Source organism: Microcaecilia unicolor, chromosome 14, assembly GCF_901765095.1.
Source record: "Microcaecilia unicolor chromosome 14, aMicUni1.1, whole genome shotgun sequence".
In the NCBI taxonomy this organism is placed as follows: domain Eukaryota; kingdom Metazoa; phylum Chordata; class Amphibia; order Gymnophiona; family Siphonopidae; genus Microcaecilia; species Microcaecilia unicolor.
This window is the reverse complement of record NC_044044.1, coordinates 16267321-16410922: the sequence shown is the minus strand read 5'-3', so window position 1 is coordinate 16410922 and position 143602 is coordinate 16267321. Positions and strand designations below refer to the sequence as shown.

Here is a 143602-nt window from a genome sequence, read left to right as displayed (position 1 = left end):
TCCCTCCTCCTCCTGGAACCCAGTGGCTAATGCCCCTCCCTCCCCTCAAATCTCTCCATCACTACACCACTGATACAGAGGCGTTATTATATTCACCGTTTTATTCTGTGGGGCATCATCAGTACCGAGATATTTGGAGCAGATATGTTTCTTTGTGTGTATCAGAGACTGCTGTGGGAGACCTACTTCTTTGAGTGTTCCTGTGGTAAGAGGGGGAGGGATGGAGGGGGAGGGGAGGGAATCAAACATATAAACGGCGAGTGACCGTACTCACTCGCAAATGCGCGGTAGAGACTTCCCTCTCTGTCCCGCCCCCCTGCGTCAATACATGATGACGTGGGGCGGGACAGAGAGGGAAACTGCGCAAAGGGGAGGGAACCGCCGAGGTCACCACCACTCCCCCTCCCCCCGGAGGTCGCCGCCACTGGTACCACCCCCCGGGAGTCGCCGCTACCGCCACCCCTCCACCCGGCCCGTCTCTTCGCTATTCAACTTACATCTCTGCAGCAGGCAGATCAGCTGAGCTGCCATTGGCCTTCCTTCCCTGCCTGTGTCCCGCCCTCGCCGACGTTACATCACACAAGGGCTGGACACAGGCAGAGAAGGAAGGCCGACAGGAGCTCAGCTGATCTGCCTGCTGCGGAGATGTTAGTTGAATAGTGAAGAGACGGGCCGGGTGGAGGGGTGGCGGCGACGACTCGGAGGGGGGAGGGGCCAGCGGTGACCTAGGGGGGAGGGGGCAGCGGCGACCCACTAGCCCGTTTTAATGGGCTCAACGGCTAGTAAAATTAAGAAACTATGAATCAGAGGGGGAGAGTTGATGTCTGTTTTTGGCACCTAGAAAGATGGGGACCAGTTTGTTAAGTTTGAATTTGCCTTTGTGCATTCTGTTCTGATCTGTAATGCGCTTTGTTGTATGTGTTTTTATGATTCTCTGATTCAATAAAGATATTTAAAAAAAAAAAAAAAAGAACTGCTTAAGGCCACGGGACGGTCCCAAAGCTGGAAGGAGCTGGGAAAGAAAGCTGGCAGGCAGCAGGGTGAACCGAGGCACTCACCGGTGCTGCGGGGAAAGCAGGAGGCAAGCTGGTAGGGACAGCCGTGGCACTTCTGGTGGTGTGGGTGAGCCAAAATATAGAACAGGAAAAGTTCTCTACGATGACGAATCACATAGTTTGTATCCAGCATATTCTGTTTGGTGCTACGTGATCAGTGAGCTGACAACACATATACAAGTAGGATTCTTCGTTTTGCATTCATTACTTGGTGTATTTATTGACCCCTGATGCAGACGCTTTTTAGCGTCGAAACACGGCCTGTGTCGGGTCGTTATCTCTGATATAATAAAGACTGTTGGACTCACGTCTCCAGTGGTGAATCGTCTATTAGTCTCTACTTTTGCCTTCAGTGTGGGTGAGCCAGCAGCCTTGCAGGTGTGAATAGCATGCTTGCACGGGAGATATTAACGTGAGTAACATAGTAGATGACGGCAGATAAAGACCTGTACGGTCCATCCAGTCTGCCCAACAAGATAAAGTCATTACATAAGGTATGATGTAATACATCATATGTATACCTGATCTTGATTTGTCCTTGCCACTTTTAGGGCATAGACCATAGAAGTCTGTTCGCCACTGGCCTTGTTCTAAAGTTTCTGAAGTTGTTGTCAAAGCCCCTGAAAAACTCCACTCCAACCCAGCCAGATCTATTCAGCCTCAATCAGGGCACAGACTGTAGAAGTCTGCCCAGCGCTGGCTTTCCTACCCAATCTCCGCTAAGCTCCTTTGGATCCATTCCTTCTAAAACAGGATTCCTTCGTGTTTGTCCTATGTATTTTACAATTCCGTTACCGTTTTCATCTCCACCACCTCCCGCAGGAGGGCATTCCACGTATCCACCACCCTCTCTGTGAAAAAATACTTCTTGACATTACTCCTGAGTCTGCCCCCCCTTCAACCTCAATTCATGTCCTCTAGTTCTACCGCCTTCCCGTCTCCGGAAAAGGTTCGTTTGCGGATTAATACCTTTCAAATATTTGAACGTCTGTATCATATCACCCCTGTTTCTCCTTTCCTCCAAGGCATACTTGTTCAGGTCGGCAAGTCTCCTCGTACGGTTTGCAACGCAAATCCCATACCATTTTCGTAGCTTTTCTTTGCACCTCTTCCAGTCTTTTTACATCTTTAGCAACTGGCCCTGAAATGTGTTTTTGTCACCATCTAGTGGTCAGATACACTATTTTATTTATTTATTAATACCAACATTTATATCCTGCTGTACCATTTTTTTTTATTTTTGTTACATTTGTACCCTGCGCTTTCCCACTCATGGCAGGCTCAATGCAGCTTACATGGGGCAATGGAGGGTTAAGTGACTTGCCCAGAGTCACAAGGAGCTGCCTGTGCCTGAAGTGGGAATCAAACTTACTTCCTCAGTTCCCCAGGACCAAAGTCCACCACCCTAACCACTAGGCCACTCCTCCACTGTTGCTACTATTTGAGATTCTACATGGAATGTTGCTATTCCACTAGAAGTCGGCCCTTGCAGATCACCAATGTGGCCGCGCAGGCTTCTGCTTCTGTGAGTCTGACGTCCTGCACGTACGTGCAGGACGTCAGACTCACAGAAACAGAAGCCTGCGCAGCTAATGGAATAGCAACATTTCATGTAGAATCTCCAATAGTATCTATTTTATTTTTGTTACATTTGTACCCCACGCTTTCCCACTCATGGCAGGCTCTGTGCGGCAGGCAATGGAGGGTTAAGTGACTTGCCCAGAGTCACAAGGAGCTGCCTATGCCGGGAATCAAACTCAGTTCCTCAGTTCCCCAGGACCAAAGTCCACCACCCTAACCACTAGGCCACTCCTCCACTCATCAATTTCAAAGCGGGTTACAACAAATGCACAGGTCCTCAATCAATAAAACAGTAAACTTACAAATATTTCTGAAACAGCCAGTTTTTATAGCTTTCCTAAAATACATATAGGATTTATTTACCACCTTTTGGAACAAATTCACCCAAGTTGCATATAGGCAATAGATACAGCAGTAAACATATTCAAATAACAATACTTAAATTGCCAACACGATAAGCCAAGGGTGCCCAAACCTGGCCTTAACGCACCCAAGCCAGTCAGGTTTTCAGGATATCCACAATGAATAGTCATGAGATATTTGCACGCAATGCCTCCACTGCATGCAAATCTCTCTCATGAATATTCATTGTGGATATCCTGAAAACCTGACTGGCTGGGGTACATCCAGAATCAGGTTTGGGAACCAGTGCAATATGCAATAAAACATCTTAATAGACATCATGGAGTTGCAATATATAGATCATAGTAACATAGTAAATGACGGCAGATAAAGACCTTGTGGTCCATCCAGTCTGCTCAACAAGATAAACTCATTTTACATGGTATGTGATACTTTATACCCGAGTTTGATTTGTCTTTGCCTTTCTCAGGGCACAGACCGTAGAAGTCTACCCAGCACTGTTCTTGTACTAAGTTCTGAAGATTCTGGAATCCTAAAGAATTACAAGATTCTGGAATCCCAATTAGTAGCAACATTCCATGTAGAACCCCAAAGAGTAACATAGTAAATGACGGCAGATAGACACCTGTATGGTCCATCCAGTCTGCCCAACAAGATAAACTCATTTTACATGCTATGTGATACTTTATACCCGAGTTTGATTTGTCCTTGTCATTCTCAGGGCACAGACCGTAGAAGTCTGCCCAGCACTCTTCTTGTACTAAAAGTTCTGAAGCTAACGTCGAAGCCCCTTAAAATTTACACTCCAGCCCATCCCTATCTATTCAGTCACGATCAGGGCGTAGATCGTAGAAGGCTGCCCAGCTCCCGTTTTGTTTCCAGTTACTGGCGTTGCCACCCAATCTCCGCTAAGGTTCAGCGGAACTATTCCTTCTAAACAGGATTCCTTTGTGTTTATCCCACGCATGTTTGAATTCCGTTATTGTTTTCATCTCCACCACCTCCCGCGGGAGGGCATTCCACATATCTACCACCCTTTCCATGAAAAAAAAAATACTTCCTGACATTACTCCCGAGTCTGCCTCCCTTCAACCTCAATCCATGTCTTCTAGTTCTACCACCTTCCCGTCTCTGGAAAAGGTTTGTTTGCGGATTAATACTTTTCAAATATTTGAACGTCTGCATCATGTCACCCCTGTTTCTCCTTTCCTCCAAGGTATACATGTTCAGGTCAGCAAGTCTCTCCTTGTACGGTTTGCAACGCAAATCCCATACCATTTTCGTAGCTTTTCTTTGCACCGCTTCCAGTCTCTTTACATCTTTAGCAAGGTACAGCCTCCAAAATTGAACACAATACTCCAAGTGGGGCCTCACCAACGACTTGTAGAGGGGCACCAACGCCTCCTTTCTTCTGCTGGTTATGCCCCTCTCTACGCAGCCTAGCATCCTTCTGGAAACAGGAAATACATCATTGCAAGAAGGCGGGACACTGAGTGAGGGAAGGGAAAGGCTGGAGGCGAGCCCGCTGTGTTGTGTGCTTCACTGCCATCGCTGCGAGGAAAATAAAAGGTTTAAAACGCATGCGAGGGGGGGGCAGGAAGGAACGAAGAGGAAGCCTGTCAGGGATCTGAGGGCGGGAAGAGCTGCCTGCAGCGTTGCGCTAGCCCTGCGTTTGGTGGGGGGAGCAATGCCCCCTCGCCCCCCCAAACTATGGGTAGGCGTCTGTTGTACTGTGGGGCAGGGAAATAACCTCTTTTTCCACCCACGGTAAAACTTTGAAAATTTTCCCCATTCCTGCAGTTTTACTGGGGATTACTGCAGCTTACCACGGTTACCCGCGCCCGTGTCATTCTCTACTGCTGCACCAGTTTCAGCCCAGTTTCTAAAGTGACAACCTGCGTTTCAAAGCATTCAAACAGCTTAAACTGGCAATAACAGAGGCATATGGATCAGTGGTGAAGCCAAGGGTGGGCCAGGCCCACCCACTTTGGGCTCAGGCCCACCCAGTAGTAGCACACCTATGCTGATTCCCTAGCCCCACCAGCTGAAAACTCCCAACAACTGTACCTCCTGCATACCTTGCAGATGGCATTCAGGTGAGACAAGGAGAGACCAAATCACCTGTGGATCAGGGAGGGGATCTTCTGCCCACCCATCTTGAGTCCAGGCCCTCCCAAAGTTGGGTGTCTGGCTACGCCCCTGAATGGGTTTCCTGACCTGGAAAGGGTGAGGCAGGGCACTGTCCAAGGGGCTGCAGCACGAGGTATTCTGTACTGTAGTGGAGTCAAATTCCAGAGGCTAATGTTAGAGCAGAGTAACAGAATATTCCAGAGGAATTTAAAAAACTTGGCTCTTTCCTAAATAAATTGTGGATTGGATGGGGTGGTGGGGGGGGGGGGGGGGGGGGGGGGGGGGGGGGGAGGAAGCTAGCTTTTGCTGTTATTCTGTTTTGGTTTTCAGGGCTGGAGAAGGAGGGTATGAGTATCAGGTATTTTGGGGTTTCAGTTTTTAAATATATTATGGTTTTTATTTATTTATAGCATTTATATCCCACATTTTCCCACCCACGGGCAGGCTCAACGTGGCTTACATTAGTCTGCAAAAACATACATCAATTCAGCAAATAAGAAAATACATTGAATTTAAAGAGATAGCACTGTATACCACTTTGAACATTTTTTCGAAAATGGGAAAGCAGGATCTAAGTGTTTTAAACAAAAGCTCCCGGGTTGCTTTCTGCATTGGTCCCTTAAGTGCCTAAGTGCAACCATGTTGATGTTATTCCTGCCGAGACCTGGCTGAAAGGCGGTGCTTGTCTTGTGCGTCAATGCAAGTGACTGCCTTGTCTCTGTTTCTAATTGTAAAAGGTGCAGGGATTTTGTTTGGGCTGAGAGGAAGTGTGTGAATGCAGATTCAGATAACTTTACTGATACAACAGGTTTACATGTGATGCCAAAGGAGATAAGCAGAAACGAAAGAGAGAAGGAGAATTTACAAGGCAATAGAAACAACAGTAAAAATAAAGTAATGTATAGAGAGGTTTGTACATAATGCCTGAGCTGTTTTGTTTTTTTTTACAGGTTCTTAGCACTTTGCCTGATACTAACACTCGATTGAGTGGATGTGGCTTCCTAGCTGTTGTAAATAATTGTCACAAATTGAATGCAGTGAAAAAACAGGTTCAGGCTTTGTAAAGTAAACTAGGCCTCTAAAATCATAGCATCTCTCAGTCCTGATACTTCAGTAAAGCAATGTGACAGCAGTGGCTTAGCAGGGGGGGCTGCCACCTGGGGTGGGGCGGTTCGCCATTGCAACCCCCCCTCGGGTGCAGCACGATGACATCCCCCCCCCCCTCGGCGTATCGACACCCCCCCGACCAGCTCCCGCACCCTACCTTTAAAAAGAATATCGGAATCCGAGGCGAGGCGCAGCACCTTGCGCCTGCCCTGCACGTAAAAGAAATGTGGACCGTCGGGCCTTCCCTCGCTCTATCTGTCCCGCCCTTGCGGAAATAGGAAGTTGTGTCAGCGGAGGGCGGGACAGATAGAGGGAAGGCCCGACGGTCCACATTTCTTTTACGTGCAGGGCAGGCGCGAGGCGCTGCGCCTCGCCTCGGATTCCGGTATTCTTTTTAAAGGTAGGGTGCGGGAGCTGGAGCTGGTCGGGGGGGGTGTCGATGCGCCGACGGGGGGGGGGGGGGAGCTGGCAGGGAGCACCCCCCCTGAGCTGACACCCGGGGCGGACTGCCTCTCCCGCCCCCCCCTTGCTACGCCACTGTGTGACAGCCTGCTTAACCTTGGCAGAGTTACAAGGTTGGCAAGGGTTGTGTACAGCTGGACATAGGCATGCTGAGAAACTATGAAAAATAATTGGGCCAGGTGCAGAACAGTTAAATTTAAGGATGAGCGAAGTTTGAAGATAGGAGAGTTGAAACTTGGTCTTAATTGGATAAGAGATAAGCAAACTTGCAAAGGTTGAAACTCGATCCTAATTGGATGAAAGATAAGAAAAGTTGGAACTTGGGCATAATTGGATATATGTGTCAATTATGACAAAAGTGCAGGTGAGAAAGTGAAATGCTCATAGGGATCTATGGGATCAAAAATGTATAAAAGGTCTGCTACCTAAGCGGTGCCTCAGAGGAGTGAAGCTAGCAACCTTTGAAGGCACCATCATCAGTCATGAAGTGCTGTACTACCATGTGAATGCCTGGACTGCTTGTACTGTCTTTGGGTAAGATCTCAATGCTAATAAACTATATTTCTTTATCTACTAAATACTGGGTTCCTTTCTAATTACATAGGCTTATACTGCCTTGACTGTGTAACCCTGTCATGAGCAGATACCAGGTTAGAGTGATTAAGTATCTAGAGGGGATATGCAGTTCTTTCCAGGATAGTACAGAGAGCCCATGGCTTCCGCTGCCCGAACAGAGGTGACAGACCTAATAAATTAAACACTGCATTGTGTGGCTTTAGTCTGTGGTCCCTGCCTCAGGTACCTGCTGCTTTTAGTCTTTCTCTCTCTCTCTTTTTGCTCTTTGTCTCACTTTTATCACATATAGAAACATAGAATGAAATGAAAATTAATAAATTAATCACAGCCTCAAAATTATGAACTCATGGGCGGACGCATTTCAATTAAAACTTAACGCAGAGAAAACACAATGCCTCATCCTCTCATCACAACACAACACGAGCAAACCCACCACTATAAACACCCCAAAACATACCCTTCCTGTTTCGGATAGCCTGAAAATACTCGGAGTTACAACTGACCGAAATCTCACACTAGAGAGACATGCGAAAAATACAACAAAGAAAATGATCCATTCAATGTGGAAAATCAAAAGAGTAAAACCTTTCTTCCCAAGGGAAATATTCCGTAGCCTGGTAAAATCAATGGTGCTAAGCCACCTAGATTACTGTAATGCCATCTATGCCGGATGCAAAGAACAAATCATTAAGAAACTCCAACCAGCCCAAAACACAGCAGCCAGTCTCATATTTGGAAATACGAAAGTACCAAACCCATAAGAGAAAAACTACACTGGCTCCCACTTAAAGAACGTATTACGTTCAAAATCTGCACTCTGGTTCATAAAATCATTTATGGAGAGGCCCCAGTCTACACATCAGACCTCATAGACTTACCACCCAGGAACAGTAAAAGATCAGCACGCACATTCCTGAAACTCCACTACCCCAGCTGCAAAGGACTAAAATATAAACTAACATATGCATCCAGCTTCCCCTACATAAGCACGCAGCTATGGAATGCATTACCACTTGCCGTGAGAAAAATCCACGACCTTACTAACTTTCGGAGATCACTGAAGACCAGCCTGTTCAAAAAGGCATACCACAACGATACAGCCTAACTACCAGACACTCAACGAAACTCAAGCCTGAACTAGAAAAATCCCAACTCTATACTTGACTACCACGAATGAACTTTAACGCAATACCACTCTATCTCTAACTCCGAATATGAACTCTTTATACTTGACTGTTTAATCTACTCTACCACGAATGAACTTTAACGCAATATCACTCTATCTCTAACTCCGAATATGAACTCTTTATACTTGACTGTTTAATCTACTCTACCACGAATGAACTTTAACGCAATACCACTCTATCTCTAACTCCGAATATGAACTCTTTATACTTGACTGTGTAATCTACTATGCCAATCATGATCTCTAATGTAATACCACTTGTATCTCTCACTCCGGAAATGGCCACATTGAGCCTGCAAATAGGTGGGAAAATGTGGGATACAAAAGCAAGAACTAAATAAATAAAATACAAATATGAAAGCAGATAAGGGCCAAATGGCCTATCCAGTCTGCCCATACTCAGTAACCACTAACTCCTCCTTTCCCTAAGAGATCCCACGTGTCTGCCCCACGCTTTCTTAAATTCTGACACAGTCCTCGTCTCTACCACCTCAACCAGGAAGCGATTCCATCTGTCCACCTCCCTTTCCATGGAAAAGTATTTCCTTAGATTACTCCTGAGCCTATAACCTCTTAACTTCATCCCATGCCCTCTCATTCCAGAGTTTTCCTTCATTTGAAAGAGGATCACCTCCTGTACATTAATGCCACAGAGGTATTTAAATGTCTCCATCATATCCCCTCTCTCCCACCTCTCTTCCAGTGGATACATGTTGAGGTTCATTTGTACAAAAGTCAGTAAAGGCTAAATTCAAAAGCGCAATATTACAAACTTTATTCAATTATATGATTTCCCCGGACATGTCCTCTTTTTGAGGGCATGTCCGGGGCATCCGGCAGGTTTAGCCCCGCCCGCCTGTTTGTCCGGATTTCTGGACAAACGGGCGGGCGAGCGGCGCCGTGGGTCTCCCCTCCCCTTCCCTTACTTACTATCCCGCCCTGGTGGTCTAGTGACCTCTTTGGGGCAGGAAAGAGCCCCCTCTTTCCTGACCGGAGTGCTGCCTTGCCCTTCATCCTTCTTGGTCTCGGCTGGGGATTCAAAATGGCCGCCGAGAGTTGAAGTCTCGCGAGGCCGCTTCAACTCTCGGCGGCCATTGTGAATCCCCAGCCGAGACCGAGAAGGATGCAGGGCAAGGGCAGGCAGTGCTCGGGGCAGGAAAGACGGGGCTCTTTCCTGCCCCGAAGAGGTCACTAGACCACCAGGGCAGTAGATAGTAAGTAAGGGGAGGGGAGGGGAATATGTGACAAGCAGGCACCCCCCTGCGGTGCTTACCCCACTTACTGGGTTGGCACGGCCCTGGTGACAAGGGGGAGGGGAGGTGACGGGGGGGCAGGGGAGGGGAATATGTGACGGGGGCGGGATGAGGATCCGAAAAGGACGTGGTGTGGGTGGGACAGGGGTGTGTAGTGTGGGCGGGGCAGGGGCATGGTGTGGGTGGGCATGGGCGGGGCAGGGGCGTGAGATGTGTCCTCTTTTTCAGAGGACAAAATATGGTAACCCTAACTAGGCCACTTAAGACAGGGGCCTCGGGCGGCACTCTTCAGAGAGATGAATCTCCTCCTTCTTTCCTCCACGCCGTTCACAGCGTTTACCTGTTTTGTCACGTTCCAAACCTGGCAGTGGCAGCGATTCCCATATGCTGCCCTTCTGCCGGCACCCTGCCTCTTCCCTTTACTGCGGCTGCCTCTCTGATGTAACTTCCTGTTTCATCAGAGGCTCAGGCAGCTGCAGTAAAGGGAAGAGGCATGCAAATCTTAACTGAAGCCAATTAACTGCCATAATTGCTTGTTAGCACCCAATTATTGCTAGTCGATGGCTCATTACTCAATTAAGTTGTGCATGTAAATTGGGCACGCAATTTTGGGTGCTTATATAGAATCCAGGAACTGTGTTTTTTTACTTTATTGTCCCATTCACCTGGAATAGTTTGCCATTGACTATTTGACTGACTTAGCCTTTAAGAAATTGAAGGTTGTTGTTAAAACCTGGTTGTTTGGGCAGGGCTTACGGAGCCTCTAATGGCCGATGCGTTTGCAGAACAGAGAAAATCCACCTAGGTGGAGGAACATTGAGATCCCACGGGGAGCACAAAGCGACAACAGCGGGAAGAGCGACGAAAATGATAAACTGGATGGGACGACTTCCCTATGAGGAAAGGCTGAAGCATCTAGAGCTCTTCAGCTTGGAGAAGAGATGGCTGAGGGGAGATATGATAGAGGTCTATAAAATAATGAGTGGAGAGGAACGGGTAGACGTGAATCATTTGTTCATGCTTTCCAAGAATACTAGGACTAAGGGGCATGCGATGAAGCTACAAAGTAGTAAATTTAAAACGAATAAGAGAAAATATTTCTTCACTCGACGTGTAATTAAACTCTGGATCGTTGTCAGAAAATGTGGTAAAGGCAATTAGCTTAGCGGGGTTTAAAAAGGGTTTTAAAAAGGTCTGGGCAACTTCCTAAAGGAAAAGTCCATAGACCATTATTAAATGAACGGGGAAAATCCACTGCTTATTTCTGGGATAAGCAGCATAAAATGTATTGAGCTTTTGTGACCTGGATTGGCCACTGTTGGAAACAGGATGCTGGGCTTGATGGACCTTTGGTCTGTCCCAGTGTGGCAATGCTTATGTACTTATAAAACCAGGTGCTCTGGGGACAAATCAAACAGACTTCAATTTCTCGATGAAGTAAAGCTGATTGGTAGGAGACTCGACACAGGACTGTGTTTCAGCCACCTTGCAAACTTCTTTGGAAGTACGATCATGCTCAGTTGTGGTTTTCCTCGACAAGAAGAAGCAGAAACACAGGAGCTGAGCTTACAACCGAACTCTTCTTCGCACACGCCAAGCACAATCCTCTCGCCGAGTTCCCTAATGCTCAACGCTATGAGCGTGCCAATATTTGCATCTCATTAGCTTTGAGTATTAGGGCATTGTTCTTCTGCGCTGTTCCAGTGGTATTTTTATGGCACTATTCAGCAGTAGCGTAGACACAGGTGGGCCTAGGTGGACAGGGGACCACCCACTTAGGGCTCAGACCCATCCACCAGTAGCACACGTTTAGCGGTAGCTGATGGGGCTCCCAAGCTCCACCTGCTGAAAACTTCCCCTTGATGGTAACAAAAACGCTACTCCCCACGATACTGGCACCTGTGCACGCTCAGTTTTCAGGGCATGCCTGCTACAGACTGCCAAGGTGGAAAGAAGCGTTTTCTCACCAGCTGAGCTATTTTTTTTTGGTGGGAGAAGAACACTTGGTGCCCACCCACTTCTTGCCCTGGCCCACCCACAATCTGTTGTCAGGCTACGCCCCTGCTATTCAGAATGGGGGCCACAGTTTTGATCATCGGCCCCTTAGTCTGTACACTGCTTTGACCTGCCAGTCAGTAAAGGCGGTATAGAAAGTGCGAATAAACCATAAACTATAAACTTTCCTTTGTTCCGCAACTCACCCTGACATGTCCAGCATCTACTCTGGACTACCCTGTTTCCCCGAAAGTAAGACATCTCCCGAAAATAAGACCTAGTAGAGGTTTTCCTGAATTGGTAGATATAAGGCCTCCCCCGAAAGTAAGACCTAGCAAATTTTTGTTTGAAAGCAGGGCCGCCGAGAGCCGGACAAGGCCGCCCCCCCACCCGAGGTTGCCGGGCCCCCCCTCCACCCGCTCCGTCGCTCCCAGAACTAACCTTAAACGCCTCCTTTCACCTTCGCAGCAAGCAGCAGCAGGGCAGACCTCTCCTTCCTTCCGTGCCCCGCCCTCGCGGACGTTACGTCAGGCGAGGGCGGGACACGGAAGGAAGGAGTGGCCTGCCCTGCTGCTGCTTGTTGCGAAGGTGAAAGGAGGCGTTTAAGTTCCGGGAGCGACGGAGGGCGGGCGGGCCAACCCCGATGTTTCCCCAAAAAATAAGACAGCCCCTGAAAATAAGACCTAGCGCATTTTGGGGGGGGCAAAAATTAATATAAGACAGTGTCTTATTTTCGGGGAAACACGGTATGGCTTCCTGCATTGCTCATCCACCCAAAATGGACAACCCTCAACTGTGCAGGCAGAGAGGCCATTTTGTCCTTTATCTGCTATCATTTACTAATATGAAACAAAAGGGGCCGTGGAAGGGGTAGAGAGGGAGGTAAGAAGATGGTGAAAAGGGGTAATGGGGGTAGGGGGTGGAGGCATGGGAAGTAAAGAGACTGAAGAAAAGAAATTAGTACTGGGGAGGGGGGAAGCACAGAGGCTGGGAATAGGGAGCGGGTGTAAAATGGGGGGGCATAGGGGGCCAGGGAAGAGGAGATAGGTAGAGGGGGAATGAGAGGGCTGGGGAAGGGGTGAGAGAGGAGATGGAAACAGGGGCGTAGCCAGACACCCAATTTTGGGTGGGCCTTGGCCCAAGGTGGGTGGGCAGAAGAACCTCGCTCCGTCCCACAGGTGATTTGGTCTCTCCTCTCGCCTGCATGCCATATGGTTTCTCAAACATCCCCCCTCCCTGCATACCTTTTAAATAGCAGATTTTCACCAGCAGCGAGCAGCAACTAATACGCACTGCTCATGTTGGCCCCACACCCTTCCCTCTGATGCAGCTTCCTGTTTCCGCCTAGGCAGAAATACATCAGAGGGAAGGCTGTGGGGGCCGGTGCGAGCAGTATGTATGTCACTGCTCACTGCAGGCGAAGATCTGCTACTTACAAGGTATGCAGGAGGGACACTTGTTGGGAGTTTTCGGCTGGTTGGGCTTGGGGATCCCTGCCAGCCACATCATAGGTATGCTGCTAATGGGTGGGCCTGAGCCCAAAGTGGGTGGGCCTGGGCCCACCCAAGCCCACCCTTGGCTACGCCACTGGATGGAAAGCTGCAAGGTATGTAGCTGAAAAATGAAGAGAGATGGGGGTGGGGTGGGGAAATAGAGGTGAAATCTAGCTGTAAGCGAATAGAGAGGTAGAAAAGAAAATTTGGCTATACTTAAAATATTGAAGGGATAAACTGACTCTTGTGTTTGCTACAGCAGGAAACATGAAGTGGTTTCATTCTGAGCATGTGATTCGTTTAGTGAAAGGGGGTCCAGGAAGCAGCAAGAGCTGAGGTGGCAGCCACAGCGAAGGTGTCTTACATGCCCAACAAGAGTGTGAAGCAGAGGTCAGAGGGAGAGGCTCAGGAAATGAGAGAACAGCTGCCTCTGAAGTAGAAAGTATGAATACTGAGAGTGAGGCTGCTTTCCCCACACCAAACTTTGAGGCTGTGGCTGCTAATACTAGTGCTGTGCATAGAAAAAAAAAATTACAGTTTTTTTGTTGTATCTGTATCACACCATTTTTGCAAAAACGTCATTAGCTACCAGTACAATAAAGGGCGAAATTTAAAACTCTATGTCTGATCTTCAAGGCCCTGAAAGGAAATGGCCCTGAGTATCTGAAGAATAGGATGATCCTCCGCACACCGCCAAGGACACTAAGGTCCTCCCCAAGGACTTTCACTAACTACACCCTCTCCAAAAGACATTACATGATGAGATACCAGCAAGGGAGCCTTCGCCGGAGTAACCCCCACACTCTGGAATGCATTGCCTGAAAGGCTCCACTTAACACAAGACTATCTGTACTTCAGGAAGGAGGTGAAAGCTTGGCTCTTCAACCAAGCTTTTAATGGAAGAAGTGTCTAACTTGTTAGTCTCACTCACACACACAAGGAGTGACACGGGTTGCACATACAGGACATGTTTATCTACTCCTACCCTAGCTGAGAAGATTTAACCATCTCTCCATCCTCATGTGCAACTTTTTTAAAAATCAGTCACCTTACTTTCTAACTCTTCCTACTGCCTTATCTATCTATATGATACATCTAGCTGAAAATGGTGTTGGAGGTACTGTCTTGGATTGGTTTAGGGAATTTCTGTCTTGCCAATCCTATCGGGTCAAAGTCCAGTCCTCTATTTCGCCATCTTGGAGATCTCGCTGTGGGGTTCCTCAAGGCTCGCCTACCCTATTCAACATCATGATGTCTCTTCTAGCAACGGCCCTTCACAACCATGGCCTGAGTGGCTGAATCCCTACATCTATGCTGACGATGTGACCATCTACATCCCCTTTCGTTCTTCCTTGGCCGAAATCTCAGCAGAAATTCAGAACAGTCTCGCCATCATGGTCAATTGGGCTAACACATTTAAGTTTAAGCTCAATCAGGAAAAAACGCAGTGCCTCATCCCCTCCTCCCAGTTCAAGAAGGCTATACCGGGCACGGTTACTTCACAGAACTTCACCATTCCTGTCGCAGGAAGTTTGAAACTCCGTGGGGTCATTCTGGATCCCCATTTGACTCTTGAGCTTCTTGTACTGTCTGTTACGAAGCAAATGTTCCTTTCCATGAGGTCCCTTAAGCGTATCAAGCAGTTCCTACCATTCGACCTATTCAGGACACTAATCCATTCCCTCGTCTTGAGCCACTTCGACTACTGCAATGGAATTTACACCAGCTGCAAAGAACACGCCCTTAAGAAACTCCAGACAGCGCTGAACAAGGCGGCGAGGCTGCTATTTGGCAAATTGTGGTTTGAGGCAGCAAAGCCCCTTCGTGAGAAGCTCCACTGGCTCCCGATCAAAGAATGCATTGAATTCAAGGTCTGTGCTCTTACCCACAAGATTGTCTACGGGGACGCTCCAGCCTAAATGTTCAGCCTCATCGACCTCCCACCCAGGAATTCCGAGAAGTCGTCCCGCACCTATCTCAATCTCCACTTTCCTAACTGCAGGAACTTAAGATACAAGCTACTTTTTGCTTCACGTGTCCCCATTACTGGAACGCTCTGCCACCAACGTTAAAAGAGACAACCGATCACAGACTGTTCAAGAAATCCCTAAAGACCTACTTGTGTGATCGGTCTTACTCCTCTGCTGCTTGATCTTCTGCATCCCCGCATTCCTTTCCCCTGCTGTTTCCCTCTCTTCCCCTCATCTACTTTATACTCTGATTTGCACTAGAATTATTATGTTGTACTTTTCCCCTGACGTTGTAAGCCACATAGGGATATAAATGTTCACAATAAATAAATAAATAAATAAAATCTTTGCTTTACCCTTCACTATCAATCATAATGCTCTATTATTTACGTATTGTGTTGAGTCAGGGGCGTAGCCAGACCTCAGTGGGAGGGGGGCCAAAGCCCGAGGTGGGGGGGGGCACTGTTTAGCCACCTGCCTCCGCTGCCGCCCCCCGCCCTGTCGCCGCATCAGGTACCTTGTTTGCTGTAGGGGTCCCCAAACCCCGCCAGCTGAAGAATCTTCTTCAGCGCCGGTCGACTCCAGCGCCTTCGTTGTGTGATCTTCTGTTTCTGACGCCTTACGTCCTGAACAGGGCTACATGTACAGTGCAGGACGTAAGGAAGGGGGCGGGCAGCGGCGGGGTCAAATGTACAGGGGGCCACAGCGTAATCTGTGGGGGCCCATGCCCCTGTGGCCCCACGTAGCTACGCCCCTGGTGTTGGCATTGTAAGTAGTATACTATATCACACTTTGTATTGTTATTTGCATATTTTTACTGCTCTAATTGCCTGTTGCTCATGTTTGACCTATTCTTACTGTACACCGCCTTGAGTGAATTCCTTCAAAAAGGCGGTAAATAAATCCTAATAAATAAATAATAATAGATTCTTTTTTTTTATTTTATTTGTTTATTTATTCAATTATTCAAATTATTACAAGAAACATCTTGTTTAGGAAGTGTCATACATATACATAAATCTTTCTCAGGAAAAACTTAATCACAAAAAGTAAAATAATTCACTCTTCATAAGAAATTGACACTCAAGTCCATAAATGAGGGATCCAAGATATAGGAAAAATACTGGAAACTAACAACAGAAAAAGAAATTCTAAATGGATATCGCACTACATTAAGAGGTGATGCCTGAATTATTTTATCGTTTATCCAATTTTGCTGAGGCTGTAAGTGCAGAAACATGAGCTGGTTCCATAAATACATATTTTTTGCCCCCAAGCCTTATTATGCACTTTCAAGGGTATCTTAAAAAAAAGGTGCCCCCCAAGTGCAACACTTCAGGCTTTAGGAGCAAGAATTGTTTCCTCCGCCGTCTAGTCTCCTTAGAGACATCTGGAAACAAAAGGATTTTAAACCCTAAAAAAGGCTTTTCTTTATTACGGAAAAACATGCGGAATATCCAATTCTTATCTGGCAATAATGCCACAGTCGCCACCAAAGTGGCGGCTGAAGCAAGTTCAGAGTCAGTAGTTTCAAGCAAAAGAGAAATGTCTATTGGTTTATCAGGTATCTGATTCGGGTCTTTCCCGGGAATATAATAAACCAAGGTAAAGGGTGGAAGATTCTGTTCAGGAATATCCAAAATCTCACGCATATAGCGTTTTAACATTTCTTGAGGAGTTACATTTTGTACTCTGGGAAAGTTGACAAATCTTAAATTATGACTTTTAGTATAATTATCAAATACTTCAGTCTTCATCCTCAGACTGGTCAAATCTTTTATCATCGTAGATTGAATTACTTCAAAATTCGAAATTTTTTTATCAACTTTCTCCTCTAATTTCCCAAATTTGTCCTTCAGATCTTTAAACTCCTCTTCTTTTTTCATAAGATCAGTCTCCAAAGATTTTAGTCTTGGTAACGTCTCATTATTTTGCTTAAGAAAAATTTGACCCAGGTTAGACACCAAATCCCATAGGGTATCTAATGTGACATCTTTTGGTTTTTCTACTAACTCTTTGGGAATTTCAAACCTTTTGGAAGTCAGCTCCGGAATCCGACTCTGTTCCTCAGCTCCTCTCCCCTCACTCCGCGGCGTTTCATTAGGCAAAATGCCCTCCGTTCTCTTCTCCGTTGTTAACTGTGCTTCCAATCGACGCTCTACAGGGCCCTCTGTACCTTCCGGAGTAGACCCTGTCGATTCAAGGAGAAAAGAGCTCGCGCCAATCGGCTGGGGAGGTGGTGAACGCATAGCGGGGCTTAGCGTGACATCCGGGCCAAAGGAAGCCGAAGTCTCCAGTTCAACGGCATTTCCAGCTGGCAACATCCCGCTTGAAGAGGCAAGACCCGGCGGTCTAAAGAATTGATCGATGGTACCAGGCAATGAAGGGGGGGTAGCGGGGAAGCTCTAGCCGCTACTCTCCCTCGACGTTTAGGCATTGTTTCAGAGGTAAGATCCCGACCTGCAGCGTCTTAATGAAGTGCGGCCATCTTGGATCTCTCTTATCAAATAATAATAGATTCTTGATATACCACCTTTCTGCGGTATAACCAAAGCAGTTTACATATCACATACGGGTACTTTCTCTGTTCCTAGTGGCCTCACAGTCTTTTCTGTACTAGGGCAATGCACTAGATTCTACATTTCACACCTAAAAAATACGCCTAGGCATATTCTATAAAGTACGCCTAAATTTAGGCGCACTTTGTAGAATAAATCTAAATTTCCATGCAGTTTATAGAACACACCGAGCGCCCGTCCGCGTGACTAAATTTAGTCCCGGGCAGCTATGCCAAGTAAGACTTGGAAAGGCCTCGTGCATAGATTTTAGAAACGCTCACGACCCGTCCACTCCACACCCTGAGCCACGCCCCCTTTTCAACTATGCGACTTAGAATTTACGAACTGACCAAAAAGTGGGAGAAGGAAGCAGACTAGACAAACCAAGTGAAAAAAACATAAGTACATAAGTAATGCCATACTGGGAAAAGACCAAGGGTCCATCGAGCCCAGCATCCTGTCCACGACAGCGGCCAATCCAGGCCAAGGGCACCTGGCAAGCTTCCCAAACGTACAAACATTCTATACATGTTATTCCTGGAATTTTGGATTTTTCCAAGTCCGTTTAGTAGCGGTTTATGGACTTGTCCTTTAGGAATCCGTCCAACCCCTTTTTAAACTCTGCTAAGCTAACCGCCTTCACCACTTTCTCCGGCAACGAATTCCAGAGTTTAATTACACGTTGGGTGAAGAAAAATTTTCTCCGATTTGTTTTAAATTTACTACACTGTAGTTTCATCGCATGCCCCCTAGTCCTAGTATTTTTGCAAAGCGTGAACAGACGCTTCACATCCACCTGTTCCACTCCAGGGAAAAAAACAAATTGATTGATTTTATTGCTGCAGTGCAAGAGGCTCGACACGGCACCGTGTTTCGGCACAGACGTGCCTGCCTCAGGAGTCTACAACGAAAAGAATGAAAATTAAAAAATAAAATAAAATGGATAACACTGTAACATATAAATAAAAGATTGCAAATTATTGCATACATTAAAAAGTAACATACATTCTTTTTGTAATATGGTTTTTTTTTTTAGCATATCCATTGGTCATTTTTGCATGTTTTATTGGTTTTGTATATGTTTTTTTTAACTTTTTAATGCATGCACCCGCTTTTTGGTCAGTTGCTATTTTCTTGTGGGTTTTCTCTGTTCAGTTACCTCTGTGTTCCTGTACTTAGAATTTATGCACACACCCACAATCATAGTCTCTTTTGTTTTTGAGCAAGATATGAACTAAAGTGACACAACAGAGAAGGAAAGTTTTTTCTGTCTATGAGAAAGAAAACATTAGAATTAGGTGACTCTTCTTTGCTAGCCTATCCCTGTAAATGTATAAATACGGTTGGCCCAGACTAAATATGTTTTTTATATACCGGAGCAGCTGAAGTCTTTTCCAGATTCAAAATAATCAAAAGTAGAATGAATATTGGGAAGTAAGACACCTTGATATTGTTTGCTAAATACCTTCTCTAATTCCTAGGCCCCCCCCCCCCTGTTAATTTTTGTGGTCTAAGAAAGCCGTATAGATATTGGTTAGAGAGATGGTATTTCTTGTTTTTTTTGGCTGTATTTCACTTGATAGGTGTATACTGTTTAAGTATTAAAAATGTAATAAAAAAACAGAATTTATGCACATCATGTTATAAGAACACGCTTAGACAGTTCTGCGTGAAAATTCTATTTAATGGCAATTAGTGTCAGTAATTGATTATCAAGCCATTTTTTCTAGTTACCTCCCGGTTTTGCCGGTCGGCTTACTTTGCAGACCACTAAAAAAAATTGCGATTGTTCCTTTACTTGGACATTGAGTTTTAATTCTGTACAGCACATGGTCGCTCAACAACCGGTTCTACTTCCTGTACGCTGAATTGGATCGATAGTAGCAAACTTCAAGACTCCTGAGGTAGGCGCCTCTGTGCCGAAACATGGCTGCCCTGTCGAGTCATATTGGTGTATTCTTTAATAAATTTCACCTATAGGATTTTGGCGTCTCCCTCATGTTTCTGGATGAGCCTACCTATCCTACTCTGTGTGTTGCCTGTACATCATTCGTAGGGATTGAGGGTTCGTCCACGTCACGTAGTTGACCTATCTTGTTTGAAGACTGATGCTCCATAATCTGGAGCTTCTTATCCGTAGAGGCAAACTTTACATCCACATCCTAAAGTTTTTGAGCAGTCTCCTGAGTGATGGTGCACAGCTTCATTAAGGAATCAGTTCCAGTAACCACGTCCCAGTCTCCGCAACCAACGGAAATTTGAGGCGGTAAAGAGGCACCAGGCCAGCATTTTCCAAACCGTGCGCCGCGGCACCCCAGTGAACCGTGGCGAACTCACAGGGGTGCCGTGGGACATTTGGGAGTTCACACGCCGAGCAGTGGCGTAACTAGGTGGGGCGTCAGGGGAGCGGCTGCTCCACCAAACGGAGTTCTTCCGGCGCCTATTTGTTTTGGTCCTGTCGCAGTGAAAATGTGCGCCGGCAGAAGAGCGCTCTCACTCCCCCCGCGCCGTCAACTTGCCTCATCCTGGCTCCGCTTCTGACGCCGAGTGCCTCTCTCCACCGCCCACCTGCTCTCTCGCTGCAGGCTGCCGGCAGTGATGTAAGAGAAGCCTTTGGCCTGCCCCTGAAGCCTTCTTAGTACACCATCCTGCCTACGCGGGAACAGGAAGTGACTGTACAAAGAAGGCTTTCGGGGCAGAAATTTGGAGGCCTGCTCCCACCCCGGGACCCTGGCTGCTCACTACTCAGCTGTCAGGGAGGGAGGACGGGGCTGCGGGACATCATGTTGCCTCCCTCCTGTGCTCAGGCCCGGGCTTTTCTTCATCCTCCTCTCCCAGGAACGAGGTAAAAAATGGATTATAATGGATTACAAGGGGGTATGGGTTGGGGGGGGGTACATGGGGGAGAAAGGGAGAAATATCGGTCATGATGTGGGTCGGAGGGGTGGAGTGCTGTGTGGTCGGGTGGGGGTGGGGTGCCACGAACAATTGCTCAGACACTAAGGGTGCCGTGAGCCCAAAACGTTTGGGAACCACTGCACTAGGCATAGGGGAAGGTGTTCTCTCAGGAAAGCTGATGGAAGCTCCTTGGGGGGAGGAGGTCAAGGGGGTGCGACTCTGTAGTATCGGTGTTGTCTGCACTGTTCCTTGCAGTCCCATCCTGTATAGTGTGACGTAAAGGGAAGTGAAAGGGGCATTGAGAAACCCTTGTGCTGTACCGGCAAGAGCAGGTGACATTAGAAGAACAGAAACTTATGTCTCTGCTGGGATCTCAGGGCAGACAATAAGTTTCTATTCTCCAGAATGAGCAAAATTTCCACCAGCGAAACCCAAACTAGAAGAAACGCCCCCTGCCTACCAACCCCATCCTCTCTTTCTCCAGCTTCCTAAACCACTTCCTGTTTCCTCTCTAATGGTATAATTTGCCCCTGTGCTGCCAAAGTAAAATATAAAAGAAAATTCTAGAGTACAGAAGATAAATATCAAAGCCAATCACGAAGTTCTGGTGCTGGTTACGATTCTCTGGTCACATTGTGTTTCTGGCCTGGACACATGTTTTTCTGCGATTGTTCCCCCAGTATTAGACTGGGCTTTTCTTTGTATATATATATATATATATATATATGTTGTTTTTTTTTGGGGGGGGGAGAGGAATCTGATTTTCTCTCCCTCTTTGGCAGTGCATTTTTTCTAGCAAAAAAGGTGCCGGTACTCAAATGCCAGGCCACCCTTCAGGAGTGGGGTGATCACTAAGGGACCCACCCCACAATAGCCAGGCCCCCTGCAACCAGTCACAGAACCTATGACAGGGGAAAGGGAAATGGGACTTATATACCGCCTTTCTGTGGTTTTTCCAACTACATTCAAAGCGGTTTACAGGTACTTATTTGTACCAGGGGCAATGGAGGGTTAAGTGACTTGCCCAGAGTCACAGGGAGCTGCAGTGGGAATCGAACCCAGTTCCCCAGGCTCAGAGTCCACTGCACTAACCACTAGGCTACTCCTCCACTCCACAAGGCAGAACTGGTGTGTAGAGCCTGAGCTCTTTCATTAAAACTTGGGGCCCATGGGTCAATTTTAGCAGACCGTGGAAAAGGTGCCGGTCAAGTACCCCCTCAAAAAAAGCCCTGCTCTTCGGGAAATGTGCTTCTCCTCTGTTTTTGGATTTTGTCAAGTTCTCTTTCTCTGGTGTTGCACTGTATGTAAACTGTACCCTTCTTGGGGTCTCCAGTTTGGTTGTTGTCTGTGCATTTCTACTACTACTACTACTTAACATTTCTAGAGCGCTACTAGGGTTACGCAGCGCTAATTTGTATACTTTGGTTCCATTGTATGTATTTAGGACACGTTTAGTTCAGCATCCAGCCTGTGACTGAGGGGAGCAGTTCTGCCAGCGTGTACGTTCTGTGTAAGAACATAAGAGTAGCCATACTGGGTCAGACCAATGGTCCATCTAGCCCAGTATCCTGTTTTCCCAAACAGTGGCCAAGCCAGGAAACAAGTCCCTGGCAGAAACCCAAATTGTAGCAACATTCCATATTACAAATCCCAGGGCAAGCAGTTGCTTCCCATGTCTGTCTCAATAGCTGGCTATGGACTTTTCCTCCAGGAATTTGTCCAAACCTTTTTTAAACCCAGATACACTAACCGCTGTTATCACCTCCTCCGGCAAACAGTTCCACTCAACCATTCGTTGAGTGAAAAAATATTTCCTCCTATTTGTTTTAAAAGTATTTCCATGTAACTTCCTCGAGCATCCCCTAGTCTTTGTACTTTTGGAACGAGTAAAATGTTGATTTACTTCTTCTCGTTCTACACCACTCAGGAGTTTGTAGACCTCAGTCATATCTCCCCCCATCCGTCTTTTTTCCAAGCTGAAGAGCCCTAACCTCTTTAGCCTTTCTTCATATGAGGGTCTCCAGCTTGCTCCCTGTACTTGAATGTAACTTGCCTTGAGCTACAACTGAAAAAGATGTAACCTAAGTCCCAAATCTCATGCCTTTGCCTTCCCTAGAGCTGGAATTTGCTTCTTGTCAACAAACAGTCCACCAGCCCTCCACTCAGCGCCATTGTTCTGTGGGTTTCTGGCTGGGGGGCTCTTATCTAGGGGGTTTGCATTGCATAATGGTTTATTTATTAGGATTCATCTACCATCTTTTTTAAAGAGCTTCACCCAGGGGTGGTGTACAACAAAAACAACCCAGACATAGGCAATTCAGCCAATAACAAAGGAGGCAATCCAGTGGCGTTCCTAGGGGGCGGACACCCGGGGCAGCGCCCCGCCCCCCGGGTGCAGCACCCCCCCCCCCCATGATGCAGCGCGGACCCCCCCCCCGGGTGCACGCCACCGGGGGGGGGGGGGTGCCGCAGCGTGCGCCTGCTCAGAGTTCCCTGACTTCGCGCGTTTGCTGCAGCTCCCTCTGACCCGGAACAGGAAGTAACCTGTTCCAGGGCAGAGCAGAGGGAGCTGCAGCGAACGCGCGAAGTCAGCAAACTCAGAGCAGGCGCGCGCCACGGCACCCCCCAGCAGCGGGCACCCGGGGCGGACCGCCCCCACTTTGGTACGCCACTGGGGCAATCTTCCCGGATATTCAAATCTGGGACCTGCGCAGGCTTTGAATATCTGTTTATTTTTAAGCCAGGTAACACATAGCCAATTACATTGGCTCCCCATAAAAGCTAGGATCATTTTCAAGCTTTTATATTTCAAATATTACATAGCACAGTCTCAGACTACATGCAACCCCGTATTAATCTCCTCATACGCGAAGATACTCAAGAATCCAGAGAGATAATCTGGAGTTCCCGAGCCAGCGGAGCTTTTCTCTAACAATCGGCAACATTAGTAAATGTATGTCCTGGCCGTGGCTGTGCCCTTACATCCCGACTTACCTTTTTTTCTGGTGGTCAGGCTCCATGGCTTTTCCCTGGCACTATGTTCCTCCTGCTCTGATGCCTCTGCTACCTGTTTCCCTGTTTTTTCAAGCCTCATTCCAGCGTCTATCCAAGCCTCTCTCTGAGGTCCCAGTATTCTAGCCTCTCTCTGGTGCCCTTGCTGTGGTCTTCAGTGTGTTCCAAGCCTCATTCCAGGGTGCCAGAGGTTGTGACATCATTAGTGAGGGCCTTTATAAGGAACCATGGGGCCTCTCAGGCATTGCCTTCGCAACAAGGTTTCCTGCCTAGTTGTGTGTGTCTGGTATTGTGTATCTCCTGTTTGGATTTGATCTGCTTTTCAGCTTCAGTTCCAGCCCTGTTTGTCCCCAGCTCCAGCTTTGTCTGTCTCCAGCTCCAGCCCTGTCTTGCCTGGTTTCTGAATTAGTGCTTTGTCCTGCCTGGGTGGATCGCCTGCTGCTAGCTGATATCCGGTGGTGGCCCAAGGGCTCACCTTCCCTGAGATTGTGTCAATGTATGGCTTACTCAGCCCTTTGACAGAGTCCCTACTGTCTCAGGGAAGCACATACTACGGGGACACTCAGTCCTTCAACAAAGTCCCTACTGTCTTGCAGCAGGGTACATTACAGGGGTAGTCAACCCTTCAACATTGTCCCTGTTGCCTCATGGCAGGGACAATTGAACCTTCTCTGCAGTTCTCTGCAGTTTACATAGTTCCTGCTGTTGTCAGAGCTGCCAAGGGGGTCAGCCTTCTGAGTGGAAGATTTAGGGCCCGCCCATAGCTTCACCCCAACCCACCCATAGCTCTGCCCAGCGCACACATAGCCCCACCCAACCTGCCCATAGCTCCGCCCAGAACCGCCCACAGTTCTGCCCCGGCATAGCCTCCCTTTCCAGCGTTAGCAGGAGACACCTTGTGAAACATCATTTCCTGCTGCTGTGAGACCAGTGGCAGCGGGAGATGACGTTTAATGAAGGCATTTCCTGCTGTCCCTGGAAACGGAGCTGTTCAGCTGGAGATTACGGCACTCATGCGGGAGATGACTCGCAAAAGCGGGAGACTTGGCAGGTCTGTGTTGTATGGCAGATTTGCAACAGTCCCTGAACTTCTGAATGGACTAAGGGGGTTGATGCAGTAACCTTGTGTTAAAGCCATAGCTGCCGAGAGGGGTGGGGCAGGGGGGGACAAAATTCCCTGGGCCCGGCACCACAGTCCCACCTGCCCTCCGTCGTCGACCGTCTGCCCCCTGCATTGAAATCGCAGTCTCACCTCCGTGAAAGCAGCGCTGCAGGCAGCAGAACGCCTCCCTTCGGCCCTCCTTCCCTCCCTGTGTCCCGCCCTCGTCTGACGTAACTTCCACGAGGGCGGGACACAAGGAGGGCCGAAGGGAGGCGTTCTGCTGCCTGCAGCGCTGCTTTCACGGAGGTGAGACTGCGATTTCAATGCAGGGGGTCCGGCCCGGTGGCGGACGGAGGGGGGGAGCGGTGGCGGCGGTGACCTCGGGGGGGGGGGTGGAGGGGGGAGTGGCGGTGACCTCGGGGGGGAGTGGAGGGGGAGTGGCAGCGGCGACCTCGGGGGGGGGCGGCGAGGGCAGAAGGGGCAGAGCCCCGGGGGCAGCCTGGCCCCGGGCCCAGCCCAGTCTCTCGGCGGCCCTGGTAAAGCTGTGTGCTAATGCTTTAGTGCACAGCTTCCTAACACAAGCCTAACACAAAAATTGAGCTCCTCAATGGAATAACCAAGCAGTATGCAAACTGACCCTGTGCAAAAACTGTGCATTAACAGGCCAGGGTGCACTGGATGCATGTGAACATGGGTGTGCATGCACTAGCGTCAACAAGAAGTCTTGCACAAGACCTCCAGTTGACAGATCTTGCAATAGTGGGAAGTCACAAGCACGTTGCACCGCTGAGGTCACCAATTTTATTGAAAAATCATTATTTGAAAAAAATACATACTGATGAGGGATTTGAATATCAGTATTTGTGCACTAACAAGATTGCTTACATACATTACGTGGCGGGAGTGAAAGGACTATACTCAATCAAAGACCAACTGGTAAAAGGCAGAATCAACACTTAGTACAAAAGCGCTCCAAAAACAGCCACCCTATCATGCTGCCAACTTGGATCTAGCGCCTCCTGTGCTGCATTTTTATACTAGCATTGAGCTGGCATAAAAATTCAAAATGAATTAAAAAACTGTGCTAGATTTAAGTGCCGTTTCTACGTTGGGAGAATTTAATATACATCATTTTGCATGTGTTTTGCAAGCTCATAACAGTTGCATGACGATTTTCCCACACTAATCTCTCTTTCTGCCTCAGGAGTTAAAATTAGTGCAGGAAAATCAAGTGTAAACAGCTGTGCTAATGGGTAGCGGAGGTTACTTCATTGGGCCCCTAAGTGTTCCGGTTAGCACAGGTCAGGTCCAGGACAGAGTGTTTCTATTATTGAGGCAAGAAGGATCCTGTTGAATACAAAGCTGCTAGGGTGGGGAAGGACAGCGGCCGTCGGCCCAGCACCACTACATGTAAACCTGACTCATGAGTGGGACAGTGGTCGTCTGAGATGTGACCACGGCGAAGTTCTTCTTTCTCTTGATCTCTCTCGCCATCTGGCACCAGGAGCAGGTATAACAGAAGCACAAGGCACAGCAGTCTGCACATATGGAGCCCTGAGGAGTCAAGGAAAGGTTGTTAATAAGTGTCTGAACTAGTGTGGGACAGTGAGAAAGCCCTCCTTCCTAACCAGGACCAGAGCTGCCAAAGGGACACACCCCAGCCCCGCCCTGGTCCGTCTCCTGGCTCCACTCTCTATTTTGGTTTTCTTCCACTCCCTGGCTCACCAAACGTTGCCCACTGCTGCTCCAGCAAGTCACTTCCCCTTCCGGCAGCAGGAGATGCCTTAATTAATTCATTCATTCATTTGTGACATTTATATCCCACATTATCCCAAACAAGTTTGAGTTCAACGTTGCTTACAATAAACAGTATAGGGCCAAGGCCTGTCACTTCTTCCTCTATAACATTAGCAAAATCCGCCCTTTCTTCTCTGAGCACACCACCCGTACTCTCATCCACTCTCTTGTTACCTCTCGCCTTGACTACTGCAACCTACTCCTCACTGGTCTCCCACTTAGCCCCCTATCCCCCCTTCAATCCGTTCAGAACTCTGCTGCACGTCTTATCTTCCGCCTGAACCGATACACTCATGTCACCCCTCTCCTCAGGTCGCTTCATTGGCTTCCGATCAGGTACCGCATTCAATTCAAGCTTCTGCTACTCACCTACAAATGTACTCGATCTGCAGCCCCTCCTTACCTCTCAACCCTCATCTCCCCTTACGTTCCTACCCGTAACCTCCGCTCTCAAGACAAATCCCTCCTTTCAGTACCCTTCTCCACCACCGCCAACTCCAGGCTCTGCCCTTTCTGCCTCGCCTCACCCCAAGCGTGGAACAAACTCCCCGTGCACATACGGCAAGCCCCCTCCCTGCCCATCTTCAAATCTCTGCTTAAAGCCCACCTCTTCAATGTCGCCTTCGGCACCTAACCACTACACCTCTACCCAGGAAAGCTAGACTGCCCCAACTTGACATTTCGTTCTTTAGATTGTAAGCTTCTTTGAGCAGGGACCGTCCTTCTTCGTTATTATGTACAGTGCTGCGTAACCCTAGTAGCGCTCTATAAATGTCAAGTAGTAGTAGTAGGTACATAACAAAGAATAATGCTTAAGAGAGTAATTTGTTGTAAGAATCCAATTTTACAATACAATATCAAACATACCGGGATAGCTATGGATGTTTAACATTTAGAAAATCTATTATGAATGAGAAATTGTACATGAGGCAAAGAGAAAGGTAATGGTAAATAGAGTAATAACCAATTCAGGTAATAATTAGTTGTTTGAGATATGGTTGTACTTTGTGAGGGTTTGTTTGAATAGCAACGATTTGAGGATTTTGCGGAATCTAGTACAGTAATACCTCGGTTTTCATTGACTTCGGTTATCGTCTGTTTCGGTTTTCGTCGATTTTTTCCTCAAACAAATTTGTCTCGGATTTCATCGGTTGCCTCAGATTTCGTTGCCGTGCCCACGTGACCTCGCTGCTAATTTTGCGAAAAGAAAGGGTGACCCACGCGTTCTCCTGCTCACTGATTTATGTGGAAATAATTGCCTCGGTTTTCGTCGGTTTCGGATTTCGCCGATTCTTTTCGGACGGCTTATCGACAAAAACCGAGGTATCGCTGTATGTTCCTGTGTATTTCTTATTTTGGGTGGTCAGGCGTTCCACCATTTGGTTCCTAGGTAAGTGAGGTCTGCAGAGTGGACAGTTTTGTAGAGCACTTTTTGGCAATTTGAGTCAGTGGCGTAGCCACAGGTGGGCCGAGGCCCTCCCACTTAGGGCTCAGGCCCATCCAATAGTAGCACATGGTAATGAAAATGCTACTCTCGACAATACTGGCACCTTCGCATGCTCAGTTTTCAGCGCATGCCTACTGCAGACTACCAAGGTGGAGACTGGGGAGAAGCATTTTCCCACCAGCTGAGATATTTTTTTGGTGTGGGGGAGAGAACATTTGGTGCCCACTCACTTCTTGCCTAGGCCCACCCAAAATCTGCTGTCTGGCTACGCCCCTGATTTGAGTTAGCGTTTGTTTAAGGTAAGTTGATTAATGGTACCATCTAGTCTGGAGCTGTGCCATTCAGTATTCGAAAGATGAAGTTACATAATTTGAAGGTGACTGTCACTTTGATGGGAAGCCAGTGTAACGATTAATAAAGGGAAGGCACTTTCAAAGCGAGAGATTTTGTATATGAACCTGCCTGTAGTGTACTGTGTATTGCTGCCTCCTGTACCTGCGCAGATTCAAAATGGCTGCCGAGAGGGACCTTGCAAGGCTTCTGCAGAAGCATCACGAGGCCGCCGCTTGAACTCTCGGTGGCCATTTTGAATCGGTGCAGGCAGGGGAGGCAGCAATAGACAGTCTGCAGCCACTGCGGGCAGGAAAGAGGGGGCTCTTTCCTGCCCTGAAGAGGTCACTAGACCACCAGGGCAGTACAGTAAGGTAAGGGGAGGAGAGGATAGGACACCCCTAGGCCCGCCCTCCCACCTGCTTGTCCACAAATCCAGACAAACGGGAAGGCTGGCAAACCCGCCCTGTTGCCCGGCCTTGTCCTCAAAAGGAGGACATGTCCGGGTAAAACCGGATGTATGGTAACCCTAAGAGAGGGCCTCCTTTCAGTGTTAGACAGAAGGGGAAGCCTGGGGGATGAGAGGAAAAGAGCAGGCCCCTCTTTCAATACAGCACAGAAGGGGGACTCCAGCAGGTGGAAGAGAAGGAGAGCAGCCTTCTCCAATGTAGATTGTAGTCTGGGTTTACTATAAGGTCAAGCTTTTTGTACTCACTGAAATTCTGTATCTCTCCCGGACAGCAGTCCGCATGGCCAGAGAGGTCAATCCCACTCCTACACAGTTCTCCAGGAGGGGCAGGCACATACACTCTCCAAACTCATGTACAGTACTGCACATTAAGCAGGGCAAGCACCAGAACGCACAGCAACCTGAAAAGACAAACAGAGCCAGCCCTCCATTTAGTGTATTTAGGGCGTCCTGTGGACCCCCCCACCCAGAGTCATCCCCCGCACCCCAGTACTGAATACTCACAAATGCCACAGTCATCACAGCAATCCAGGAGGCCACTGCTCCAGCCGGACCCATAACTCAAAGTCACCGTCTGGGTCGTCACGGCCTGTGGCTGCACCATCACGGTTGCCATGGCCACCTGCAAAGTAGGAAGTGAGGTCAATGTAGAAAGCGCGGGTGCCGCCTCCATTATGTTATAATTCAGAGGTATGCTGTGCGGTACAGAGACACGCGGAGAGCAATTACCTAGGCAGGGATTTGGGGCTTATTTCATAAAGGCCGGTGCTGTTATTTATTTATTTCATTCATTTAACTGGATTTAATTCACATCTTTTTCAGATGTAGCTCAAGGTGAATTACAAAATATTTCCCTGACCCCGGAGGGCTTAACCATCTAAGGCGGTAACTCTAGAATTCGGTACCTCATTTTATGTGTCACAAATGGAGCTCATAGCGCCAGTTCTCTCATGGCCTAAGGGTTTGCCTGGGCCACAATAGCTGGGGCCACTTTGGATTCTTATGAACTGAAGAAGAGCTGTCAAATTTCATTCCATGTGGGGGTCACTATATACAGGGCCGCCGGAGCCAGGCCCGGGACAAGGCTGCCCCCGGGCCCCCCCACCCGAGGTCGCCGTCCACCCGAGATCGCCGGGCCCCCGCCGCCCGCCCACCTGAGATTGCCGGGCCCCCCCGCCGCCCACCCACCCGAGGTCGCCGGGCCCCCCTCCACCCGCTACCGGGCCGGGCCCTAGGAACTAACCTTAAGCCTCCTTTCACTTCGCAGCAAGCAGCGGCAGGGCAGACCTCTCCTCCTTCCTTCCGTGCCCCGCCCTCGTAGACGTTATGTCATTACCTCTCCACCCTCATCTCCCCTTACGTTCCCGCCCGAAACCTCCACTCACAGGACAAATCCCTCCTCTCAGTACTCCTCTCCACCACCGCCAACTCCAGGCTCCGCCCATTCTGCCTCGCCTCACCCTATGCGTGGAATCAACTTCCTGAGGCCCTACGCCAAGCCCCCTCCCTACCCATCTTCAAATCCTTGCTCAAAGCTCACCTCTTCAATGTTGCCTTCGGCACCTAACCTGATACCTCTCAAGGAACCTAGACTGCCCCAATTTGACTGCCACTACTTGATTGTACATTTGTCCATTAGATTGTAAGCTCTCAGAGCAGGGACTGTCCTTCTATGTTATATTGAGGCATATTTTCAAAGCACTTTGGGAGGCTAAGTTCCATAGGTTTCTATGGAACTTTGGGAGGCTAAGTGCTTTGAAAATGAGCCTCATTGTACAGTGCTGCGTAACCCTAGTCGCGCCTTAGAAATGTCAAATAGTAGTAGTAGTAGTAGTACATATTACAAGCAATAGTTCTTCAAGTTCATTTTTCAATTCTGTCAGTACTCTGGGATGAATACCATCCGGTGCAGGCAATTTGCTACTCTTCAATTTATCAAATTGCCCCATTACATCTTCCAGGTTTACAGAGATTTGTTTGTTTCTCTGACTCATCAGTTTTGAATACCATTTCTGGCACTGATATCTCTCCCAAATCTTTCTTGGTGAAGACTGAAGCAAAGAATTAATTTAATCTCTTCGCTATGGCCTTGTCTTCCCTGAGTGCCCCTTTTACTCCTCGGTCATCTAGCAGTCTAACCTTCAAGAGCTGCTTCTACTATTTGTGACAGCTACGCTGTCTCTCTCCTTATATTGAGAAGGTAAATCTTATCCCAGTTGTGCACGTCATGGTAACATCAAGACTGGATTACTGCAATGCACTATACAATGGTCTGACTACAAAGGGCCTGCACCAGCTCCAGTTGATTCAGAATGCAGCAGCAAGACTCATAGAAGGTTGCAAGCGACGTGACCACATCACATCACTTTTGCAAAAATTTCATTGGCTACCAGTACAATACAGGGCGAAATTTAAAACTCTATGTCTGATCTTCAAGGCTCTAAAAGGAAATGGCCCTGAGTATCTGAAGAATAGGATGATCCTCCACACACCGCCAAGGACACTAAGGTCCTCCCAAGGACTTTCACTAACTACACCCTCTCCAAAACAAATTACACGATGTGATACCCGCAAGCGAACCTTCTCCGGAGTAGCCCCCACACTCTGGCATGCATTGCCTGAAAGGCTCTGCTTAACACAAGACTACCTCTACTTCAGGAAGCAGGTGAAAGCTTGGCTCTTCAACCAAGCCTTTAAAGGAAGAAGTAACTAACTTGTTAGTCTCACTCACACATACAAGGATTGATTCGGGCTGCACATACTGCAGCGGGACATGTTTATCCACTCCTACCCTGAGATAATATTTAACCATCTCTCTGACCTCTTGTGCAACTTTCTTCAAATCAATCACCTTACTTTCAAATTCTTCTTACTTTCTTACTCATCTATATGTTACAACTTTGCCTTATCCCTCACTACCAATTATAATTTTCTAATACATATTGTATTGTCATTGCAAGTAGTATACCATGCCATACTTTGTATTGTTGTTCGAATATTTTTACTGCTCTAATTGCCTGTTGCTCATGCTTGATCTATTCTTACTGTACACCGCCTTGAGTGAATTCCTTCAAAAAGGCGATAAATAAATCCTAATAAATAAATAAATGATTCTTTTACTGACTTCTTGGTTATAATATACCTAGAAAAAGTTTTTACTGTGTGTTTTTTCCCTCCAACACAATCTTCTTTTCAGAGTCTCTCTTTGCCTTCCTTCTCAGCATTTTGCATTTCACTTGCCATTCCCGATGCAAAGATTACTGGTTAGATTGTAAGCTCTCTTGAGCAGGGACTGTCCCTCCCCGTGTTTAAACTTGTACAGCGCTGCGTAACCCTGGCAGCGCTATAGAAATGCTAAGTAGTAGTAGTAGGGTAAACCTCAAAGTAGCAAAGGGGAAAAGACAGCAAAAGCACAGACAGAAGAAAAAAAATGGCTATTTATGTTCAGAGAGGAGACAAGACTTTTTCAGATATCTTGGAGAAAAGAGGAAGGCTAGAAATGGAAGTGTAAGACTGAAAGCTGCTGACTGGCGCTATGTGGAGAGTGATGAAGAAAAAGCGAACGTGCTAAACAAATACTTCCGTTCCGTGTTCACGGAGGAAAATCCTGGAGAAGGACTGCAGTTGGCTGCCAAAGGTACAGTGGTGGAAATAAGTATTTGATCCCTTGCTGATTTTGTAAGTTTGCCCACTGACAAAGACATGAGCAGCCCATAATTGAAGGGTAGGTTATTGGTAACAGTGAGAGATAGCACATCACAAATTAAATCTGGAAAATCACATTGTGGAAAGTATATGAATTTATTTGCATTCTGCAGAGGGAAATAAGTATTTAATCCCTCTGGCAAACAAGACCTAATACTTGGTGGCAAAACCCTTGTTGGCAAGCACAGCGGTCAGACGTCTTCTGTAGTTGATGATGAGGTTTGCACACATGTCAGGAGGAATTTTGGTCCACTCCTCTTTGCAGATCATCTCTAAATCATTAAGAGTTCTGGGCTGTCGCTTGGCAACTCGCAGCTTCAGCTCCCTCCATAAGTTTTCAATGGGATTAAGGTCTGGTGACTGGCTAGGCCACTCCATGACCCTAATGTGCTTCTTCCTGAGCCACTCCTTTGTTGCCTTGGCTGTATGTTTTGGGTCATTGTCGTGCTGGAAGACCCAGCCACGACCCATTTTTAAGGCCCTGGCGGAGGGAAGGAGGTTGTCACTCAGAATTGTACGGTACATGGCCCCATCCATTCTCCCATTGATGCGGTGAAGTAGTCCTGTGCCCTTAGCAGAGAAACACCCCAAAACATAACATTTCCACCTCCATGCTTGACAGTGGGGACGGTGTTCTTTGGGTCATAGGCAGCATTTCTCTTCCTCCAAACACGGCGAGTTGAGTTCATGCCAAAGAGCTCAATTTTTGTCTCATCTGACCACAGCACCTTCTCCCAATCACTCTCGGCATCATCCAGGTGTTCACTGGCAAACTTCAGACGGGCCGTCACATGTGCCTTCCGGAGCAGGGGGACCTTGCGGGCACTGCAGGATTGCAATCCGTTATGTCGTAATGTGTTACCAATGGTTTTCGTGGTGACAGTGGTCCCAGCTGCCTTGAGATCATTGACAAGTTCCCCCCTTGTAGTTGTAGGCTGATTTCTAACCTTCCTCATGATCAAGGATACCCCACGAGGTGAGATTTTGCGTGGAGCCCCAGATCTTTGTCGATTGACAGTCATTTTGTACTTCTTCCATTTTCTTACTATGGCACCAACAGTTGTCTCCTTCTCGCCCAGCGTCTTACTGATGGTTTTGTAGCCCATTCCAGCCTTGTGCAGGTGTATGATCTTGTCCCTGACATCCTTAGACAGCTCCTTGCTCTTGGCCATTTGTAGAGGTTAGAGTCTGACTGATTCACTGAGTCTGTGGACAGGTGGCTTTCATACAGGTGACCATTGCCGACAGCTGTCTGTCATGCAGGTAACGAGTTGATTTGGAGCATCTACCTGGTCTGTAGGGGCCAGATCTCTTACTGGTTGGTGGGGGATCAAATACTTATTTCCCTCTGCAGAATGCAAATAAATTCATATACTTTCCACAATGTGATTTTCCGGATTTAATTTGTGATGTGCTATCTCTCACTGTTACCAATAACCTACCCTTCAATTATGGGCTGTTCATGTCTTTGTCAGTGGGCAAACTTACAAAATCAGCAAGGGATCAAATACTTATTTCCACCACTGTATATGGGAATGGAATAGACATCGCACTGGTTACGGAAAAAAAGGAGAAAGTGTTTATAAACAACTTGAAACACTAAAGTAGACAAAGCCACGGGGCCAGATGGGATACGGCCAAGAACATTGAAGGAACTTAGAGGAATTCTGCTGGGAACTCTTAAGGATTTATTTAACAGATACTTGGAGATGGGAGATGTTCTACGGGATTGGAGATGAGCAGAGGTGGTCCTTCTTCATAGTAGTGGAGACATGGAAGTCGTCCCATCCCCTTTATCATTTTCGTCGCCCTTCTCTGCACCTTTTCTAATTCCACTATATCTTTTGTTATGCTAACAACCAATTATTGACATTAATTGGCACCAATTAGGATTTGCACTCATATCTGGCTACGCACTATTATATAACACTGGATGTCTAAATCCCACAGCGTGCAACCCAAGAGGGGGCGTGGCCATGGCAGGGGCACAGGCGGGTCAGGGGCATTCCGAAAAGTTGAGCACAGTGTTATAGAATGATGGGTCTTCTTGACGCTGGGATTTACACCAGGGTTTCAGGTTGGTCTAACGCTGGTGCCAAGAGTTGGACGTATGCATGGGTACCAAGCGCTATTCAAAAAAGGGATACGATATTTTCCGGTGCCAAATTTCGAGCACCATTTAGAGAATTCCCCCCATGTTCTATAAAGACTGAGGGGCCGATATTCAGGTGGTGGGCAGTGCGGTTAAAGCCCACTGTTGGCCTTGTGTCACGTTCCTCACCTGCCCCGCTCTGTGTTGCGCTCCTCGCCGGCTCCGCTCGTCTCCACCTCCGTGGAGGAGAGCGTTGGGCGTCAGCCCTCGTAGCTGGGCCGACGTTCCTGCAGCCGCGTTCCTCGTCCCCGCCTGGGAGCGCTGGTCGCGCCCCGGGGGGGCGTCCTGGTTCCTGCAGTGGAGCGCTGGCCATATTGGCAGCGCCGGCGCTCTGGTGACTCCTTCTTTTCCGGGTACGGGGCCCGGGAGCGCGGAAGGTCTTGCTCCGCCTCTGGCTACCGGGATTGGACTCCCACAACCTAGATCCGCCTCCCTCCAGCTGCCTGACCTGACCTCTGCTTGAATCCAGACTACCCTCTGCTTGCTGCTCGACCTGACCTTGCTTTGAATCCAGTCTACTGTCTGCTTGCTGCCTGACCTGATTTCTAGTCGAATCCAGACTACTCTCTGCTTTCTGCCTGTCCTCTGCTTGTATCCAGATTACTCTCTGCTTGCTGTTTGACCTGACACTTGCCTGAACCCGGGCTTCTCGCTGTTGGCTTCCACCTGCCTTGGCGCGCCACTTGAACTCAGATTTCTCTCTGCCTGCTGTCGGCTGCCATCTGACCCCTGTTCATGTCCTGAAGTCCTATCGGCTGCCTGCACCTGAGGGCTCAACCCTCAGGGAACAGTGGTCATTACAGGTGAAGCCTCGGGGTTGCTTGGCTGCCCTACAGAGCGCAGGTGCGAGTCTTCGTCCCGATGCTCCGTTTGGGCACAAGGACTCACGAACGCGACACCTTGAACTTGGATATTCAATGCCGCACTGCATCTGGCGATCGGCATTGGATTTCCGGGTTCATTTTTGGCTGCCGGAACTTAACCGGTTAATTTCCTAGCAGTTAAAGGTAGGACTGGTATTAAAATCAGCGCTGAATGTTGGCACTAACCGGCTATATCACATTTAGTACAGTGGACCTTGGTTGTGAGGGATCAGGGCCGCCAAGGGGGACCCGGCGCTGGGGTCTCTCTCTGCTCCTGATGTAGGGTTACCATATTTTATCCCCCGAAAAGGAGGACACATGCCCCGCCCCCACCACACACCCCATCACGCCCCCTTTCAAGCCCTCGCTCCGCCCGTCACATTTTCCCCTCCCCCCTGTCACACACCCCGTCACTCCCCCCTCCCCTTACTTACTACTGCCCTGGTGATCTAGTGACCTCTTCCGCCTTCAGGGCAGGAAAGAGCCCCCTCTTTCCTGCCCGGAGCGCTGTCCTGCATGCATCCTTCTTGTTGCTGATCTCAGCGCCGATTCAAAATGGCCACTGAGAGTTGAAGTCTCGCGAGGTCACTTCAACTCTTGGTGGCCATTTTGAATTGGCGCCGAGATCAGCAACAGGAGGGATGCATGCAGGACAGCGCTCCGGGCAGGAAAGAGGGGGCTCTTTCCTGCCCTGAAGGCGGAAGAGGTCACTAGATCACCAGGGCAGTAGTAAGTAAGGGGAGGGGAGGCTAACAATCTGCCTGTTTGTCCGGATTTCTGGACAAACGGGCAGGCTGGTGGGCGGGCCGTCCAGAAATCCGGGCAAACAGGCAGATTGGCAAAACCCGCCCGGTTGCCCGGACATGTCCGGGTAAATCCGGACCTATGGTAACTCTATCCTGACGGGACCCGGGTGATCGCATCCCAAAAGGAGAGCAGGAGAGAGAAAACTCCGGCACCAGGTTTCCCCCTTGCATTAGTGGCTGCTGGGCCCTCAGGCCGCGCATACTCAGTTTTGAAACCGACCTGAGAGAAAAGCAGCCGCAGGGGCAGGCAATGCGGCAGCCGGCAGAGGAAAGAGCAATGCTACCTGGAGGAAGACTTCTGTTGGCGGAGCCTCAAGATCCCCGCCAGCCAAAGTTGCAGTTCCGGCGGGTGGACGGTTGGGGTGGGGGGGGGGCAGCAGTGGCAGTGATCCTGGGGGGGGGGGGGGGGGGGGGGAGTGGCCCTGTCCCAGGTCCGTCTCAGTCTCTCGGCGGCCCTGCGAGGGATAACCCTCCCGATGTAAGAAATTGGCCACCAGTTCAGTTAGCCAGGATACCATACTATCAGTAGAGCGCTTTAACCAGAAACCAGGACATGGATCTAAAGCAAAACTCCCTTTGGCTGATTTAGGTAATGGCATAGGTACCTCCTGTTCAGTAATTTCAGGAAATGTTAACCATAAAGAACTATTTAAGCTCAAGTGATGGGATCTGAGGTTAATACAGCTTGCCCTTCGAATTATCCAAAGAGCCTGAACAAACTAGAAATAGGAACTTGCAGAGCAAAACCCTGAACTGGAGCCCCCCCCCCCTCCAAGAAGCCAGACCCAGTGCAAACGGAAATGCATTTCCTCCTGTACTGTACAAAATACAAAGACAGAAGAGAAGCACATTTTCCAAAAAAAACAAAGAAAAAATACCCCTGTCCAATCCATAAATGCACGAGAGCCCATCTCGATGTGCAACTTGAACCTTGGGCTGGAGAAATCCTGGAAGGTCAGGGGGGAAGGGCTGTAGGTAGAAGGAGTGGGAGTGGGCAGGAGGGGGAGGGAAGAAGAGAAGAAGATTTGGGCAGGGAAAGCATCTTTGAAAATAAGAATTCCCCACCTGGTCTCTCTCCTGGGAACTGGGTAAGAAGGCTCTGGGAGGCAGAACTATTTAAGGCCTGCCTAACCTCCCTGAAGGCGCTGGGAGCCCGAAGGGAGAGGATTTTACGGCAGGGGTCTGAGGGGCATGGCTAATATTGCAGCTTGGGGGGGTGAGGGGGGATGTCTGAGCTATGGGGCAGCAGCTCATCAGGCGATGAGTGCTTAGTGGTAAGCTCAGTGAAGGAGGGTCAGATGATCTGGATTAGGTAAGGCATGGAGGACCACATTTTCCCCTTGATCTTGCTATTGCTATCAAGGCGGGGTGGAAAGGGTGGAAGATTTAGTGAATTGTTAAATATTCTAAGATAACGCAGAAATTTGTGTTTTGAATTTTGAAAAGTTAAACTTGTTTAATAAAAGCAAAGTTGCGGCCAATTCTATTTACCATACTTCTGTTGAATTGTGCTGTTTATTCTGAATATTGGAAAAGGTCTAGTGAGGGATGGGGGTACTGGACAGAGGGGTGCAAGTCCCAGCTTCAAGCCTTATCATGGGGAAAGAGAAGAACCAGCAGTCTTTAGCAATGAAAGATGTTGTATCCTGCCATCAGTAAATACAAGAAGTACTGGACACAATTTCAGCAAAATTCTGCACTATAACGTCAATGATGAGCTGAACTCTCTTCAACACTTAATCAATATACAATGTGGTATCCATTCTTTTTATCTTTTCTTTCTTATTTTCACTTCAATTAATTCAAAGTGGAGAAAAAGACCTCAGCAGGCCCTGCATGGCGATACTGTGCTCAATGTGCTCAAACGCCAGCATTCCTCGGACTCCGTTATAATCCTCGGTCTTAAAAAAAACTCCACTTCTATATAATAAAATATATATATATAATACTCAATCGTGATCTTTCTTTCCTCAAATCATGATATTGTATATATTACTTAATGTTACTCAGCTTTTGATCTTGCCCCTGCCATCAGACCAGACCATGGACCAAAGCACCAGAACCAGAAAATTGTCCTTTATCTGCCTGTAATTCTGATTTATTACCATGATCTTGTTTTGGGTTTGTTTGGTTTTTATTTCTTTCTCCATCTATTTTAACCACTTCATCCATTCATTTGACAACACGTCATGTCAATAAAGTTTCCTGAAACGGAAGAGCTAATGCAGGAGACAGATATGATATAATTTTGGGGGTGGGGGGAAATGGTGCTCAGGCCATCTTCAACACTACCCTGAGCTGAGGCTGGTTTCTCCCCTGCCAGGGCAAAGCCCATATGATAAGGAAAGCCTGCCACAAACTGGAACAGGGGAGGGGGGGAGGGATGATATTTATTAAGGGTTTTGTAATTGGTCAAAAGTGCTGACCAGTCTCATAGGCGGAGTCTGTGTGTTGCCTCTAATTCTGCCTTCGGTAACTTACTTTCTCCATCCATTGCCATTTCATTATTTAATTTAATTTAAATACAGATTTATACCAATAAGAGGATAAAAGCCCTCTGCATCTACTCGCTCCCAACCTCTTTGGTATCAAGTCGCGAAGCAAAGGTGCCAACCATTTTTGCCAAGGTCCTAATTCACCCTGGTACCCAACTGTCCATTTCCATTCTCCAAACATCTCAGGTAATTGATACATTTCATAATTATGGTATTTCTATCTTCCTACCCCCAAATCTTCTTCAAAGACAGTGCTGATCTGCCTTGGGTGGGGGTTATAATTGAGGTATAGCCCCCCCCTCCCCCGCTTTTTCACCCTCTCACTCATCCACACACACTCACCTCACTGGAGTTCCTTTATTCTCGTAAGTCTAGCGTTGGAGAGAATGAGACAGAAGTCAGGAGAGAGTTGTAATCACCTCTTCAGTTTTTTCTCTGCCTATCTATTTCCTGACTTCTGTTTTTGCACTCACCCTGAGCATCTGAGAAGGGACCTCCCTAACCCAGCATCACTCATGACTGCCCACACACAGAGAGAGCACTGCCCTCCTCACCAACTGAATGCTCTCTCTCTCTCTCTTTCTGTCCTTATCTCTCTCTCTCTCTCTCTCTGTCTTTCTCTCTCTCTTTCTTACTCTCTCCATCTTTCTCTCTGTCTCTTTCTTTCTCTCTCTCTCTCTCTTACTCTCTTCTCCATGTCTTTTGTCTTTCTCTCACTCTCTCTCCGTCTTTCTCTCTTTCTTACTCTCTCCATCTTTCTCTCTGTCTCTTTCTTTCTCTCTCTCTCTTACTCTCTTCTCCATGTCTCTTTTTGTCTTTCTCTTTCTTTCTCTCACTCTCTCTCCGTCTTTCTCTCTTTCTTACTCTCTCCATCTTTCTCTCTGTCTCTTTCTTTCTCTCTCTCTCTCTCTTACTCTCTTCTCCATGTCTCTTTTTGTCTTTCTCTTTCTTTCTCTCTGTCTTTCTCTCTTTCTTACTCTCTCCATCTTTCTCTCTCTCTCTCTTACTCTCTTCTCCATGTCTCTTTTTGTCTTTCTCTTTCTTTCTCTCACTCTCTCTCCGTCTTTCTCTCTTTCTTACTCTCTCCATCTTTCTCTCTGTCTCTTTCTTTCTCTCTCTCTCTCTCTTACTCTCTTCTCCATGTCTCTTTTTGTCTTTCTCTTTCTTTCTCTCAAACTCTCTCCATCTTTCTCTCTTTCTTACTCTCTCCATCTTTCTCTCTCTCTCTGTTTCTGTCCTTATCTCTCTCTGTCTTTCTCTCTCTTTCTTTTTTCTTTCTTTCTTGCTCTCTTTCTCTCTCTCCCTGTCTCTCTTTATCTTTCTGTCTTTCTTACTCTCCTCCTCTCTTTCTTACTCTCTCCACCTTTCTCTCTCTCTCTTTCTTACTCTCTCTCCATGTCTCTCTTTGTCTTTCTCTCTTTCTTACTCTCTCCGTCTTTCTCTCTCTCTCTGTTTCTGTCTCTCTTTCTTTCTCGCTCTCTCTCTTCCTCTCTCTCCATGTCTTTTTCTCTCTCTCTTTCTTACTCTCTCTCCATGTCTCTCTTTGTCTTTCTCTCTTTCTTACTCTCCGTCTTTCTCTCTCTCTCTGTTTCTGTCTCTCTTTCTTTCTCGCTCTCTCTCTTCCTCTCTCTCCATGTCTTTTTCTCTCTCTTTCTGTCCTTATCTCTCTGTCTCTTTCTTTTTTCTTTCTTTCTCGCTCTCTCTCTCTCTTTCTCCCTGTCTCTCTCTTTATCTTTCTGTCTTTCTTACTCTCCTCCTCTCTCTCTCTTTCTTACTCTCTCCACCTTTCTCTCTCTCTCTGTCTCTTTCTTTGTCTCTCTCTTTCTTACTCTCTCTCCATGTCTCTCTTTGTCTTTCTCTCTTTCTTACTCTCTCCGTCTTTCTCTCTCTCTCTCTTTCTGTCTCTTTCTTTCTAAATGATCTGGAAATCCGAACCACAGAGTGAGGTGATTAAATTTGCAGATGATACAAAACAATTCAAAGTTGTCAAGACGCATGCGGATTGTGAAAAATTGCAGGGGGACTTTGGGAGACTGAAAGACTGGGCATCCAAATGGCAGATGAAATTTAATGTGGACAAATGCAAAGTGATGCACATTGGGAAGAATAATTTGAGTCATAGTTATCTGATGCTAGGGTCCACTTTAGGAGTCAGCACTTACAGTAAGAAAAAGAACTCGATGTCATTGTAGACAATACGCTGAAATCTTCTGCCCAGTGTGTGATGGCGGCCAAAAAAGTAAACAGGATGCTAGGAATTATTAGGAGAGGGAAGCAGTGGCGATCCTAGCTGGCATGACACCCGGGGCGGAGTGCCGATGAGCCCCCCCCCCCCGGGTGCAGCGCGGCCCCCCTCCGGCGAAATGACGCCCCCCCCCGGGTGCACGCCGCTGGAGGGGGGGTGCCGCGGCGCGTGCCTGTCAGCTGAGTTCGCTAACTTCGCTGGAGCTCCCTCTGCCCTGGCCGGAACAGGAAGTAACCTGTTCCGGGGCAGAGGGAGCTGCAGCGAAGTTAGCGAACTCAGCTGACAGGCGCGCGCCGTGGCACCCCCCCAGCGGCGTGCACCCGGGGTGGACCGCCCCCACCGCCCCCCCCTTGGTACGCCATTGGAGGGAAGCAAAATAAGACCAAAAATATTATAACGCCCCTGTATCGCTCCATGGCATGACCTCACCTTGAGTGTTATATTCAATTCTGGTCGACGTATCTCAAAACAAATATAGAGGAATTACAAAAGGTTCAAAGAAGAGCAACCAAAATGATAGAGGGGATGAAACTGCTCCCATACGAGGAAAGGCTAAAGAGGTTAGGGCTTTTCAGCTTGGAAAAGAGAAGGCTGAGGGGGGAAATGATTGAGGTCTACAAAATCCGGAGTGGTGTGGAACAGGTGGAGGTGAATCAATTTTTCAGTCTCTCAAAAAGTACAAAAACCAGGGGACACTCAATGAAATTGCATGGAAATACTTTGAAAACAAATAGGAGGAAATATTTTTAATTCGAAGAATAGTTAAATTCTGGAACTCGCTGCTGGAGGATGTGATAATGGTGGTTAGCATATCTGGGTTTAAAAAAGGTTTGGACACGTTCCTGGAGGAAAAGTCCATAGTCTGTTATTAAGATGGACATGGGAGATTGCCACTGCTTGACCCGGGATTGGTAGCATGGAATGTTGCTACTCTTTGGGGTTCTGCCAGGTACTTGTGACTTGATTTGGCCACTGTTAGAAACAGGATACTGGGCGTGATGGACCATTGGTCTGACCCAGTACGGCTATACTTATGTTCTTAAAGTAGTCCCTAGTTCTAGTGTTCATGCCTTCAGTGTTCCACAGTACGCTATGAACCCCCGGATTCTATAAACGGCACTCAAAATTGCACGGGGAACTTTGGGCGTTTTCCTAAATTCCATGCGCAATTTAATTGAATAATTAACCAATTGGTGCCGGTAATTGGGAACTAATAATCATCAGCACTAATTGGCAACAATTAGAACTTATTCCTGCCTCTTGCTGGGTGTATTCTATAAATACGCACACGTAAATTCTAGAGCACACATGTGAAAAGGGGGCGGGGCACGGACATTTTAAGAATTTATGCGCACCATTACAGAACGCACCCGATCCGTGCCTAATTTAGGCACAGGAATTTGCACCAGGTTTCAGTTATTGTAAATGTAAGCGCTGATCCTGGAGCTAGGCGTTATTTAATAAGTGGCGGCCAACTCGGAGTCCTGTTTACGTAACAGCACTTAGCTCTCAGGGGCCCTTTAAGTTAGGGTTACCAGATTTTGTCCCCTCAAAAAGGAGGACGCATGCCCCGCCACACCTCACACCCCGCCCCCTTCACGCCCTCGCTCCGCCCCGTCACATTTTCCCCTCCCCCCTGTCACACACCCCGTCACCCCCCCTCCCCTTACCTTACTACTGCCCTGGTGGTCTAGTGACCTCTTCCGCCTTCAGGGCAGGAAAGAGCCCGCTCTTTCCTGGCCAGAGTGCTGCCCTGCATGCTTCCTTCCTGTTGCTGATCTCGGCGCTGTTGGAGATTCTACATGGAATATTGGAGATTCTACATGGAATGTTGCTACTATTGGAGATTCTACATGGAATGTTGCTATTCCACTAGCAACATTCCATGTAGAAGGCTGCGCAGGCTTCTGTTTCTGTGAGTCTGACGTCCTGCACGTACGTGCAGGACGTCAGACTCACAGAAGCAGAAGCCTGCGCGGCCACATTGATGAACTGCAAGGGCCGACTTCTACAACATGGAATGTTGCTAGTGGAATAGCAACATTCCATGTAGAATCTCAAATAGTAGCAACAGTGGAGGAGTGGCCTAGTGGTTAGGGTGGTGGACTTTGGTCCTGAGGAACTGAGTTCGATTCCCCACTTCAGGCACAGGCAGCTCCTTGTGACTCTGGGCAAGTCACTTAACCCTCCATTGCCTGCCGCATTGAGCCTGCCATGAGTGGGAAAGCGCGGGGTACAAATGTAACTAAATAAATAAATACCCTCTCATAATGTAATATTAGCGGGATTCTGGAGCAGGCCCAAAAGGACTGTCCCTAATGTGAAGCTGTTTCTACTATGGAGCAGTGGCGTAGCCAAGGGTGGGCCCAGGCCCACCCATTTTGGGCTCAGGCCCACCCAGTAGCAGCATATCTATGACGTGGCTGGCAGAGATCCCCAAGCCCCACCAGCCGAAAACTCCCAACAACTGTCCCTCCTGCATACCTTGTAAATACCAGATCTTCGCCTGCAGTGAGCAGCGACTGATACATACTGCTCGCACCAGCCCCACAGCCTTCCCTCTGATGTATTCCTGCCTATGCGGAATCAGAGGGAAGGCTATGGGGCCAACATGAGCAGTGTGTATTAGTTGCTGCTCGCTGTCGGTGAAAATCTGCTATTTAAAAGGTATGCAGGGGAGGGGGTGATGTTTGAGAGACCCTATGGCATGCAGGCGAGAGAGGGAGAGACCAAATCACTTGCGGAGTACTTCTGCCCACCCATCTTGGGCCCAGGCCCACCCAAAATTGGGTGCCTGGCTACGCCCCTGATATGGAGATCCAGGCTTAAGGCTTGTGATACTGTTAAGCAGGAACGACTAAACTCTCGTTATTTATTAGAAACCTGGAGGAATTATCTTTCCAAAAAAAAAAAAAATGTCTCCTATTCTCAAGCATTTCCCTCCTGCAATGTATTGCTTCTCATCTTTGTCTGTGTTCAGCAATTTTATCCCGATGCTGCCTATAAATGAGTCACCTGCATTTGTTCTAAGTAGTAACAGAGGCCCATGAGCTTGGATTTAATAATCGCGTCTGTTTCAGCGGTGAGGGAAATATTCTCGTAGGTCTGCAACATTAGATGAATAAAACGGTATCACTTTTATGTTATTATTCATCTTTGTTGTCCTTGATTAGCTTTCGAAGGTTGCCCTTCTTCCTCAGATCGGAAGGAAGAAGGGCAACCTTCGAAAGCTAATCAAGAAATGTATTAAGTTATGTCCAATAAAAAAAAGGTATCATCTTATTTTCTTTTCCATGTTTTCTTTTGTTTGATTTCTATTGATTCTACATGGAATGTTGCTATTCCACTAGCAACATTCCATGTAGAAGTCGGCCCTTGTAGATCACCAATGTGGCCGCGCAGGCTTCTGCTTCTGTGAGTCTGACGTCCTGCACGTACAGACTCACAGAAACAGAAGCCTGTGCAGCCTTCTACATGGAATGTTGCTAGTGGAATAGCAACATTCCATGTAGAATCTCCAATATTCCATGCAGAATCTCCAATAGTAGCAACATTCCATGTAGAATCTCCAATAGTAGCAACATTCCATGTAGAATCTCCAATGGTATCTATTTTACTGTCATAGTAATGCTTGAATGTTTTCACTTATATACACTGTCAGCTAGCACATTTGCTTATTTCCGATCTGAGGAAGAAGGGTAACCTTCGAAAGCTAATCAAGAAATGTATTAAGTTATGTCCAATAAAAAAGGTATCATCTTATTTTCTTTTCCATGTTTTATTTTGTTTGATTTCTATTGATTCTACATGGAATGTTGCTATTCCACTAGCAACATTCCATGTAGAAGTCGGCCCTTGCAGATCACCAATGTGGCCGCGCAGGCTTCTTGCCCAAGATCACAAGGAGCAGGTGAAGGGGGAAGGCAATTGCTTATTGTGTCAGCAAGGCAACATAGTTCTGCCAGGGAGGCAAGAACTCACGAGATAAGTGCACAGTTTTTTCACCTAGTATATATTTTAAAAGAAATAAATGATTTTATAGCACTGTGGTGATTGGGAAGCATAAAAAAATGTGAGCAGAGATTGCTCTCTCCCAAAAAACAGAGTGAGAGTTACTTAATGAAAGAGGTGCTATGCCACGTTTTAGCAGCATTATTGACTGCAGTTACAGTGGTTTATATCTGAGGGTACTCTACACATAAAAATTACATATTATATTGGTGGAATATTGGTGAAATACTGGTGAAACAACTGTTGGTTAAAGCACTTTTTTGAAGTAGGTGGCTTTTAAGTCCTGGTTTGTGTATACAAGCAGTTGAATGTTACCAGAGACATTGATATTGTGAATTCGTTTTCTGCTAGTGGAATAGCAACATTCCACGTAGAATCTCCAATAGTAGCAACATTCCATGTAGAATCTCCAATAGTATCTATTTTATTTTTGTTACATTTGTACCCTGCGCTTTCCCACTCATGGCAGGCTCAAAAAAAAGTCGTCCCCATAATTGGGAGGGAGATGAAAGGACTACGAGGAGGCTCCCCATGCTGCTGGCAGCTATCGGCGGCTTCTGCTCCGGCCGCCTTGCTCCTTTCTGTCTGCCCTGGGGTGTTAGTAGCACGTCCGATGCCCCTCCTCCAGGTCTCTCTCAGCCAATCACAGCGCATTTGGCTTAAGACTAGTGATTGGACTAAATTACAAAATACTCCCCTTGGGAAATAATTTATGTTGGATCGGTAGGGTATGCCTTTTTAAAAAAGTTAGTTTTTAGTGTTTTCCGGAAGTTTAGGTGGTTCTTCGTAGTTTTCAAGGCTTTTGGTAATGCGTTCCACAGTTGTGTGCTTGTGTAGGAAAAACTGGACGCGTAAGTTGATTTGTATTTGAGTCCTTTGCAGCTTGGGTAGTGCAGATTTAGGTACGTTCGTGTTGATTCGGATATGATCTGCATATCCCTTTGTGCACAGCCTCTGGGGTATTCTTCAGCCTCACAAATGGGAGAGCTCCGCTACATCAGTTTCCTGTTTTTTTTTTTTTTTTAACCAGTTATCAGCCCACAGCGTCTCTCCTATACCATAGGCGGGGACCATAAAGGTTTCAGCCAATAGAAGGCAGTCTGAAAAGGATGACAGACAGCACAAGGTCCAATTAAAAATCAAGAGGGGGGAAATGCGAGTTCAGGCTACAATCAATTTCTTTATTAACTTACTTTTCATATACATGCTGGCTGCAGCTCTTTGGTTACAGATAATAGATTTCTGATTTCATTTATTTACTAACTTTATTTGTTCACGGGTTATCGTTTGAGTTCTTTGGGAGTAATATTCAACCGGTGATGCTCCGTTTTTGATAAACACTGAATGCTGCTGGCTGAATTGTGCCAGATACACAGGGTTGGGTCCTACCTGGGACCGGCGCTGAATAATGCAGGCATGACCCAGGTATCACCAATATTCAGCAGCCGATACCTGCCCTGTTAACTTAGGACAACCTTTTTCTTCTGCTAAGTTAACTGGATAGTTATTTGGGCACTGCCGCGGTACTCCTGGACCAACCCCCGCTTGCGTCCGGCAGTCTGCCTGGTTCTTCAGTGGCCCTGTGGGTGTGACCGGGTCAGGGAGGTGCCCTTTCCACCTGATTAAGTAGCATTGACTATCAAACCCTTTATTTTTAAGGAGCATCACCTGTTAGGTCCATGTTACCTGGAATGGAACAATCCAGGCCTGCTTTTGTCCATCACCCCTCTCCAAAGCATGCTGGGATATGTAGTTCTGATTTTCCATTAAAAAAAAAAAAAGGAACCGAAATCTCCAGTCTGCAATGAAGAGAGAGTTTAAACCCAGGCCTGGCTCAGCCAGGCTTGGAAGTGGATGAGACGGGTTAGGAGTGGCAGGTTGTCTGCCCCCCACATCCTGACTACCTACCCCTTCAAAAGACAATGATGGGGAACAGGGGCATAGCTACGTGGGGCCATGGGGGCCCTGCCCCCCCCACCAACCCCTTCGACCCCCCCCCCCCACTGCCAACCCTACCCCGCTGCCGTCGGGTACGTTTGCTGGTGGGGGCCCCCAACCCCTGCCAGCCGAAGTCATCTTCGGCGCGGCCGCGTTGCTGATCTGCAAGGGCAGGCTTCTGTTTCTGTGAGTCTCGGACGTCAGACTCACAGAAACAGAAGCCTGCCCTTGCAGATCAGCAATGTGGCCGTGCCAGAGAAGAGGACTTCGGCCGGCAGGGATTGGGGGCTGGCAGGGGTTGGGGACCCCCGCCAGCAAAGTTACCCGGCAATGGGGAGGGTTGGCGGGAAGAGGGGGGGTCAAAGGTGGTGGTGGCTGCGGGGAGGTAAAAAATGGCAGGGGGGTGTCGGTGGCACCGGGGGGGGGGGGCTAAAATGTGCCCTCTTACCTCGGGCTCTGGACCCCCCTCCCGCCGAAGTCTGGCTACGCCCCTGATGGGGAAATGATCCTCTAAGATTTATAAAGTGCTGGTGGGGTTACAGAAACTGCTGTCTCTACAGTCTGAAAACATCAGCCGCAGGCATGCAGCCACCCCTGGTGTGGAAACTGTAGTGACAGGCCCTACGGCCTTTTAGTGACATACTTTATAGAAAGAAAACAAAAGATCAGGGTCTTAATCTCTTCCAGGGCACAGGGGGAGGAGGAAAAGCACACACAGAATCAGGAACAGAGCCAGGACCCTCGAAAATCAAGAGGTAAATTCAAGAAAGGTCGTCTAAAGTTAGATGCCAAACATTTGCCCCTCAATATTCAAAACTATTTAACTGGCCTCGAACGCCTAACCATGGATATTCTGCATCTAACTGGCTACGTTGAGCGGTCAAAATAACCGCTTAAATACCAGGCCTATCTTTAACTGCTCAAAAAAAGTTAACTGGTTACCCCCTCCCCCGGATTCTATATAGCATGCGTAGAGATCTGCGCCAAAATCGGCACGGATTCTATAACAATGCGCACAACTCAATTGGCTTAATTAGCTAATGACAGCACTTAACAGGCAATAATGAGCACTAATTGGCAATGATTAGAATTTAGGCGCACAAGTCGCTAAGCGTATTCTGTAACAACTTCTAACGTGTGCAGGCAAATGGTTATGGGTGGGGTTATGGGCGTTCTCGTGGGCGTTCCAAAATTTACGCACCTACTTATAGAATATGGCCCAGTGCGCCTAACTCTATGAGATGGGATTTACGCCAGGTTTTAATTGGTGTAAATGGATGCGCACAGATTTCAGCGCTCGAATATCAACTAAGCGTATTCTATAATCTAGGCACCAATTATAGAATACGCTTAGTTGGCACTTTTTTAGGGGCCATGTATAGAATCTCCCCCTTAAGGGCTGAATAGCAAAATATCTGGGGTCAGCGCCGAAGGCAGCGCTTAATGTGGGCTTCCTCCCGCTGGCTGAATATCGAGCCCTTGGCCGCTAAGGGGCCAATATTCAGACAGTGGGAGCTACCCTGGCTAACTTTTGCGGTCAGCGGGTGATGCCAGATATTCAAGGCCGGGCCATTTCTGGTGACCAGCATTGAATGTTTGGCCACTAAGAAAATAGCCAGCCAAGTCGATATTCAGCGCTGGCTGGCTAAGTTCACAGCTGCCAAAGATAGGCCTGCTAATAACGAGGCCAGATTTGGCTGCCAAACTTAGCTGGCGATGCACTGAAAATCGGCGGATAGCTGGTTACATCCTGCGATATAACTGACTATCTACTAAGCAGTAACCAGGAGTAGTCAGCGGGAGACAGCCGACTGTCTCCTGCTGAATATTGGCAGATAGCTGGTTAAGGACCATTTAACTGACTAGGTACCATTCCTGGCCAGTTAAATGGTTTTGAATATCAGGGAACAAAAAAGGAGGGAATAAAATCCTCACGAAAGAAAAGAGTGAGGCAGATCCAAAGAGGATAACAAAACATAAAAGACTTTATTGTAAAAGTCATAGAAACGACCCGACACGGCCGTGTTTCGGCACAAACACCTGCCTCAGGGGTCAAACAAATCAGTCGGGTTCTAGTAAAAAAAACTTGACTTAAAGAAGATGTTATAAAACGTCGTGTCTTTCCAAAGGAGAAACCGCTCGGCGATACAGCAACGTTTTGCAGGAAAAAACGGATTTGCATTTATCACGTCACCATGTCGGGTCGTTTCTATAACTTTTACAATAAAGACTTTTATATTTTGTTATCCTCTTTGGATCCTCCTCACTTTTCTTTTGTTTGGATATCAGGGGACACGTGTCAACTCTATTACGACAGTTCAGCGCAGAACTGTGGTTAACTTTAGGTGCGACACTTATGTAAGAGTTCGTGTATAACTGCATGTATCCTATAACTTGTGTACACAAGTCCTGGACACGCCTCTGGCCCGCCTATTCCCCTCCCCAGGCCACACCTCCTTGTTGTTACACGCTGTGGATTTTGCGTGTACATCTTATAGAATACCGACTACGGTCAGTTGACTGTGTAAGTGCTAACTAGCGCCAACTATTTAGCGCTATTTAGTGACTTATTCTATCGTTTCTGTGCGCAACTTTGCACACTATGCGTAAGGTCGGGCATGCAAATTTATAGAATTTTGAGGGCGCATTACTAAAGGCAGGGCTACAAATCCCAGAATTCATTCTGAGCAGAAAATGATCTCCTTCCCTCTCTGACCCTTGGGGATAATTGGATGGCTCTGTACGGCCAGAGGTCATTAGAAGGTCAACCCTAGAAGCAAGGCATCCAATCTTCCCCTGCCAGGAGCAGCTGCAGGTTGTTGTGACCGCAGCTCGGCTGTGGCATTGAGTTAAGGCTACGTGTGCAGCTGGGCATGAGGGATAGTAATGGCCTGAGCGTTGACGATGGTGATGGGCTGTTTCCTCTTCTTAATCTCACGACTCATCTGGCACCAGGCGCAATTGTAACACCAGCAAAGGATGCAGCAGTCATTACAGATAGAGCCCTACAAAGGAAGAGAACAGAAAGGGCGTCAAGGTTATGTTCCCACATCTGGCTGGGCTGCTGCAAGAGTATTAGGCATTCCAGGTGAATCTTCCCAGCTTCCTCCATTTAACAGTCAAGCTGCTAAAGCCCTCACCACCACCACATCCTTCCCAGAAGAACCTTCAAAACTACATAACTGGACATCATACTCATATAAATAGATGAGAGGCCTCTGAGGTTCTGCTCTAGGTGGATAGCAGAGACCCCTAGTGCCTCTACTGAAGTATTGCACTGTGACCTATTCGTACCCATGCAGTCTCTAGAACAAGGGAGGGCTTTTCTGACCAGTGGGGTAATGGTAGGAGGTGACCCACTTTTGGAGGGAAATTGGGACTGGTATGAAACCCAAGTCCTAAGGGTGTTGCCTGCCTTTGGTACCCCTGCCATTGTATCAGAAGAAGCAGAGAAGTAGTGAGAGGTATCGGGGGGGGGGGGGGGGGGGGGTCCTTTGGCCTGTAGATATTCCTAAACGTGTGCATTAAGCATCTCTGGAGCACGAGAGAGCAGCAGGGGAACCACTGGTCCTGGAAATAAAAGAGAGAATACAGCAGGCATCCCCTAGATCTCAGCAAAGAGGGCCAGGCAGCCAGGGGGAAGCATAGCCGCCGAGGGGAGGCAAAATTCCCTGAGCCCAGGCCTCCAGGGTGGGTCCGCCGCAGGTCTCTCTCCTGCTCCTGACGGGACCAGGGAGATCGCATCCCAAAAGGATCAGGAGAGAGAAAACTACAGCACCAGGCCCCCACTGCATTGCCTGCCTAGCAGCTGCTGGGCCCTCAGGCCGTGCATGCTCAGTTTTGAGACTGAGCACATGCGAGCTGAGGAAAGCAGCCGCAGGGGGCAGGCAATGCTGGGCAGAGGAAGGAGCCGCCCTGCCTGCAGCTGGCGGGGCCAGCCAAGGTACTTCGGGAGGGAGGGAGGGGGCGGCGATGACAATTCTGCCCCAGGCCCGGCTCAGTCTCTTGGCGGCCCTGTGGGGGAACCACATCTGAGGTCAATCTAGCTCTTCCAGAAGAGTCCCCTGAGACAATGATGTTACTTTTTACTTCTCTGCCTTTACTACTTGTTATTGCTGTGGAATCGACTCTTTGGCTTGAAGACTCTTTGTCGGTAAACATTTTGGTTCAGATCCCCAATTCTGGCCTGGACTGAGTTACCGAGTTCAGGTAATGAATGGAAAGTGTGGAGCCCCCCCCACTCCCCCTCCCAGTTATACTGGTTCCCACCTGGACCTCAAAACTGTATCTTGTGAGAATAACCCTGCAACATCAGAGGTACCTCCCTGACAATGTTCCCTCCCACCCGCCAAGCAGCATATCAGAGCTCTGTGAAGACCACTCCAGAATGGCAAGGATTATACAGATAGAGATACAATGCGAACAATTTCCCAAAGTCATTTAAACCAATAAATGTCCCATTTGAAATTCACCCACCCTTCTCGCAGGTAAACGTACACCCTGATGATTCTTTGAACATGTGTGGCTATCAGGACCCATCATTTTGCTTTGCCTGCAGCTTCTCCTTTTTAACCCCTTCCCCCCCACCAGAAGTTGCTACCCTAGGCGACGGCCTAGTTTGTGCAGTAGGCCAGCCCTGATATCCTGCCAGTAACACCTGTTGTGAAGAAAGTCATAGCTTGGTTTTGGAAAGAGATAAGGTAAGAGACGGGGTGAGACAGAGATTCTCCGTTTCAGTGTGGGACAAAGCAGCAGTGTAGCCAGACCTGCCATTTTGGGCGGGCCCCACATTAACCTGGGTGGGCTGTTCCCAACCCCACCCCTACACAGTAATTTTAAAATATTCCCTCCCCCCCCCCCGGCATTTTCTTCTGTCTCCCTCGGCCTACCTTGGCAGCGCTTTCTCCCTTCGCCATCCCCTCCCTCTCTTCTGATGGCTCTCCCCGTCCGCGTGGTCTGTTTATTTTTAGTCCTTGAAGCGCCGTTCTCCCTCCGGCACCGCACCGGCGATTCCGATAGCCTTTTGCCAGCGTGCGTTGTCAGAGACGGGGCCTCTCAGGCGCGTCCTGAGGTGGGATGCGCCTAAGGAGAAGCCCCGCCCCCGACGATGCACGCTGGCAGAAGGCTATCGGAATCGCCGGTGCGGTCCTGGAGGGAGAACGGCGCTTCAAGGACTAAAATTAAACAGACTACGCGGATGGGGAGAGCCAGCAGAAGAGGCAGGAAAAGATGGCTTGGGTTGGGGCTTGTTAGGGTGGGCGCTGGGCGGGCCTGAAGGAAAAGTGGCTGGGCCTGGGCCCGTCCAGGCCCACCCGTGGCTACGCCCCTGGGACAAAGGAGGGAGTCTGGGGATGAAAAGGAGGGATAGAGCCCTCTCTCAGCATATGAACTTAAGCTATACTGGGACAGACCCAAGGTCCATCGAGCCCAGCATCCTGTTTCCAACAGTGACCAATCCAGGTTACAAGTACCTGGCAAGATCCCAAAACAGTAAAATACATTTTATGATGCTTATCCTAGAAATAAGCAGTGGATTTCCCCCAAATCCATCTTAATAGTGACTTATGGACTTTTTCTTTTAGGAAGTTATCCAAACCTTTTTTTAAACCCCACTAAGCTAACTGCTTTTACCACACTCTCTGACAACGAATTCCAGAGTTTAATTACACCTTGAGTGAAAAAATATTTTCTCAGATTTGTTTTAAAGTTACTACTTTGCAACTTCATTGTGTGGCCCCTAGTCCTGGAACCAAGGGGAAGCTCTTCTGGCAGGGGGAAATGAGGCAGAACTATTCCCAGTGTGGGATGAATGAGGAGAAAGAGACAAACCCTCTCCCAGTGTGGGACTGCAGGAAGCGGGAGCTACAGGACGGAGACAGCCTCCTCCCAAGTGCAGGTCAAGGTGTGTGTGATGGAGAGGGACGTCATGGGCCACAGCATTAAAATTTCACCCTTACCTGTATGCCATATCGCTCCCGTACACCTGAGCGCATGGCCATGGAGATGGGGGGACAGGGAACACCATACCCTGCGAGTATTTCTAGGAGGGGGAGGCACAGGCACTCTCCAAAGTCATCCGCTGTCTTACACATGAAGCAGGGGAGGCACCAAAACCCAAAACAACCTGTAAAGGGGAAAGGAAAAAAGTAAGTGGATCACCTTCAGTGGTTCTAGGGGAGAGAGACCCAGAGCTGCCAGGTTACACGGGAGACATTTTGGTCAGTCCTGGTTTAGATTCTATGCTACCCATTGAAATCAGTTCTTCAGGTCCCATAGAGGGGCATAATCGAACGCGAACGCCCATGTCCATGAGGGTCTATGTCCGAGAACGGGTGCGTGAAGGGGCGGGACAGACCGTATTTTTGAAAAAAAAAATGGCCGCCCAATCTTTTTTTTCGATAATACGGTTTGTGCCCGGCAAATGCATCGGAGTTGTGCAGATTTGAGCTGGGCGGTTTCGTTTTTCAGCGATAATGGAAACTGAAGGCGCCCAGCTCAAAAACGAACAAATCCAAGGCATTGGGTCGTGCGAGGGGCCAGGATTCGTAGTGCACTGGTCCCCCTCACATGCCAGGACACCAACCGGGCACCCTAGGGGGCACTTGTAACAATTAAAAAAAAAAGTTAAATATCTCCCTTCCCTTGGGTGCTGAGCCCCCCCCCCCCCCAAATCCCCCCCAAAACCCACTGCCCACAACTCTACACAATTACCATAGCCCTAAGGGATGAAGGGGGGCACCTAGATGTGGGTACAGTGGGTTTTGGGGGCGGTTTGGAGGGCTCCCATTTAGCACCACAAGTGTAACAGGTGGGGGGGATGGGCCTGGGTCCACCTGCCTGAAGTCCACTGCACCCACTAACTACTGCTCCAGGGACCTGCATACTGCTGTGATGGAGCTGGGTATGGCATTTGAGGCTGGCATAGAGGGTGGAAAAAAGTTGTTAAAGTTTTTTTTTTTGGTGGGAGGGGGTTAGTGACCACTGGGGGAGTCAGGGGTGGTGATCCCCGATTCCCTCCGGTGGTCATCTGGTCATTTAGGGCACTTTTTTGGGACTTGTTCGTGAAAAAAAAGGGTCCAAAAAAAGTGACCTAAAATCGCGCTAAAAACGGCCATTTTTTTTTATTATCGGCCGAAGGCGCCCTTCTCTACTCGGCCAATAAAAACGCCCCAGTCCCGCCGTCACCACGCCTCCGACACCCCCCCCCCCCCCGTCAACTTTGTTCGTTCCCGCGACGGAGTGCAGTTGCAGGCGCCTAAAATCGGCTTTCGATTATACCGATTTGGGCGCCTTTTCGAGATGGGCGCCCATCTCCCGATTTGGGTCGAAATCTGGGCGCCCATCACTTTCGAAAATAAGGCTGATAATGCATCAGAATGAGGTTGTCAGAAATCCAGGACTGGCCTAACATCTTCCTCCTAGAACTGGATAACTTGAGAGTTTTGGAACACCCCTGGGTTCATACACCCCTGCTCATGACCCATGGTGGCATCTGTTTTCCAGCTGTTCAGCAGGAGATGATGAGGCACGAAAGGCTCCTAACCAGCTGTTTCCTGCTGACCGGAGGCTCCTCGCATTTTCAGAATATTGGCAGTGCCTCCTAGTGGCCACCATGTGACTGGATCAGGGCCGGCTTAACCTATGGACCAGATGAGGCTCTGGCCCAGGGTGCCAAACGCCTAAGCCTATGATGTCACTGGCCCTATAGGTTAAGCTGGCCCAGAGCTTAACCTAACGGTGTTATGTGTGCAGGGAAAAAAGAAAGCTGGCAACCCCTTCCTCTTTCTGTCTCAGGCCACCTTCACCCGTCTACCTTAAAAGGCAGTTTTCCCCTCCCAAACACAGCCAGCATTTCACCTAATGCTACCGTCATCAGCCCCAGCACCTTCCTTCTGCTGCGTCATTGGGAGGCATGTTGCCATCACGCATAATCTGGACCCACGGAATAACCGTGCACGTACAAATGGTGGGAAGGAGCCTGAATATTAGATTAAAATGGGTCTTGTAACTACCAGAAAGGAAAGCTAGGAATGACCACTTATCCAGCTGAAGCTCATATTCAATTTAAAAATTTGTACTTTATGATTTTTAACTCTTCTTTACTTCGCTGAGTGGATTAGTATTAGTACAAAAGAAAGACGTTTTCGAGATTGCATACGGCTTCATTTTCCAAACCCTAGTAAGCTGAAAATTAAAAGTACCTTCTCTGCAAGTTTTGCATACCGGGTTTCGACAATTTGGAATTTGCTTCCCATTTTTATTAGAGAAACAAGGGACTAATTGAGCTTTAGGAAGTTATTAAAATGTTTCGTTTTAGGAAATTTCTGCGTGCTTGAATAGATGCGGATGTTGTGTCGGGTAACTTTTTGTCAGCTCCCAGGGTCTGCCAGACTATTTTTGATACTGTGATCCGCATCGAACTCTGATGGGCATTTGCGGAATATAAGAATTTCCTCGAGGGCGGGACTGCAGAACGAACTCACGAAGGGAGGGAAGGCTAGAGACGGGGGCAGGGCTTTCAAATGATTCGGCTGCTGGAACGGAGGTAAATTAAAGATTTAAAGCACCAAGGGTGGCGGGGGATGGGGGCGAAGGAGAATCGCTGGACAGGGGTAGGGTGGGAGAAGAGAGAAAGGAGATGCTGGGGGGGGGGGGCGGGGGCGCACGGGTGCCGTAGGGGGGGGGGCGCGCGGACTCCAACTCATAGTCTGCAGGGGGGCGCCAGAGACCCTAGGACCGGCCCTGACTGGAATAAACCCAGGACTGGATCAACCCTGTGGAGCAAATCTGGATCCAGTTGGCAACCTGACTCCCAATCATTGAGGGGAAACAAGTTGAGCAATGCTTTCTTTTAACTTCAGTGCATCTCAGGCGTTGCATTTCCATGCAATGGTGTAAAACGAGGGAACATAGTAACACAGTAAATGACGGCAGATAAAGACCTGTACGGTCCATCCAGTCTGCCCAACAAGATAAACTCATTTTGCATGGTATGCGATACTTTATACCAGAGTTTCATTTGTCCTTGCCATTCTCAGGGCACAGACCGTAGAAGTCTCCTCAGCACTGTTCTTGTACTAAGTTCTGAAGCTAACATCGAAGTCCCTTAAACTTTACACTCCAGCCCCTCCATATCTATTCAGTCACGATCAGGGCACAGACTGTAGAAGTCCACCCAGCACCGGTTTTGTTTCCCAATTACCGGCGTCGCCACCCAATCTCCGCTAAGATTGCATGGATCTATTCCTTCTAAACAGGATTCCTTTGTGTTTATCCCACGCATGTTTGAATTCCATCACCGTTTTCATCTCCACCACCTCCCGCGGGAGGGCATTCCACATATTCACCACCCTCTCCATGAAAAAATACTTCCTGACATTACTCCTGAGTCTGCTCCCCTTCAACTTCAATTCATGTCCTCTAGTACTACCATCTTCCCATCTCCAGAAAAGGTTCATTTGCAGATTAATACCTTTCAAAAATTTGAATGTCTGCATCATGTCACCCCTGTTTCTCCTTTCCTCCAAGGTATACATATTCAGGTTGGCAAGTCTCTCCTCGTACGGTTTGCAACTCAAAATCCCATACCATTTTTGTAGCTTTTCTTTGCACCGCTTCCAGTCTTTTCACGTCTTTAGCCAGATACGGCCTCCAAAACTGAACACGATGCTCCAAGTGGGGCCTCACCAACGACTTGTAGAGGGACATCAACACCTCCTTTCTTCTGCTGGTTATGCCCCTCTCTATGCAGCCTAGCATCCTTCTGGCCATGGCCGTTGCCTTGTCACATTGTTTCTTCACCTTTAGATCCTCGGACACCAACACCCCAAGGTCTCGCTCCTGAGTCAAGCTTATTAATCTCTCCCCTCCTTAGTCTTGTTGGGCTGCCCCGGGGTATAGTCCCCTACCTGGTGAAAATGTGAGGCGAAGAGGAGCGATGGATGAGGTACTTACAGATTCCAAGGTCATCACAGCAGTCACACACGCCTGTGCTCCAATCAGTCTTTTGAAGGACAGTGACAGCCTGGGTGGTTACTGGCATCGGCTGGACGTTGATAGCAGTCATGGCAGCCTACGTGGGGGAGAAGAGAAAAATCAGTGGTTGCCATCACCAGCTATTTTACCTTCTAGCCAGATGTGTTCTTTCCACCCCCAGAGGTGTCATGCTCCAGGTACGCACAAACTAGGTCAGCATTGGCCATTCCTGGTTTCACTCCCTCTCCGCTTGTATCCTGGGAGTTGTAACTGCTGGTGTTGCTAGACATACAGTGGAACAACTCCACAGATGCAACTGGAGTAAAGCCAAGCCCAACTCAGCCCATCTAACAAAGCTTGGGAATGACTTAGCAGATCTCCTTCCTTGCTTTACACCTCCACAATAACTCCACCTTCCCCTCCTTGTTATTTACATAGCAACATAGTAGATGACGGCAGATAAAGACTTGTACGGTCCATCCAGTCTGCCCAACAAGATAAACTCATATGTGCTACTTTATATGTATACCTGACCTTGATTTATCCTTGCCATTTTCGGGGCATAGACCGTAGAAGTCTGCCCAGTACTTGCCCCTTCTCTCTCATTCATCACCCATTCCTCCATCTTCCCCCCCCCCCCTTCCTATCACCTCACTACACATGCACTGTGACACATTTTGGATGGCTATATAAATGATATCATCCATGCCTGTACGCTAAAGTTCAAAGGACCCCCCCCCCCCCCCCCACACACAAACAAAATATTACACCGTAACATGGTATGATAAGGGCCATCCACACTGCTCACTGCCTCACACTCTGGTTTTCTATTACTGTAGGTAGATAAGCATGTGAATTACCATTCCAAAACCTGCCCAGTGTAAAAGATAGCAGGGATGGGACGACTTCCCTATGAAGAAAGATTAAGGAGGCTAGGGCTATTCAGCTTGGAGAAGAGACGGCTGAGGGGAGACATGATAGAGGTATATAAAATAATGAGTGGAGTGGAACAGGTGGATGTGAAGCGTCTGTTCATGCTTTCCAAAAATACTAGGACTAGGGGGCATGCGATGATACTACAGTGTAGTAAATTTAATACAAATTGGAGAAAATGTTTCTTCACCCAACGCATAATTAAACTCTGGAATTTGTTGCCGGAGAAAGTGGTGAAGGCAGTTATCTTAGCAGAGTTTAAAAAGGGGTTGGACGGTTTCCTAAAGGACAAGTCAATAAACCGCTACTAAATGGACTTGGGAAAAATCCACAATTCCAGGAATAACATGTATAGAATGTTTGTATGTTTGGGAAGCTTGCCAGGTGCCCTTGGCCTGGATTGGCCGCTGTCGAGGACAGGATGCTGGGCTCGATGGACCCTTGGTCTTTTCCCAGTATGGCATTACTTATGTACTTATAGAAGAACCAGGTTCCCCTGACTATCGGGTAGGAGAAAAGCAGAGGGACGACCAAGAAGAAGGTACTGAGGAGACCTGGATCCCAATGAGAATCCTTTATTATATATCCAACAGAACAGTTCTAAGCACTCGACAAGGGCTATTTTTTGGCAATAGTGCCTTCATCAGTTCTGTTAGGATACATCGACCAACAGAACAATTGAAAGGCAACACGAATCTAATTAGAAACACTTGTGCTGACTCTTACCACGCTAGATACCCTTCATGCTACCCTTTAATTGTTGTGTTGTTTGATGTATCCTACCAGAACTTTGGACTCCTGATGCAAGTACGGTTGACGAAACATGGTTCTTGTTGATTCCTTGGAATTGATCTGTATATAATAAAGGATTCTCATTGGGATCCAGGTCTCCTCAGTACCTTCTTCTTGGTTGTCCCCTCTCATTTCTCATAGCAGCACCAGATCCCCCCCCCCCCCACACACACACACACACACACACTCTATCTTTTATCCAGTTTTACAGCTCTGTTCCCACCACTGCCCTCAACGGTCCCAAGAAAACTTTGTAAAAGGAATGGGAGCAGGGTGTGGAGAAGAAGGGTTGGATTGGAAAGCTGGGGATAGACATATTATGAGGCTCATTTTCAAAGCACTTAGACGTACAAAGTTCCATAGGTTACCAAGTAGTACTATGAACTATGTAGCAGTGCTTTGAAAATACACCGCTATATACACAAAAATTCAAAATTCATACAAAACGGTTTTTTTAGTTGTTTATAATCAAGCTAGAACATTTCTGTTGAAGTGAAAAGACAGAAAATAAGTTTAAAATTTAATTAAACTAAACTGTTACAGTGCAGACCCCCACCACCACTGCTGGTAGGCCATTCCAGGCTTTGCCATCTTCCTTTAGTTACAAGACCCATTTTAATCAGTACCCCTTCCCACAACATAGAGAGTGGAGGAGTGGCCTAGTGGTTAGAGCACTGGTCTTGCAATCCAGAGGTGGCTGGTTCAAATCCTGCTGCTGCTCCTTGTGCTCTTGGGCAAGTCACTTAACCCTCCATTGCAGGTACAAACTTAGATTGTGAGCCCTCCTGGGACAGAGAAATAGCCAGAGTACCTGAATGTAACTCACCTTGAGCTACTAATGAAAAAGGTGTGAGCAAAATCTAAATAAATAAATAAAGATTCTGGAATCTTAAAGAGTGACAAGATTCCATGCAGAATCTCAAAGAGTAGCGACATTCCATGTAGAACCCCAAAGAATAGCAAGATTCCGGAGTGGAGGAGTGGCCTAGTGGTTAGAGCACCGGCCTTGCAATCCAGAGGTGGCTGGTTCAAATCCCACTGCTGCTCCTTGTGATCTTGGGCAAGTCACTTAACCCTCCATTGCCCTCCTGGGACAGAGAAATAGCCAGAGTACCTGACTGTAACTCACCTTGAGCTACTACTGAAAAAGGTGTGAGCAAAATCTAAATAAATTAAATAAATATTACAGTGAAACACTACTTGTTTATTGAGTGGGTCTGGATTATGTGTGACGGCAACAAAAGAACCCTTAATGACACAAATCACCACCCAACCCACCCAAGTATTAAAATACACCTCTTACACCACCCTATCTAACACTTCCTTCTCTAATCCCTCATACATCTTCTGCTTACTACCGATTGTATCTAAGATCCTGTCATGACTATGTCATAACAACACTCTGTAAGCCACATTGAGCCTGCAAATAGGTGGGATAATGTGGGGTACAAATGCAATAAATAATAATAACATGCCTCCTGTTGATGCCTGGGAGCTCATCTATACATGGTACGTCGTGGTAGTCCTTGATGCCTAGTGAGTGCTTTTGGTAACTTTTGTAAGAGAACTCCGGAGGCAGTTGGGAAGCAGCCGAAAAGCCTGGTTTTGTGACTGCTTTTTGGCAACTTTTGCAAGAGAACTCTAGAGGCAGGTGGGAGGCAGCCAAAAATCCTGGTTGTGTGAGTTTTTCTTTGGAGACTTTTGTAAGACAACTCCGGAGGCAGATTCGCTTAGAAGCGTACCGATAGCACACGGTTCCAAGGTCTTTGCCTCCCATCTATCGCCTGCTATCGGTGCTCTACTGTACCAAGCTTTGTAAAAATCCAAAGGAGTCACCCAAACTAGTGACGCTCTGCTTGAAATATTTGGCTACGGCTGTTCATTGACGTTAGGCTTCTAACAATGGCTCTTTCATGCTGGCTTCGTGGGACTCCCAGTTCATTCTTTTGTCTGTATGTTTCTGTCTCTGTTTCTAGTGTGTGTTCCTTATTCTGTATCGTCTGAGAGTCCGGGTTCCACAAATGTGACTGAGGTGAGGTCTTCTGCCAACATGCAGTTTCAGCGGAGGGATCTTTTAACAGTCCGGCTTCCTCTTTTTCCCAATGGGAGATGTAATGGTGTTTTGGGGCCTAGTCAGGAGCGTAGCCAGGTTTTGACATTAGGGAGAGCAAATCTTTTGTAAAACAGGCGCTGGTGTGAGGATGAAGGGCCAAGCCACATAGATGCCATTTCATTCAAAATCCATTTTAGGGGGAGCAGCCTCCCCCTTGCGCTCCCCCTAGCTACACCTCTGGGCTTAGTGTGCTGTCGTTTCATAGGTAGGTTTGTTGCCGTGTGAAATCTGGCTGTTAGTGCTGTTTTGGTAGGGCAGGTTTTACTACGAAGGTGCAGTGTGTGGGGTTTTTTTTCGCTAGTTACTTCCCCAAGTGCTGGAGGGAGCCCTGTGCTGCTGCTGCACAGATCAAAGCACAATGGGGTCAATATTCAGATGGCTGGGGTCAGTGCGGCTGTATCCCCTGATATTCAATGCCGGGCAATGTCCGGGCACCGGAACTGAATACCTGGTTATACATAGACAGATAACACTTATCGAGTTAAATGCGATATTCAGAACTTAACTGGATATGTTAAAATGGATAAAGATAGAGCTGTATTACGCAATTCTGTTTATCCAATGGATCCTCAGAAGCTTAGCCGAGATTGGGTGGCTGAGCCGGTGGTGGGAGGCGGGGCTGGTGCTGGGCAAGACTTCTACGGTCTGTGCCCTGAAAATGGCAGATACAAATCAAGGTCAGGTATACACAAAAAGTAGCACATATGAGTTTATCTTGTTGGGCAGACTGATGGACCGTGCAGCTCTTTTTCTGCCGTCATCTACTATGTTACTATCCGCCTTATTTTCGAACGTGATGGGCGCCCAAATTTCGACCCAAATCGGGAGATGGGCGCCTTTCTCCCGGGGGCGCCCAAATTGGTATAATCGAAAACTGATTTTGGGCATCTTCAACTGCAATCTGTCGCGGAAATGGGCAAAGTTGATGGGGGCAGGTCGGAGGCGTGGTGAAGGCGGCACTGGGACGTGGTTATCGGCCGAGGAGAGATGGGTGCCCTCAGCCGATAATCGAAAAAAGAAAGGCGTTTTACTGCGAATTTGGGTCATTTTTTTGGAGCCTTTTTTTTCACGAACAAGTACCCTAAATGACCACATGACTACATGACCACCGGAGGAATCGGGGATGATCACCTCTGACTCCCCCAGTGGTCACTAAACCCCTCCCACCATAAAATAACACACTTTAAGAACTTTTTTTCCAGCTTGTATGCCAGCCTCAAATGCCATACCCAGCTCCATCACAGCAGTATGCAGGTCCCTGGAGCAGTTGTTAGTGGGTGCAGTGGACGTCACCCAGGTGGACCCAGGCCCATTCCCCCCTACCTGTTACACTTGTGGTGGTAAATGGGAGCCCTCCAAACCGCCCCCAAAACCCACTGTACCCACATCTAGGTGCCCCCCCTTCAGCCATAAGTGCTATGGTAATGGTGTAGAGTTGTGGGGAGTGGGTTTTGGGGGGGATTTGGGAGGCTCAGCACCCAAGGGAAGGGAGCTATGGACTTCAGAGGTAGTTTGCTTTGTTTTTTTAATTGTTACAAGTGCCCCCTAGGGTGCCCGGTTGGTGTCCTGGCATGTGAGGGGGACCAGTGCACTACGAATCCTGGCCCCTCCCAAGACCCAATGCCTTGGATTTGTTCGTTTTTGAGCTGGGCGCCTTCGGTTTCCATTATCGCTGAAAAACGAAACCGCCCAGCTCAAATCCGCACGACTCCGATGCATTTGCCGGGCACAAACCGTATTATCGAAAAAAAAAGATGGCCGGCCAATTTTTTTTCGAAAATATGGTCTGTCCCGCCCCTTCACGTACCCGTTCTCGGACATAGACGCCCATGGAGATGGGCGTTCACGTTCGATTATGCCCCTCCACGTAACTTATCTGGTTAAGTACAGAATAGCGGCATTTAACTGCATAAGTGCCGATTCTGCCCCCGGACCGCCCACAAAATAGCCGGTTTAGGTGCTCACCGGATATATTCAGTAACGCTATCTGGTTAAGTGTCGCTTAATATACCCGGGTAACCACGGCCAAGCTATTTCAATGGCCAGAAGCCTCTCCCGGCCATGTAAATCACTTTGAATATGGACCCCAATGTGAATAAAATCAATTTAAAAGGACTTCAGAGCTGGAGCTAACTCATGGCAGTATGACAGCTGTGTTTAGTTTAGTTAACTGGTGATTTAATTTACCGCTCTTCATGAAATCAGAGCGGTTAATAATATAAACAAATCATAATAAAATCAAAAGGAACTCCGACTCATATAAGAAAAGAGAACACAGACAAAGGTAGAAATCAGCAAACGGGGGAAAAGGAGTGAAGTTTATACATAGAATCATCGGTCCCATATCCATAATCAGTCACATTTTATCCAAGTTTACGTATTGCAAATAAAATTAAATTTCAGTTCAGCCATTTTCACTTGAGTTAGGAGACTCCGAGACAGAGACAACGTAGCTGCTTCAAAAAAATGCATGACTGAAGGTACAAATGCTGTGTTCTCTGGTAAAAATACTCCTTTCAAAAGTACTTATGCAAATCACCAGCTGTGAACATCACCCCAGCTGCCATTCGAAGTTTCATCACATCAAACTGCTTCAGTGGGAGGCCTTGTGATACACCAGCTTCTCTCTGAACCGCTTTAATGCAGCTTCAGGGGCAGCGGAAGTGACTGGACTGAAATCAATTTCATTTGCAATACAAAACAATGTGATACAAAGTGTGTGACCAGGGCCGCCGAAAGACTGTGCCGGGCCCGGGACAAGGCGGCCCCCGGCCCCGCCCCCACTGCTACCCCCCAGGTTGTCACTGCCCCCCTGAGGGGGGCCCGGTGCCATAGTCCCACCCGCCACCGGGCCGGGCCCCTTCCACCCGAACCCCCGCCAGTAGAAGTGCTGTCTTCTGACTCCGGCGTGCAGGACGTCAGACGCACAGAAGTCCTGCAGAGTACAGCGAAGATCAGCTGAGAGGAGCCCGTCTGTGTGGGCCGCGCACGCCGGAGTCAGAAGACAGCACTTCTGCTGGCGGGGGTTCGGGTGAAAGGGGCCCGGTGGCAGGTGGGATTGCGGCGCCGGGCCCCCCTTGGAGGCCCGGGCACCGGGAATTTTGTCCCCCCTGTCCCCCCCCCTCTCGGCGGCCCTGTGTGTGACTGATGACTCTAAGCCTTTAACTATAGCAGCATTAAAGTCAATGGTCTGTCACCGGTGTCAGCTAAACGCGCTGTGATTGGCGGAGAGAGACCTAGAGGGGGGCATAATTGAAAGGGACGCCTAAATAGTTTTCTATTGATAACCTTAAGAGTGGACTAACATGGCTACCACACTCCTCTACAGGCACAACCTGAAAGAGTAGCAACATTCCATGTAGAACCCCAAAGAATAGCAAGATTCCGGAATCCCAAGGAGTAGAGGAGTAGCCTAGTGGTTCATGCAGCGGACTTCAATCCTGGGGAACTGGGTCTGATTCCCACTGCAGCTCCTTGCGACTCTGGGCAAGTCACTTAACCCTCCATTGCCCCTGGTACAAAATAAGTACCTGAATATATGTAAACCGCTTTGAATGTAGTTGCAAAAACCACAGAAAGGCAGTATATCAAGTCTGATTTCTCTATTTGAGATTCTACGTGGAATGTTGCTACTATTTGAGATTCTGTTGCTACAGGGTGTGTTGCTAGTGGAGGAGTAGCCTAGTGGTTAGTGCAGCGGACTTCAATCCTGGGGAATTGAGTTCGATTCCCACTGCAGCTCCTTGTGACTCTGGGCAAGTCACTTAACACCCCAGGTACAAATAAGTGCCTGGATATACCATGTAAACCGCTTTGAATGTAGTGGCAAAAACCACAGAAAGGCAGTAGATCAAGTCCCATTCCCTTATGCTAGTCTTTCTTCCCCCGACTGTTTCTCTGGTTCTCTACATTTGCACCTCTCATATTTGGTTCCTTTCTTACCTCTCTTGGTGTTCACACTTTTTCTTATTAACCCCTTTCTTCTCCTTGGCCCCTGTATTCGTGGAACTTGTAGCTCCTGCTGTCTTAGGGATGTCCTCTGTATCCGAGGCTGTTCTACTGTCTGAGCTTCCCTGCCAGCCAGAGACCGTGCAGCGGGTCAGATCTCACCTGAAATATGATCGCCCAGGAAGTGCTCTGATACTACAGGTTGCAAGGCAAGTCAACAAAATGGGTTTTTTTTGTTGTTTTTTTTTTTTTTTTTAATTTGCATGAAGTCTTTATTAAACAATTGAACAGAACAACATTGCTTCCTGTACAGAAAGGAGGAAGCTCTGATGCACAACTTATACAGTCTCACATAATAAACCCCCCCCCCCTCTCTTCCCCTTTCTTTATTTTGTTTTTTTTAATTGAATGTCATAACAAAACTCTGTCAGCCACATTGAGCCTGCAAATAGGTGGGATAATGTGGGATACGAAAGTGCCAAACCCTTACGAGAGAAGCTACACTGGCTCCCACTCAAGGAACGCATTACTTTTAAAGTACGCACATTAGTCCACAAAATCATTCACGGTGAAGCCCCAGCTTACGTGTCTGACTTAATAGACTTACCACCTAGAAACGCTAAAAGATCATCCCGAACTTTCCTCAACCTTCACTTCCCCAATTGCAAAGGCATAAAATACAAAACGCTGCACGCATCAACCTTTTCTTATATGAGCACGCAATTCTGGAATACACTACCACGCAACCTGAAAACGATCTACGAACTAACCAACTTCCGCAAATCATTGAAAAACCCATCTCTTTGATCAAATTTACTGAAAGAATCAAAACACATTAAGTCCGCACACACTATTAGTAATGCAACAATACATTCTCTTCTGAATTCCCATCCCCCGGAATTTTTACCACATTTATACCTCTACTCATAGAAAAATTGTTCTTCTACTACTGTTCAGTTGCCCTATTAGTTTCCCGCTGTTTCTTTTCCATTGTTCTATTCCCTTAACGACACTTTAACTTTGTTTTCGCATAACCACTCACAATGTAATCCATAACCGAGTTGTAACAAACTGTATTTCCACCATTCACAATGTATTGTAAGCCACACTGAACCCGCAAATAGGTGGGAAAATGTGGGATACAAATGCAATAAATAAATAAATAAATAAATACAAATGCAATAAATATTAATAATAATAATAATTTGCATATTCCCTTACACATAGAGAATGACACCGGGATAACATTTGTCCCTGTCTCATCCCTGTGGGTTCTGTCTCTGTACCTAGTGCCGTAGCGAGGGCGGCTGACACCCGGGGCGGGTCGCTGCTGCGCACCCTCCCCAGGTGCAGCACGGCGCACCCCCCCTCGGCGGGCGCACCCCCCCCTCCGGAGCGCTTACCACTACCATAGAAAACGGGACAGGCGGGCGGGAGGGCCATTCCGCCCGGAGTGCACGTCGCTGGGAGCTGCGTCGGCTCCGCTGGTTCCTGTTCCGGGGCAGAGAGAGCAGGGAACCAGCAGAGCCGACACCCCCCCAGCGGCGTGCACCTGGGGCGGACCGCACACCCTTCCTACGCCACTGTCTGTACCCACCCCGTTCCTGCACGCCCCGTCTCCATCCCTGCAGGCCTTGTCCCCATCCCTGCCCCATCCCCGCAGGTTCTGTTCTCATCTGCTGAAGCCTCAAACACTTATGATTTTATATTTAAATCTTTTTATTAAAGTATGAAAAGGAACAATTTGCTGTGCAACTGTTTATAAATTACAAATAGAAAGCAACAATAACAACTAGCAGCTATAATAAACCCTCCAACCACCACCACCACCCTCTACCCTTCCAACCCCATCAATAGCTGATTTCTACTACCCCAAGAAATCCTAATCCACCTTGTTAAAATGTCCAGGGGTACGAAATACAACCCGTTCTGTATGCTTTAGAGGGGAGAAATATGCCCTATGAAGCACTGTTATGATTTTTTAATCTGTGGATGAATAATTAAGAAGTCATCAATAATCTCAGGATTCAGTTTAGCTCTCCTGTCTTCCATAGTCCCTCCTTCAACAGAAGATGTCTTCTTAGAAGATGTGCTGGTAGCAGGAATGTACACCATCCCCCATGCAAATTTTGCTATTTATTTTTATTACATTTGTACCCCGCGCTTTCCCACTCATGGCAGGCTCAATGCGGCAGGCAATGGAGGGTTAAGTGACTTGCCCAGAGTCACAAGGAGCTGCCTGTGCTGGGAATCAAACTCAGTTCCTCAGTTCCCCAGGACCAAAGTCCACCACCCTAACCACTAGGCCACTCCTCCACTGTTGCTACTATTTGAGATTCTACATGGAATGTTGCTATTCCACTAGAAGTCGGCCCTTGCAGATCACCAATGTGGCCGCGCAGGCTTCTACATGGAATGTTGCTAGTGGAATAGCAACATTCCATGTAGAATCTCCAATAGTATCTATTTTATTTTTATTACATTTGTACCCCGCGCTTTCCCACTCATGGCAGGCTAAATGCGGCTTACATGGGGCAATGGAGGGTTAAGTGACTTGCCCAGAGTCACAAGGAGCTGCCTGTGCCTGAAGTGGGAATCCAACTCAGTTCCTCAGTTCCCCAGGACCAAAGTCCACCACCCTAACCACTAGGCCACTCCTCCACTCTAGTTGTGGCCAGCATGTATGCTTGTTTTTCCAAAAAATAAAATTATTGTCGTCTGCATCAATCAAACATAAATAACAGTCCAGGTTTCAAAGTAGAAAGTGACAGGGGGACAAAGTTTGTCCCCGCCCCGTCCTTGTGGGCCCTGTGTCCGTCTCCATCCCCGCGGTTAATGCGGGTCCCCGTCCACCTGTCATTCTCTACTTGCACAGTCTCAATCCCTGGCTGTTACCCAGTTCCTTTACCCATCACACTGTCTTCTGACGCCATCCCAGCTAGTTTCAATCCCCATCCCTTCCCTGCAAGTCAGCCTTCACCATCTTGTCTCCAATTCCAACATCTTCATGACTCTTCCCTACTTTTTTTTATCCTTCTTCTCTTTACCCCGTAGATTTGTCGGCTGTGCCACCTCTCAAACAGCTTATTCCATTTTCTTCTGGCACCACAGGACTCTCGGAAGGTTTGAACTGCTCAGGCTCAGTGCCCAACCTCCCACACTGCCCTCCCCGTCTTAGGAGAATAGTGCAGGAGTTTAGGCAACGTGGGTCAGAGAGACCTGAATGGTGCATGTAGAAAACAGAACTAATATGGATGTAATGCTAACAGCAAGACTAGGGGGGTGGGGGAAGAATTAGGGGTCCTTTTACTAAGCCGCATAAGCCTCTATGCGCACACAATGTGTATAAGTACATACGCATCGCCATGGTGGGACAGACCAAGGGTCCATCGAGCCCAGCACCCTGTCACCGACAGCGGCCAAAAGAACAAGCAATTTATCCTAACCATCCTAGAGATACTGCATTATTCCCTCGTCCATTCAATAACATTCTATGGCTTTTTCCTCCAGGAAGCCGTCCAACCCTTTTTTGAAGTCCGCTAAGTTAACCGCCTTAACCACCTTTTCCGGCAGCAAATTCCAGAGTTTAACTACGCATTGAGTGAAGAAAACTTTCCTCCGATTCGTTTTAAATTTACCACACTGCAGCTTCATCGCATGCCCCCTTGTCCTAGTATTTTTGGAAAGCGTAAACAGACGCTCCACATCGACCCGTTCCATTCCACTCATTATCTTATAGACCTCTATCATATCTCCCCTCAGCCGCCTTTTCTCCAGGCTGAAGAGCCCCAGCCTCTTCAGCCTATCCTGATAGGGAAGCCGTCCCATCCCCTGTATCATCTTTGTCGCCCTTCTCTGCACCAAAATGGAGTTACCGCATGGCTCTTGCAGCAATTTCATTTTTCGGACACGCACAGGTCATTACCGCCCAAATTCTTTACCGCTAGGTCTATGGCTGGCGGTAAGGTCTCAGATACAATGACCGAATCCTTTCTGGCTTAATGTTGACCAGTGAATTGTCCACGGTGTGTTACTGTCCACACTGCAACACTGTGAAGGCTGCTACTTTTATTGGCCTTGTCTTCTGCACCAGACATTGCTCTTAGTTGTCTCAGTGTCCCAAGTTGCGCATAGTGACTCCTGAGGCAGGCGGTTGCATCCGCTGAAACACAGCCCATCTCGGGTCCTCTTGCTTTGGTGTTTTAATAAATCCACTATGAACTACACCTCCCTGGTGGATTTGATCATTGTGTCATCCTCTGCTCCTGCTTTGGCTTCTACACCGAGATTGAGTATCAGCACTGGCCTCTCCTACCCAGTTAAACCATGCTGAATTATCAATCTCAATGTATTTATGTTATGGTGGCGAATCTAAGATGCTTCTTTGTCCACTCACGGGTTAATCTTGCCCTGAACACACCCAGCCAGTGGGATTTTGCAGTATGAATATGCATTCGAGATTTGCATGCACTTCCTCCATTTTATCCAAATACGTATCATGCATGCTTCTTGTGGATATCTTGAAAATCCAACTGGTTGGGTTGTCCAGAGGATGGAGCCAAGAATCGCTGCTCTTGTTGGTGTCATAGGAGCCAACTTTTCAAAATTATTGGGGGTGCTAATCCTGCACCCTGGTCCACAAGATCATCTACGGTGAAGTCCCAGGTTACATGATTGACTTGATTGATCTCCCAACCGGAAATAGAACCAGTTCATCACGGACTTACCTGAATCTCCACTACCCAAATTGCAAAGGACTCAAATACAAAACAACCTATGCGTCCAACTTCTCCTACATAAGCACACGACTATGGAACGCACTGCCAAAAGCTGTGAAAACAATCTATGACCACCTAAAATTCAGAAAATCACTAAAGACCTACCTGTTTGGTAAGGCATACCCTACCGACCCAACATAAATGCCTCAACTCTGCAACACATCTATACCAAAGATCGTATTGGACATTATCTAACCCTTCCTATCTTCAACCCCTAATGTACCTGAATCTTACCTACCCTATTCCACCCTAACATCTAATTGTATTTGTTCCTCTACCGGACTAGGCGATTGCCTTTACGGTACTCTGTAAGCCACATTGAGCCTGCAAATAGGTGGGAAAATGTGGGATACAAATGTAACAAATAAATAAATAAATAAATAACGGAAATAACCCCTCCCTGGACACTTACGAGGAATTTTCTCAATATTGAGGGTGCTCGAGCACCCACAGGACCCACAGCGTCAACTCCTACGATTGCTGTTGTTTTTTTTAATGAGTGCAATACGGAAGCTGCTCATGACTGTATCTAGGCAATTCTGCTTGGTTCTCTTGGTATGAAATAAAACAAAGTATAGAAATGTATTGTGTTCTTCCCTTGATTGCTTAAAAAAGAGAAAGAGCCACATCCTTTCAGAGCTTTCACCTGTGTTTGATTTTGATGTTTGGACTGATCTCGTGACCTCTGGTGAGCACACATAAAGAACAATGTTATGTTGGCTAAGAGCTGGCCTGAAGAGGCTTCCCCACATCCACCCCGCTCCTGCAGCGAAACCAGTTCCTTCTTTCTGCCCCAACATGCTGAAATTTGTTCAGAGTTTACTGGGATTAGGACATATAAATGGGCATTTAGAGAGGTGAAGCCTAACACCAGCCAAAAGCCTGTTGTCATGCAGGCAGCCAGAGGCAACCAGATAACTCTGGGTTACTTGGACAAGTTTAAATTAGGCCTGCTCTGGTTTCAACTTTCCCCCTCCTGCCCCTTGAACATTCAGCTCCAATATCTTTGCCCCACTTGGAGTACTGTGTTCAGTTTTGGAGGCCGTACCTTGCGAAGGATGTCAAAAAAATGGAAGCGGTGCAAAGAAAAGCTATGAGGATGGTATGGGATTTGCGTTCCAAGACGTATGAAGAGAGACTTGCTGACCTGAACATGTATACCCTGGAGGAAAGGAGAAACAGGGGTGATATGATACAGACGTTCAAATATTTGAAAGGTATTAATCCGCAAACGAATCTTTTCCGGAGATGGGAAGGCAGTAGAACGAGAGGACATGAAATGAGATTGAAGGGGGGCAGACTCAGGAAAGATGTCAGGAAGTATTTTTTCACGGAGAGGGTGGTGGATGCTTGGAATGCCCTCCCGCGGGAGGTGGTGGCGATGAAAACGGTAACGGAATTCAAACATGCGTGGGATATGCATAAAGGAATCCTGTGCAGAAGGAATGGATCCTCAGAAGCTTAGCTACAATTGGGTGGCAGAGCAGGTGGGGGGAAGAGGGGTTGGTGGTTGGGAGGCGAGGATAGGGGAGGGCAGACTTATACGGTCTATGCCAGAGCCGGTGATGGGAGGCGGGACTGGTGGTTGGGAGGCGGGAAATACTGCTGGGCAGACTTATATGGTCTGTGCCCTGAAAAGGACAGGTACAAATTCAAGGTAAGGTATACACATATGAGTTTATCTTGGGCAGACTGGATGGACCATGCAGGTCTTTTTCTGCCGTCATCTACTATGTTACTATGTCACTAGTGTTGAGCTGTATTTGATGACTGATTGGGTGTATTAATTCTTTTGGCAGAGGTACCACTTGCCCCAGTCCCTGTTTAATGTTATTACTGTAATGCTCCTTTACCTGGACGCTTCTGGGTCAAGGGTCCGAGTGTGCTACAGCCCCCGCGAAGGGCAGACTCTGTCGGACCCTCACTCACTCGCTTGGTGTGCGCTGCCTCTACCTAGGGAAAGAAGTGTTAGCAGGTGGGATTGCCCTCCCCTAGGAAACTCGAAAGTCCAGGTGCAAACCCCTGGGAAAAGGGGATGTTTCCCAATCACCTAAGTCCCTGCGCCTCATAAGAACCAGGCTGTGGCTTAACGAACAAAGCCTCAGATCCCGTTGAATGTAGACTCAACCAAGCTAACCTGGGTAAGGGGGAAGCAGGAGAGAGAGGTGCTGTGTCATAAGGAGAGTGTTATCTTTGTACCTGCCAGAGAGAAACTCTGCCTTTGGTCAGCTGTTAGGTAGCCGAGGAAGAGGACATGCAGTTAGATATTGAGCATTAGAGGAGTCCAGCCATTGGCTGAATTGTGCCGGATATTCAGTGTTAAGCCCTATCCGGGTATCGGTACTAAATAAGAACATAAGAATAGCCATACTGGGTAAGACCAATGGTTCATTGAGTCTAGTATTCTGCTTCCAACAGTGGCCAATTCAGGTCACAAGTACCTGGCAGAATCCCAAAGAGTAGCAAGATTCCGGAATCCCAAAGAGTAGCAAGATTCTGGAACCCCAAAGAGAGTAGCAAGATTCCAGAATCCCAAAGAGTAACAAGATTCCATACTACTGATACCAGGGACAAGCAGTGGCTTCCCCTTGCTTATCTCAATAGCAGACTATGGACTTTTCCTCCAGGAACTTGTCCAAACCTTTTTTTAAACCCAGATACACTAACCGCTGTTACCACATCCTCTGGCAATGAGTTCCAGAGCTTAACTATTTGTTGAGTGGAAAATATATTTCCTCCTAGTTGTTTTAAAAGTATTTCCATGTAACTTCCTGAAGTGACCCCTAGGCTTTGTACTTTTGGAACGAGTAAAAAATCGATTCACTTCTACTCATTGTACACCACTCGGGATTTTGTAGACCTCAATCCAGTGGCGTACTAAGGGGGGGGGGGGCGGTGGGTGCGGCCCGCCCCGGGTGCACGCCGCTGGGGGGAGCATGTTCCGGGGCAGAGAGAGCATGGAAACAACGAAGCTGACCGGCGCGCGGCACCCCCCCCCCCAGCGGCGTGCACCCGGGGGAGGTTCTTTCGCCGGGGTGGGGAGGGTGACGAGGGGGTTCGCGCCACCCCGGGTGTCAGCGCCCCTAGGAATGCCACTGCCTCAATCATATCCCCCCCAGCCATCTCTTTTCCAAGCTGAAGAGCCCTAACCTCTTTAGCCTTTCCTCATACGAGAGGCGTTCCAACCCCTTTATCATTTTGGTCGCCTTTCTTTGAACCTTTTCTAATTCTGCTATATCCAAGCACAAGGCAGCTGTTGGAAGTTACCCAGGTACTGCCTGATATTCAACTTTATATTATATTGACTTTTTTTTGTGGAGAAAGTACCAAATTGATGCCTCGCAGCTATGAAAGCATGTACAAGAGTATCTTTACAGATTTCTAAGGAGTCAAAGATGCAAGATTCTAGCAAAGAATCACCTAGAAGGAATAAAAAGATTGACTGAAAAGAAGAGCCTACCAATGAAAGAAGGGAAGGAGAATACCGAAGAAGACTTGGCGAGTTTAAGATCCAGCCTCTGAAATTATCTTTATTACAATTTTCTTCATTGTTATCTTCCATGACACATAGAGCCTACCAGTGTATGAAGTAAGGGAAGGAGAATACCGAAGAAGACACCCAGCCTCTGAAACTATCTTTATCATGATTTTTCTTCATTGCTATCTTCCATGAGATGTCTGTGAAGAAACAGCTGGCCCATTAATGTTTTACAACACCAAGTAAATTATATTTATATTATTTATTTACAAAGTTTTATTACCTACACTGTCTACAGCTCCAGGCAGGGAACAAAAAAAAAAACATACATAATTACATTGTACACATGTCATAAACAATAAAAATAAAAACATCAAGGCAGCACAATCAAACTGTAATCAAAAAACATACCTATAAAAACCAAGCGCTCACCAAATCATAACATACCAGAGCAGTCCCTCCAAAAATAACTAACTCTCGCCTGCAGTAACAATGAGTCACTAAGCAATTTTCTCAAGGCAGCATACAAGCCAGAAGCTGCCTGCGTATCCACATAATTCAAATATTAAACAGAAAAGGCCTGTTTGAAGAGGTAGGTCTCTGTTTCTAATTATAAGCAACGACAGTATGGAACACAAATCCACTGGAGTGATTTGCCTTTTTGGAGGTGGGCTGTGCGACAGAGGTAAACATCACCTGTAGACGTAGGGGCTTGAGAGTTAGCTCTCCCCCCCAACTCTAAGAGTCCAAAGCACAAATAAATTCTCTTCTTTAGCTGCTGGTTCCACCAAAGAAATGGTCCACCTGGAGGAGGAACGCTTAGCAGCGTGAATTAGTGATGTGACTTTCTGGCGCGGCCGACGTGAAAAGACACTAGGCATTCCCTTCTCTCCCCTTACCCCTCATTCACACCACCAAAATTAAAATAAAAATAACTTAGCTGGCGAAGATCCCCCAAGCCCCGCCAGCTAAAGAATTGTGGAGCCCACTCCAGGTTAGTTTGGGGTTCATTGCCAGCTACATTAATGATGCACTCAGTTGAGGGTCCCAGACCGACTATGCGCCTACGGTCCTGGCATGAACGTGCAATATTGATACAGACATGAGCGTCACAGGGGTGACATGATACAGACGTTCAAATATTTGAAAGGTATTAATCTGCAAACGAACCTTTTCCGGAGACGGGAAGGTGGTAGAACTAGAGGACATGAACTGAGGTTGAAGAGGGGGCAGACTCGGGTGTAATGTCAGGAAGTATTTTTTTCACGGAGAGGGTGGTGAATACCTGGAATGCCCTCCCGCGGGAGGTGGTGGAGATGAAAATGGTAACGGAATTCAAAGGTGTATGGGAAAAACACAAAGGAATCCTGTTTAGAAGGAATGGATCCACACAATCTTAGTGGAGATTGGGTGGCAACAACGGTAATTGCTAAGCAAAACCAGTGCTGGGCAGACTTCTATGGTCTATGATCATGACTGAATAGATATGGATGGGCTGAAGTGTAAATTTTAGGGAGCTTCGACGTTAGCATCAGAACTTTTAGAACAAGAACAGCGCTGGGCAGACTTCTACGGTCTGTGCCCTGAGAATGACAAGGACAAATCAAGCTCGGGTATATAGATAAAGTATCACATACCATGTAAAATGAGTTTATCTTGTTGGGCAGACTGGATGGCACTGTACTAAGGGCAGTGTGAGTACTGCAGCCACCAGGGCCACTGAGAGGGGGAGCAAAATTCCCCGGGCCCGGCGCCAGGGTCAGGCTGCTGGTGCTGCAGTCCCCGGTCACACCTGCCTACCGTCCTCGGCTCCAGGCCCCCTGCATTCAAAGCGGCAGTCACAGATCACCTGTCTTCTGGCCTTCCCTGTGTCCCGCCCTTGCGGAAACCAGAAGTTACATCAGACGAGGGCAGGACACAGGGAGGGAAGGCCAGAAGAGACGTGGAGGCAGGCAGGTGAAACTGCAGCGGTGGGGGGAGTGACGGGGGGCAGCAGCGGGAGGGGGAGCGATGGGGGGGGGGGGATGGCAGCGGCGGGGGGTGGAGGCGGGGCGGCCTTGCCCAGGGCCCGGCTTAGTCTCTCGGCGGCCCTAGCAGCCACACAAGGGGACCCTTGCCAGCCTGCTGTGTCTGCTCCTCTGGGTCCTCCCCAGCCTCCAAAGGGGGCCTGGCACCGGAGTTTTCTTTCTCTTGCTCCTGTTGGGGCGCAATCACCTGGGTTCTGTTAGGAGCAGGAAAGAGAGAAAAGCCCCGGTGCCGGGTCGCCCTTAGAGGCTGGGCAGGGGGGATTTTGCCCCCCCCCCGCTTCCCCCTCGGCAGCCCTGAATCATAGAGGGGTACAAAAATTGCTCCCAGTTCCCCACATATTGGCGTTGGCAAAGAGGGTGAGACAGAAGAGGACACTCGTGGGCAAGTTGCACAAGATACGACTACAGTTTGCCACAGTCTTTGCCATTTCTACAGTTCACATCACTTTAAACAAAATGGCCGCTTAATATAAAGCCTTGACAATGGACACTGATTGCTCAGAAGCTCGACGCTCTATCAAAATTGCAGCACAGACTCTTCCCACTGCACCCACACGCCCTGCATCCTCTCTCTTTCGTTACCATCCCCCAGCTAAGCCTTTTGGGGGGGACCTGCTTTGTTTTTGCGTCAGCTCGTTCCTGCCCCGTTCGTGTGCTTTATTGTTTTCATTTCATTGCATACTTTGCTGATGAACCACCCAGCGTTAGTAGAAACAGATTTAGACATTCTGGGAAACGTGACAGCTTCGCTGGTCCTATCCTTTCAGAGAATTAAAAAAAAAATTAAGCTGAATAAAAGGGGACTGGAAGATTTCTGAAAGACATGATTCCACTGCTTTCGCCCTCAGGCTCAGAGTGTGAACAGGTGTAGAAAAAAAACCTGTCCCTTCCAGCCTTTTAGCAGTGATGTTTTGTGAAACTCTGGTCTATTGTAACCTTTCACACTCGTGCACATATACACTCACTCTCTGACCCTCACTTGTGCACACACACTCTGTCACACTTGTTCAGCATGCATGCTCGCCACTCACTCATACTTCCAAACATACTCAGACTCATTTTTCCTTTTCATCTGTATATTTCCCTGTGTTCGCTCACACCGTCTCTCTGGATTAACCACTCATTCTGTGTTTTTAACACCCTGGAGCAGCCTCAACTGTTTCTGTACTCACTAAGGGCTGCCGCAGCAGAGAGCGGTGCAGGAGTGATGGCTCTTTACATTTTGTTCCCACTGAGGATCTTAATAAACCTTGAGCGCTGGAGTGGGAGACAGATGAGCTATTGTGCGGATTGGCATCAGGAAACCATATACACAGAGCGTTCTGGGCTAGGGAGGTGTCAGATCTGGTGGAACCTGTGCCTGGAAGTCTTTCCACATGATGTAGCAGCTTTAAACATGTATACCTTGGAGGAAAGGAGAAACAGGGGTGACATAAGTACATAAGTAATGCCACACTGGGAAAAGACCAAGGGTCCATCGAGCCCAGCATCCTGTCCACGACAGCGGCCAATCCAGGCCAAGGCCACCTGGCGAGCTTCCCAAACGTACAAACATTCTATACATGTTATTCCTGGAATTTTGGATTTTTCCAAGTCCGTTTAGTAGCGGTTTATGGACTTCTCCTTTAGGAAACCGTCCAACCCCTTTTTAAACTCTGCTAAGCTAACCGCCTTCACCACGTTCTCCGGCAACGAATTCCAGAGTTTAATTACGCGTTGGGTGAAGAAAACTTTTCTCCGATTTGTTTTAAATTTACTACACTGTAGTTTCATCGCATGCCCCCTAGTCCTAGTATTTTCGGAAAGCGTGAACAGACGCTTCACATCCACCTGGTCCACTCCACTCATTATTTTATATACCTCTATCATGTCTCCCCTCAGCCGTCTCTTCTCCAAGCTGAATAGCCCTAGCCTCCTTAATCTTTCTTCATAGGGAAGTCGTCCCATCCCCGCTATCATTTTAGTCGCCCTTCGCTGCACCTTTTCCAATTCTACTATATCTTTCTTGAGATGCGGCGACCAGAATTGAACACAATACTCAAGGTGCGGTCGCACCATGGAGCGATACAACGGCATTATGACATAAATGCACAGGAGCCAGAGTCTCTTTCAATTGAAAGGAAGCTCTGGAATGAAGGGGCAGAGGATGAGGGTGAAAGGGGATAGACTCAGAGGTAATCTGAGGAAATACTTCTTCAGGGAATGGGTGGTGATGCCACTGTTGGAAACAGGATATTGGGCTAGATGGACCCTTGGACTGACCCAGTCGGGGCCAACTCTTATTTTCTTACATTCATATCTTTCTCGCTAGTAAATGTGACCAGAAGGGCAGGCTCTTGTTAGTATCACATCAGATGAATTCTCTGGGGACCCTGTCAAATCAAAGCTCCCTCCTGCAGCCGAAGAATCTTAATTCCCCTTCAGTCTCATTTGCCAGCCAAATCTTCTTAGGAATATAGCACTAATTAGAAATCATTATCTCATTACACTTAAGGATGTTCAGAATCCCCTTAAAATTATTCATCAAAAGTCTCTCCACAGACAACAAACAGGCAACAGGAAACTTAAGAAACTTAAAGTCCTTTATTTTAATAGAATTCTCTAATGTCTACATTTGGTAATGGATAGCTAGATTATCAGAGACACGCAACGACTGCAAAGAGAGAAGCTGTGATTGCACCTTCAGGATTTGCTTCTCTTCGGAGGAAGACTTAAAAACAGCAACTCATCCACCTTTGAAGCAGTCTCTGGAGTAAAGTTACACAGCTGAGTCACAGTTCCCCCTGAATCCTAGTCTCAGTTCTTGTCACCACCTTCCAGATGTCTCCTAGGGAAATATTCTGAGAGTTAGAAATAGGCCCTGGCAAATTTTCAAAAGCAACAGGAAAAGAGGCAACCTTGGGTACTGAAGGCCTACTCGCCTTATCAATTCGAGATGCCAGTTCAGCCAAATTCCCCACTTCGAGGGCTGAGACATTAGCTGGAGCATCGGTTTAAGGATGCAAGGATACCTCTGGTGGGGGAAGCGATGTCCTCTCAGTGGAGCTCAGAGAGGGTCCTCCTTGAGAAGAAGCACCGCCCTTGGGGGCTGAGTTACATGTCACATGCTTATCCATGGGTCCTTATCATTGGGAGTAGATGTTGTCACCTGTTTTGATTTAATTTCCTCTTACCCAGGACCAATACTTCTCCGTACAGTTCTGCTATTCAATCTGCTCCCTGCTCCCCCCCCCCACGGTACTCCTAAGGGGCGCTTCCTTTTGGGCACACCCCTTTGGCCACATACCTTAGCAAAACTAGCGATTTATGAGCCTCATCTGATGCCTGTCAAGGATATCCCAAAGTGTACCTTCCTTATGCATGTACACTCTCTTCCACAGGCATCTTGCTGTTCAAAATGGCCCTCAAACAGCAGATGGACAACGCAGTTTCTCCTCTCGCTGATAATGTTGGCTGAGTCCTTCTTCTCTCATGAGAAATGTTTTTTCAACATTTTAGCAGATAGTCACTTGCAGGACCTTTTGTGTGGGGGGTGGGGGGGGGGGGGGGGAAGAGGTCAACCTCAGAAACAGCTCCACGAGAAATGCTAAATCAGGTTTCATCCCTGTATCAGCTTCTCATTAGTGTCCTGCGCTCCTGGGGACCAGAATCCAGTCAACGCAAGGTGGAGGTTTTTAGAAACGGGAGATATAAGCTTCAGAGATCCAGAGAGAGCCACTGACCTCTGAAAGAACCGCGTAGCACTCGGGAGCCCTGATAGGTATCCAGGAGCCCAAGAAGCAGACAGCTGCCCAGAACGAGAGGAAATCCATAAGATTAAGGAAGAAGAGGGCTGAGAGCTTGACATGCTTTCTGCATGTCACATTTATTTAATATACCCCATATCATAACAGCAAAGCAGTTTACAATAAGAATAAAAACCTGATAAAATGAAGAGAAATGGGAGGCATCAGGAGGATGAGGCCTAGGGACATATTTGAAAAAACAACTTCTACCCTGTTTGAACCACAAAAGGGAGGGAGGGTGTGCTAACAGAACACGCAGAAAACAATACTGCATTGCTGTCTAAGGGTTATCAATCTATTCTTGGTTGCGCCACATCAGGAAAAGCCTTGATTAAAAAAAGATAAGTTTTAAGGAGTGTTTTGTATTTTAAGAAAGGTGGTTCAAGCTTAATATCAACATATGCACAAAAGAATGGATGAAGGTTGTACTACTACATTAGTTCAGTTCAGTATAGATTTTCTCTTTGAAACACCACTCGTGTTTCAAGAGTGATTTACACAGGGATGTAATCACAGACAGACCATGGTGCTCTCCCTCCACCTCACTTCCCAGCCAGGGCCGCCGAGAGGGGGGCGGGGGGGGGGGAATTCCCCAGGGCCCCGGCATCCAAGGGGGGCCCGCCTGGCGTTAGCATTACTCTCCTGTTCCTGTACACAGCAGTGCCACAGAGCAGAGTACGTCCTTCCTGCCGGGTACAAACAGCCTCTTTGGATGCAGCAGGGGGGTGTTTGTCCCGGGCCCGGCTTTGTCTCTCGGTGGCCCTGTTCCCAGCCACCCAATGAGAGGAGACCTGGAGGCAACGTCAATATCCACACAGCCTGCTTCCCACCCAAGGATTTATGGGTAAAGAATAAGTAGATCCACACCTAAGGGCCCTTTTACTAAGGCGTCCTCAAAAGTGGCCTGCGCTGGTGTAGGCGTGTGTTTTGGATACGCGCTGGTCCATTTCCTGAGCGCGCCTGGAAAAAAAAAAAAGAGGATTTTTTTAACGTTCTGGCAAAATGAAAACCTGCGCACGTCCATCTTCGCCCTGAGACCCTAACACCACCCACTGACTTAGCGGTGAGGTCTCAAGCTCTAACCGGGTGGTAAGTGTGCAGTGCGTGCGCCAACTGCCGATTACCGCCGGGTAAGGGCCCTGTAGTAGAAAATAGAACATATTTTCTACCGTGTGTTTGGGCGTGTGCCAAAAATGGAATTCCCGCTCGGGGCACACGGTAGCTGGGCGGTAGTGCCAATTTGACACACCCACTGGACCCCAGTGTTCTTCAGTGGGAAGGAGTGGACAATTGTAAACTGGTGAATACCCTCCCCCCCCCCCCCCCCCCCAGTTATGCCCAGAAGACAAAAGATAAGTCTCTGGTGAGGCCCCATTTGGAGTACTGAGTGCAGTTCTTGAGACCGCACCTACGAAAAGATATAAACAGGATGGAGTCAGTCCAGAGGGCGGCTACGAAATTAGTAAGCGGTCTTGAATGCAAAAATTATAGGGACAGGCTTATGAACCTCAACATGTATACGCTGGAAGAGAGGAGGATTGGCTACCTGTTCCTCCCTATTGTAACATGTCACAACTCGAGGGTGAGAGGGTATTATATATAAATTACAACAAAACAAAACTCTCTCATTTATTGGCAAAAAATATTAATTTCAACAATAGACTAGAGATTCTGTGGAGTGCATCTGTTTTAAAGGGAATTAAGGGGAAAGCCTCTGAATTTAACCCAACCTCCAACCCAAGTAGTCATTTAGTAATAACAAGGGTTGAGTAAGCTTCTGCTGGGAATTATATCACCATAGGCAAAAACCCTTTTAGTTCCAAAATGAATGAAAAGATGCTAAAAGCTCGACAGAATCAGCTCGGGATCCATATAGCAGGTGAAAGTCGAAAGAGTAACTTAGCTTTCAAGTGCAGATACAAAGCAACAAGTGGGTCATCGGTCAAAGACACCACATGAAGTGCCATCGGTGTTTGACCTGGATTGGCCACTGCTGGAAACAGGATGCTGGGCTTGAAGGACCTTCGGTCTGTCCCAGTATGGCAATACTTATGTACTTGGGATTCTGAATGGAATCTTGCTACTCTTTGGGGTTCTAAATGGAATGTTGCTACACTTTGAAATTCTGCATGGAATCTTGTTATTCTTTAGAATTCTAGTATCTTGCTACTCTTTGGGGTTCTACATGGAATGTTACTATTGTTTGGGTTTCTGCCAGGTACTTGTGACCTGGATTGGCCACTGTTGGAAACAGGATGCTGGGCTTGATGGGCCTTCGATCTCTCCCAGTATGGCAACACTTATGTACTTCTGTACTTACGAAGGACTGATCAAATTGCTCCTCTTTTACTTCAGCATCATCGGCTGCCTGTTTACCTATTGAATTCAACATGAAAATCTTGGTCTTCCTCACAAGGCTATTTACAAGGGCAGCCCTCAATACCTGGCAGCTGTGCTAACTCCCTACATCTGTTTATCAGTTATGTTTATGAGACTTGATTCACTGCCTTTCTGTGGTACAATCAAAGCGGTTTACATATATTATATTCCAAAAAGAAAGAACTTAACCACTCGAAAAATGAAAATTAATCTCAATTAGCAGTGGTTACCTAGTGGTACTATATGTAACTCAATAACAATGTAACTTATTTTTTAATAACAATTTTTTATTTTTTTTTTATTTTTAAATTTTTTTTTTTATAGATCCTATCTCTTACTTTTAAGATAAGTGTATTGCTTATGCTTTGGTTGAAATCGTTTGAGAGGCAAAAACTTTAAGACAAGTGCATTGTATATGTTTTTTTTTTTTTTTCTTACATTTGTACCCCGCACTTTCCCACTCATGGCAGGCTCAATGCGGCTTACATGGGGCAATGGAGGGTTAAGTGACTTGCCCAGAGTCACAAGGAGCTGCCTGTGCCTGAAGTGGGAATCGACCAAAGTCCACCACCCTAACCACTAGGCCACTCCTCCACTGTTGCTACTATTTGAGATTCTACATGGAATGTTGCTATTCCACTAGAAGTCGGCCCTTGCAGATCACCAATGTGGCCGCGCAGCCTTCTACATGGAATGTTGCTAGTGGAATAGCAACATTCCATGTAGAATCTCCAATAGTATCTATTTTATTTTTGTTACATTTGTACCTTGCGCTTTCCCACTCATGGCAGGCTCAATGCGGCTTACATGGGGCAATGGAGGGTTAAGTGACTTGCCCAGAGTCACAAGGAGCTGCCTGTGTCTGAAGTGGGAATCGAACTCAGTTCCTCAGTTCCCCAGGACCAAAGTCCACCACCCTAACCACTAGGCCACTCCTCCCCTGTTGCTACTATTGGAGATTCTACATGGAATGTTGCTATTCCACTAGCAACATTCCATGTAGAAGTCGGCCCTTGCAGATCACCAATGTGGCCGCGCAGGCTTCTGCTTCTGTGAGTCTGACGTCCTGCACGTACGTGCAGGACGTCAGACTCACAGAAACAGAAGCCTGCGCAGCCTTCTACATGGAATGTTGCTAGTGGAATAGCAACATTCCATGTAGAATCTCCAATAGTATCTATTTTATTTTTGTTACATTTGTAATGATTCGATCATTAGGCATATAGATAGCTGGGTGGCTGGTGGACGTGAGGATCGCCTGGTGACTTGCCTGCCTGGTGCGAAGGTGGCGGACCTCACGTGTCACCTAGATAGGATTCTAGATAGTGCTGGGGAGGAGTCCGCTGTCTTGGTACATGTGGGTACCAATGACATAGGAAAATGTGGGAGAGAGGTTCTGGAAGCAAAATTTAGGCTCTTAGGTAGAAAGCTGAAATCCAGATCCTCCAGGGTAGCATTTTCTGAAATGCTACCTGTGCCACGCGCAGGGCCCAAGAGACAGGCAGAGCTCCAGAGTCTCAATGCGTGGATGAGACGATGGTGCAGGGAGGAGGGCTTTAGATTTGTTAGGAACTGGGCAACATTCTGGGGAAGGGGGAGCCTATTCCGAAAGGATGGGCTCCATCTTAACCAGAGTGGGACCAGGCTGCTGGCATCGGCGTTTAAGAAGGAGATAGAGCAGCTTTTAAACTAGAAATGGGGGGAAGGCCGACAGTCGCTCAAAAGAGCATGGTTCGGGATAAGGTATCTTTCAAAGATATCACCATAACAGGGAAGATAGAGTATCCTGATAGTGAGGTTGCAAAAGAGATTGTAGTAGATCGGGTATCTTTAAATAACAATAAAAATCAGACAAAAGATTGCCAATTAATACTGTCAAGTACTGAGCATGATGTACTTAGGAACAACAAACATAGTTTGAAATGTCTATATGCGAATGCCAGGAGCCTAAGAAATAAGATGGGGGAGTTAGAATATATTGCACTAAATGAAAAATTAGATATAATAGGCATCTCTGAGACCTGGTGGAAGGAGGATAACCAGTGGGACACTGTCATACCGGGGTACAAATTATATCGTAGTGATAGGGTGAATCGGATTGGTGGAGGGGTAGCATTGTATATTAACGAGAGCCTTGAATCAAATAGATTGAAAATTCTGCAGGAAGCAAAACACTCCTTGGAATCACTGTGGATTGAAATTCCATGTGCAAAGGGGAAAAGGATAGTGATAGGAGTGTACTACCGTCCGCCTGGCCAGGACGAACAGACGGATGCGGAAATGTTAAAGGAAATCAGGGACGCAAACAAACTGGGCAACACAATAATAATGGGGGATTTCAATTACCCGCATATAGACTGGGGTAATGTAACATCTGTACACGCAAGGGACATAAGATTTCTTGATGAAATCAAGGACAGCTTCATGGAACAGCTAGTTCAGGAGCCGACAAGAGAAGGAAAAATACTAGACTTAGTCCTTAGTGGTGCTCATGATCTAGTGCAGGGGGTAACGATACGAGGGCCGCTTGATAACAGTGATCATAATATGATCGGTTTTGATATTGGCATTGAAGGAAGTGAAACTAGGAAATCAAGTACGCTAGCGTTTAACTATAGAAAAGGTGATTACGACAAAATGAGAAAAATGGTGAAAAAAAGACTGAAAGGAGCAGCTCGCAGAGTAAAAAACTTGCATCAGGCGTGGATGCTGTTTAAAAACGCCATCCTGGAGGTTCAGGACAAATATATTCCACGTATTAGAAAAAAGGGAAAAAAAGACTAAACGTCAGCCGGCGTGGCTAAACAGTAAGATAAAGGAAATCATTAGAGCCAAAAAACAATCCTTCAGAAAGTGGAGAAGAGAACCAACTGAAAGTAACAGGATAGATCATAAGGAATGCCAAGCCAAATGCAAAGCGGAGATAAGGAGGGCAAAAAAGGACTTTGAGAAGAAATTAGCGTTGGAAGCAAAAATACATAGTAAAAACTTTTTTAGATACATTAAAAGCAGGAAACCGGCCAAAGAGTCGGTTGGGCCGCTGGACGAAAATGGTGTTAAAGGGGCGATCAAGGAGGACAAAGCCGTAGCGGAGAAATTAAACGAATTCTTTGCTTCGGTCTTCACCGAGGAGGATTTGGGGGGGACACCGGTGCCGGAAAGAATATTTGAAGCGGGGGAATCGGAGAAACTAAACAAATTCTCTGTAACCTTGGAGGATGTAATGGGTCAGTTCAGCAAGCTGAAGAGTAGTAAATCACCGGGACCTGATGGTATTCATCCCAGAGTATTAATAGAACTAAAAAATGAACTTGCGGAGCTACTGTTAGAAATATGCAATCTGTCCCTAAATCGAGTGTAATACCGGAAGACTGGAGGGTAGCCAATGTTACTCCGATTTTTAAGAAGGGTTCCAGAGGAGATCCGGGAAATTATAGACCGGTGAGTCTGACGTCGGTGCCGGGCAAGATGGTGGAGGCTATTATTAAGAATAAAATTGCAGAGCATATACAAAAACATGGACTGATGAGACAAAGTCAGCACGGATTTAGTGAAGGGAAGTCTTGCCTCACCAATCTAATGCATTTTTTTGAGGGGGTAAGCAAACATGTGGACAATGGGGAGCCGGTTGATATTGTATATCTGGATTTTCAGAAGGCGTTTGACAAAGTGCCGCACGAAAGACTCCTGAAGAAATTGCAGAGTCATGGAATCGGAGGTAGGGTATTATTATGGATTAAGAACTGGTTGAAAGATAGGAAGCAGAGAGTAGGATTGCGTGGCCAGTATTCTCAGTGGAGGAGGGTAGTTAGTGGGGTCCTGCAGGGGTCTGTGCTGGGTCCGTTGCTTTTTAATGTATTTATAAATGACCTAGAGATGGGAATAACTAGTGAGGTAATTAAATTCGCCGATGACACAAAATTATTCAGGGTCGTCAAGTCGCAGGAGGAATGTGAACGATTACAGGAGGACCTTGCGAGACTGGGAGAATGGGCGTGCAAGTGGCAGATGAAGTTCAATGTTGACAAGTGCAAAGTGATGCATGTGGGTAAGAGGAACCCGAATTATAGCTACGTCTTGCAAGGTTCCGCGTTAGGAGTTACGGATCAAGAAAGGGATCTGGGTGTCGTCGTCGATGATACGCTGAAACCTTCTGCTCAGTGTGCTGCTGCGGCTAGGAAAGCGAATAGAATGTTGGGTGTTATTAAGAAGGGTATGGAGTCCAGGTGTGCGGATGTTATAATGCCGTTGTATCGCTCCATGGTGCGACCGCACCTGGAGTATTGTGTTCAGTACTGGTCTCCGTATCTCAAAAAAGATATAGTAGAATTGGAAAAGGTACAGCGAAGGGCGACGAAAATGATAGTGGGGATGGGATGACTTTCCTATGAAGAGAGGCTGAGAAGGCTAGGGCTTTTCAGCTTGGAGAAGAGACGGCTGAGGGGAGATATGATAGAAGTGTATAAAATAATGAGTGGAATGGATCGGGTGGATGTGAAGCGACTGTTCACGCTATCCAAAAATACTAGGACTAGAGGGCATGAGTTGAAGCTACAGTGTGGTAAATTTAAAACGAATCGGAGAAAATTTTTCTTCACCCAACGTGTAATTAGACTCTGGAATTCATTGCCGGAGAACGTGGTACGGGCGGTTAGCTTGACGGAGTTTAAAAAGGGGTTAGATAGATTCCTAAAGGACAAGTCCATAGACCGCTATTAAATGGACTGGAAAAATTCCTCATTTTTAGGTACAACTTGTCTGGAATGTTTTTACGTTTGGGGAGCGTGCCAGGTGCCCTTGACCTGGATTGGCCACTGTCGGTGACAGGATGCTGGGCTAGATGGACCTTTGGTCTTTCCCAGTATGGCACTACTTATGTACTTATGTACCCCACGCTTTCCCACTCATGGCAGGCTCAATGCGGCTTACATGGGGCAATGGAGGGTTAAGTGACTTGCCCAGAGTCACAAGGAGCTGCCTGTGCCTGAAGTGGGAATCAAACTCAGTTCCTCAGTTCCCCAGGACCAAAGTCCACCACCCTAACCACTAGGCCACTCCTCCATAGCCTGTGTGACTCCATAACAATTTATTTATGAAGCTGACAGAATCCATTATTTAAGCTATACTCGCTGCTAAAAATATATTAAGAAAAAGAGACACTCTGAATTATAGAGAGAAAGCGATATATGAAAACAGAGGTGTTTTTCCCCAGTGAAGAGTGACTGTTCAGCGAGTCCATCAGTACAAAAAGTTTCAGACCGCCAACGTACACAGGCACTTTCCCTCTTTCAAATCTCATCTCTTAACAACATGAATAAATCTCATTTCCTAACAATATAAATATAATAATAAAATTGAGACAGGATCTATGAAAAAATTTTAAAAAAAATTTAAAAATTAAGTTATTAAAAAATAAGTTACATTGTTATTGAGTTACACAGTACCACTAGGTAACCACTGTTGATTGGGATTAAATTTACATATATTAAATGCCAGTACTTAAGAGCAAAGCCATAATTAATTTAATTAACGTGATTATGCATGGTGGCAGCTGCCTGCTTGTCACACCCTAAGGTGCTGCAGTCGCCAGAGGGGAAAAAAATGTAAGTTATAGTAACATTGTATGAAGTGGAAACTGCACAAACGTGAGCCAGGTGCGAGGGTTGCTCACAGGATGGTCTCCCAAAAATTTGGGAAACGGTGCCTAGTTCTCCGGGTGACATGGGGTAAGCTATTAACTATTTAATCACTGCGGCTGTGTCGACAGAATGGAAACACGTCTGCACAGAGATTTATTGTCACACAAATTATACAGTACCTCCTCATAGCATTCAGCTATCTTAAAACTTGCAGCTGGAGCTTAATGGAGCTAAAAGAAACAAATTCTTACAAAGAACAAGTTATAACAATTATTGTATTCAAAACAGTTTAAACAGAAACAGAAAAAAAGAAACACTGGGCCTTCATGATAGAGATAACCAGTGCTTTTTTTTGTAGACAAAAAGGTGCTGGTACTCATTATGGGTGGGGTCACCACATATGTTCAGAAGGAAGGGATCCTCAGGAGCTTAGCCTTGAATGGGTGGCAGAGACAGTTGGGAGGCGGGGCTAGTGCTGGGCAGACTTATACGGTCTGTGCCAGGGCTGGTGGTTGGGAGGCGGGGATAGTGCTGGGTAGACTTATACGGTCTGTGCCAAAGCCGGTGGTGGGAGGCGGGGCTGGTGGTTGGGAGGCGGGGATAGTACTGGGCGGACTTATATGGTCTGTGCCCTGAAAAAGACAGGTACAAATCAAGGTAAGGTATACACAAAAAACTAGCACATATGAGTTTATCTTGTTGGGCAGACTGGATGGACCATGCAGGTCTTTTTCTGCCGTCATCTACTATGTTATGGCTCCACCCCTATTATAACCACACCCACATTAGCCACACCCCTTATACCAGCCATGGCGCATATAAACAGACATAATTGAAAATATTATACTAGTATAGGAGAAAAAAATAACGTGATTTTCTTTCATTATAAATAATTTCTGTAAGCTGTTACAGGTCCAGTATACCCAGTGCAAAATAAGACAGCAGGTGTAAATTCTCAAACTGGACATATTCTAAACACTAAAATGAAAATAAAATGATTTTTTCTACCTTAGTCTGGTGACTTTGTTTTTCTAAGGAAAGGGGGAGTAGGCTCTTGAACAACACTAGTAGGCGACGTAGGTTAGGAACAATCTCTTTATTTAAATATACACTCGACTCAACACAGCCGTGTTTCGGCGCTACAGATGCCTTCTTCAGGAGTCTTGTGATATATAGATATATGAATATTAAGCTCAAAGAGAATGAAGCAAGGCTTCTGCTACAATTGTAATCCACTGCCGATGCAGGAAAAACAGCTCAGCGTATTCAATTACACTTCCGTGAAGTCAAAAAACTTGACCAGTGATGAACACCACGCCCCCAGTTAAAGCCGCTGAAAATTGAAAGTAAGCGGTGGGGCGTTTTGAGGTCTTTTCCTTGCTTTTTAGAAATATTCTGTAAGAAATCAAACATTATATTTCCATATAAGTCTTATTGTATACCAATGCAGGCCACTTTTCAGCGCACCTTAGTAAAAGGACCTCTAAGTCTTTTCCAATGCAATACCAAGCTGGATCAAGCTTGCGAACGGAATTGCCATCGATAAGAATTCTGGAAACGGAAAAATTGGTAGCACGTCCCATATAACCCACAAAGTTGACTGCATGTTGTAAGATAGATTGTCCCTTTATACTGGCGGTCCATAGTTAATTACCACGTCATCTTCTCTGCTGTAACAGTTCCTGGCCGGAAAAGAAAGCACTTGGCCAACCAGTCGTGTTCTTGTTGACTTCATTGTTCTTTAATCCAACCGTCCATCAGTGCCTGCCTTCCTAGGATCAATCCCTCACTCCCACCTCCTCCTGCCCCAGTTTTTCTGCCCAAAACAGCTAGGCATACTCATGTCATACTACACTATTGAAGTTTTCTATTCCGCTGTTATTCCAGAAGGATTCAACGTGGTTTACAACAAACAAGGAACAGAAAGGCTCCAACAATACAGAGAAAATTAACAATCTAAAAACACAACTAAAAGCAAATTTAAATTATTGTTCAAAAAGATAACTTTATAACAATTTCCTGAAAGAACAATAAGAAGGAACTAACCTCAAATTTAAAGGCAGTGTATTCCATACTCTCGCCCCAACTGAAGGAAAAGACAGCTCAAAAATAGGCTTGAATCAAATATTTTTTATACAAGAGAAACCCAACTTCACAGTTCTTAAAAAACCTAATTGCCTACCTACAGATGGAAATATCAGTAACTCACTCAAACCCTCAGCATTCAATCCAAATATCGATTTAAAAATCAAGCAGAAAATTTGAAAAATCGATATATACATCAGTGACGTGGCACGTGCTCACTACTCAAGAGTCTCCACAGCAGCACCTCTCCCTCCCACTTATTCTAAACATTGAAGCTCATCTGATGGTGGAGGGAGGGGAATTTTGACCACATAGCCCAACTCTCTATTAGCTAGGACTGAGATAACGATCTGATGGTTGGTCATTGAAAACAATGCATGACCTAACAAAACTTCCGGAAATCATTAAAAACCAACTTGTTCGAAAAGGCATACCATAACGATCCAACTTAACACAAAGAAACGTAGACCATAACTGGACAAAACTTAACTCTTCCTCTTTGATTACCAATCTACTCTGTCACTGATGGACTCTGACGTAATGCCACACGGTATTTCTCATACCGGAACTGGCGATCGCCAACGCGGTACTATGTAAGCCACATTGAGCCTGCAAATAGGTGGGAAAATGTGGGATACAAATGCAACAAATAAATAAATAAATAAATAAATAAAATGTATTAGTAAAGGAATACCAAAGAGTCTGACCAACTGCTTGCAGTTGTACAAGCCCTCCCAGCCTCTTTATTCTTCACAACAGGGATTGCCCCCAGATTCTATATATGTTGTTCAAAAATTGGGCACCAATCCAGGTTGTGCACCCAATTAAATTGGCTAAGGAGCCAATTAGTGCCAAGAATGGGGTACTAACTGGCACCAATTTGAATTTGGGCACACATCTTGCTACACGCTATTATATTACAATGTTCGCGCAACTCAGAAGAGGGCATAGCCATGGGAGGTACAGGTCAGAGGCATGCCTAAAATTTGCACACAGTGTTATAGTATATCGAGATGTGTTCAAATTGGGAGCCGGGAATTACACTTGGTTTCAGCGGGCGTGAGTCCGTGCGCTCAAATTTGGACACTGAAATCGGCACTCAATGCTATTCTATAACAAATGCTCCTCTTTGAGTGTCCATTATCAACAGCACTGAGTGCCGATTTTTGAGTGCCCTTTATAGAATTTTTACCCTATGTGTTTATAATTTTGTGGTTTGATTTTTTTTTAATATTGTTTGAGTGTGGCTTTTTTAAATTGTTGTTTTATTGCATTACTAATTATATAAAACACATCAATTACTTGGTGGAAGCTAGGTTATCAAATCTAATAATTCAAATAAAATCATATTGGTTGGCTTCATTCCTAGAAAGATATTATACACTGTGTATTGATGCCAGAGAGACCCAGGGCCACTCTACTACCTCAACAGAGAGGAGCATCATGGGTTGGGAAAAGGGAGGTCAACATGTTTTCTTTGGGACTGAGATAGGAAGCCTGGCAATAAGCAGACTGTTCTCCCCTCCCCCCCCTTATATTACCACTTGGTTGTGTTATTGACGCTTAAATACATTCCCTAATTTTGAGGGTGCTAGATTCCTATATATAAGAAGGACGACAGACACTCCTATTGGCAAAGTTCCAGTTTGAGGATGCGCTTGCAGGAGGAGAGGCAGAGTTTGATCTTTCTAAGAAGAGAAGAGAGAGAAAAGTGTGTTTGGGATAGGAGTTGGAAAGGTTCCTCCTTCAAAAATCATTTTTCTATTAAAAAAAGCACAGCAAACTATCAAAAACATATAAAACATAACCCTACATTCATTCCCCACATCTATAACGTGTTAAAAACCTTGTCCAATGTTTAGGAGTCAGTCCGTGGTGAAAATTTCCTTTCCAATGAGTCACTAGTCCTCCGGGTAAACCGAATCAGTCCACTTCTACCCGTCGCACAATCCCAATTTGCACCCACGGAAGTCTTCCCAAAGTCCTCAGTTCATTAGCTGGTCTAGAGTTAGGCACTCTTACTCCACTCTCCAGGTAATTGTCCAGCCCGACACAAAATTTGTGTTTCGCTCAGTTGGCGTCATCAGGAGCCGTCAATCTGTGCGTATAGAATCAACTACAATTACTTTTATAAGCCATCAATTATAATGACAATATGTATAACATAAATTCCACTCACCAAATCTCCGAAAAGACAAATATTCTTAGCACACCGTAGCTGGAAAACTCAACTCGTTCAACTTTCCATTGCTTCACAAAACTCCATACACATGCGTATTATAAAGTAGCCCGCCCCCTCAATTTAAACTCTCTGCTGAAATAAATAAACAAATTTGTATGATAACATAATGGTATGACTAATGTAAGAAATTTCCTGAAGATTGTTTGGATCCCTATTTTTTCACCATTTATGCTCAGTTCATCTTAAGTTCTCTTAATAACTGGTGCAATCCTTATGCAAACCAGGGCAAAGAAAGTATATTGTAGGAGACTGAAATACCTCTCTTCAGGGCTAGTATATCTAGAGTCTCCTACGGTGAATTATTCCACTGTGATACTGTTACCTCAGTATCATCGAGAAAGGGGACCCATTTCTCATGTAAAACATTGATATTAATATGTGGTCTCGTAGATTTCCCTTGATACGAACTATACACTTTATTTGAATACGATATGTAGAAATGAATACAATAATAATCCCACCAAGATAAAGGAAGGATACTCACATCATGAAAAGTATTTATTCTAGAAGGATAAAGTATCTAAAGTATGGTCTAAAGGTCTAAAGTATGTCTGGCCATATGTGTAACAATTTGAGTGAAGCCTAAAGCAGACAAAACCTCAAAAAGACATGGTCATACTCTAATGTAGGACTGATTGGAAAGTTAAAATCACCAAGGATTTATGTTTTTGGTAAAACATTCTATTGACAAAGATGTTATGAACTTCAAGAAAGAAGAATAATCTAGTTGGAGAGTATTGGGAGGACAGTAGACAACACAAAGATATCAAAAAATTGTCCACACTAATGACATTTGCAGTATCAATATGACCCTCACCTATTTTGTGAAAATTAAGTGCAGACCAAAATAGTACAAGAACCCCAGCTCCACTTCTAGAAGCCATACATACTCATTCCAATGAGTGGCCCACAGGACAACGTTGTTTAACAAGAACCAAATCAGCTGGGCATAGCCATGATTCTGGAAATACATAATATATCCAAAGACAAGATCTTAAATCAACATAGTTTTTATTTCAAACAGACTGAAAATTCAGTAATGCGACTCTTAAGACAATTTAGGATGTTCTTCCAAAGAGCTAAATATTTATTTTATTTATTTATTACATTTGTATCCCACATTTTCCCACCTATTTGCAGGCTCAATGTGGCTTACATTGTTCCCCATTTCCGGATAGAGAAATACAAGTGGTATTGCATTAAGGTGCATAAATGGTAAAGTGAATAACTTAGACAATCAACTATAGAAAGTTCATTTCTGGTGTGTGAAATAAAGTGGTAGTGCGTATTGTGTAACTTTATTAGTAGCACGTAGGTTATCAGTCTAGTGTAAAGAGTTTGGTTTTGTCTAGTTCATGTAGAGTCTAGTTATCTAGAATTTAGGATGGATCATTATGGTATACCTTCTTGAACAAGTTGGTTTTCAGTAGTTTTCGGAAGATTGTTAGGTCATGCATTGTTTTTATGGCCTTTGGTAGTGCGTTCCACAGTTGCGCGCTTATGTAGGAGAAGCTGGATGCATATGTGGATTTATATTTAAGTCCTTTGCAGCTGGGGTAGTGGAGATTCAAGAACGTACGTGCTGATCATTTTGTGTTCCTAGTTGGCAAGTCTATGAGGTCTGACATATAGACCGGGACTATAGCTATGGAACGCTCTTCCATCTTCGATCCGATTAGAATGTTACTCTTGCCTTTGGTGTGCAGCATGTGGGCATGGAATGCCCTTGAGTTATTAAGAGAATGAAAAATATGAATGACAATGAAAGTTAATTCTTGGTTGTTTTCATTTTTATGTTAACTGCAGTATTTTTAAAAAAATCTATCTACGTTGCCCTTTATCTACAATGGGCGCTTTTTTCTAGTTTCTTTTGGCTTTTATGATTGTATACCACTTTGGTCTGTGCCAGTGGTGTAGCTACAGGTGGGCACCAGAGAAAGCACCACATTCCCCTTCTCCTCCACCAGTGGCCAGTATCTGCCTCCATCTCTGAACCTTCTCCAAAGTGTATCTCAAAAGGCTGCAGTGGAGGGGGGGGGGGGGGGGGGGGGGGGAGGTGTGGAAGGATCCATTGAAGTTAACTCTGAACCACCCAAAATGCCAGGTCTTCCTATGCCACTGGTCTATGCATCAGTTTAAGTGGTATTTCAAGAATTGTAATAAACAAAAATATATTTACAGAATAGCACTTAGGCAGAATATGGCATATATGTGCATCTGTGAACACATATGTGCATATATGCTGCTACTCTAAACGTGTGCGTGTACAACAGGCATGGACATTTTAGTAACTATGTTATAGAATTGCTCCCTTAGAGTCTTCGATGCCCTGCTACAAAAGAAAGTTTTTTTTAATATACCAAGAAATCTGAATTTACTTACAGAGGCAGCTCAACCACAGGATACAGTAAAATTGGAAGCAGGTCGGTTAATCTTCTCTCCAGGAAAGCAGGACACTGCAGACCGTGCGAGCTGAAAAATCCTTTACCTAGGGAAAGAGGTAACTTTTTCCCCTTTTGGTCTCTGCAGAACAAGGGTGGAGTAGATTCAGGACTCCTCGCAATAGAAGGCCCTCCCTTAGCAATTGTTGACAGAACCAGGATCCCATGGAGCAGCCTCTGAGAGGAAAACACCAGCTGAGTAAAATAAGACTCAGGGGATGCATTAAGTGAACTCATTTAGGTTAGGCAGCAAGAGCCGGGCCTTCTCTCAGGGCCTTAGGAGCTTTCTAGGCATTTTCTAGAGACTCCAGTACCTTGGAAAAACCCAGGAGTTGTAGAGAAGGTTCTGGCAATATACTTTAAAGACTTGGGGAGGGGGTGCTAAAGATAGCGGGAAAGCTGTAGATCCCCTCCCCAGCTGGGACCAGCTTTAGGTGGTGTCCAGGCCGGCACGTGGCTTTGTGCGACATGAAGTTGCCAAGGAACTCATCGGATGGGAGAAAGAGCCAGCTAGTCACACCCCACCTGCTGCACCCACAGACAACATGAAAATGTCAGCAGGCCACAGTTTCCCCAAGGTACAATTAAAAGCATGCTCCAACACAGAACCAGTGTGAGAGACAGTAAAACTAGCAGTTCTTAATGCTGGAGGAAAAGAAACAAATGCAATGCCTTACATTATGATCTTGGCTACCAGGCACTGAAGTCCAATGATACAATTACAGGAAAAATAGGCCTTCAAGAGAAGACGACAAAGTGGTACAAAGCTCAGGGGGCTGGGGTACATAAGTGTTGCCACACTGGGACAGACCAAAGGTCCATCAAGCCCAGCATTCCGTTTCCAACAGTGGCCAATCCAGGTCACAAATACTTGGCAAGATCCCAAAAAAGTTCAATACATTTTATGCTGCTTATCTCAGAAATAAGCAGTGGATTTCCCCTCAAGTCCATTTAATAATGGTCTATGGACTTTTCCTTTAGGAAGCCATCCAGACCTTTTTTTTTTAACCCCGCTAAGCTAACCACCTTTACCACATTCTCTGGCAACGAATGCCAGAGTTTCATTACACCTTGAGTGGAGAAACTTTTTCTCCAATTCGTTTTAAATGTACTACTTTGCAGCTTCATCGCATGCCCCCTAGTCCTAGTATTTTTGGAAAGAGTAAACGAACAATTCACGTCTACCCGTTCCACTCCACTCATTATTTTATAGACCTCAATCATATCTCCCCTCAGCCGTCTTTTCTCCAAGAAACAAGGGGGAATTGGGTAGCCAAATATAGACTTGTAGGTGAAAACTAGATCGCAACTTTGGAATAAGTATGGACACAGTGTGCCTTTCCTTTCGTACAGTCTGAAAAGGCCAGGTCACCAGCACAATAAAAGAGGGTAGAAGATGAAGCCGGCTGCAGAGATGCCAAGTTATCCAGTTCCGGCCTGGAGACTATTTGACCAGGCCTGGTTTTGAACTTTACATCCCAAAGAAATTTGGGATTTGTAGTAACAGCTCCTGCCCTGCTTTATAACTGAGGACGGTTGGAGAGGGGGGGGGGGGGGGTCATTTGAAGATCACTCAATCCCAGCATGCGATTCAAATGAAAGAACAATAACTTAATGATATGTGATGATTGGGAGTTCTTGCCTTCAGCCTGCCGTTTATCATGATTGCATTTCTATCTAAACACTTGTAAGGGTAGTTTATAGAAGCAAGGACAATTTGTAGAGGTAAGGAGAACTCCATTAGTGGTTTGGATTGGGCCTGACACGTTTGTTTTTGTTTTACTTTGCTGCTAAATATTATCGTTTTGAATGATCTTTTTTGGATTGTACTTGCCATTGCTGAGAGTACTAACTTGACCCCTGAGACAGGTGGATTTGGTGCCAAAACATAGCTCAAATCAGATCTGCTGAATTAATGGGCTATCCTTCCTTTGTTCCACTCTTGAGGGCTTATTTGTGCTGAGTTTTTTTTTTTTTTTTTTTTGGTATAAAGAAGGATCAGAGCCATTCTGTTCAATATTTTCATAAGTGAAAGGGCAGAGTGCTTGGTAGAAAAATGGTTTCTTTTTCCAGTTGTCACCAACATCTACAGGAACACAGTAACATAGTAGATGACGGCAGAAAAAGACCTGCACGGTCCATCCAGTCTGCCCAACAAGATTTTTGTGTATACCCTACTTTGATATGTACCTGTCCTCTTCAGGGCACAGACCGTATAAGTCTGCCCAGCACTATCCCCGCCTCCCAGCCACCAGCCCCGCCTCCCACCACCGGCTCTGGCACAGACCGTATAAGTCTGCCCAGCACTATCCCCGCCTCCCAGCCACCGGCTCTGCCACCCGATCTCGACTAAGCTCCGGAGGAAGTAGGCTAAAACACATTAAGGCAGCGGTGTAACCAGAACTGATTTTTTTTTCGGTGGTCCAGATGTTGACAGTGCTTCTGAATAGTCTATATTGCTGTTGATTTTGCCACCTGGGTGGGCCTGATTCCAAAGTGGAGGGACCATAGCCCACCTGGGGCTACACCCCCAACCTTAAGGAGCAGCTGTATCCATTGACTGAGCTATGAAGTATTCATTTATAGAGATGTACTGGGGGAGGGGGAAGAAGAGAAAATCCCAGAATGGCTAACGCAAAGGGACTTTAGGTAACAGAGTCTCAAGTTGGGCATGGGAATGCATAGGAAAGGTACTTTCACTAGCAAACAAAGCACTGCCTCTACTCAAATCATTGATGGGATTGGGCAAAACACCACCACAATACTCAACTGCAATAAATATAGTAATTAGATGAGAAATAGATGCAACCTGATGGCTATGTCTCAGTGCACAACTGCGTGGCTGAGGTATTAATTGGAGCGGTTCCCTATATACAATTAGCAAAAAAGTCATTTGGTGTTTCCTAAAGTGCATATAAACTGCTTCAAATGACAGCCTAGGCCCAGGCGCTTGCAGTCATTACATTAAATGAGAAATGTTTCAGAGCACATCATTTCAGTTACAAATCTTGCTTGCAAATCATTGTTGGGACCATAGTTGCAGGCTGGACGTGCTTTTTGGAAATCCCTCAAAAAAGGAGAGTGGCAGATCAAGGGCTACCGTGACGGCCGTCTACATTGAGCCCTAGGAAAAGGAGATTAAAGAGGCACGGCCTAAAAAGAAAAGAACAAGACAGGAGAGTGAACCAAAAACATGTCCACAGTGGTCAAGGTTTAACCTATTAGTGCCCAACGTTCCCATAATAAAATCCCATAGGGGAACGTTGGGCACTAATGGGTTAAAGCTCCGGAATCGGAGAACAGTGTCAGAATAAGAGGAAGCCTGGGAACAGTGGCAGAATAAGGAAGCCCAGGAAGCTTCCGGAATCACGGAACAGTGGCAGAATAAGGAAGCTCGGGAAGCGTTAGTACAGAGATGTAGGTGAAAAAACATTAGGTTCAGTTATCTGATTTTTTTTTTTTTTATATTGTGGTGATTTAGTTCCTCTCCCTCCCTTCCCACCCCCAATCTCTAGGAGCACTTGTGTCCACTATTGCATCCTGTAGATGAATGACCCAGAATTTGGTACCTTAGATTTAATGTTTAAAAAAAAATGCAGAGTCATGCATTCGGGCTACAAAAGGCCAAAGGAAAGGTACAGTTTGAGGGGTGAAGACCTTTTGTGCATGAAGGAAGAGCAGGACTAGGGTGTGATCGTATGTGATGATCTTAAGGTGGCCAAACAGAGAAGGCGATGGTGAAAGCTAGAAGGATGGTTGGGTGCATAGGGAGAGGAATGGCCAGTAGGAAACAAGAAGGTAATGATGCCCCATATAAGACTCTAGTGTGTACAATTCTGGAGATTACACCTTCAAAAAGATATAAACAGGATGGAGTCAGTCCAGAGGTGGCTACTAAAATGGGCAGTGGTCTTCGTCATTAAGTGTATGGGGACAGGCTTAAAGTTCTCAATATGTATACTTTGGAAGAAAGGTGGGAGAGGGGAGATAAGATAAATTTAATTACCTTCACGGTGTAATTTCAAAGGAGGAGAGTCTCTTTCTCTTGGAAGGATGCTCTGGAAGGAAGGGTCATAGGATGAAGGTGAAAGGGGTTTGACTTAGAAGTGGTAGAAAGGGTAGTGAATTTATGGAACGGCCTCCTGGTGGACATGAAACAGTATCTGAATTCAAGAGAGCTTGTGACAAGTGCATAGGACCTCTACGGGAGTGATAGGGAGAGTAGATGGCATGGATGGGCAGACTGGATAGGCCACATGGACTTTATCTGCCTACATTTTTTTAATACACACGCTTGATACTAGGAAAAAAGTGAACTGAAAATATAAAACTATGCACATCTGTAAAAGGACCCTGACTGACCAAAGTGCTGGAAGGCTGCGATCCTGTAAGGACTATTACTATACAATTATATATTTTATTTGGATTTTGTTCACACCTTTTCAGTAGTAGCTCAAGGTGAGTTATACTGGGTATGTCTCTGTCCCTTGAGGGCTCTCATTTTTGTCTTCATGCAGTCGTTTAGTATTCTTTCCTATTATTACTAGGAGGGCTCTTTTTCTTATATCCCTATTGAATTGTAAACCGCTCAGAAGGTTACTCCCATGGGCGGTCCAGCTCCAGGAATAGCACCCTTCCAGTTTCACAGGGTGGTTTAACAAGTTGAGCCAGCTCTCACTCCTGGACCCTACACACCCACTTCTTAGAGTGAAACCCAGGTCAACTCTTGTCTTAGTTTCACGTTATACAGTGTGCGCTCTGGTTTCGCAATAGGAACATCCTGCGTGCCTACATGGGCAACCGTGACTCCTGGCCTCAGTGCCTCACATTTAACTTGATAAAGAAGGGAATTAAAGTGGCAACAACTTGGCTGCAGATTTAAAAAAAATCTTAGCATGGTAGGGTTACCAGATGGCTCCGGAACAGGGAGGACACATTGATCCGGTCCAGGTTTTGCTTCCATTTGAAAGCAATGGAAGTAAAACCCAGACAGGCGCAATCTGTCCTTTTTCTGGAGTCATACGGTAACCCTAAGCATGGGACATCTATTTATAAAATTAGGTTACCCAGGGATGTGCTGGTAAATTGTTAACAGGGGGCTCTCTCTCACCAGCAAAGTAAAAGAGAATTCAGGAGGGGCCCAAGCCCACATTTTGGGATCCATTTGTTAAAGTAGCCATGGAGAACCGGCTCCCAAAATTCTTAAAAACTTAACGGCTCTCGAGAGCCTGCTCCAGCACACCACTGAGGTTACCCCTTCTAGTTGCCCAAAATGCTCTTGCCCCAGTGTTACATTGGGGCATATGTTTTGGCACTGCCCACAATGATTTTGGACACAGCTGCCAGCACAGGTGCCTGGTTCTTGGGACCACAGTTGCCTTTGACCCATTGTTTTTCTATTTTTCAGCTGGTGACTCCTGCCCTGCAGGGTTTCAAGGGGTTCTTGCAAAGGCCCAAGTTTGTTGGGCAAGACAAGTCTTCTGTTTTACTGGCTGTGTTCGGAAGCGCCGCCGTTAGACCACTGGAGATCAGCTATGCTTACTTTATCTACGGAGCGACAATCTGTGCCAACTTTGGAATCTAAAAAGGGGCAGGCCTTTAGTTTAATTTGGGAACCTTATTGGTCTGCCTTACCACACCTGAAGCCCTGTATATTGAACTGGTGCTTACATTTTTCTTTTCCCTTATTTTGTGGAATTTGAGGGGGAGGGGGAACATTGATAGATTGGATTGGTCATTAATATCATTGTTGGGTTATACCCAAGTTTTTTTATCTTGTTCTGGCTTTTGAGTTTTTGCATGCATGATTTGTCGTCTTTTTGACCAATAAAATACTTACAGAAAATTAGGGTACCCAAGCCAACTAAGAGCTTCTCACTCCCAGCCCCAGCTGAAAATAGCATTTGGGTTGCCCTGGGCTTTAAGAACACCTCCTCCTCTCCCCCACACCCGTGGGTGATAGGAAACTCATGCTGCCGCCCAATGCTCACCCCCCCCCCCCCCCCCGAACCCTCCCAGTGCAGGTTCACGGATGCATGTGCCATTTTAATGTCAAATACATGCAGCCACAGTGCTCTGCCTTATTATATACTTTTGCTGCAGCACAAAGGGATGCAGGAGGGATCTGCTTGTCAGATCAACCCCTCTCAAACTTACAGTACTGTGATCAGAAGCCCGCATTTACCTTCTAACAGTGTACAGACAGAAAAAAAAAAATCAAACCCAGCATGGCGGCTACATCTGTACCTGTTCCTGTGTGTAGAACACAAGTTTCCTCCACTTTGACTTTAATCAAAATTGTAGCTGCTGCTCCTAAAAGGGTGTGAGCTGCATAATCATTTTGTTTTCATCCTCCTAGATAGAAAATAGCAAGGAGCCCTGTTGACATGGGAATGGGGGCACACGGTTGCCTGCGGGGATAGAGACAAATATTACCCCCATGCCTTCAAAAGGCTGTTCGAGCTAGATAGTTTTACGTATTGATAGAGCACTCTACCACATCCTAGGCAACTGAATTCAGCAATTTAAAAAAAAACCCAAAACAAACTGCAGAAGCTGCTTTTGGATTTAAATGAAGCACTTAATTTGTGTCTTGTCTACCTTTGATATGGCACCCAAGAGTCTAGTCTGCCGCTCAGACTCCTACCATCTACAACATCCTTCCATTGTGTACGCAGTTGATCAAGCATCTCCCTGCTTCTGCAACAGATTCGTCTATTGTTGCTGGTATCAAGGAGCATTTCCAACACTCTATTGACACTTATTTTCCTTAAAGCCACTACACAGGTGTTGGTTCTCTTCTACATCCAGCTTTGAAAGGACAATCTAACCCTCCTAGATGATGTAAAAACACAAGGCATCGTTGAGAAGGTTGTACCAAAACCAGATCAAAAAACGGAAGGCTCAAGTCCAACAATTTTTTTTAGAGTCCTCCACCTTCCCAGAAAGCATCACATCTGTGGAAGAGGCCCCCCACTTTTAAAAAGAATTAAAACGGATGGTAGCAGCTATGAGTGACAGAATACCACCTCATTTGAAGGCAGTTAAGTGGACAGTTATTATGGCTGAATGATGCAATGATTTAGGTGGTTTTGGGGTTTGTTTTTTGAAAAATAAGCAAAAATGCTGGGACATTCTATTGCAAGGACGACTGTGGAAGACAAAAGAGCTAGACTGAATCCTGAGATGGTTAATGACTTATTCAGCCACTGATTAAAAGAATCTTAAGTTCTTCATAGGGCATACACAGCAATGTATTTGGTCCCCTGGACATTTTCACGGAGTGGATTAGGGTTCTTTGGGGTAGTAGAAGTCTGATAGTGTTGGGGTTAGAAGAGTAGCAGGAGTAATGTCACTTGCTCTTTATAAATCACAAATAGAAAATAAGTATAAAAAGGGAATGTCTGTACAACTGTTTAAGTGTTCAGGACTTCCTGGAGACATGGACAGAGTTAATCATCCCTGTGTCATTCTCCATCTAGTACTATGACGTCCCTGTCTTCACTTAATTATCTTTACATGTCAACAATGACTTAAGCAGATCACTTGATCTCCTCATACAGCTTCTGCTGCAGACTCCATACCACTTTGACTAAGGATACAAGACCAACATACAGCCTCCAACACTCCTTCCTATTAAAAAAACATTGGCTTTGCTATCATACACCTTAGGGTTAGGACTAACATGTGTGGAGCATTTACCCATCAGGTAATGACATGCTTGTTTGTAATTCAAAGACCACCTCCATAAAAAGGTGAGGACCCCCCCCCCCCCCCCCCAACACACACAGCTGAGAAGTGATGTATTCTGTTTTTGTAGATTTATTTTTAAGATACAGCATTAGTTTGAAGAGTCCTTCTTGAACGTCTGCAGAAGACTGCTCCCAGCAGAAGGCAAGCCAGCACAAGCATGGATGCTACCACCACCAACGTCAGCATGAAGGGCTCCCTTATTACTCCTGCATGGATATAGAACAAACACTGGTGGTTAAGTTCTATTATCGGAAGGCAGTTGCATTAGTCACTCACACTAAATAAGTGTTTAGGCCTAGGCCAGTGGTTCCCAAGCCTCAGCCAGTCAAGTTTAAGATACCCTGAATGAATATCCAGGAGATATTGTCAAGCACCTCATGGAAATGTCATGAATATTTGTTCCAGATAGCCTGAAGACCTGACTGGCTAGGGTGCCTCTAGGATCAGGTTTGGGAACCACTGGCCTCAGCCATTGTGAGTGAAGAAACCCGACTGCTAAAGAAGTTCTGCCCTTATCTTAAGAGGCTAATAAGGACAAGGTAGGATTTATGTTATGACTTATATGTACATGAAAAGGTATCAGAATTTCTACAGGTTATTGGGCTACTTATGGGCCATCCCATTTCAAGACCTAACCTTATTTACTCTTCTAAAAATGCTTTCTAATGCTATTAAAACCTCCCTTTAAATTCCCTTCTATCACTGAAGTAGACAACAGATGTATTTATTTTATTTATTTGTTACTTATATCCCACATTTTCCCACTCATGCAGGCGCAATGTGGCTCACAGAGAATTAAATAATAGTACAATCTTAATAGCTTAGTCAAACATAAAGAAGTAGGTTGGAGGGAAGAAACTAACAACGTGAACTAGGTAGGGTAAGGGACAAGGGATGTTTTAATCAACATGGCAAGTTGAGTGGTAAGTCTTGGCAAAGAGGAATGTCTTTAACAACTTCTTAAAAAGGGCATGATCCTCTTGAGTTTTAAGGTGACGAGGTAGTGCGTTCCAGTATTTGGGACTCCAATAACAGAAAGACGAGGCGAAGATTATGTAGTGTTGATAAGCCTAAGTGCTGATTTTTAGATCGCTTGGGATTTATGCAAAAGTGCTTCCTATATTTAAAAATAATTTGAAAGTTTTAGAAAGGAATAAAATTATTTTAACATTAGGACAATTGAGGAAGAAACCCAAGGTTAGAGCTTGAAATGGGATGGTCCATAAGAGGCCCAATGACCTGTTGGAGGTTCATGTTCAACTTCCGATACATTCACATGAAGTCATAGGAATGAGGTGTACAATTTATGCTCTTTCCACTTGGTTTTTGGATATTTAATGTGGTGGTGTAGCTTTTAACCTATGTTGTGGTGCTGTATTATCTTAAGAGGACCAATATCCATGCATACGAGAGCCATGTGCAGACTCCAAGCCTTCCAGTACTTTTGAACAAAAAAAAAAAAAAAAAGAAATTTAATGGGACTGAAAAGCAGTGCCGTGGACAAGAAAGTTGCTTTATGGTAGGGCTGGCCCTGCCTCCTTGTTACCAAGAACCAGTCAACCTTTAAAAAAGGCTGTCCATTAAGTGGATATTGGACTTCCTGCTCCCTTAAGAGACCGACACGTCTGGTAAGTCCCTTGATGCTCCAAGTCTCTCCCTATCACAGACAGTGAAAAAGTGGGCCATAACTGACCAATTTTGCCTAGCACGGAATTAGAGCTAGAGGGTGGGTTAGGAAGATTATGAAGTGTATACCATGAGATGCAGTCTTCACTTTCATGAAGTCTGGGAAGTTATCCATAAGATCCATGGAGTCCTTGCTCAGGAGGAGGATAGGGTCCAGCTGGATAGATGCCTCCAAGTTTAAAGGTGAGTCTAGATGAGCAAATAGAGAAGACTAAGCCCAGGCTCTGAGCTAGGTCTGCAGCAAGAGCTATATTTATCCTACATGCATTACTCCTACATCCAGTCACACACTGGTTAAATCTCAAGTGTAGAATTTGTTCCTGTCCCCCCTCCAAAAAAAAAAAAAAAAAAAAAAAAAAAAAAAAAAAGCTTGCATTCCAGCTCAGTCTCAATCTGAAAAGGTTCTTACCAGACAAAGGAGCATCTCTCTTCTCAATTCTACTTGGGCTTCCAAAACGATCAGTTGGATTGTCCAGGGTTCTCTCTCCTTCACAAGTTTTAGTCTCGCAACAGGTGCAGATGCTACTGGGACCTTCTACAGCAGACCAGCTGAGTGAAAGGGGAAAACAAAGGGGGTGGGGAAGCAAGGTTTATGACGTCTAAGCCTAAAGGGGAAGACAAGACATAACCAATAGTACTACAGTCAGGGCACTAGGAGAAAGCCAGCTACTATTGGACCAAATACCAACAAGACTTTCTAAAACCCTCATTTTAAGATTACAGGACAGTTTCTTATGCAGATAATCCAACAAGGTACTCCATAGTGTAGGAGCTAGAGACTCCAGTTTTGTACAGCTGGGGGGAGGGAGGGAATGAATAAAGGTGAGCTATAACCAAAATTATTCCCCCTAGTCACTCATTTGAAAACAGATTCTCACCACCCACACCTTACTTTCCCAGGCATTAATCCTACCCACTTACATATTGGTAACCTTGCTGAAGGAACAAGCTTTATTCAATGGACCTGGTGTCTGGCTGATTGGAGCAGCTCTCAAGTTGCAGGTGATGTAGATCTGAGGAATAAAGTTTAGAGTACTTAGACCCAGCCTAAGGAAGCCAGGACATTTCTAGTCTAACAGATAGAATACACCTAACCAGAGAATCTGTGTGCCCAGCAAATCTGAAGGCATCAACAGTAAACTGAAGCTTCTCTGGCTGGACACGTGGAGATCTGAAGGCAGAGAAGGAGTCTTCCTGCTTCCCATCCACAAGGCATCTAAAGGGGATAAGACAGGGGGTTAAGCTTGAGCAGCAGTTTTACCAAGACAGGTACTATCAGCACATGATCTGAGTCATCCAAGTCTCACCCATGGAAGTCAATGATACTGTATTGGGGATTTGAGTCCTTGTCTGGAGATAACGTAGCAACACATTTATCAATGAAGACCATCATGGGCACAAAGTCTCCTAGGCTGACAGAGGCTTCAACGTGGAGCTCATCACCCAGGTAAAATACAGTAGAAGGTCTTTCAGCACTCCAGTCATCTACAAATTCAGATTAAAAAAAAAAAAGTTAGAAGTCTTGCCCTCGAGTGAACACCTGCTATAGGCCACATTCACACCTACCATTCATCAGTCGCAAGGTGAAAGCCAGCCTCTGTTCTGCAGAGATTGTAGAGCTAAAGGGTGCCCATGTTGGCTTGATGGCCTTACTGCTCACGTTACCAGTCCTACACAAGATAAAACCCTGAGTCAGCCACATGACTAGCAATTAAGCCTCACCCTGCCCCCACACCTTTCCTCACCTTGGATAAGTACACCAAATGGGAACCACAGCTGGATTACTTCTGACAATAACCCTGCTAGCTGAAGATGTTGCGTTGTAGAACAAATATGTACCATAGACCAACATGTCTGGAGTCATCTGTAAAGATTGACAGTAGCCAATTTTATAAGATCACCTTCCAGAAACCATGCAGTTTGTACAAAACCTAGAATTACTTGCAGTGAGTGATGGTTCACTTCGATTCTAGAGGATCTACCTAGATCTTTGAATCGTTAACTGAAGACAGGATACAAAGGCAGTAATGATACTCATTTTTCTAATTGGAGTGGGGGGGGGGGGGGGGGGGGGGAAGTGATACCAAAGAAGGTGTGTTCAAAGATAGCCAACTAAGCTTATCTAGTTGTATAGCACTAGAATTCCATGTGCATCAAGTTGTCTCCCTGCAGAAGGAGGAAGTCCATTCTAGCTGTGTGGGAAAATACAGAGAACCCAAACAAAACACATTATCACAAACAAGCTCAGTGCCTTTTGGAGAGGAGTGGCTTAATGGGATTCCCACTGCAGCTATCGGACCTTGAGCAAGGCCACTTAAGTCTCCATTACTCCAGGTATTTAAAAAAAAAAAAAAACAGCATACCACACATGAGAAACGAGACATGGTGGAACAGTAGTATTAAATGTAGCTCTGCAACTTAACTACAGAATTATAGTTATACCCAATCCCTCATTCTCCCTCCCCCACCTGATCTAATTGGGAAGCACCAACCTGTGGTGTCCCAGAAAGCAGAAGCCATTCAAGAAGAGCTGAGAAAGGAGACCAAGAAGAGCTGAGAAAGGAGACCAGAGCCTCACAGGGACAGTCCACTGTGCCAAAACACACACCATCCACTAATACATAGCCACAACCTATAGTGGATGGTTGAATTCCTCAACCCACCCATACTTCAAAACAACTTAGTATGAAGTGCCCCTATTTGACTGACTGTACATTTGTCCTTTAGATTTGTAAGCTCCTTGAGCAGGGACTGTCCTATGTTAAATTGTACAGCGCTGCGTAACCCTAGTAGCGCTTTAGAAATGTCAAGTGCCAAAGCCATTTTTAACAATCCCTTGTTATCAGGTAGTGATTTAAGTATTCTGACCTTCAGATGCTTCAGGGAAGCATATTAGACCTTAACAGCTGAGCAGCCCTCATTTCTTTGGGATTCTAGATTAACTGCATTTAGTCCCTTTGATCAGATCACTAGAGACAAGCTTTAGAAGAGACTTGCCAGTGTTCAGCCAAGCAGACTTTTCTTGAAGAAATGCCTCCTACTTATAACCATGTTATAACTGTCCACAGTAAGTTTGTTTCCCTCAGCTGTAAAGGTAAACACCACTGCTCTCCTATACACAAGGGGACATCCTCATAGCCCTAGGAGTTAGCAAGGGCCCCAAGCCAGCTTCATGTTTTCACACAGACTTAGGACAGTACTGGGAAAGCTATTGCTTTTTTCAACAGTTTTTTTTGTTTTTGTTACATTTGTACCCTGCGCTTTCCCACTCATGGCAGGCTCAATGCGGCTTACATGGGGCAATGGAGGGTTAAGTGACTTGCCCAGAGTCACAAGGAGCTGCCTGTGCCTGAAATGGGAATCGAACTCAGTTCCTCAGGACCAAAGTCCACCACCCTAACCACTAGGCCACTCCTCCACTGTTGCTACTATTTGAGATTCTACATGGAATGTTGCTATTCCACTAGCAGTCGGCCCTTGCAGATCACCAATGTGGCCGCGCAGGCTTCTGCTTCTGTGAGTCTGACATCCTGCACGTACGTGCAGGACGTCAGACTCACAGAAACAGAAGCCTGCGCAGCCTTCTACATGGAATGTTGCTAGTGGAATAGCAACATTCCATGTAGAATCTCCAATAGTATCTATTTTATTTTTGTTACATTTGTACCCTGCGCTTTCCCACTCATGGCAGGCTCAATGGCGCTTACATGGGGCAATGGAGGGTTAAGTGACTTGCCCAGAGTCACAAGGAGCTGCCTGTGCCTGAAATGGGAATCAAACTCAGTTCCTCAGGACCAAAGTCCACCACCCTAACCACTAGGCCACTCCTCCAGCCCTACAGAACTACAGTTTTTGGGCAAAGAAAACTAGCCTTCTCTGGCAGATACGTTCAGCATATTATAAATTGATTTAGTTAACAGTACTGCCCCACCCAACCCTCAGAAATGGCATCCCCTCTAGCCAAATATATATTATAGCAGCTTAACAATTACACTAAAGCTCAGTAGAAAGAGAAAGCCTTACCTGCAATGTACTGCCACACTCATGGAGTCCAACCTCAAAGGTGACGGTTTCTCCTGCCCCAGAACGTGTGGGCTTGCAGGAAGCTGGACCCAGGCTGAGATCTGTAGCTTTGACCAAGCGCCCTGTACCAAACAGATCCCTCCTTACTATCACTAATATCTTAGCCTCTTTACACTGAACTGTGATGGGATACTTCCTCACACCCCGGTGCCCAGGAAGCCAAGGAACATGAACATGAGATCTGGGTTCAAAGAGATCACTCCCAGATGGGGTACCTGCCAGTGAGTCCCTCTGTAGAGAGCCCAAGGAGCTAGTACTGATCACATTAGAAACCAACCACACCAGGAGCCCCAATCCCAGCTTTACTCTCTGCCCCATCCTGATTCTACACCCCCAACACATAAAGAATTAAGCCTTCTCAGGATCCTTTATACTCCCCTCCCCCTTCCCAACACCTGGAACCAATTCCTACTTGGATTGGGTAATGAAACACTCCCTCTAGAACCTGCCCACAAGACACCGGGGTGATTTCCAGCCCTCTGAGGCATGAAAAGTGGCAATTCAAACAGCTGTGCATCTGTTTCAGAGAAGCTAAGTTCTTGGATTTCTGACCATCCCATCCTAGTGCATTCTGGGACTTGTGCCACTGATGTCAATGGGCAGGATCAGGCACTACAAATCCCATACTGCTTTGAGATGTAAGTTCAAAACCAGGACTGGCCAAAAGGTCTCTGGCTTGGAACTGGGTAATTTGGCATCTGTACAGTTCTGAGTCTGTTTTGGGGAACTTCATGAAAGCTTTGTAGCTATTAATTGTGAGGAGAAAAAAAAAAAACCCTTTGATTTGGAGCTAGAATCAATTGGCGCCTTGGTTTATTCTTTATTTCAATCTAGTGCAGCATTGTTCTCCTGTTCCTTTAGGCTACCAGCTAGGGTTGCCACCTCCTATCAACCAAACAGACTGATCCAGTCCTGGCTTTGCCCTGTTGCATGCAGGGAGTTGTAGTTCTGGATTTCATTAGGGGCTGCAAGGGGGGGGGGGGGGGGGATTAGTACTGCAGCTCCCTGCATGCAAAGGGCAAGAACCAGAACTGGATTGGCCTGTTTGGGTGAGGTAGTAGCCCTGCTTCCAGACTTCTGTTGAGCTATGGTACCAAGAGTCTTCATTCACAGTGATCAAGTATTTTCTCTTCCACTTTTACATCCTCTCAACTCTGCACTACTGTTCCTGAGACAAAGCTGAGCAGGTGTCTTCCAACTACGTTGCTACCAGTAGGGGATGGTGCTTCAATGTTTTGTTTTCAATCACTAGAGACAGGCAGGTTCCAAGGAGGTTAGAGAAAGAACAGGAGACGGCAGGAGCCTGCTTCACCCATGATCTGGGCTGAAGCCAGTAGGCAGAGCTTGTTGCCCTATCAATTACATTGTTTTGGATGTACCAAGATGGCGGCGGCTGCACTGGGGAGAATGAAAAACCTCCTTGGATGGACCAGCTTCAGCTTTGTGATGTCACGCCATCTCCTGTTCTTTCTCCAACCTCTTTGGCAGGTTCCCTGGAGTGCTTGCCTGTCCCTCACTGTTGAAAATGTGATAGTGAAACAGCAGCCCTCATGGGCAGAACTGTAGATGGAGGTCTCCCACTCAGCTTAGAGCAGAGGTTCTCAACCCAGTCCTCGGGACACACCTAACTAGTCAGGTTTTCAGGATACCCACAATGAATATGCATGAGATAAGTTTGCATTTGCCTCCTTGGTATGCAAATCTACCTTATGCATATTCATTGTGGGTATCCTGAAAACCTGACTGGCTAGATGTGTCCCGAGGACTGGGTTGAGAACCCCTGGCTTAGAGGGATCAGTGCTCGGCACTGCCATTTGCCAGAGCTCCCAAGTCACCCAATTCCTGGATGGAGACTTTTGAGCCAGTCCTCGTTTTGAATTCATATCCCAAAGCAGAGAGGGATTTGTAGTCCCTGAGTCTACTCACACAGACTCCCTTTTACTAAGGCACGCTCACGTTCTTCCTATGGGCATCTCTAACGTTTAGTGCATGCCCAATTTTAGCACGCGCTAAAAATGTGAGCGCGCCTTAGTAAAAGACCCCCATAGCAGTGGCGTAGCTAAGGGTGGGCCTGGGTGGGCACAGACCCACCCATTCTTGCCTCAGGCCCACCCAGTCAGCAGCCCATGAGGCCTCACTACTCTCTTTCCCTCTTCTCGTGGCCTGGCATCTGCCCGTCTCTCTCTAGAACCCCCCCTCCAGGTCTACCTGAGAGCTACTGCCGGCAACAATTCCTATAGGCATCCCGTGCCAGCCCTGCAGGCATCTCTCTGTCATGTCCTGCCCTCAATGATGTCACTTCTTTTTTTCTTTGCTAGGGACGTGGTAGAAGAAGCCTGCAGAGCTGGCGTAGGCTGCCTATAGGAATCGCGATGGGCAACAGCTCTGAGGTAGAACCGGGGCAGGAGGTTCAGAGAGAAATGAGCAGATGCTGGGTCATTAAAAAAAACATTATATTGTATGTATATACAGGGGTAAGGGTAGGGGGTAGGAAGGGCCCACCCAAGTTAACTGGGCCCACCCAAAATGGCAGGTCTGCCTACGCTCCTGCCCCATAGTCTCTCTCCAACAGGTGTCTCCTCTTACCTCTACAGAGATGCCAAGTTACCTAATTCCATGCTGAGAGATCCTAATCTTGCTATTCATAAGAACACAAGAATAGCCATACTGGGTCAGACCAATGGTCCATTTAGCCCAGTATCCTGTTTCCAACAGTGGCCAAGCCAGGTCACAAGTACCTGGCAGAAACCCAAATCGTGGCAATGCTCCATACTACAAATCCCAGGGCAAGCAGTAGCTTCCCCACGTCTGTCTCTATAGCAGACTATGGACTTTTCCTCCAGGAATTTGTCCAAACCTTTTTAAAACCCAGATACGCTAACCACTGTTACTATATCCTCCGGCAAAGAGTTCCAGTGCTTAACTATTCGTTGAGTGAAAAAATATTTCCTCCTATTTGTTTTAAAAGTATTTCTTTTTAACTTCCTTGAGTGTCCCCATAGTCTTCGTACTTTTGGAACGAGTAAAAAATTAATTCACTTCTGCTCGTTCTACACCACTCAGGATTTTGTAGACCCTCAAGCATATCTCCTCTCATCTGGTTCCCCTCCCGTCTTGGTCCGCCACTTGGCCCCTCACATTCCTACTTGAACCCTTTGATCAGCTCATCAATGCCAACTAACTGTGCCTTCTCTCCGCCAGGTCCCTTTGGTCTCACAGTGGAATTCAGTGTTCAGCGTGGTGGGTCCTGAGCTTTGGAACTGGTTACCGACCTTTTCAAGGCTAGAAACGGCCTCTTAGCTGCTCAAAATGTGTCTTTTTTTTTTTTAGGAGGTTTTTATGGTGATTCCTTTGTTTTTGTTTTTTTAAAAACATTTTTACACCTGTTGGAGAGTGTATTGTAATGGACCAGGGTTTGAGGTTTGGGATCATGGCAGGTTTTTGCTTGTTGCTTTTATTGATGTTATGTTTTTATTTTATTTGTACCCTGTGCTTTCCCACTCATGGCAGGCTCAATGCGGCTTACATGGGGCAATGGAGGGTTAAGTGACTTGCCCAGAGTCACAAGGAGGTGCCTGTGCCTGAAGTGGGAATTGAACTCAGTTCCTCAGGACCAAAGTCCACCACCCTAACCACTAGGCCACTCCTCCACTGTTGGTGCTATTTGAGATTCTACATGGAATGTTGCTATTCCACTAGCAACATTCCATGTAGAAGTTGGCCCTTGCAGATCACCAATGTGGCCGTGCAGGCTTCTACATGGAATGTTGCTAGTGGAATAGCAACATTACATGTAGAATCTCCAATAGTAGCAACATTCCATGTAGAAGTCGGCCCTTGCAGATCACCAATGTGGCCGCACAGGCTTCTGCTTCTGTGAGTCTGACGACCTGCACGTACGTGCAGGACGTCAGACTCACAGAAACAGAAGCCTGCGCAGCCTTCTACATGGAATGTTGCTAGTGGAATAGCAACATTCCATGTAGAATCTCCAATATTCCATGCAGAATCTCCAATACTAGCAACATTCCATGTAGAATCTCCAATAGTATCTATTTTATTTTTGTTACATTTGTACCCCGCGCTTTCCCACTCATGGCAGGCTCAATGCGGCTTACATGGGGCAATGGAGGGTTAAGTGACTTGCCCAGAGTCACAAGGAGCTGCCTGTGCCTGAAGTGGGAATCCAACTCAGTTCCTCAGTTCCCCAGGACCAAAGTCCACCACCCTAACCACTAGGCCACTCCTCCACTGACCCTAACCACTAGGCCACTCCTCCACTGTTGCTACTATTTGAGATTCTACATGGAATGTTGCTGTTCCACTAGCAACATTCCATGTAGAAGTCGGCCCTTGCAGATCACCAATGTGGCCGTGCAGGCTTCTGCTTCTGTGAGTCTGACGTCCTCGTCAGACTCACAGAAACAGAAGCCTGCGCAGCCTTCTACATGGAATGTTGCTAGTGGAATAGCAACATTCCATGTAGAATCTCCAATATTCCATGCAGAATCTCCGATAGTAGCAACATTCCATGTAGAATCTCCAATAGTATCTATTTTATTTTTGTTACATTTGTACCCCGCGCTTTCCCACTCATGGCAGGCTCAATGCGGCTTACATGGGGAAATGGAGGGTTAGGTGACTTGCCCAGAGTCACAAGGAGCTGCCTGTGCCTGAAGTGGGAATCGAACTCAGTTCCTCAGTTCCCCAGGACCAAAGTCCACCACCCTAACCACTAGGCCACTCCTCTGCTCTTATTGTGTTCTCTGCTCCTTTCCTTTTATGGATGGCATTGCTTTCCTGCTTGCTTTGACTGTATTTCTATTTTAGTCTTTTTTAATGTACCCCACTTTAATGATTGTCCTTAAGCGGATTATCAAATAAAATAACCTTGAACCTTGATTTCTGATCACCCCATCCCGGTGCACTCAAGGATTTTGAAGCACTGATTTCAATGGGCACTACAAATCCTACAGTGCTTTGGGATGTGAGTTGAACACCAGTACTGGCCGAACATCTCCAAACTAGGACTGGGTAACTTGGCGTCTCTGCCCCCCATCCAGCCCGCTGTTCTAGAAGCAGCAAGAGCATTCCAAGGCAAAAGGTCACATGCCTTATCCTACCAGAACCACTAGGGGTCTCTGCTGTGCAGTTTAGCAAGCAGAACCCGGGTGACCTCTACGCCGGGATTAATAAATCCACCTCTCTCCTCTCGCTGGTGATTTGTTTCCACAAATGGCTTCCTGCTGCTGAATTTAGATTGCATTTTTTCTTTCTCTAGAGCTGCCCGACTCCTTAGTTACTGTTGGATGCTGAAAGAACATCTGTTAATACTACTACTACTTATTTTTAGAGTACTTCTGAACGTAAGCAGTGCTGTAGAGTGGTGATAAATATGTCAATGCAATATGTCTCATCCCCAAAGAGCTTACAGTCGGTCAGTGTACCTGAAGCAATGGCAGCTAGTGACTTGCCCAAGGTCACGAGGAGTATTTAGTGGCAGACACAGGACTAAAACCCTATGCGCACAATTTTACGTTTTGCACACAATAATAATTGTCTGCTAATTGGCATTAACAACCACTTATTGGCTTTAATTGATGCTAATTGGCAATAATTAGCAGTAGTGCGCAAAACTGACTTAAGTTGATATTCTTCAAATTGTGTACACAAACCCTAGTACTTATGCATTTGGGCCTGATATTCAGCCAGTGGTGGGCATTTGGATTTTGCTCACACCTCTTTAGTACTTACTCAAGGTGAGTTACATTCAGGCAGGGCCACCGAGAGCCTGAGCCGGGCTCGGAGCAAGGCCGCCCCCAGCCCCCCCCCCAAGGATCGCCACCACCCCTCCCCTGTCTCCGCCTCCCCTCAATCACTACTGCTGTTGCCTCCCTGTCCTGCTCCCAGGCCACCGGCACCGCAGTCCCCAGTCTCCACCTACCTACCCTCAGCTCCCTTCTGTCTACCACCTGACCCCCTTCGTTTAAATAAACAAAAAAAATCTCGAAATCGGCAGCACAGCGCCTTCTGCGTGAAAGCAGCAGATTGCCTCAGGCAGGCCTTCCCTCATTGTGTTCTGCCCTCGTGGAAATAGGAAGTTACATCAGAGGAGGGCGGGACATAGTGAGGGAAGGCCCGCCCGAGGCGATCTGCCGCTTTCACGCAGAAGGCGCTGTGCTGCCGATTTCGAGATTTTTTTTTTAAATGGAGGTGGTTGGATGGCAGACAGAAGGGAGCATCTATTGACATATAGACGTTCATATCTTTGGATAAGGAAACCAACTGTGCAGCCTTTGGCCCCAAAGAAATCAGGGAGAGATGTCAGGGGTGAAAGGAATAGAGAAAAAAAAGTTAATGGCTTTGATTTATAATGTGTCCAGTGTCTCACAATCTCTTATCGTTCTCTCTCTGTATCTTAGATTGAAAACGTGATTTATAATCAGGGGACTCAGGCAAGTTCAAGGCAGGGGCGTAGCTTCCACGGGGGCCTGGGCCCCTGCAAATTTCATCCGGGCCCCTGGTTTGGCTGGCAGAGGTCCCCAACCCTCACCAGCTGAAGCCTTCTCCAGCGCAGTCTCCGGCGCAGCTGCATTCGCTGCCTTCCCCCTGCTCTTCTTTCTTCTTGCTCCTCTTGTGCACGCTGACGCTCAGTGGTCTCCGGCACAACTGCGTTCGCTACCTGCCCCCTGCTCTTTTTTTCTTCTTGCTCCTCCTGTGCACGCTGACGCTCAGCAAAGGTATTTGTTTGTGAGGGGGCGAGGCAAGGCGAGGCGGTGGGGGAGGGGCGAGGAGGCGAGGCGAAGTGTGGCGGTGAGGGGGGCAGCGGGGCAGCACTCAAAATGTGCCCCCAACCTCGGGCTCTGGCCCCCTCCCACCGTGAGGTCTGGCTACGCCCCTGGTTCAAGGTGGAAGTGGCAGAGAAGCACAGGCATCTCCCGCAGAGCGTCAACGAGCAATGACCCCTGACTTCCGTACTTACTGCTGTGGGGGAGGAGGGGAGGTTTTAATTAGGAAGGGTTGGTTTTTTATATTGTTGGACAGATGAATATTGTTATTACTGTTCCAAGTGTCATGGGAGGAGGTTTTATGGGATCGGGCTAATTTGTTTTATTGTTGGTGTTATTGTTGTTAATTGCTCTGTCTGCTATGAGACATGAGGGTAGTATAGAAAAAAATTTTAAACAAATGAATAAGTCCCCCAATACAGAATCTGTAGGGAGTTACGAGGCAGTGACACCCCAAAAACCCAGCACCCACAGAAAATCACAGCTGTCAACCTGCCAAATGTCAGAGACCTGTAAACCCTCCTCCCCCCCCCCACAAGCTAACAACTGCAGACAATCACAGAATAGATAAATCCCCCCCAAAAAATAGCACCCACAAGGAAACACAGACCAGAGACACCCCTCAACCAAAGGCCTACTATAGGGAATCACAGAGCAGACACCCACCTTCTCCGACCCAGTGCCCCCATGGAGTCACCATGCAGTAACACACCCCAGCCTAGCACCTGCTGAGAACCACAGGAGTGATGTACACCCCTCAACTCAACAGAACAGAGACACTCCCAATTCGGCACCTGCAGGAAGTCACAGAGCTGACACACACACACACACGTCCCGTCCCTTCTAAAGAATGTTTCTTGCAAAGGAGCTTTAATAATAGAATGGGTGCTTTATTGACAGGACTGATTCAGTGCCTGGACTACAGTGCTGCCTAAAAGGACAAGTATCGGGGGGGGGGGGGGGGGGGGGGGGAGGGGGAGGGAGCCACTTTTATTGCAGTGTTGGGATTTAATAGAAAGGGAGGGCAATGGGATAGAAGGGAGGGGAAAAGAAAGAGGGGGAGAAAATATGAAATCTGTTCTCTGTTATTGTGTGGGGGCGTTGGGTATTATTCGTTGATGTGATATTGTAGCTACATGTCGTGTCCTTAAAAATCAGAATGACAAGCCCCTATTTGTTAAAGAAGAGTTTAAGATCAAAACAAGACTCCCGTGCATTGAAGACTTTATCTGCGCCCCTCTGGGTACTTTGGCTTCCTGTACAAGGTTGCTGGCATCACAACCTGGCATTCTTATATAACTGTCTTGTCTGTCTGTATTATTTAGATTGTAAGCTCTTTTGAGCAGGGACTGTCTCTTTGTATCAGGTGTTCAGCGCTGCGTGCGTCCGGTAGCGCTATACAAATGCTAATAATAATAATAATAATGGTTGAAATGTTCACAGAGCACCACCAGGGGGCGTCAATCTACCTGCCAGGTTTGCAGCTTAGAAAGGATCCCGTCATCTTAGTCATGACCGTCAAAATATCTGCTTGGCTGCTTTTCGCTTTTTTGCTTCCTTTAAGGTCTCCTTTCCATTCTTGCTCTCCTGGCATTCTTAGGTTTCATGTTACTACATAGTAACATAGTAGATGACGGCAGAAAAAGACCTGCACGGTCCATCCAGTCTGCCCAACAAGACAACTCATGTGTGCTACTTTTGTGCATACCCTACTTTGATTTGTACCTGTGCTCTTCAGGGCACAGACCGTATAAGTCTGCCCAGCACTATCCTCGCCTCCCAACCACCAGCCCCGCCTCCCAACCACCGGCTCTGGCACAGACCGTATAAGTCTGCCCAGCACTATCCCCGCCTCCCAACCACCAGCCCCGCCACCGGCTCTGGCACAGACCGTATAAGTCTGCCCCGCACTATCCCCGCCTCCCACCACCGGCTCTGGCACAGACCGTACAAGTCTGCCCAGCGCTATCCCTGCCTCCCAACCTCCAGTCCCGCCTCCCACCACTGGCTCTGGCACAGACCGTATAAGTCTGCCCAGCGCTATCCCCGCCTCCCAACCTCCAGTCCCGCCTCCCACCACCGGCTCTGGCACAGACCGTACAAGTCTGCCCAGCGCTATCCCCGCCTCCCAACCTCCAGTCCCGCCTCCCACCACCGGCTCTGGCACAGACCGTACAAGTCTGCCCAGCGCTATCCCCGCCTCCCAACCTCCAGTCCCGCCTCCCACCACCGGCTCTGGCACAGACCGTATAAGTCTGCCCCGTATAAGTCATGTTACTGGTGTCATGGTTCTTCTTACAGTTATTCAGATGGTGTCACATCTGAATTTTCTTGACCGGTGTTTCAGCCATTTTGCTGTGGTTTTCTTCAGGGTGGAACCTCGGACATGGCACCACCCGGATAACTGCAAGAACCACTAGAAGTTCTGATGTTTTTACGTATACTACTACTACTACTACTCAACATTTCTAAAGCGCTACTAGGGTTACGCAGCGCTGTACAACTTAACATAGAGGGACAGTCCCTGCTCAAAGAGCTTACAATCTAAAAGACAAGTGAACGGTCAGTCCGATAGGGGCGGTCAAATTGGGGCCATCTGGATTTATTGAACGGTAAGAGTTAGGTGCCGAACGCAGCATTGAAGAGGTGGGCTTTAAGCAAAGACTTGAAGACGGGCAGGGAGGGGGCTTGGCGTAAGGGTTCAGGAAGGTTGTTCCAAGCATAGGGTGAGGCGAGGCAGAATGAGTGGAGCCTGGAGTTGGCGGTGGTGGAGAAGGGTACTGAGAGGAGGGATTTGTCCTGTGAACGGAGGTTTCGGGCGGGAACGTAAGGGGAGATGAGGGTAGAAAGGTAGTGAGGGGCAGCAGACTGAGTGCATTTGTAGGTAAGAAGGAGAAGCTTGAATTGAATGCGGTATCTGATTGGAAGCCAGTGAAGTGACCTGAGGAGAGGGGTGATATGAGTATAAACTAAAACAAAAGGTTCACACCTTTTATTCTGGTCTTAGGGCTTCCTTTAGCTGATTTCTGAGGGCATGGAGGCATGGTAGTGGCAGCAGAAGGGAGAGATGTAGTTTTGAGGGGAAATGCTGAACTGTGTGGGGGGGGGGGGGGGGGGGGGGGGGGGGAGGGGAGAAGGAAGGGGAGCAATGTTGGACCTTGGTAAGGGAGAGAGAGAGGTGATGTTGGATGGGTGGATAGGACAGGAATGAAGGGAGAAGGTGAGATGCTGGAGAAGGTTAGAGAAGAGGGAAGAGAAGAAAAAAGGGAGATGCTGGACCAGGGGGGAAGGAGGGGATGATGTTGGATGAGTGAGTGGGAGAGGAGAGAAGAGAAAAGGAGTGATGCTGAACTGGGGGGGGGGGGGGGGAGGAGAGAGAGGATGTGATGCTGGATAGGTGGGTGTGAGGGAAAATAAGAGAGAAAGGACAGCGCTGGCTCAGGGGAAGGAAAAAGGGAAGGAATGATGCTGGATGGGTGGGAAGGAAGGAAGGAAGAGAGTAGGGGCAATGCTTGACCAGGTGGGAGGAGGAGAGGGGGATTGATGCTGAACAGGAAAGTGTGTGGGAGAGAGGTGAGAGTAGAGAGACGGAGCAGTGGTGGATGGGAAGGGGAGAGAAGATAAAAAGGAGATGCTAGATTAGGGGGGGAGAGAAGGGAAGGAAGATGCTGGACTAGCGAGGAATGGGTGAGAGAGATGAGGCAGTGGTGTGATGGAATGGGCTCTCATGGGCTCGCAAGAGCCGTTTGTTAAGAATTTTGGCTTGGGCCCACTCCTGAATTCTTTTTTACTTTGCTGGTGGGGATGCTGAGTCCTGCCACCCAAGTAAATGGACTGCTGCTGATCCTTGCTCCTTATTTCCAGCTCTGAGCGCTGCTCAGAGCCAGAAACAAACAGCAGGGAGTGGTGACAGCCCATTTATTGGCTGGTGGGGCTTCGGCATCCCTGCCAGTAAAGATATGCCTAAGGTGCCCGCACGAGGTGGCGAGAGAGGCATGCGTTGCCCCCCCCCCCCAGTCAACCCCTGCCCCCCCCCAAATTGCAGGGCTGGCTATACCCGGAGAGAGAGCCCATTGTTAAAAATTTACCAGCACACTCCTGGATGAGGGCAACAATTTACAGACTGCAGGAGGGTGCCAGGAACCCTAGCACTAGCCCTGCCTGAAGGAGTCACATCCACTGCTTGTCCTGGATTCTACCATTTCCATTTCATTAAACAACTGCGCTCCGGCCCGCGGCTCTGGCAGTGCTCGTCAGGGACGTCCTTTTTGGACGTCCTTGGCATGCGCAGAGCAGCCAGCATAACGCTTGGCTGCTCTGCGCATGCTCTGCCGGCCGACTGGCTTCCGAGGGAATAGAGAATGCAAGTAAGCTACAACGAGCAGCTCATTTGCATTCCGATTCCTTGATGCATAGCCGTTCCCTACCAATTCGCTATGGAATCGGTACGGGAAGGGCCCTTCCGAGGACTGGTAGAGCAACGTTTTTGAGAACCCGGTTTGTCTAGCGACCAGCACTAATTTTTTCTTTAGTAGGGTTTCCAGAGCTTTGCTCACCACAAAAATTAGACCGATGGGTTCTGTGGTTACCAGCCTCCACCTTGTTCATCCACAAGCTGCCGTCAACACTTATTGGCTCCCCCCGTACTGCACAGGAATAATCTTGATGTTTAGGAAGCACTTACCGTATCTATCTACCAAAATTTGGCAGCAAAGTTTAGAATAATTTCAGAGCCAAGTCAATTTTTGCATATCTGCCATTACAACTAAGATATTAAACAAAATGTTAACGTTAGACTTCTTAATTCAGTCTAAAAAAAAATGCCACTTTAACCACAGAGAAGCAAATTAGCGCTCCACTGTAGCGAGATTAAAAAGCTTATTTTATGAATTCTGCATTGCTTGATTCCTCTCTCTTCTATTATGACAAGTTGAAGGCGGCAGCGAGGGGAATCCAACCAGCTCTTTGCTTCTTTCACATTCCCAGGGTTCACCCTATTGCCCCATCCACCCTCCTCTGTGTAGGCAACAGAAGAAGCGAGCTGTCACAGCAGCCCAGAGGTTTAACTACTTCCATCATCTTTATTTACTTCGGTTTTAAAAGAGCTCAAGGCAAGGAACAGCGCAATAATGAACTCAATAAAATTTGTATAAGGCAAAACAGTAACTCAAACAGATTTTCTCCCTCAAGCCCAGAAGAGGAGAAGTGAAGAATCATTGCCAGGTCTAGTGTCGCCTCTCTGGGGCCTTTGGGGGGGGGGGGGGGAGAGGAAAAGAGTTCGGGTGTCTGTTCAGAGAGATACCAACTCCTGGGTACAGAGGAGATGGTTGCAGCAGGAACAAGTACCTTCTCTATGAATTTTTACCACTGCCGTCCTTACAAATATAACAGAAGTTCTGAGAGGGAGTGAAAAGGGGTCAGAGTATCCTTGATATTGCAAGGAAGTGTGTAGAAAGGGGTGTGAGAGCCATGGAGGGAAAGTGGGTCACAACCTCCTGGTCTTGGCTGTCATCCATCACCCTCTCTACCAAAGAGAGAAGGTGGATGTGGGCTGGGGAATAACTGTACAATATCCGTGGATTTTCGGAGAATCACAGAGGCCTGGGCCAGTGCAAATTAGGAGGCCCCAGAGTCCTGAAACTCATAATAATAATAATTTATTTGCTCCCCAGTATCTCTCCACACTCGTCCTTCCCTACACCCCTTCCCGTGCACTCCGCTCCATGGATAAATCCTTCTTATCTGTTCCCTTCTCCACTACTGCCAACTCCAGACTTCGCTCCTTCTGTCTCGCTACACCCTACGTCTGTAATAGACTTCCTGAGCCCCTACGTCTTGCCCCATCCTTGGCCACCTTTAAATCTAGACTGAAAGCCCACCTCTTTGACATTGCTTTTGACTCGTAACCAGTCGCCTCCACCTACCCTCCTCTCCTCCTTTCCTGTACACATTAATTGATTTGATTTGCTTACTTTATTTTTTGTCTATTAGATTGTAAGCTCTTTGAGCAGGGACTGTCTTTCTTCTATGTTTGTGCAGCGCTGCATATGCCTTGTAGCGCTATAGAAATGCTAAATAGTAGTAGTAGTAGTAGTAGTAAAGATGTGGAGACAGTTGGGGCAATTTTTAGCCATAGAAGTGTGGAAACTTGTTTATAATTAAAGAAAAGTCCAGTAGCTAAATTAATTCCATGTAGGGTTACCATATGGCTCCAGAAAAAAAGAGGACAGATTGAGCCAGTCCGGATTTTACTTCCATTGAAAGCAACGGAAGTAAAATCCGGACTGGCTCAATCTGTCCTCCTTTTTCTGGAGCCGTATGGTAACCCTAATTCCATGTTCAATTTAAAAAATGTTAAACAAATAAGCATTGTTTCCAAAAAGAAGGTCCATTTTCTGTGTGAGGCCCAGGCCAAATGCCTCCCCCCCCCCCCCCTCTAATAGATCCTGACAATATGATTCCTTTCCAGTATGTATTTCTCCCTCTTCCTGCTCCCCCCTCCATCACACACAACCCAGTGAGGTCATCATAGATGGGCATCGAAGCAGTATGATATGGTCACCTCAGCTGTTCCAGCTGCTGAGGCCAACACCTCACCCTCCTTCCTTAGCAACTCTGGCTCATTGCCATAGCAACACTGGAAGATGCATCTGCATTCCAGTCTGGCTGTGAAGGCCGAAAAATACAAGAAGAAAGAGCCTAGTTTCCGTCACATCCTTCCCTCCAAACCTTTCTCCTCACACACCTTCAAGAAAACCAAACCAAATTCTGTGAGGTGAGACCCAAGGGTCTAAATAAGTCTGCCCTACAGGAATGGAGGGAGAGAGGGACGATATGATAGAAATATCCAACTCGTAATCCAGCTGTAGGGGTGTCTAATCAGATTCCTATTGCCACTACTTTAACCAATAGAATTTTACCTCTGATCCGACTTCAGTGGTAGGCAGGCAGAGAAATAAGTGACCATCTGGAGTTCTGGCCTCTTCTGGAAAGAGATTGAAGCTAGCAGTGACATATTATAATCTGAGGGAGGTTGCGGAAGGAAGCTCTCCTGGCTATAAAACCTTGACTCACTGTTGAAATCCTGTCTGAGGTCCCACCCCAGCCTTTGACCTTCAGTATTAAGGGAGAGCCTTCAAGCCTAAGCCTTAGCCTTGTATCCCAGACATTACGAGGACTTGTGCCGTGTTACCCAAGGAGTACTCCAGAGTACCTAGGAGATGACAGAACACCTACCCTAGTAGATGACAGAGGGAACGGGAAACCCTCATCATCTTCTTGACTTACTAAGGAGAATATAAGAGTGGCCATACTGGGTCAGACCAATGGTTCTTCTAGCTTCCTCTGGCAAAGAGTTCCAGAGCTTAGCTATTCGTTGAGTGAAAAAAATATTTCCTCCTATTTGTTTTAAAAGTGTTTCCATGTAACTTCCTTGAGTGTCCCTTAGTCTTTGTACTTTGGCAATGAGTAAAAAAAAACGATTTACTTCTACTCGTTCTACACCACTCAGGAAGCCGGTCTGTTTGTGTATCTATTACTGCTAGGTGACTTGGATTTCATCCCATCAATTTGTGATCCAGGAACGTCACAGGGCTGAAGGAAAAGACACCATCTATCCCATCTACAGGGATCCCGAGGATTGCAAAATAATCACCAGATCTCAAATACAAAGAGTCTTCACCTGAGCCTCTCAGCAGCCAACTTCTGAGCTGTAAGTGGAACCTCTAGTGAACAGTTCAGCACTGCTAACCATAGTGGTAGACCTTCGGAGCAGAGGAACTCTGTTTATGCCTTGCTGCCCTCTATAGTAGGATTGAGGAGATTAGAACTATCTCTCTTTTTGAAGAGTAAATAATCTAGGAGATTTGTATATGTTTTGTTTGTTACTGTCTTGTTTGTCGTTGGGCCTACTGCCTCTGCCACATTGTTTTGACTGCCAAGAAAGTGACTTTCAGTAAATGGTTGGTTCAGAACATCAGTGGTGTATTCTGCTGAGTTTTTGAGTGAGTGGAGTGGGTAAAAGTCTTCTGGTATTTACCAGTCCCAGCCCTGGTCCCAGACAATAAATACTGCCTATGTGTAGGGTTACCATATTTTGTCCCCCAAAAAGGAGGACACATACCCCGCCCCCTTTCACACCCACCCCGCCCCCTTTCACACCCTCACTCTGCCCCCCTGTCATACCCTCACTCCGCCCCCCCGTCACATTTTCCCCTCCCCCCTGTCACATACCACATCGCCCCCCTTCCCCGTCACCCCCCTCTCCTTACCTTACTACTGCCCTGGTGGTCTAGTGAAAGAGCCCCCTCTTTCCTGCCCGGAGCACTGCCCTGCATGCATCCTTCCTGTTCCTGATCCTCGGCGCTGATTCAAAATGGCCACCGAGAGTTGCCGTCTCGAGAGGTCACTTCAACTCTTGGCGGCCATTTTGAATCAGCGCCGAGGATCAGGAACAGGAAGGATACAAGCAGAGCAGCGCTCCGGGCAGGAAAGAGGGGGCTCTTTCCTGCCCCGAAGGTGGAAGAGGTCACTAGACCACCAGGGCACTAGTAAGTAAGGGGAGGGGAGGCTAGCAATCTGCCCATTTGTCCAGAAATCCAGACAAATGGGCAGATTGGCAAAACCCACCCGGTTGCCCGGACATGCCCTCAAAAAGAGGACATGTCCGGGTAAATCCGGACTTATGGTAACCCTACCTATGTGGTAGTCACAGTCAGAACTGCTGAGAGAGGGAAGCAGTAGGGGCAAAATTCCCCAGGGCCTGGCATCCAAGGGGGGCCTGCCTGGCGCTAGCATTGCTCTCCTGCTCCTGTGCACGGCAGCACCGCAGAGTAGAGTACTTCCTTCCTGCCGCATCCAAACAGCCTCTTTGGACGCGGCCGGAAAGAAGGAAGGTCTCTGCTCTGTGGCGCTGCTGCGCACAGGAACAGGAGAGCCATGCTAGCGCCGGGCCATGGGGAATTTTGCTGCGCACAGTGACAACAGCAGGACAAGTAAGTGGGGCAGGCCCAGAGAGAGGGGCGGGCCCGCCTGAGGGGGCAGGCCCACCCAGAGGGGGGGCAGGCCCAGCAGCACTGGTCATCATCAAGTGGTTAAGGAGATGGACTAGAAATCCATAGGGGTCGCCACGTGCAGGTTCAAATCCTGTTCATTAGGGGGGGGGGCGCTCGTTTGTCTAAAGTCCATAAGTTATTATTAAGATGGACTTGGGAAAATCCACTGCTTATTTCCAGGATAAGTAGCATAAAATCTGTTTTACTCATTTGGGATCTTGCCAGGCACTTGTGACTTGACTTGGCCACTGATGGAAACAGGATATTGGCCTTGATAGACCTTAGGTCTGTCCCAGTATGGCAACGCTTTTTTTTTCTTATGTTCTTATCCGCTCTCTGGATATGCACTAGCTGGCTGCCTAGGTGACACACAGAACACCCCCGTTACACACCTGAGAGGTTATCCATAATGAACGCAAAGGAAAACCTTTGGGGTGGAGGGAAGAGGATGTTTTTGCTTCTTCGGTAGCAGCTCAAGGCAAGTTACATTTTGGTACAGTGCGTATTTTGCGTGGCAGTGCGACTGGATGGAGGTATAGGAGGTCGTATTGCACCCTATAGTCTTGGAACTATTACTGGACGGGGGGAAGCAGGTCTTCCAGGGCCCTGACTGTCAATCTCACCAATGCTAATCCTCGGATAGAAGATCTAACAACAGAAAAAAAATCCAGAAAGATATAGGTTTGGGTGTCAAGGCAAAATTATCTGAAGAATTATTGAGAGGAATAAAAATCTAACAGCAGACCACAAATCCATTATTATTGATTACATAGGGAACGGCTGTTAAACCTGTCACACAAAACTAAAAACGAGAGGACACGCCATGGAATTATTGACCAGCAAATTTAAAACAAATCGTAGATAGCTGTTTGTTTTTTTTTTCCACACAGCTCATAATTAAGCTGTGGAATCCCTCGCCAGAGGATGTGGTCAAGGTAGCCAACATAGTGGGATTCAAAAGAGGTTTTAGACATAGTAACATAGTAACATAGTAACATAGTAGATGACGGCAGAAAAAGACCTGCACGGTCCATCCAGTCTGCCCAAGAAGATATTCATATGTGCTACTTTTTTATTTGTACTGTCCTCTTCAGTGCACAGACCGTATAAGTCTGGCCAGCCCTATCCCCGCCTCCCAACCACCAGTCCCGCCTTCCACCACCAGCTCTGGCACAGACCGTATAAGTCTGCCCAGCACTAGCCCCGTCTCCCAACCACCAGCCCCGCCTCCCACCACCGGCTCTGGCACAGACCGTATAAGTCTGCCCAGCACTATCCCCACCTCCCAACCACCAGTCCCGCCTCCCACCACCAGCTCTGGCACAGACCGTATAAGTCTGCCCAGCACTAGCCCCGCCTCCCAACCACCAGCCCCGCCTCCCACCACCGGCTCTGGCACAGACCGTATAAGTCTGCCCAGCACTATCCCCACCTCCCAACCACCAGTCCCGCCTTCCACCACCAGCTCTGGCACAGACCGTATAAGTCTGCCCAGCACTAGCCCCGCCTCCCAATCACCAGTCCTGCCTCCCACCACCAGCTCTGGCACAGACTGTATAAGTCTGCCCAGCACTATCCCCGCCTCCCACCACCGGCTCTGGCACGGACTGTATAAGTCTGCCCAGCACTAGTCCCGCCTCCCAACCACCAGCTCTGGCACAGACCGTATAAGTCTGCCCAGCACTAGCCTCGCCTCCCAACCACCAGTCCCGCCTCCCACCACCAGCTCTGGCACAGACTGTATAGACGAGTTCCTGGAAGACAGTTCATAAATTATTATTAGCCAGGTAGACTTGAGAGAGACAATTTTCATCTCTAGAAATGAACTATGGGAAATAGATCTACTTCTTGGAATCTGCCGGATACTTGTGACCACTGTAGGGGACAAAATGCTGGACTCTGCATGGCTTCTTTCATGTTCTTATCACAAGAATTAGAAGTAAAGCCTAGGAGAGGCCTAGAGGATTCTCAGCAGCGGAGAGAGAGGGAAAAAGCCTGGGACAGGCACAGAAGATGCTCAGCAGTGCAAAACTGAAGGCAAAGTGAAGGGTAAAGCCTCTTGTCACTCCCTTTTCACATGGTCCACATTTCCCAGCATCTCCCTCCCTCCCCCTCTCTCTACCCTTGTAGTCCAGCATCTGCTCCTTATCCCTTCCCCTACCATTGTAGCCTGACATCTCTCCGTCCCTTTCACTCCAGCCTCCAACACCTTTCTGTCCTTTCTTTTTCCACCTAACCCCCCTTCCCGTGATCCAGCATCTCACCAATCACATGGTCTGGCATCTTGCCTTCTCTCTTTCCTGCCTTCTTCCCCTCCCCTGTTGTCCAGCACCTCTCTCTCTCTTTTCTCCCTTCTATTGTCCAGCATCTCTCCCTCACTCCCTTCTGCCCCTGGGCCCAACATCTCTCTTTCTTTCTTCTCTCCCCACTCCTTTGCAGCATCTCTCTCTCCCTCCCCTCCAACCCATTTCCAACCCCTCTCTCCTTCTCTTTTCCCTTCTCATTCTCTTTTCCATTATCGACCATCTCTCTCTCTCTCTCCAGTGCAACCCAGGTTCAACATTTCTCCCCTCTTTCTCTCCCCCTCCCCTCCTCCCCTGGATCCAGCATCACTCCCCCTCCTTCCAGCATTTCTTTCTCTCCTACTACTACTACTATTTAGCATTTCTATAGCGCTACAAGGTGTACACAGCGTTGCACAAACATAGAAGAAAGACAGTTCCTGCTCAAAGAGCTTACAATCTAATAGACAAAAAATAAAGTAAGCAAATCAAATCAATTAATGTGTACAGGAAGGAGGAGAGGAGGGTAGGTGGAGGCGAGTGGTTACAAGTGGTTACGAATCTTGCATGGAATCTTGTCACTCTTTAGGATTCCAGAATCTTGCTGTTTTGGGGGGTTCTACATGGAATGTTGCTACTCTTTGAGATTCTGCATGGAATCTTGTCACTCTTTAGGATTCCAGAATCTTGCAATTCTTTGGGGTTCTAGATGGAATGTTGATACTCCTTGAGATTACTACTACTACGCATTTTTATAGCGCTACAAGGCGTACGCAGCACTGCACAAACATAGAAGAAAGACAGTCCCTGCTCAAAGAGCTTACAATCTAATAGACAAAAAAAAAAATAAAGTAATCAAATCAATTAATGTGAACGGGAAGGAAGAGAGGATGGTAGGTGGAGGTGAGTGGTTACAAGTCAAAAGCAATGTTAAAGAGATGGGCTTTCAGTCTAGATTTAAAGGTGGCCAAGGATGGGGCAAGACGTAGGGGCTCAGGAAGTTTATTCCAGGCGTAAGGTGCAGCGAGACAGAAGGCGCGAAGTCTGGAGTTGGCAGTAGTGGAGAAGGGAACAGATAAGAAGGATTTCTCCATGGAGCGGAGTGCACGGGAAGGGGTGTAGGGAAGGACGAGTGTGGAGAGATACTGGGGAGCAGCAGAGCGAGTACATTTATAGGTTAGTAGAAGAAGTTTGAACAGGATGCGAAAACGGATAGGGAGCCAGTGAAGGGTCTTGAGGAGAGGGGTAGTATGAGTAAAGCGACCCTGGCGGAAGGTAGCTCCCCCGCCTTCAGTCCAGCATCTCCCTCCCCTCTCCCCTGTCTATCTTAACAGGCATCTTTCTATATAGGGGTCACTGGCAGCAGCAACTCACATATGCTGCCTACAGCTGACCTCAAAGCCGTCCCTCTGCCATGCTCCACCCAGGAAAAAGAGGAAGTTGTGGCAGAGGGGGCAGGACATGGCAGAGGGAGCATTTCTGGGTCAGTCACAGGTAGCGTGAGTGAATCACTGCCAGTGACCCCCATCAAGAAAGACAACTGTCTGGGGTGGGAGGCAGAGAGATGCCGGACCATTGGGACCTTCTTAAACTGTGGGGCCCAGTTTGCCCTCCCACCCCCCAACGTCAGCCCTGACAAGTATACACCACTGCTGGGTAGGTCTGAGCCCAAAGAGGGTAGGTCAGGTCTACTCGGGCCCACTCATGGCTATGCCACTGCTTTGTATAGATAAAACTGTGTTTATGTAATTATTCCCTGTACAGACTGATTTTATTCAAATGCCACAATATCAGAAATTTAAAGTTGTTTGATTTGTCTGTACCTGCCCGAGGTAAGTTGAAGCCTATCCCCTATGTTATCCCCAAAAGAGAGATACCGGATAGGAGGGGAGAGATTAGTAAACTCGACTCAGGAAAGTGACCTTGGGGTGTTGGTGTCGGAGGATCTAAAGGTGAAGAAACAATGTGACAAGGCGACGGCCGTAGCCAGAAGGATGCTAGGCCGCATAGAGAGGGGCATAACCAGCAGAAGAAAGGAGGCGTTGATGCCCCTCTACAAGTCGTTGGTGAGGCCCCACTTGGAGTATTGTGTTCAGTTTTGGAGGCCGTATCTTGCTAAAGATGTAAAAAGACTGGCAGCGGTTCAAAGAAAAGCTACAAAAATGGTGTGGGATTTGCGTTGCAAACCGTACGAGGAGACTTGCCGACCTGAACAAGTATGCCTTGGAGGAAAGGAGGAACAGGGGTGACATGATACAGACTTTCAAATATTTGAAAGCTATTAATCCGCAAACAAACCTTTTCCGTAGAAAGGAAGGTGGTAGAACTAGAGGACATGAATTGAGGTTGAAGGGGGGGGGGGGGGTGCAGACTCAGGACTAATGTCAGGAAGCATTTTTTCAAAGAGAGAGTGGTGGATACGTGGAATGCCCTCCCGCGGGAGGTGGTGGAGATGAAAACGGTAATGGAATTCAAACATGCGTGGGATAAATACAAAGGAATCTTGTTAGAAGGAATGGATCTACGGAATCTTAGCAGAGATTGGGTGGCGACCGCACCTGGAGTATTGTGTTCAGTACTGGTCTCCGTATCTCAAAAAAGATATAGTAGAATTGGAAAAGGTGCAGCGAAGGGCGACGAAAATGATAGTGGGGATGGGACGACTTTCCTATGAAGAGAGGCTGAGAAGGCTAGGGCTTTTCAGCTTGGAGAAGAGACGGCTGAGGGGAGATATGATAGAAGTGTATAAAATAATGAGTGGAATGGATCGGGTGGATGTGAAGCGACTGTTCACGCTATCCAAAAATACTAGGACTAGAGGGCATGAGTTGAAGCTACAGTGTGGTAAATTTAAAACGAATCGGAGAAAATTTTTCTTCACCCAACGTGTAATTAGACTCTGGAATTCGTTGCCGGAGAACGTGGTACGGGCGGTTAGCTTGATGGAGTTTAAAAAGGGGTTAGATAGATTCCTAAAGGACAAGTCCATAGACCGCTATTAAATGGACTTGGAAAAATTCCGCATTTTTAGGTATAACTTGTCTGGAATGTTTTTACGTTTGGGGAGCGTGCCAGGTGCCCTTGACCTGGATTGGCCACTGTCGGTGACAGGATGCTGGGCTAGATGGACCTTTGGTCTTTCCCAGTATGGCACTACTTATGTACTTATGTACTTATGTGGCGACGTCGGTAATTGAGAAGCGAAACCGGTGCTGAGCAGACTTCTACAGTCTACACCCTGATCGTGACTGAGTAGATATGGATGGGCTGGAGTGTAAATTTTAAGGGGTTTTGACGTTAGCTTCAGAACTTAGTACAAGAACAGTGCTGGGCAGACTTCTACGGTCTGTGCCCTGAGAAAGGCAAGGACAAATCAAACTCGGGTATACATATAAAGTATCGCATACCATATAAAATGAGTTTATCTTGCTGGGCAGACTGGATGGACCGTTCAGGTCTTTACCTGCCATCATTTACTATGTTACTATGTTACTCTTTGGGGTTCTACATGGAATGTTGCTACTAATTAGGATTCCAGAATCTTGTAACTCTTTAGGATTCCAGAATCTTCAGAACTTTTAGTACAAGAACAATGCTGGGCAGACTTCTACGGTCTGCGCCCTGATCGTGACTGAATAGATATGGATGGGCTGGAGTGTAAATTTGAAGGGGTTTTGACGTTAGCTTCAGAACTTAGTACAAGAACAGTGCTGGGCAGACTTCTACGGTCTGTGCCCTGAGAAAGGCAAGGACAAATCAAACTCGGGTATACATATAAAGTATCGCATACCATATAAAATGAGTTTATCTTGCTGGGCAGACTGGATGGACCGTTCAGGTCTTTACCTGCCATCATTTACTATGTTACTATGTTACTCTTTGGGGTTCTACATGGAATGTTGCTACTAATTAGGATTCCAGAATCTTGTAACTCTTTAGGATTCCAGAATCTTCAGAACTTTTAGTACAAGAAGAATGCTGGGCAAACTTCTACGGTCTGTGCCCTGAGAAAGGCAAGGACAAATCAAACTCGGGTATACATATAAAGTATCGCATACCGTGTAAAATGAGATTATCTTGTTGGGTAGACTGGATGGACCGTTCAGGTCTTTACCTGCCATCATTTACTATGTTACTATGTTACTCTTTGGGGTTCTACATGGAATGTTGCTACTAATTGGGATTCCAGAATCTTGTAACTCTTTAGGATTCCAGAATCTTCAGAACTTTTAGTACAAGAACAATGCTGGGCAGATTTCTACGGTCTGCGCCCTGATCGTGACTGAATAGATATGGATGGGCTGGAGTGTAAATTTTAAGGGGTTTTGACGTTAGCTTCAGAACTTTTAGTACAAGAAGAGTGCTGTGCCTTGAGAATGACAAGGACAAATCAAACTCAGGTATACATATAAAGTATCACATAACATGGAAAATGAGTTTATTTTGTTGGGCAGACTGGATGGACCGTACAGGTCTTTATCTGCCGTCATTTACTATGTTACTATGTTAAAGCAGATGCTGTTACTATTGCTACGAAGTTGCTGAAGGAATTTGTAAGTAGATATGGGAGCCCAGCCATCCCTTAGAAATTCTACGTTGATGGAATTTGTAGAGGTTGGATACTTGGATTTATTATCCATGTGCTAATTGAGACTGTGCTCATTTTCTGGTATTTACCCCCTCCATTTTTAGCTTTTGTCTCAACTCACTGCGGTGCTTTTACAGAACCAGAGGGGGGAATTTGAGACACTTGCACAGAAATTGCAGGATGTGCACTGTAAATTAATATGAAGGTAAATGAAGATTGTGTCTATTTAAACTGAGAAATATTTACATACCAATAATAAGCATTTTCGGGATGAGAGGAAATCAAAGCTGATTTTATTACAAACTGCAACGCGAAGGAGTAAAGGAGTAGCCTAGTGGTTAGAGCAGCAGGTTATAACCCAGTAAAACCAGGGTTTAATCTCACTGACATGCCCTCTAATCTCAGGCGAGTCACTTAAGCCTTAATTCCCTCAGGTGCAACCTTGGGTGCTGATGCGAAAAGCAACCACGGGGTTCCCACAGATTTTACATTCTGAGCAATGCACAGAGAAATTGTGCTCACACGGGAAGACACAGCACAGAGCCACGAATTCTATACACAGAAATATTGAAATATGTTGGCAGAAAAGGGCCAAATGGCCCTTCCAGTCTGCCCATCCGCGGTAACCACTGACTCCTCCATTTCCCCAAGGGATCTCAGGTGTCTGTCCCATGCTTTCTTAAATTCTGACACAGTCCTCGTCTCCACGACCTCCACCGGGAGGCCATTCCACGCATCCACCACCCTTTCTGTGAAAGAGTATTTTCTTAGATTCCTCCTAAACCTATTTCCTCTTAACTTCGTCCTATGCCCCCTCATTCCAGAGTTTTCCTTCATTTGAAAAAGGCTCACCTCCTGTACATTAATGCCACTGAGGTATTTTAAAGTCTCTATCATATCCCCTCTCTCCCGCCTCTCTTCCAGCGTATACATGTTGACATAGGAGCCAACTTTTCAAAATGATTGGGGGTGCTTCTCTCCCTCCTCCCCTCCCTATCCCCCTCCCTCTCCCCTCCCCCTCTCCACCTCCTTCTCCTCCCGCCTCCCCCTCCCTCCGAGTTCCAGGCCCCCCTCCCTCTGAGGTCCAGACCGACCTCCCTCCCTCCCAGTTCCAGGCCTCCCTCCCTCCCTCCAAGGTCTAGGCCCCCCTCCCTCCCAGTTCCGAATTTTAAAAGTCATCTTACCTTGGGGTCCCGGCGGCAGCACTTAAAGGCGTGCTGGCTTGGCGCTTCAGCCTTCCCTTCTCTCTCTCTCAGCTCTGGTCCCGCCCTCATTTCCTGTTTCCACAAGGGCAGGACCAGAGCTGAGAGAGAGAGAAGGGAAGGCTGAAGTGCCAAGCCTGCACGCCTTGATTAAACATCTACATAGTAACATAGTAGATGACGGCAGAAAAAAGACCTGCACGGTCCATCCAGTCTGCCCAACAAGATGAACTCATGTGTATACCTTACCTTCATTTGTACCTGTCTTTTTCTGGGCACAGACTGTATAAGTCTGCCCAGCACTATCCCCTCCTCCCAACCACCAGCCCCGCCTCCCACCACCGGCTCTGGCACAGACCGTAGAAGTCTGCCCAGTACTTGCCCCGCCTCCCAACCACTGGTGCTGCCACCCAATCTTGGCTAAGCTTCTGAGGATCCCCTTCCTTCTGTTTATCCCACGCATATTTGAATTCCGTTACCGTTTTCCTCTCCACCATCTCCCGCGGGAGGGCATTCCAAGCATCCACCACTCTCTCCTTGAAGAAATACTTCCTGCCCCCCTTCAATCTCATTTCATGTCCTCTAGTTCTACCGCCTTCCCGTCTCCGGAAAAGGTTCGTTTGCAGATATATACCTTTCAAATATTTGAACGTCTGTATCCTATCACCCATTTCTCCTTTCTTCCAGGGTATACATGTTCAGGTCAGCAAGTCTCTCCTTATATGTCTTATAACGCAAAATCCCATACTGTTTTTGTAGCTTTTCTTTGCACTGCCTCAATTCTTTTTACATCCTTAGCAAGATGCGGCCTCCGAAAATCATTTTTCAATATTGGTTCAAGCTCTGGTTTTATCATATTTCGGGGGCCCTTTGACAAAGCCTGGGATATTGCAGGAGCCCAGTGGTAATTCCTGCACCCAGTATTCACCATTTCTGGTGCTTGAAAAATATTTAATATTTTTAGCGCCAGGGCTTACCCAATGGTAATCGGGCAGTGCCACGCACTGCCCAGTTACCATTGGGCTAGCATGGGAGTCCTTACTGTTTCCTAAATAGGTGGCAGGAAGGACCCCCCCCCCCCCCCCAAGAAATGCCTGGGCAACAAGTGTTTAACATATCGCATGGCCATTTTCTTTTTTTTTTCTTAAAAAGCCCCCTTTTACCCACTACGGTATAAAGGGGCCTCAGCGCACGACAAATCCACATGCCGATGCCGCCACAGGGTCCCTTAGATTTATTGCAGTAATCTGTACAGTTCGTTTAAAGTTCAGTCTCTCTTTAAGCTCCAGATTTTACAGAAAGCTGCACTTAAATTAATTTTTCATGTGAAGAAATTTGATGAAACCACACTGGTTAACTCTTCAGGCTCGCATCGCATTTAAATTGGCATGTTTGGTATTTAAGATTTTTGCTGGTTCTAGTCCAGAATATTGGATCGGACTCTTTTCATTGCCTTTGAATCTGAGATCCTCCAGAACTGGAGATTCTCCATTGCTTTCCTTCCCTTCATTTTCTGGTTTTAGGCATAAGAAGATTTTAGAGAACTCAGAGGCCCTTTCACAAAGGCACATCAAGTGCATGCCAAATCAGCATTACCACCAGGGCCGCCAAGAGACTAGGCCAGGCCTGGGGCAAGGCCGCCTCCGCCTCTGCCTCCACCCCCCCCCCGCTGCCCCACCTCCCCCCCGCCGCTGCCGCCCCCCGTCCTCCAAGGGGGGCCCGGCGCCGGGATCAGGCTGCCGGCGCTGCAGTCCGCGGTCTCACCTGCCTGCCTCCACGGCTCTGGGCCCCCTTCATTCAAAGCGGCAGTTGCAGATCGCGTCTCTTCTGGCCTTCCCTCCCCGTGTCCCAACCTCATCTGATGTAACTTCCGGTTTCCGCGAGGGCGGGACACAGGGAGGGAAGGCCAGAAGAGACGCGATGTGCGACTGCCACTTTGAATGAAGGGGGCCCGGAGCCGTGGAGGCAGGCAGGTGAGACCGGGGACTGCAGCGCCGGCAGCCTGATCCCGGCGCCGGGCCCCCCTTGGAGGCCCGGGCCCAGGGAATTTTGCCCCCCCTGCCCCCCTCTCGGCGGCCCTGATTACCACCCGTGCTCTGGGCGGTAAATCTGAATTTGGCATGTGCCCAAAAGACACGGTAGAAAATATTTTCAATTTTCTACCACATGGCGCTTACCCCGCGGTAGAAGGCAGTGTGCACGTGCTGCGTGCCTACTGCCTGGGTAGCGTGTCAGACCTTACTGCTAAGATAACGGGTGGCGATAAGGTCTCAGGTGAAAATGGACGCGTACTGATTTTTATTTTGCCGCACATCCATTTTCCGACCCCTTAAAAAAAGGCCTCTTTTTCCAGGACGTGGTAAAAACTGGCTCGGCGTACGCGCAAAAGACACGCTCACGCTGCTGTAGGCCACTTTTTGCCATGGCTTAGTAAAACGACCCCTCAGTGTCCTACCAGGCTGTTCAGACATGGCAGTCCTCACAATCCCTTCATATTACTCATTTCACGGACATTTAAAGACTTTGTTTTGAATTTAAAAGCATATCTATCTTAATGGCTTTTTTTTGTTCTTTATTTCATTGTATTCTCACATTTGTTTGTTATCCACTTTGAGCCTCGTCTGGGAGTTAGTGGAATACAAGTACTACATTATATTACGTTACACTGTCTCCAAATGAGTTTAATTTCGCAAAGCAACAGAGAAAGGAATGAGGAAATCAAGGCCTAGAAGTGTGCACGATCACATCAGAGCCGATCCAACAATCGACTCCTCGCTGGTTCTGGTATCTTGCGTACGAGGCCTGGCATCTCATGATAAAAGACACCATGCTTCTCCCACGAGCTGGCGCTGCTGCAGTGATGAATCCTCGCTCTGCAGCATGCGCTCATCGACCTGAGAGGAGAGATGCTCAGCTCAGCATTTCTGTTTCAGGTCTGGCTCTCCTCTTTCCTCCCCCCCCCCTCCACCCCTCTCCGTCAGGGTCCCCTAGTCCGACATGCACGTCTTTCAACCACTGCACTGCTGAGTGAGCAGTGAAGGACCTCATTATTCCCCTGTCCTTCTCTACAGTGTATGTCATCTTTTAAAGCAAATTTTGTATGTATTTTGTGTGTACTTCTAAATTCACAGAAGCAGATGGCACCTTATAGACTACCTAGTTTATTGCGACATGAGCTTTCGAGGACCAGAGGTCAGATGTGTGTTCTTCTGCATGTGACACATTTGTAAATGTGAGTGCATGAGTGTTTTTATAAATATAGTAACATAGTAGATGACGGCAGAAAAAGACCTGCACGGTCCAACCAGTCTGCCCAACAAGATAAACTCATATGTGCTACTTCTTGTGTGTATACCTTACCTTGATTTGTATCTGCCATTTTCAGGGCGCAGACCGTAGAAGTCTTGCCCAGCACTAGCCCCACTTCCCACCACCGGCTCTGCCACCCAATCTCAGCTAAGCTTCTGAGGATCCATTCCTTCTGAACAGGATTCCTTTATGTTTATCCCACGCATGCTTGAATTCCGCTACCGTTTTCATCTCCACCACCTCCCGCGGGAGGGAATTCCAAGTATCTACCACTCTCTCCGTGAAAAAATACTTCCTGACATTTTTCTTGAGTCTGCCCCCCTTCAATCTCATATCATGTCCTCTAGTTCTACCGCCTTCCCATCTACGGAAAAGGTTCGTTTGCGGATTAATACCTTTCAAATATTTGAACGTCTGTATCATATCACCCCTGTTTCTCCTTTCTACCAGGGTATACATGTTCAGGTCAGCAAGTCTCTCCTCATACGTCTTGTAACACAAATCCCAAACCATATATATATAAAAATAGATATATGCAAGATTTGGTTTTTTTTTTTGGGGGGGGGGGGGGAACCCTTTGCACATCAGGTCACCCAGTAGGGTTGATGCAGCCCTGGGTTTGCCTTACTGCATGCTGACACTTATAGTCCTGCTTTTCTTGGGGTAATGCAATCAGAAAATCAGAGCTACATGCATGCAATATAAATATAATACATTCAAGATTGGATTAACCCTGTCAGATGAGTCTGCAACCAGTTGGCAACCCTATCCTTCAAAGTTTGGGGCCTGGTACCCAGGTCAAATAAAGGGAAAGGGAAATGGGACTTGATCAGCGGCGTACCAAGGGCGGGGCGGTGGGAGCGGGGGTGCACTTTGCTTGGGGGGTGCAGAGGGAGCAGGGAACCAGGGGCAATGGAGGGTTAAGTGACTTGCCCAGAGTCACAAGGAGCTGCAGTGGGAATCGAACTCAGTTCCCCAGGATCAAAGTCCACTGCACTAACCACTAGGCTACTCCTCCACTCATTCCACCAATAAGAGCCAACCTCATCAGTGATGTCACAATGGCTTGATTGCCCGATACTTGGCTCACTTCTGATATTGTGATGTCATAAGGGAAAGGGAAATGGGACTTGATATACCGCCTTTCTGAGGTTTTTGCAACTACATTCAAAGCGGTTTACATATATTCAGGTACTTATTTTGTACCAGGGGCAATGGAGGGTTAAGTGACTTGCCCAGAGTCACAAGGAGCTGCAGTGGGAATCAAACCCAGTTCCCCAGGATCAAAGTCCACTACACTAACCACTAGGCTACTCCTCCACTAGCAACATTCCATGTGGAATATCAAATAGGCTGGGATTCTGGAATCTTGTTATTCATTGGGGTTCTACATGGAATGTTGCTACTCTTTGAGATTGTGCCTGGAATCCCTGTTAATGGGACTTAATATACCGCATTTCTATGGTTTTTGCAACTACATTCAAAACAGTTTACATATATTCAGGTACTTATTTTGTACCAGGGGCAATGGAGGGTTAAGTGACTTGCCCAGAGTCACAAGGAGCTGCAGTGGGAATCGAACCCAGTTCCCCAGAATCAGAGTCCACTGCACTAACCACTAGGCTACTCCTCCACTCCAGTCAGCAGGAAAGGGGATAGACAGAGAGAGAAAAGACAGGAAAAAGAGACTGTTGTGAAACATTTTGCAACAGGGTAGCTTTTTTCAGAGATTACAGGCTGAGAGACCCCCAGGTGGAGGGGAGGGGGGAGGGGAGGAGTCCCAGGCAAGGTATCATACCTTGTCAGCAGGGCTCCTCCTTCAGCAAGCGTATTCAGAGAACGGTCCTACCCACAGCCCAGCTTTCAGGGAAGGAGATGGAGGAGAGGGTTTCCATGGCAACCCTGCCACGAAGCATCTGTCACCCCGCGTCCTGGGATAGGCTCGCCAGGGCAGGCGCTGCGGATTTCCTGGGAGCTATTTTTAGCAGCACGCCAGGGCTCGATTTGACAGCCCTCCCCTCCCCCCCCAACGCACACATAGAAAATGAAATTGTTCTCTCATAAGAGCTTCTGAGAGCATCTGCCCTGTGGTTCAGGAGCAGCCATATATATTATAATTGTGAAAAGAGATTGTTGAGAGGACCAGAGCGAGCATGAGGGTACGTAAGGTGTAAGCATTCGGAACAAGAACACAGGTATTCCGGAACAACGTATTTTGTAAGCCAGTGTCAGGATTTTGCAGGGAATTCACGTAGATACCGGTAGCTACCCTTATTAATCGACTGCTGTCATTCTCTATTGCTCATGTTTGATTTTTATTCTTACTGTACACCGCTTTGAGTGAATTCCTTCAAAAAGGCAGTAAATACATCCTAACAAATAAATAAATAAATAAATAAATGTATATATGGCCTATGTGGAATACATGGATTTGTTTCACAGATCTGGCCCCTGCAATCTGGGTTGGCCAGTGGGGGTGGGAGGTCTTAGCCATCACTCACTCATGATACCCAGCTTCCAGATTCTACATCACTGTGCTCTGGAAGGAGCCAGGAACCCATGGCCCCTTGGCTGAGGACCATCAGGGTGATGGTTTGGCTCTAAGTGAGTTGGGGGGGGAGGGGGAGGGGCAGGTGGATATAAAATCAGATAAAAAACAATAATCCTCGGTTAGTTGTAATTGAGGCTTACAGTTGCCAAGACAGGCAGGAGAGGATAACACAAGAGCCAAAAGACAGACACAGAAAAATTCAAATAACCAGGGAGAAAAATGCTTCTAAACGCTCAGCAGGAAATGAGTTCCTTTAAGCCAGAAACCAGGTTCCTAGGAGTAATATATAGTGCTATGAAGTGCACAGCCACCACAGGGGAGGAACAAAGCTTGCAGAGGAAAAGGTACATTTAAAGGGGCGGAAATAAAGATGAATGAGAAGGGGAGAAAGGATACGATGGGTCCGTTCTTCATTCTTTCCCTATAAAAAAGCAAGTTAAAACAGTGAAAAATAAATATTCATCTGAGAGTTACTTTTTGAATGCTTTTTAACCCCAACTGCCATCATGGTAACTGCAGCTACAATCCTCAGCAGGATGGGATGGGTGGAGAGGAAGGAGCCCAGGGAGCACGGACGCAGAACTGAGTCTGACCAGTAGATGTCACTGTAGAGGCATTTCCTGCCCCGAAGAGGTCACTAGACCACCAGGGCAGTAGTAAGGTCAGGGGAGGGGGGTGACTGGGAGGGGGGGGGGGGGTGAGGGGGGTCTGTCACAGGAGGGAGGGGGAAATGTGACAGGGGGCGGAGCGAGGTTGTGAAAGGGGACGGGGCGAGGGTGTGAAAGGGAGCGGGGTGTGTGGTGGGGGCAGGGCATGTGTCCTCCTTTTTGGGGGACAAAATATGGTAACCCTAATCCAGTCTGCCCAACAAGATAAACTCATTATACATGGTATGTGATACTTTATATGTATACCAGATTTTTCCGGAGATACGAAGACGGTAGAACGAGAGGACATGGAATGAGATTGAAGGGGGGCAGACTCAAGAAAAATGTCAGGAAGTATTTTTTCACGGAGAAGAGTGGTGGATGCTTGGAATGCCCTCCCGCGGGAGGTGGTGGAAATGAAAACGGTAACAGAATTCAAACATGCGTGGAATAAACATAAAGGAATCCTGTTCAGAAGAAATGGATCCTCAGGAGCTTAGCCGAGATTGGATAACAGAGCCGGTAGTGGGAGGCGGGGCTGGTGGTTGGGAGGCAGGGTTGGTGCTGGGCAGACTTATGCGGTCTGTGCCAGAGCCGATGGTGGGAGGCGGGGATAGTGCTGGACAGACTTGTACGGTCTGTGCCCTGAAAAGGACAGGTACGGATCAGGGTAAGGTATACACAGAAAAGTGGCACATTTCTTGGGCAGACTGGATGGACCATGCGGGTCTTTTTCTGCCGTCATCTACTATGCTATACCAGAGTTTGATTTGCCCTTGCCGTTCTCAGGGCACAGACAGTAGAAGTCTGCCCAGCACTGGTTTTGCTTCCCAATTACTGGCGTTGCCACCCAATCTCCGCTACGATTGCGCATGTATCAGTGCTTAAAGTTGCACGGGCTTCCTTCCACTTGCAAAAGAAGACAAAACCGGCAGTTTAATGTGAGAAATTGACACGAAATCTTCTAAGCTGCCCCTGTCCTGGCGGTAAATGTTCAGTGCTATGGGCCGGCAAACACAGAAAAAAGCGGACCTCCGCCATGGAGAAACCAAGAAAAGAGCACAGCGAAGGCGACAAGATGGACAAAATGTAAGGCCACCTTTAGCACGCACTTGGCAATGGCGCTCCAGCCCTCTGAGAATTTGGCGCTTTGTAACGTGTGTGCAAACCCGGCGTTAACCACGTGATAACGCCGGTGGTAGATTTGAGCATCGCCCCCCCCCCCCCCCCGATACTCAGAGGTTTTGTTCTAGAACTGAACCCAAGGTCTCCGCACTGCATCCTGCCTTTTTAACAACCCCCTCTGCCTGCTTCTTTGGCGACATCTGCCCGGGTTAAAGTGCCAAACAGAGGCATAACAGCCCCCCCTCCATCCATCCTCCACGCGCATCTTTCTCATTTTTCTCCTTCTCTTCTTAATCGTCACGACTCTCAGTAATTAATATCACTTTCTTCCTAACGAGCAGGAGGAGGGGCTGGCACTCGATGCACATGTAAATTTATCTTCATTAACATGCAGGCCACAGTCCCTCTGATTCAGATGGTGCTGAGAAGTGGAGAGACGTCTCCTGCGCCCTCGTTTTCTTTTTCTGCTTTCTCTTCGGGATCCAACAAACCGCCTTTTTGCTCTGGGCCTCAGTTTGGCTGGGATCCAAGTGGAGAGTCTCTAAGCCATGAGCCCAGGATGGGTCCTTCTTGACTTCTTGGCCGAGGTTAGGAACCTACCTAAACAAGAAAGAGGGAGGTGGGGGACAGAGGTGCCAACATTGCAAAATGATGACGGGTGTCCCAATGCAATATAAATTACCCCTCCCTGGACACAAGGAAGGAGCTTGCTCAGTATTGGAGGGTGCTCAGAGCCGGCTCATATGGCTGAGGATGAAGGCTTTGGGAACACAAAGATGTAACAACCATTTCTACACAAAGCTAAAAAATTAAAACAACAACACCCCCCTTTTCTTTGTTTCTTCTTTTTTCTCTTCCTCTCTCTGATTGTCTTTCTCTTCTTCCCTTCTCCCCATGTATCTTTCCAGGTCTCTATCTTCTTTCCTCTATCTGATACTCTCTCATTTTTGTCTATCGCGCTCTCTGTGGCTCTGTGTTTTCTCTCTCATTCTGTCTCTTTTATTTCTCTCTATCTGTCTCTCCCATATATTCTGCCTTCTTCCTTCTCGTACTTCTGTTTGGGGGAGGGAGCAGCGAGAAACGAAGTAGGTGGAAAAACATGGGGGGATGAAGAAATGTTACCCTCCAAAAAAGGTTGGTTGGATGTGTTACTACATCTCCGTACAGAGGCCTGGAAAAATCATTATTCTATTGCCACTAATTAAGTAATTAATCACAACAAAGGAACAGCCACTAGGAATGGAAGATCTCTCAGTCCACTTTCCTTCATGAAACTTCTAGAACATTCTGAATTTTTGAAACAGGCTTTGACGTTTAACTTCACCAAACTACTATTTCTTAAAGGAATATTCTACAGAGAAATAATAGATCTTTCACCTTGTTATCCTCTATCATTCCTCAATCTGATGTGTACACCCACAAAAAATAAGTGATGGGATTAGAACACGCATCTGGAGGTCTCACACACTGCTCTCAGCTTTCAATCACACAGTGATGGGATCAGAGCCTGGATTCTATATCTGCATATATTAACTTTGATCACGACCACGTTGCTGTCCCATGCTAGTACGGCGGTGGCATGGCGGTATTTTGAGAGCGCTATCCAGAATAGCACCGGGTTATGATCTGTGTTCTCAGCACTAGATTACACAGAAACATTGGCTGCAGTGGATCGAAGCCTGAATCTATAGGTGTCATATCTCAGTGGCATAGCTACGGGTGGGCCTGGGTGGGATCTTGGCTCAGGCCCACCCAGCATCCGAAACCCACATCAACATCTCTCTCTCTTGCTTCGCGGCACCCCAGCATCTGCCCACCTGTCGCTGAACCCCATCCCTCCCCAGTGTTCCTTACAGGCATACCCGGTGACTGCAGTGATCCATTTTTGCTGCCTGCGCCGGCCCCGCAGGCTTCCATCGGCTGAGTCCCACCCTTGCTGATATCATTTCCTGCTTCCTGTTTGGCGGGATCCAGCCAATGGAAGGCTGTGGGTCTGGCACAGGCAGCAATAATGGATCATTGCAGGCACCAAGGACGCCAATAAGGTACACCGGGGAAGGATGGGGTTCAGCGGCAGGCAGGCAGATGCCGAGATGCCGTGGAGGAGGAGAGATGCTGCTGAGATAGGTGAAAAAACAAACCTCTACATTTTTTTTAGATCTCTAGGGGGTGTGTGGCATGGTTTGGAAGGGCCCATCAAAGTTAACTCTAGGCACATCCAAAATACCGGGTCTGGCTACGCCACTGCTCTGCGTTTTCAGCACTAGATCACACAGAGATATTGGTGGTGGTGGGGAGGGATTTTGGATCTCCAGGAGGGGCATAATCAAAAGGGGCGCCCAAGTTTTCCTGAGGACGTCCTCGCAGGACGTCCCGGCGAAGGGGCGGGGAAACCCGTATTATCGAAACAAGATGGGCGCCCATCTTTCGTTTCGATAATACGGTCGGGGACACCCAAATCGCAAAATTTAGGTCGACCTTAGAGATGGTCGTCCCCGATTGTCGGCGATAATGGAAACCGAGGACGCCCATCTCAGAAACGACCAAATCCAAGCCATTTGATCGTGGGAGGAGCCAGCATTCGTACTGTACTGGTCCCCCTCACATGCCAGGACACCAACTGGGCACCCTAGGGGGCACTGCAGTGGACTTCACAAATTGCTCTCAGGTGCATAGCTCCCTTACCTTGTGTGCTGAGCCCCCCCCAACCCCCCCCCCCAAAAACCTACTCCCCACAACTGTACACCACTACCATAGCCCTAAGGGGTGAAGAGGGGCACCTACATGTGGGTACAGTGGGTTTTGGAGGTCTCACATTTACCACCACAACTGTAACAGGTAGGGGGGGATGGGCCTGGGTCCGCCTGCCTGAAGTGCACTACACCCACTAAAATTGCTCCAGGGACCTGCATACTGCTGTGATGGAGCTGGGTATGACATTTGAGGCTGGAATAGAGGCTGGCAAAAAATATTTAAAATGTTATTTTTTTAAGGTGGGAGGGGGTTGGTGACCACTGGGGGAGTAAGGAGAGGTCATCCCCACAGTGGCGTTCCTAGGCTGGCTGACACCCGGGGCGGATCGCTGATGCCCCCCCCCCCTGCAAAAATTACACTCCCCCCCGGGTGCAGCGCGACCCCCCTCCCGGGTGCATTTTTACCTGCTGGGGGGGGGGGGGGTTCCGCGTGCCTGTCGGCTCCGAGTCCACTTGTTCCCTGCTGCTCCCTCTGCCCCGGAACAGGAAGTAACCTGTTCCGCGCGGAGGGAGCAGCAGGGAGAGAACGAGCGGACTCGGCCAACAGGCGCGCGGCACCCCCCCCCAGCGGCGTGCACCCGGGGCGGACCGCCCCACCCCCCCTTGGTACCCCACTGCATCCCCGATTCCCTCCGGTGGTCACCTGGTCAGTTCGGGCACCTTTTTGAGACTTGGTCATAAGAAAAAATGGACCAAGTAAAGTTGCCCAAGTGCTCGTCAGGGACGCCCTTCTTTTTTCCATTATCGGTCGAGGACGCCCATGTGTTAGGCACGCCCCAGTCCCGCCTTCTCTACGCTTCCGACACGCCCCCGGGAACTTTAGTTATTCCCACGACGGAAAGCAGTTGAGGACGCCCAAAATCAGCTTTCGATTATGCCAATTTGGGCGACCCTGGGAGAAGGACGGCCATCTCCCGATTTTTGTCGAAAGATGGGCGCCCTTCTCTTTCGAAAATAAGCCTGCAGGTGTCAATTTCCAGTGTTACACTGGCAAAATGTAGCTTTTCCTCAATGCTTGAACTCTACAATCTGACAATTTGCATTACAGAAATTATTAAAGAATGGTACCACTGAATACCACTTGGTCTGTGTCTTGCTTGTGCTCTCCGAATACAAAGCACAGGTTTGAGAGTTTTCTTTTTACCAATAGTAGGCGTGAAGAGGCCAGAGGTGGATGAGTCCTGACAGTACTCACATGGAAAGTACTTGCAAGAGACTTTAATAACTCCATGGCATTAGAAACTCAGCAGGGAGTGAGTCACTTATCTCTCTGCACCTCATTTCTAATCCTCAGCTCCTGTCACTGACTCTGAGCCAGATGCACTAACTCCACGGTAAGAGCCCTTCCCTTACCGATCCCTTAGCGAATCGGTAAATAAGGGGCATGCAAATGAGCTGCTCGCTGTTAGCTCACTTGCACGCGATTTCATTCCTAAGGAGGGGAAGCCAGTCGGCAAGCTGAGTATGCGCAGAGCAGCCAATCCTCTTTCACCCCCCCCCCACCAATTCCATTCCCATTCTCTCGCCCCCCTCCTTCATCCACCATCATGTCTTTCTACACTGCCTCTCAGCCCTTTCACACCATGTCTCTTCATTTCCCTCCTGAATTCCCTGCCTCTTCCCCATTCTTATCTCCCTCCATGCTGCCCCCCTTATCACCCTTTCCCTCTCTCCTTCCATCGTGACCCCCCTCTTACCATCCTGATTCCCCTGTCATCCCTCCTGCCCTTCAGTCTGATCCCCTTCTTGACCCCTATACCATAAGTACATAAGTAATGCCATACTGGGAAAAGACCAAGGGTCCATTGAGCCCAGCATCCTGTCCACGACAGCGGCCAATCCAGGCCAAGGGCACCTGGCAAGCTTCCCAAACGTACAAACATTTGATACATGTTATTCTCGGAATTTTGGATTTTTCCAAGTCCGTTTAGTAGCGGTTTATGGACTTGTCCTTTAGGAAACCATCCAACCCCTTTTATGATGACCTCCTTCTCCCTCCCCCTACCTGTATGCTGACCCCTTTTCAACCCTCCACTCTCTCCACTAGGTCTCCTCACCTCTCCCTCTATTCACTTCTGACTTTGTTCTCGCGTCCTTCTCTCCCTTCACTGGTATTTGTAGTTGCTGGATCCCTTCTGGTCTTTCCCAAAGTTCCCCCCCTGGGCTCTG

General features: G+C 47.1%; 3 protein-coding genes across 8 annotated transcripts; all 3 read right to left on the bottom strand.

Moving 5' to 3' along the window:
* Positions 1–25522: 25522 nt before the first annotated feature.
* LOC115457846 (cornifelin homolog) lies at positions 25523–39275 on the bottom strand. The gene is made up of 4 exons (XM_030187498.1): positions 39148–39275; positions 29289–29406; positions 29031–29185; positions 25523–26295 (listed from the first exon to the last, which is right to left on the bottom strand). The coding sequence occupies exons 2-4, from the start codon at positions 29398–29400 to the stop codon at positions 26146–26148; spliced, it is 417 nt and encodes a 138-aa protein (XP_030043358.1). The 5' UTR covers positions 29401–29406; positions 39148–39275; the 3' UTR covers positions 25523–26145.
* Positions 39276–49480: 10205 nt separating this feature from the next.
* LOC115457906 (cornifelin homolog) lies at positions 49481–93648 on the bottom strand. Of its 6 annotated transcripts, XM_030187592.1 has the most exons (5): positions 93556–93648; positions 92064–92134; positions 56954–57071; positions 52957–53123; positions 49481–50004 (listed from the first exon to the last, which is right to left on the bottom strand). In XM_030187592.1, the coding sequence occupies exons 3-5, from the start codon at positions 57063–57065 to the stop codon at positions 49855–49857; spliced, it is 429 nt and encodes a 142-aa protein (XP_030043452.1). In that variant the 5' UTR covers positions 57066–57071; positions 92064–92134; positions 93556–93648; the 3' UTR covers positions 49481–49854. The 6 variants fall into 6 exon arrangements, with proteins under 6 accessions (XP_030043452.1, XP_030043453.1, XP_030043455.1 ...); XM_030187593.1 differs by lacking the exon at positions 92064–92134 and having other exon boundaries at positions 93556–93641; XM_030187595.1 differs by lacking the exons at positions 92064–92134; positions 93556–93648 and adding an exon at positions 91991–92011.
* Positions 93649–101411: 7763 nt separating this feature from the next.
* LOC115457781 (zona pellucida sperm-binding protein 3-like) lies at positions 101412–107471 on the bottom strand. Its single transcript, XM_030187372.1, has 9 exons — positions 107076–107471; positions 104798–104916; positions 104619–104722; positions 104360–104537; positions 104148–104268; positions 103974–104065; positions 103462–103601; positions 103122–103241; positions 101412–101572 (listed from the first exon to the last, which is right to left on the bottom strand). The coding sequence occupies exons 1-9, from the start codon at positions 107451–107453 to the stop codon at positions 101442–101444; spliced, it is 1383 nt and encodes a 460-aa protein (XP_030043232.1). The 5' UTR covers positions 107454–107471; the 3' UTR covers positions 101412–101441.
* Positions 107472–143602: the final 36131 nt, after the last annotated feature.

Coding starts and splice junctions, on each gene's coding strand:
- LOC115457906 (XM_030187592.1), bottom strand. CDS start 57,065: ATGACTGCTATCAACGTCCAGCCGATGCCAGTAACCACCCAGGCTGTC. Junction 53,124..56,953: donor CTGTGATGACCTTGGAATCT/GTAAGTACCTCA, acceptor TCCCCTTTACAG/GTTGTTTTGGGTTTTGGTGC. Junction 50,005..52,956: donor GGGAGCGATATGGCATACAG/GTAAGGGTGAAA, acceptor CTTCCTTTGTAG/GGCTCTATCTGTAATGACTG.
- LOC115457846 (XM_030187498.1), bottom strand. CDS start 29,400: ATGGCAACCGTGATGGTGCAGCCACAGGCCGTGACGACCCAGACGGTG. Junction 29,186..29,288: donor CTGTGATGACTGTGGCATTT/GTGAGTATTCAG, acceptor TTGTCTTTTCAG/GTTGCTGTGCGTTCTGGTGC. Junction 26,296..29,030: donor GGGAGAGATACAGAATTTCA/GTGAGTACAAAA, acceptor TTGACTCCTCAG/GGCTCCATATGTGCAGACTG.
- LOC115457781 (XM_030187372.1), bottom strand. CDS start 107,453: ATGGGGCAGAGAGTAAAGCTGGGATTGGGGCTCCTGGTGTGGTTGGTT. Junction 104,269..104,359: donor AGTATCATTGACTTCCATGG/GTGAGACTTGGA, acceptor TATCCCCTTTAG/ATGCCTTGTGGATGGGAAGC. Junction 103,242..103,461: donor GAGAGATGCTCCTTTGTCTG/GTAAGAACCTTT, acceptor TTGCTCATCTAG/ACTCACCTTTAAACTTGGAG.